General features: G+C 39.4%; 2 protein-coding genes across 11 annotated transcripts; both read left to right on the top strand.

Annotated features, from left to right (window-relative positions):
- Positions 1 to 94,620: 94,620 nt before the first annotated feature.
- BNIP2 (BCL2 interacting protein 2) lies at positions 94,621 to 132,852 on the top strand. 8 transcript variants are annotated; one of them, XM_036258766.1, is made up of 11 exons: positions 94,621 to 94,924; positions 106,081 to 106,187; positions 106,994 to 107,061; positions 107,960 to 108,136; positions 109,796 to 109,972; positions 112,552 to 112,654; positions 113,666 to 113,797; positions 115,944 to 116,030; positions 116,151 to 116,249; positions 116,990 to 117,025; positions 119,466 to 119,834. In XM_036258766.1, exons 2-11 carry the CDS (start codon positions 106,138 to 106,140, stop codon positions 119,515 to 119,517), a joined length of 981 nt encoding a protein of 326 aa, XP_036114659.1. In that variant the 5' UTR covers positions 94,621 to 94,924; positions 106,081 to 106,137; the 3' UTR covers positions 119,518 to 119,834. The 8 variants fall into 8 exon arrangements, with proteins under 8 accessions (XP_036114659.1, XP_036114676.1, XP_036114666.1 ...); XM_036258783.1 differs by lacking the exons at positions 116,990 to 117,025; positions 119,466 to 119,834 and adding an exon at positions 132,754 to 132,852; XM_036258773.1 differs by lacking the exon at positions 116,990 to 117,025 and having other exon boundaries at positions 119,466 to 120,718.
- On the top strand, positions 125,559 to 137,496 carry GTF2A2 (general transcription factor IIA subunit 2). 3 transcript variants are annotated; one of them, XM_036258837.1, is made up of 5 exons: positions 125,559 to 125,679; positions 132,754 to 132,874; positions 133,653 to 133,757; positions 134,634 to 134,760; positions 136,142 to 137,037. In XM_036258837.1, exons 2-5 carry the CDS (start codon positions 132,803 to 132,805, stop codon positions 136,165 to 136,167), a joined length of 330 nt encoding a protein of 109 aa, XP_036114730.1. In that variant the 5' UTR covers positions 125,559 to 125,679; positions 132,754 to 132,802; the 3' UTR covers positions 136,168 to 137,037. The 3 variants fall into 3 exon arrangements, 2 of the variants coding, with proteins under 2 accessions (XP_036114730.1, XP_036114743.1); XR_004959241.1 differs by lacking the exon at positions 125,559 to 125,679 and adding an exon at positions 137,383 to 137,478 and having other exon boundaries at positions 132,761 to 132,874; positions 136,142 to 136,311; XM_036258850.1 differs by lacking the exons at positions 125,559 to 125,679; positions 136,142 to 137,037 and adding an exon at positions 137,383 to 137,496 and having other exon boundaries at positions 132,761 to 132,874; positions 134,634 to 134,754.
- The last annotated feature ends 6,683 nt before the right edge of the window (positions 137,497 to 144,179 follow it).

The following is a 144,179-nucleotide window of genomic DNA, read 5'->3' as shown; positions in this document are numbered from 1 at the left end:
GCAGCCTCTTTTCTTCCCAAGTTAATGGCAAAACAAGATCTGGGCTGACTATATTAGAGTTTGGGGCATAATTAAAAAGACAACACATGGCAAAGTGGAAGAAAGCATTTATTTATAGCGGGAGGGCATGTATGAAAGGAAAGGGAGGGCAAAGCGAAGAACCTGGGCAAATCAAATGTGCAAGCCAGGAAAGGTGAGCTCCCTGAACCGCCGGGTAAACTGGAGCTAGAATCGGAACAGAAATGCGGGAGTCAGTGCAGAAATGTTCAATGTGTTCCACTGCTCTCAAAATATTTTTTGTATAAATTGTTTTGCCCTCACATTTTCATGATCTATGGAGCTATGAACTCTAAATTAGTGTTAACAGAAATTGACAAGCTCTGCATTAAAAAATATCAGCCAGCCAGCCCTACAGGCTTAATTATGGAAGGAGAGCATGATGGGTGCAAAAATCCTGTTTCGGAATTTTACCACATGCAGTATAAATAAAAGATTATCTCACCCACTGGTAACTGTACACATCAGAAGGAAAAGGGGACAGTACCTTCGCTGGCATTTATAATTGTTCATCTTGCCTGAATGATTTCGTTGTATTTGGACAGATCCTAAATTTGTGATTTTTCGGTTGTTTATTTCTGTGCAGAAGGGGTAGGTAGCCCTACTTTGTGCATCTTAGACTTCAGGGGCTTCAGGAAATCATGCGAATTAAAATAATGCACTTACGCCCTGGCCGGTTTGGCTCAGTGGTTAGAGTGTCGGCCTGCAGTCCGGAGAGACTCGGGTTCGGTTCCCGCTAAGGGCACGTACTTTGGTTGCAGTTTGTCCCCGGCCCTGGTTGGTCGTGCGGGTGGCAGCCACTCGATGTGTCCCTTTCACATCGATGTTTCCCTCTCTCTCTCTTCCTCTCTCTCCCTCCCACTCTGTCTGTACAAAAAATGCCAAAATGTCCTCGGATGAGGATAAAAAATAAAAAATAAAATAAAATAAAATAATGCACTTACAATGGAGACAGCCAGCCACATAGCAGATATGACAATGTAGATTTATTCTTCCACAGACATTTTTGAGTACCTACTATGTGTAAGCATTATATGGGTGCTTTTTCTAAAAAGTTTATATTCTTTGTATGTCCTGGGTTTTATGCTTATTTTTCCTTTTCAAAACCCTATTATAGTCGTTGTAGTTTCACACTAGATTTTTTTATGTTGTGATGTCATCAACACAAAAAGCAGGAATGACCTTAGACCTCAGCCTTGATGCTCAGCCCCATTGCCCAAACACCATTCTCCCAACTGGCTGCCATTAGAAATTCCTCTGTGTCTTATTTATTATTTTGGTCATTGCCTGCTATCATGTAATTAAGGTGACCAGATGATCTGATTTACCCAGGACATTCTTCATTTACTTCTATTGCCCATCAAAAGTATTAACAACACTCAACAGTGTCCGCGTTTGAACAATAAGATGTGCTTTCATCCCTATTAAAGCTAGGAAGTACTGAGTGAGTGAGTGAGTGAGTGAGTGAGTGAGTGAGTGAGTGGAGGTATGTATTTGGAGATTATTAGAGAATGAAGGCCAGCTCTTAGGAATTTGCAGGCTCTGTTCACGTCCTGAAGGATGCTACTGTCCTAAGGGAAAATTTGATTTGAACCAAAAATGACATCTCTTTCAGATGAAAGCAAAGTGCCTTAATCTCATTTATTGACACTTTAGGTCAAATACTACTTTGTTGTGAGAAGCTGTCCTGTGCATCCTAGCATGTTTAAAAGTATCCCTGGCCTCCAAAATACCAAGAGCACTCCCGACCCCTTCTGTGACAACCAAAAACATCTCTAGACATTGCCAAATGTCCTCTGGGGGAGGGCAAATTGACCTCCAGTTGAGAATCACTGGGTTAGAGAATGGGTATAAAAAATTTTCTAAAATTACTGAAGACAAGGAGAAAAAGAAAGACACATTGAAGCATATGAAGCAACAGGGCATTCTACGTACACCCAATATCATATACTTTTAAAGTCTAAAATACAAAAATTTACTTTAAAATTTAAAATGCATGTAGTATATGATACCCACTGAGAACTCAAAGATAAAGTTCTGGGTTTAGCCTCTACTCATTTATTTTGCATTAGAGGTTCATATGGAGTAATTTCTGCATTTGCTCACATTCTCAATCAGATCGTGTCGATTAATTGCTTTGTATTTGTTAGTATCGACCTTGTAAAATGGCATAAGTTATGTCTCTTAGATTGGACTTGAATGAAAACTGATGGGTGTTTAGAAATTATCCTCTTTCCCTCTATGTTCCTCCCAAATTTCTTTTTTATTTTATTTTTATTTTTATAATTTGTTTCTTTTTTTAAAATTTTATTTTATTTTTATTTTTTTATTGTTGAAAATACTACAGATGTCCTCCTTTATCCCCACTGACTCCTCCTTCTTGCTCCCACCCCCCTCCTGCCTTCCCCAGCCTAGTGTCTGGGTAGATTGGTTGTACATATATGTATATAAGTTCTTTCATTTATCTCTTCCTACCCTCCATCCCTCTGAGATTTGTCAGTCTGTTCCCTATTTCCATGATTCTGGATCTCTTTTGGTCGACAGCTTATTTTGTTCATTATGTTCTACAAATAAGTGAGATCATGTGGTACTTGTCTTTCTCTGACTGGCTTATTTTGCTTAGCATAATACTTCCAGGTCCCTCCATGTCATCTCAAAGGGTAAGAGATCTCTCTTTCTTACAGCTGCATAGTATACCATTGTGTAAATGTACTACACCTTTTTTATCCACTCATCAACTGATGGACACTTGGGCTGTTTCCAGATCTAAACTATTATAAATAGCACTGCTATGAACATAGAGGTGCATATATTCTTCCTGATTGGTGTTTCAAGCTTCTTAGGATATATTCCTAGAAGTGGGATCATTGGGTCAAATGGCAGTTCCATTTTTAATCTTTTGAGGAAACACCATATTGTTTTCCATAGTGGCTGCACCAGTCTGCATTCCCACCAGCAGTGTACTAGAGTCCCCTTTTCTCCACACCCTCGCCAACACTTGTTGTTTGAGGATTTGTTGATGGCGGCCATTCTGGCAGGTGTGAGGTGATAACTCAAAGTCATTTTAATTTGCATCTCTCTGATGATTCGTGATGTTGAACATTTTTTCATATGTCTCCTGGCCATTTGTATGTCCTGTTTGGGAGAAGTATCTATTTAGGTCCTCTGTCCATTTTATAATTGGATTGTTTGTCTTCCTTTTGTTGAGTTGTATGAGTACTCTGTATATTTTGGACATTAACCGCTTATCTGGTGTATCATTGGCAAATATGTTCTCCCAGAGAGTGAATTCCCTTTTCATTTTGATGCTGGTTTCTTTTGCTGTGCAGAAGCTTTTTAGTTTGATGTAGTCTATAATACGTTTCTTAAAATTTTTTGTATTTTCCATAAAATCAATGAAAGTACAAAGATGGTAAAGTATATTTCCTTCCAAACAAGAAAAATGTTCAATTGTGGTATCAAGTGGATGTGACTAATTTAATTCTGTTGATATAAAATGCTAAAATTAGATGTTATATGTCAATTATATCTTTAAAATAAGTAGATAAATAAGTAAACTTTCCCTAACAACAACAACAAAAAACACCCTGAAGTTAAAAATAAGTTGTATCTTTTAAAAAATTTTATCTGTTTTAAAAAGGAAAAAAATTCTCTTGTTTCAAATAATAATGTAAATACTGCATTATCTACTAATTTTTTTTCAAGTTTACATTAACCCAAGGCAGATGTATATGAAAGTTTAACTGGATTTCTCCTTTTAAATATTGAAAATACAGGAGTTGGCAAAAAATAGGTTTACAGTTATAATACAAATAATACAATAAATAATAATACAAGAGTAAATACTGTCTTGCATATTCACAACTGTAAACCTACTTTTGCCAACCCCTGTGTTTTCAAATTCACATGAGACTTTAGAGTTTTAGCTGTCAAAACTATCTTTAATTAATTCATATATGATAATGATTCATATTGAGAATGCTTGACCAAATGTTCCTTCCTAATTTCTAAATGCTAACCCTAAAAGCAGTTTTGAAAATACATTCAATTATAGTGCATAGATTCAGTCCAATCTTTGAACACAATGTTGAATAAACCACCTCACAGTGAATGTTTTCACTTCATTTCCTCTTGTGACTTCCTAAAAGAAAAACACAAAAAAACGATTAAGTCATATCTTTACTCACATACTGTGTCCATCAGTCCCTGTTAGAGGCTTACTTCTTAGCAAAAATGTGTTTAGCATCTGCAAGTTCTGGTGCAGTGGAGTGTTGTGGACTCAGGTGTGAATGGAGCATGACCGGGTCTCTCCCAGAGGTTAGCTGTGCAAACAATATATCATGCGAGCCACGCGTGCCACTTAAAATTTTCTAGTCGTCATATTTTAAAAATTCAAATGCACTGCTACTGTCTCCTCCAATTCCCCTCACATTTTCTCAAACTGAAAAAATACAGCCCTTGCCTGGTGGCTTGGTGGGTTAGAGCATCAGCTCATACACCAAAAAGTCGCAGATGTATTTGATTCCCAATCAGGGCACATACCTAGGCTGTGGGTTCGATCCCTCGTCAGGGTGCATACAGGAGACAACTGATCAAAGTTTCTCCCTCACATCAGTGTTTCTCTCTCTCTCTCTCTCTCTCTCTCTCTCTCTCTCTCTCTCTCTCTCTCTCTCCTCACCCCATCTCTAAAAAAAAGTAATAAAAACATATCCTCAAGTAAGGATTTTTAAAAAATGCATGTGAAATTAATTTTAATAATATATTTTATTTAAGGCAATATATTTTTACATTCTTTTTTTTCTTGTTCTAAGTTATCAATATCCAGTGAATATTTTACACTTTCAACACATCTCAATTTGGATTAGTACGTTTCAAGTGCTCAATAAATCACATGTGCTAGTGACTACCGTACTGAACCGTGCAGACCTGGAGCGGTGGTCTCCGCAGTTCGATGCCCAGTTCATTGGGGTTTGAGGAGAAAAAATCTTAAAATACCTGTATGAATTTCTTTTTATTCTAGCATTTAAAAATCTAAAAAAGTTTTTTCTGACAAATTCTATTGAAGAAAATAGACACAGTTACACTTAGGAATCTCTAAAAGAAGAGAGAGAAGAAGGAGGAAGAGGAGGGGGGTGGAGAGAAGAAAAAGAAAGGAGAAGAGGGAGGGGTTAATTTCCTGGTTGCATTCAACATTTACCACAAAGTGGCACTCTCTTTCTATAACCTATAATTTAAAGGCTAAAAGCTAAACTTCAAGAGGAGTAACCACCATTAATGAACCAAATCACTGAAGAGCACTAAAGAACAGGCTACACTTATCTAATTCTTTCTAAAAGACTCAGAAATGAAATTTTTTGTGTAAAAAGCAGCAGATATTTATTATATAAAACTTGACACTTCTAGAAAATGTTCAAATAAAGAAGTTAGACATGGACAGACAGCTTCTTTCACCCTTATCCCTCCAACTTATATTACTTGTAGAGACATGATATTTCCTTTCTGCCCTGTAATGCAAACTACACATTTATTTTAGTCTTAAATAAATTCAGTATTTATATTGGTCCCTTTTCTCTTATATCTTGATTGGCTAAAGTTGGTGCTCTAGGATATTCCTCAAGAAGGGCATATGGGGGAAATGTTCTCTGAATTTTTGTGTGTTCAAGGGTATTTGTCTGTTGTCTTTATACCGAAATAACATCTTTAGGCTACACATTCCTTCCTTGAGGATATCATAGGTGTTACTCCTCGGACACCGAAGTTGGTCTAGCATTGATTGCTGCTGCAGAGAAGTCTGAGGCTAGCACATTCTTTTTCCCTTTGTAAATGGCTCTTTGCCTAGCTGCCCAAAGAATGTTGTTGTTGTCTTCAAGTCCAATAACTTTACTAGGATATGTCTCAGTGTTGGCTCTTCTGAGTCAGTTGTCCCTGAAATAAAAGGTATGTCCTTTCTTATGTAGAAATACTTTTATTTTTTTATTTCAGATAAGTTTTCTTAAGTTATATCTTAGATATTTTGTTAGGATTCAGTATTTTCTTCTTCAGCAACCCCAAGTATGCATATATTGAATCTCCTTTGCCTATCCTCTACATCTCTTCCTTTTATCCTTTCTTCATTTTTACTTCATTTGTCTTCCTTCCACTCCCACCTCCCACTTCTCTCCTCTGTTGCCCACTGTGTTTTTGCAGCCTCTGGTCTCCCTGGTGCTTCATTCAATTTCACTTTCATTTCTATGATGGTGTTATTTTTTCCTTGAACCTTTTTCTTAATGTCTGCCAGATTACAGTTCACCTGCTCCTCTGTGGCCTCATGATCTCCCCTCTGAGCTCTTGCATTTCTAATGTGTGTTCCTCCTTAATAAATCAATTGCTTCACCAAGCTTTTCAAATTTTTGGCAAAATGTTTGGTCATGATTTTTATGTACCTTGTGGTAAAAAATTTGGTGCTGGTCTACAATTTGTTTTATTCTTTTCCTGTGGTTCTCATGATCCTCTGATTGTTTCTTTTTGAATTTTTATCTTTGCAATATGAATTTTTCTGCAATCAGATATTTGCAGAAGTTTACATTGGAGAAGGGCCAAGGCCAACTAGAATTTTTCTTATGTTTCAGAGTTTTGTGTGTAAGTTTGTTCTTGAGTCAGTTGGGTTTAGCACTTACTCCTCTTTTCCTCTGCCAGAGATAGACTGCTTCCTACAAATGTGACTTGTCTCATGATTTCTCTTTTAGCCTCACTTTTTCTTCTTCTTGGACTAAAACCAGGGTGCTCCTCCTGCCAGCATGGGCGCTCTGTGTCTGCTGTTGCATACAAGGTGTTAGGTTTTGGGTAAACCTCCACTTAGAAAAGTGTGGTTTGTCTTCTTCTAAGATCTGTGCTACAGTGTTCTCTCTCTTCATGCATTCCTAAATAATCTCCACTACTCATAGCAACCCTTCCATGTATTTTATTATTTTTTATTAATTAATTTATTTTTGTTATAGATGTACCCCCCCACACACAGTGACACCCTCCTCCCAACCCCACTCTCCCACCCCTCACAGCATGTTGTCTGTGCCGTTCCATTTATTTTATAGTTTGGGGTTGTAGCTGTGTCTTGATTTTGTCTTTCTCATTTTTTATTTTGAGCTGTTTCTAGGAAGAGAAGAAAGAAGTGCTTTATAGCAGCATATACAAACCCAAAGTCTCTTCCATCCTTCTGAAACTATTATTATTTGGATATGATTGATTTATTCAAATAGAGTGGGAGGGAGAGAGGAAAAGAGAGAGAAACATCAATGTGAGAGAGACACATCAACTGGTTGCCTCCTGCATGACCCCGACCAGGGCTGGGGATCAAACTGCAACCCAGGTACATGCCCTTGACCGGAATCAAACCCTAACCGCTGACGCTCTAACCGCCGAGCCAAACCGGCCAGGACTGGATATGATTTTTTAATGCTCACAGTATTTTAAAACATGTATAAATTTATATACATGTCATACTTGTATATAAATTTATAATATATAAATGTATTAGGTTACATGCTCTCTCCAAATTTTTATTTATGCAATAACGGATCAAAAAGCTGAGAGAGCCCTGGTTGGTTCGGCTTAGCAGCTAGAGTGTCACCGTCGGACCAAGGGCACATACTTGGGTTGCAGGTTTGATCCCAGCCCTGGTTGCGGTCATGCAGGAAGCAACCAATCAATGTGTCTCTCGCTCATCAATGTTTCTTTCTCTCTTTCCGCTTCCTTCCCTTCTACTCTATCTAAAAATCAATGGAAAAAATATCCTCAGGTGAGAATTAACAACCACAGCAACAAAAAAGCTTAGAGAATACCAAAGTCAAAAAAATTGTGTGAATTAAATGCTATTGTAAAGATAGATCTTCAGGCCCTGGCTGGTTTGGATCAGCGGTTAGAGCATCGGCCTGCGGTCCAGAGAGACCCGGGTTCGGTTCCCGCTAAGGGCGTGTACCTCAGTTGCAGTTTGTCCCTGGCCCTGGTTGGTCGTGCGAGTGGCAGCCACTCTATGTGTCCCTTTCACATCGATGTTTCTCTCTCTCTTCCCCCTCTCTCCCTCTCACTCTATCTGAAGATAAATGCAAAAATGTCCTCAGGTGAGGATAAAACAAAACAAAAGATAGATCCTTGGGCTATTGGTCCAGAGAGAAGAAGTAACTTCTCTTCTAATAAGCCTGGATAGACATCACATACTACGTGAGCAGTATACATTAAGGAAAAAATGGTTTGAGAAGTCCTATCTGATAGAAATATAATAATAACACTTCTGATCGTTTTGCAGTTTGATTTTGCAAAGCACTTCCACATGCATTATTTCATTCGATCCTCCAAATGACCCACTGAAGAGGAATCATTATTTCCTTCTTGCAAATATGGAAAATGAGGCCCACAGAGGTTAATTGACTTAATTAAGGCCACCCAGCTGAATGTCAAGCCCTGGTCACTGCAGTTCTCAACTGCTGCCTGGGATTTAGAAAGTGAAAATGTTCCTGGGTGGGTTACGGGCCCATTTAAAAGACAGCCCTATAGTTTGAGAAGCTGCCAATCACAGAGCTTTCCTAATCAAAACACTTTAATCCTGATTTTTTTAATGAGAGAAAAAGCAGACAGAGATGTTAGTTTCTTCAAATACCTGAAGTAATCTTTTCAAAATATCTTAGAATGGTTCCACAGCACAAAAAGAAGACATATAGTCATTCTTCATTTTATTTCATATATATATATATATATATATATACATGCACACACACACACACACACACACACTCAAAGCAGATAACTGAACCCAAAAAGGATTTCAGAATGAGAATTGCAAAACAGTCTATACTCTTTATCTTACACAGTTTATTTTCAGCTTACTCAATGTTCAGATGACCAGTGGCTTGGTATCAAGTCAATTACTATTTGAGAGTACATCAAATAACCATTGGTTAAAATGTCAGAATAGCTTCATTCTTTTGAAATGAACTACCTGTACCATAATTTATTCTGAGGCTTCATGGCCAGATGCTATGCAATCAAATAACTGAACATTCTATCACTTCTAAATGTAAATGTAACTTAGGCACAGCCAGTGTGTAGTATTTTGTTGATTTATTAGTACAGTCAAAATGTGTGTGTGTGTGTGTTGAGGAAGGTACAGGACAACTGTGAATAGATCAGCTGTGCTTAAAGATTTCAAAAGATGTATAAACAACATTTTGAGGTAGGCATCATCTAAAAACCACAGCCAATTGTTTTCACAAAGCTGTGTACTTAAAACTATTTGAATAAGATTGTTTTTAATATAATTAAAAGAACTCATATCACACAGATAGCTAAGAGATTTTTTTTTCAATTAATATTTTTAAATATTATTGAAAATTTAGAAAGGATTGGTTTTCTGTACATTCTAGGCTTTGGAATAGTTAGCAATCTCTCCTTGACAAGTATTACTATCTGGAAAGTGTTCACATTTTACTGTTAAAAGTAGCAAAACTAGAAAAAGAAAGGAAGGAAAGAGGGGAGGGAGAGAGGGAGGAAGATTTCACTGGCAAGTATATATTGATGCATTTAGAAATTCATGTGAAACTAAAAGTTGAGAAGAGCCTTTTGTATATGAAAGTCTCACCCTGCTTTCTCCACCTAATTCTACAGGCCCTACGATGGCTAATTAAAACCTAACTGTATTGCTTAGTTAATTCACTTGACAGTTAACCCTAGGGAATATTTTGACAGTTAATTATGTACATTGACAATTTTATATGGTGGGTATAAATTTATAGTGATACAACTATAAAATCCCACCCCTGCGACCAGATTTTTGTTCATACAAAGGCCCAGATTAATCTTAATCCGTAGTAAGAAATGTAATTGAACCAGTTCGATAAGTGATTATTCCCATAGTGCTTCAAAGAGCTTGTCATCCTTATGAATCATTTTTCTGCTGCAGTACAATCTGCAGAAAAAATGTATATAGTATTTCTAAGGAGCATTGGTGAGTGAGTAGGGATCTCTCTCTCTCTCTCTCTCTCTCTCTCTCTCTCTCTCTCTGACACACACACGTTTTAAACTTAAATTTCTACTCACCTTCAAGGTTTACGCCATTTCGGACTCTTAATAAATGAGTGTCTCAGCCCAAGAACTTGCTCAGTTAAAAATATGATAGAACTCAAACCAAAGGAAATTATGGTCTAATAGGAAGACAAGACTCTGAAGATATAAACCAACCAGAGCAATAAGACAGAGCTGTATTGGGTATCAACACTCATGAAACTTTGGGGCAAAGCACCATGAGTTCTTGGGTCTCCAGGAGGAAGGGGTAGTGGGGCTGGAGCAGGTGGCTGCAGGAGCGCCTGCTGGGGGGTGGCGTGGGGGGGCTGCACTGACATTGGCCCCAGGGATGGGGACAGGAAGCCAGCAAGGTCTGCCCCTGCCAGGGAGGCAGGATGGCTTCACCAGGACTGTGATGTCTGGGATGAGTTTTCAAAGAGTTTGTCAAGAGGAAAAAGGAAGGCAGAGTGAAAAGTTAAAGGCAGAAAACATTTAAAAACGCTTTGCCTGTGAGCTATCAGGGCCTTGAGAGTTTTTAAATAGGAGAAGGAGTGGTCAGAGCAGGGGTCCAGAAAGCCCCTCTGGCTGTGGAATCGGACGGTGTATTACAGACGTGGACGCACCTGCACCGAAGGAGTTGCAGTGGAGGCGAAGTTAGGGTTCACCTGCCACTGCAGAAACAGACCGAGGGGTTCCTTTCTGCTGCCAGTGAACAATTATGTCTGGAAGGCATAACCAAGGAGAGATTAAAAGTGGTTACACTCTTCAGGATGACAGGTTATTCTCTGCCACCATCTGCTTTGTGCGGTTTGTCATCTCCAAGCAAAATGGACAAATACTGTGGAGTGAGACTCGGGCTCTGTCCTGGAAGACTCCGCGCGCTGCCATACGTGCTATGTGCCAGCCCCTCCAAATGGGGGCCGAGCTGCCTGCACCAGGCACCCGAATATGCAAAGCAGTCATTTATGTATCGTAGACAGTGTGGGAGAGAAGGAAAAAAATCACTGTATTTTCCATTACCCAGTGAGTTCCATCCATCCGGCCCTTACTCATGAATGAAGTGTGAATAAATAAATACAACCGAGGTCACTGGGAACCTTTAGTGCCTCCCATTAATCAGAGTAATAAGGGGTCTTTTCTGGGGTCTTTGTTGGTGCTATAGAAAGAAAAATGGTGACATGAGGTCAGTTTAGTTCCAGTTCTATGACATTTTGTCAATACGATATTGGTGATACAGTTATGGTGAAAAATAAGGGCATTATTTAGTTGTTAGGAGTTAGTAAATAGATTATTTATTATGTTGTCTGTCATCAATCAGAACCCCAAGCCAGTAAGACACCAGCTGCCTGAGTAATTTTTCTGCAAATGCCTAAAACAGTTTGCTCGGGCTCCCTCCCTCCCTTCTTTCTCTCCCCCTCCCTCCTCCCTCCCTCCCTCCCTCCCTCCCTCCCTCCTTCCCTCTCTTCCTCCTCCCTCCCTCCCTCCCTGCTTCCCTCTCTGTCTCCCTCCCTCCCTCCTTCCCTCCCTTCCTCCTCCCTCCCTCCCTCCTTCCCTCTCTGTCTCCTCCCTCCCTCTCTCCCTCCCTCTCTGTCTTTCTCCCTCTGTGTTAGAAAATATTATAATATTTAAGGCTGATGAATGTGGAGATTTATTAACAGGAAATGAAAACTGATAGGTATTTAACATTTAATGTGAAATAATCTACTGTAACATAAAAAACTCAAAATAATACTAACTCTTTTAATTGTCCATGGTAATTAAACTGTCACTGTGATAATTAAAAAGATAGGTGGATAGTAAGTTATTGACACAAGCTCTTCAAATAAAGTGGGCTAATTTTAAAACTAAATTTAACTTAAATTGAATGACTGCCTCTCTGGTGCATTTTATTTTTCATGGCAGCATCAAAATCTGTTTTTCTCCGTTTTTACCAGGGATGATAAATCCAAAGTAACTGAATAAGCATGTGTTAATAAAAATACCTAGTAATAAAAATTTCTGGTAATAAAATCTTCACTTGCTAAGAGGAAAAGATGTTTTATTACAAAGTGAGAGAATTGTAGATTCACTAGTTAGGAAGTGTGTGTGTGTGTGTGTGTGTGTGTGTGTTCATTCACTTCACATCACACATCTATAAATTCTGGATGAATTCAAGTTAAAAATTTTAAATCAAACACAGAGAGAATTATTAAATATTTAACTGAATATATATCTAATCTTTTGAAGAAAAAGAAAATGTCCAGACTTGAAATTTCATAAAAATCTTGTAACCTTTCATTCTCAGTCTGGTTTGGGTATAAAGTTATATAAGCCTTATAAAATTAGTTGGGAGAGTGTTTCCTCTTACTGTACTTTTCTAGAGAACTTTGTTTAATATTGGATTGGTCTATTAAAACTCAGCTAGTGTTTTCTTTATGGGAAGGTTTTTAAACACTGTTCTGATTTATATTTAATGGACAATTCAAACTTTCTATTTCTTATTGAGTCAGATTGGTTAAGTTATATTTTTCCAGGAATTTGTCCATTACCTTAAGTCAATTCACATAAAATTGTGCATAGCATTTCTAAATTATATTTTTAAATTTCAGCTCTATGTATATTTGTTTCCTTTTCTTCTTTATAGTAATCATTTCTATTTTCTTTTCTTGATCAATGTTACCAAAAATTTCTCTATTTGATTAGTCTTTTAAAAGAAGCAACTTTTGCCTCTTTTATTTTATATGTTTTGTTTCCAGTTGGTTACTGTTTCGACCTTTATCATCTCCTTCTCTACACAATTTTCAGCTTATTCTGTTCTACTTCTTAAAACTTTTTAATGGAACACCATTCTTTAATTTTAATCCTTTATTGTTTTTCTGATGTAAGCACTTGAGTGTATAAAATACCACTTTACTCCTAGTGAAAGTTTAGACTGTATAATTTTCACAATTCATGTAATACATTTTTAAATATATATAATTTCATCTTTGACCCAGGAGATGTCACCAACTTGACTCCTTTGACCTCCTTGGAAATTTAGGCAAGTCTGCCCCTAAACCATGTGGTGGCTGGAACAAAAGTAAAAATAGGTTGTCTTTATATCCATGTCTAAATGCTTAAATAATAAATCAAGCCTACAAACTGAACCATAAAATATGTTCCATCCTCTAGTTTGAAAAATATACCTTCACACAAAGCAGAGAATTACTTGTAAAATTATGGTTTTTTGTCACTGAAAGTTGGCAAAATATTAAAAACAACTGAAATTTAGTATTGTGCCTGTCTGGGTATTCTTTTGATAGCTTAGTGAGGTTTGGCTGACAAATAAGGTAAAGACTTACATAGTTTATAAATTATTACATACTATCATAAGATTTACTTTTCTTGCCTTTATTTCAGAAAATCACTTATCTTATAATCAAGATGCTTATATCATTTTTCTATTAACATTAATATCTAAAAGATCAAAAAATAAATTGTAATTGCCTTCAAAGTATACATGTAAATATTTGCTCATCAAAATTATACACTTAATTCAGTTTATTTTAAGAAACTAAAGCTTTCTAATTTAATAATTTTAAAAATTATTATATATTTGTATACTATAAAATCACTTGTAATTCTAGTGTTCAATCGCTAACATCTATCATAAAGAATCAGTAGGAAAAAATAAAAAGAAAGCATCAGTAGGTACCACACTGCCCATATTGAACCTGCGGATCTGACTTTGAGAGCAATGTAAATTGTTTAACGTTGGAAAATTCTCTCTGCCACCGTGTGCACATGTTGCCAGTATTGCGCAAATGGGGGAGTCCCTGCACCACAAATCGGACACAAAAAGCAGCAAAAAGCGGGGGTGGGCACTTGAGACTACTGAGCAATGTTTTATTGTGTGACAATCTACTTAGCATTTACTCCAAAAGAAAGGATTTAACAAGTTGAGTGATTTCTCTTTTCTTTTATCTAAGGGTGTCTAGCACTCAGATCCGTGCTACCCTCTGAAGCAGTATTCATCTTCAAAAACTCAAAGCCCCCACTCTAGGCTGTCACCCACTGTTGGGATGCTCTCTGGCACTCGATGTTTCCTGGGCCCTTCGTGGAGTCGGTCCTCAGAACACTGTGGGCACCTCATGCTGGCCAGTGCTGAGCACGTGTCTGTAATATATGCGTGTGTATATTGTGTGTTCATGACGTGCGAGGCTTCCCTGAAGCATGGGCCCAGGCAGGGTCCCGCCCTGCCCTGGTCTCGGTGGCGCAGGCAGCTTTCCCGTCGCTGCTGGCCTGGGGCTGGACAGCCAGGCCTCACGGGCAGAGTTGCTGTCAGGTAGCCCCCTCCTCCTTGCTCCTGTGGTTACCCAACCCCACTCACGGTCTTGCTGTTTTTCGTATAGGAAAGACAGTTATCTTTAGCAACCTCTTCTACCTCTTGTAAAACTAGCAGTATCTCCAAGAGCGTGTCCTTTGTAGGGTCTAATTCTAGAACCCGTGCACTGTTCTAGAGTCAAAGGGTCCCTTGAGGAACTAGTTGGCCGTAATTCCAGACGTGAAGTCCCTCCGTGTTCATTGTATTGACATTTTTTATGCCGTCATAGCTTCATATAGATTGCAAGCTCTTGGAGGGGTGGTACGTTATTTATGTGTAAACCCACCACCAGTGCCTGGCACATCTACACACTTAATAAATATTTATTAAAATAAAATGACCAAGGAAGTCACCAAAAAAGGGTCAGATTTGATTTCATAAAAGCAAAAAGTACGGTAAGTCACAAATATACCTGATAGCCTTAGGGAAATATCTGCAGCAAATGTTACAGAGAGTTGTCATCTTTAGTGGTAAAGAGTTCACACAAATATGCTTGGGCCAGTTTGGCTCAGCGGTTAGAGCATCAGCCTGCGGTCCAGAGAGACCGGGGTTTGGTTCCCGCTAAGGGCACGTACCTCAGTTGCAGTTTGTCCCTGGCCCTGGTTGGTCGTGCGAGTGGCAGCCACTCAATGTGTCCCTTTCACGTCGATGTTTCTCTCTCTCTCTTCCCTCCCACTCTATCTGAACAAAAAATGGAAAAATGTCCTCAAGTAAGGATAAAAAACAAAAGAGTTCACATAAATAGATGAGGGGGGAAAAAACAATCAATACAGGAAAATGGGCAAAGTTGCTGAGAGACAATTCTGCAAAACTAACAGTATTTTGAAACTAATCTGGCAGTCAAAAGCCTCAAAATATTCACTTTATTTGACCTAATAATTTCACTGCTAAACATCTGATTGGAGAAAGTTTTATTGCTCTAACTGAAGCACGGTAATGCCTTTCTTTGTCTATCTCTCAGGATGTTCTTTGGCATCGTCGGAGGGTCTGGAGTGGGAGAAGTGAGGATCTGGAATTCAGGCCTTCAGAGTCAACAAGGTGATGGCTAGCGCCTCCTAGAGCTCTAGACATTTGCCTACTATCGATTCCCACGCTGCCCACCGGGGTGAGTACCCTGCATCCCTGAGGTAGCCATCAACACAGATGGCAACACAGAAAGACTCTCAGATGATCGCCCAGGTCAGAACGCATAAGGTCTTCATTCTAATCATATGCCAATTAAACGTTCTGCCCAACAACGTTTAACGGCAGCATTACAACTTAGAAATAGTTACTCCTGCCGAGTGTTGGCTCCAAGTGGCCTTGAGCCCCGTGGAAATGTGGGGAGAGGGTCAGAACTTCTCAGTGTACCCAGCCAGCTGCCCAGCTGCCCAGGCCACTTTATGAAACAAAAGCTCTGCCCAGGTAGCCCCTCCTTGGTGATAATCAACACAAATTATTTTCCTCAGAAACCTGGTGACAGAGAACCTAGAAACCGGCAACATGTCCTTAGCTGTCTATCAAGAAGCACTGATGTGCCAGGCTGCCACCGGCCATTAAGGGAGCTTTGTACCTCAACTAGGCCACTTGTCATTTCTCTGCAGAATGCACTCAGCTGGATCAGCCTGTAATACACTGACGTGATTTCAACTAAACAACAGAGCTAAATACCAGAGGAGTGGGGCACTTGGAGAAAAAAGAAAGGGAATGAAATAACTATCATTACCTCCCTAAACTTCAACAACTACGAAAGAGCCTCTTCCTGAGAAGTCCAGATCCCCAATCTCAGACGGTGTAATGGCAGCCAGCTTTGCAGAACAGAGGCAGAAACACTTGTCCGCTGATGAAATCGCTTGCCTCGCCCGTGGAGCAGGTGGAGATGATCCTCCAGCATCAGTCCCAGCCCGAGGTGTGAGCCCCTGACCTCACAGTCCATTGGACCCTAAAGCAGTGGTTTGTAGGCTCCATTTAGAATGTTACTGAAAAGTAATAATAACGATGGACTCCCGTTCAAGAGAAATGTGCATAGTGCACATGCTATTTTGTACACAGTATCAGGGCAGCAAAAGGACCCCCTGAGACCTACCCATAGAGCCCCTTAAACTGACAGCTGGTCCTCTGTACCCTCAGGCCACCGCTCCCCTTGCCTGTGTCTGCCGAGAGCCTCCTGCGTGGAGCATGGGGCTCTGCTCTGCAGAACCAGGAGGCAGCATTACAGGCTTTCCCAGCACAGAGCTCCAGGAGGCCACGTGGACTTCATTTCCGGAGACCTGTGGGTGAAAACATTCCTCATCACGCTGTCCACAGGTGTCCATGGTAAATAATCTTTACTCTAGAGCAGCGGTTCTCAACCTGTGGGTCACAACCCCTTTGGGGGTCGAACAACCCTTTCACAGGGGTCGCCTAAGACATAGCAGTAGCAAAATTATAGTTATGAAGTAGCAACAAAAATAATTTTGGGGGGTCACCATATCATGAGGAACTGTATTAAAGGGTCCCAGCATTAGGAAGGTTGAGAACCACTGCTCTAGAGAGACCCTGCCCAGTCTGACTTCTCTTTCAATGGATTTGCATGTAGATTAACAATATCAAAAAGCAGTTTGGTGCTAAGGAAAAACAAAACCACTTATGGTAAGAAATTAAGAGGGAAATTACATAAGGCTCTTTTAAGAATTTGGTATTCTAACTGCATTTTTCAGCTAAGAGTCATAAAATTATTTCCTTAGCCAGAAGTATCATTATCCTCATTTCACAGGTGGAAAACCGGGAATTACAGAGAGGTTAATGGCTGTGTCTAAACGCACACAGCACGCCCTCATCAGAAGGAGCTGGAAATACAGGTGTAGTCAAGGGCTCATACTGTTCTGTGATAACCCAAACTTTATGAACAAGTTTGGCTTGGCCCTAATTGGCATTCAATTTTAAAAAATGTCTTTCATTAAAAAATATAATTTGAAGAACTGGGTAATTGACTCACATTTGATTAAGGCAGAGTCTATTGGATTAACGTGATTAATAGATAAAATTATAATCAAACAGAAAGCAGTACAAAAGGTGATGAAGTCATGGATCACATTAAGATACTAAATTTGTTAAAGATGGATATGCTGACTTTTTTTTACATTAGTAATATTCATTTCACAGTGGGTCTCACACTGTTCGGCTATCGCCCATGCTGCAATTAGAATGAAGTTTGTGTTCGGGATTAAAAGAAGTACTTGGGATGTCTTTTGATTTCACAGTAAGGGAAACCCTTCTTGTCCTCTTTCTGATTCTCCCCCAAATCATTTGTTCCATGGCAATTTCTCAAACTGACAACGAAGCTGGCCACTCCAGTCGGTATCCTGCTCAGAACTAAACATAGTTAATGGCACATCAAACTCCAAAGCCCCTTTCAGGAACTGTCACCGGGCATAACTGGGCACATTCCACAGTCTTTTGTATGCAGGCAGAATCGTACACCCAATAGAAACTTAGTTAATTGACATGAAACTCCTCCAGCATCAGCTGCTTCCAGATGCCGAGCCAGGAAGTAACATGGAAGCTAGAATGTTTGTGTTTTCTCTTTGTCAACTCAGTCCTAACTCCTTTTGCCCAGGAAATGGAAGCTGCTGTGGCATCAGGAGGAGGCTGCTGACACTCTTCCCCCTGCCAGACTTTCTGTTTCACTCGGACTGAGTGGTCCCAGCCTCTCCCAGAACTCCCATGGCTGCATAACCTGGGAGGGGGTAGGAACTGGCAAAGGTTTTAACCGTTCCTTAATCTTCATCAGTGTCCCAAAATCCAAGTCACACTACATATACAGAAAAGCTTGCTCCCTAAGGGCACACCTCTCCAGTGCTGCCTCCGAGCCCCCCGCCCACCCCAGCTAGCCTCAGGATGTTCCTGTGTAGAAGATCTGGACCGCTGCAGCCCTTGTTCTTGCGTCGTTCCTTCCAGAAGCATGCTCTGGGCAGGCAAGTGTCTAAGACCCTGGGACTGAGAGATGGCATTAGAACAGTGAGTTAGCTTTCTTGGCCCTTAACAATGACACGATGATATTTCCTGTTGTAAGGGTCTGTGGAGCAAGGAATCTTATACACAACTTGTTAGAGTATGTATTGGAAGGGAGTTTGGTAATAGCTATCAAATATTAATAAAACTGCACCCCGTTTGACAAGCCGTTTTACATATACCTCTGCACCATGATAGGGATTCAAGGTTGCTCATTATAGAACCTTTTGTATATCAAAATATTGAGAATAACTTAATTATTCATAAGTTGGAAAATGATGAAAGAAATCATGGTATTGCTATACTGTGGAATACTTATAGATCACTTTTCTTATTGTTGCTGTTGATGTAGTCTATGTTTTTAAATGGCTGGAAAAAGATAAGAATGGATGGCTCCCCAGCTGTTAACAAGATTAGGCTATTGCGAGGAGAAATGAGCTGGGAGGTAAGGAGAGGTGAGGAGATGAAGGAGGAATTTTACCTTCTACTCAGTATACTTCAGTAACTTATTCTAATAAGTATATAGTGCTTTTTTTCCCCTTTATTGATTTTAGCGAGAGAGGAAGGGAGAGGGAGGGAGAGATAGAAACATCGATAAGAGAGAACATCGCTTGGCTGCCTCCTGTATACCCCACACTGAGGATCGGGCCCACAACCTGGGCATGTGTCCTGACCAGGAATCAAACTGGTGACTTCTTGGTGCATGGGTCGATGCTCAACCTGTGAGCCACATCGGCTGGACAGCATGTAGTACTTCTATCGTGACAAAATAAAAGGAGTCATTGGCCTCTCCTCTCAGGGTACCAGGGAGTCGACTCTGAAGAAGCAGAAATCCCACATGATCCATTCAAGCGGACAAGACACTTAAACTCTCTAAGTCTCAGTTTTCTCATCCACAAAATGAGGATACCACCTGCCTCACAGGATTGCTGTAAAGGATCACTCGATGGAATGCTTATACAAGCTCTGTTTACTCTTAAACCTAGGTGATTATGAAACATTTAGCAAGAATTATTTCAAGGTCAAGGAGAAAGAGTTGAGTAAAGTAACCATGGATAGGACTCAATTACCCTGACTTTGGGAAAGGACTGGCTAAGCTGAGATAGTTTTAGAACGATCAAAGAAATCAAAGTTGTGGCCCTGGCCGGTTTGGCTCAGCGGTTAGAGCATCGGCCTGCGGTCCAGAGAGACCCAGGGTTCGGTTCCCGCTAAGGGCACGTACCTCGGTTGCAGTTCGTCCCCGGCCCCGGTTGGTCGTGCAGGAGGCAGCCACTCGATGTGTCCCTTTCACGTCAATGTTTCTCTCTCTCTCCCTCCCACTCTATCTGAACAAAAAATGTCCTCGGGTCAGGATAAAAAAAAAGGGAGAGAGAAATCAAAGTTGTGTGGTTGAGCACGGAATCTGCCGAGAAGGGGATGGGTGCTCCAAGTTGTAACAGTCCTTGGAAGAGGCTACGCTAGGGCAGGAAAAGAGCAATGAGGAGAGTAATTTGGAACAATCCAAGGCTTGAGAAACCTGAAAGGAGCCCCAGTCGAGAGCGAGCTTCCAGCAGCCACGTGCGCTGGGCGTGAGACTGGGAATGAGCCCCACGTGACACCCGAAGGCAGGTTTGACTCTACATGGTAGTGGCAACTTTCTGGGTAAAATTTTTCTTCTATTATAGCTGACTCTTCAAATAAATTCTCATTAAAAGTTGGAACCTGATCTCAACTGTTTAGTGGAGAAATAACAAAGGTCCTGGTCAACTGCTCTACACCTGAGATGCCTCTCCTGGAGCGCAGCTGTTTGGTGGGACCAAAGGCTCCCGAATCTCCCCCTGTGTTCATGTCTGGGGCTCTTTATTTATGGCTGCATTGGGGAACAGACTTGCCGTGTTAAGGGTGGGCTGACTGTCTCATCTCCTTCCATCTCAGGGGACCACTGGGATGTTCTCTGGCTCGGATGCTTTCTGCTCCTGACTTGGTTCTCTGTCAAGCTGCTTGCATTGTCTCCATACTTACGTTCTACCTGTCAAGGCACATGCTGTCTGATTGGACACAGGAATCCTTTTGGCAATCTTTTAATGTTTATTGCTTCTGCGTGCTCCATGGTGGTGTTAATTGCCTCTAAGGACCTAAAGCCCAGGAATAGTGACAGACTCAAAGGAGCAGTTATGCAGTGTGGACATTGCTCCTCTAGGGGCCATTGTAGAGACAGATGTCTTACCTTAAGTAGGAAATGCCTGGTGTGACATATTTATGGACAGAACCTGGTAGTACTAAATGTTAAGATGTGGGAGAAATACAAGGAGGAGGTTCTCCATATTTTATTCTAGAGCCCAGAATCATAGCTTGTGTCATAGCTTCTTTCTGATTATTTTCGTAAGCTGCCTTAAATCCTCTCTGGAACCATGGTTTTAAAAAAAATTCACAAACAAGCAAATAAATACATGCATGCACACACAAGTCATATTTATTGGGTACTCACTGTGTGCAAGTAATGTGCTGAGTAGTTTTCACATAACTGGTTCCTTTAATCCTCACAACCTATTCATCCTAAATTCCGTCCCCAGGGATTGGTCAGATATTTGCCACAAGAGAGAGGGTCACGGGACCTGTTTTTCCAGCCCCGCAGCAGGCAAGGCAAAGGGAAGCAGGAGAGACGGAACAATGCAACGGGTGGAGGAGGTGCTTACAAGAGCTCAGGACGCTGGGCCCTGAGAGTCAACGCTCGGTTTTCTTGATTGCCAGAAATGCTAAAGTAATCGCTTTCTTTCTACTTTCTTTCGGGTGGCCTTTTCTGCATAAAGGGAAGAAATCAGTGAAGGGGTAACTGGTCAAACAGGGCACATAGGGAGCAAAGCTGTCACTTCTCTTTTCACTTGCAGCCCAAGTATTTGAATGTCAGCGTGGGTCTGCAGTGAAACTCCCGTTTTCCACAATTCTTCTGCAAGCCCCAAGGAATAAAAAAAAAAAATTTTTTAAGTTGTGCTTTTAGGATGCAATAGATCTTTCATTTGCATGACTAGGTCTCTCTGATGTTGGAAGCCTATCTTCACATCTGTGGGTGTGTGCCACAGTCAAGTCTAAAACATGTTTGGATGTCTGATCCTCCCCACTCAGCAAGTGGGAAGCATGGGGCTCTGATTTGTCCAGGGTTCTGAGACCCTGAAGTAGTAGTGGATGAGGCATGTCCTTCTAAGAAACAGCATCCAAACATAAGTGTCATAAGTGCTGGTCATGTACCAAATAGACAGTGCAAACAAAGCGTGGGTCCAAAGGTGGACGCAAAGGCAGCAGCGAGAGGGACTGAGAACCAGCACGAAGACGTGAGAGCGGTCCAGCTCCCACCGCCACCCCTGGTCCAGCTCCCACCGCCACCCCTGGTCCAGCTCCCACCGCCACCCCTGGTCCAGCTCCCATCGCCACCCCTGGTCCAGCTCCCACCTCCACCCCTGGTCCAGCTCCCACCGCCACCCTTGGTCCAGCTCCCACCGCCACCCCTGGAGAGATTCCCGTGGTGCTGGAAGGTGGCCTGGAGGGCTTTCTATAGATCCTGCTGGTGGGATAGAAGCACTTACAACTGTTTCAGGCAGTTGGGTTTCACTATGCACGAGAGCGAACTCCATAAAATCAGGCCAATGGTTTAACTTTTATTCAAGCAAAACAGCAATGAGCAATCAGAATTCTGTTATTTAGGGAAGTTGCAGCTGACTGTTTCAGTTCAGAACTGTCAGAAAAAGTAGCTTCTGTCGTCACTGAGGCCATCTGAGCATTTTCCTTGTGTGTGCAGGTTCACCATGTACACGCGTGCACACGCACATCGTTGTGATGAGAAGCACAGTACAAACAAGGGAAGAACCTGCGTTATCTGAGAACAACCACTTCTCTCTTGTGTTCACTGAGCTCCCTGAACAAAAAATAGTAATATTATATATTTTATCAAACCAGACAGAAAATTCTTTTCAACCTAACAATTTACATGGGCATTTATGCTGTGTCCCACAGTGTATGTATGTGTATATATATACACAAATCTAGTATGTACTATAGTATGTACAACAGGATTGCATGAAATCATCTTGAATGTTGAAGAATTCAGTCTTTTTTAAATAATAACATTTAGACAAACCAAACAGGTAACTTCTCAAGACAGGAATAAATTGTCCTAAATGCCAAATTTAGGAACATTGTATTTTGCCAGAACGTTACATTTTCATTTTTCCGTCAAGGGGTTGATCCCACAGCCTAATAGACATCAGGGGTTCCGACTGCTTCTCTTTGGGCACGATCTGGCATCCAATGTCAAGCCCCCCTCTATCTTCAAGGTCTCCTTAACTCACATGACAAGATCCTGGAGAACCAGGGCTTCCTATGGGCTGAGGTGGGGAAGGTAAGGAGGGAAATTCCACGTAAATGCAACGACCTTCCCAACATGAGGAGAAGCCTGATGTGAAAAGAAGCTGGTTAGAAGAAAGAGATTTATTTCACAAAGGTGCGTATATGACTACCCAGGAGGGACGATCGCCCTCATGCCTGCTCTGGAGTACAGAAGGAAAGACATTTCTTTTTATTAGATTTAGGTAGAGTTTAGGGGACTGGGCAGGTTGGTTGTTGTGAAGTCAAGTGCAGACAATTTTGAAACATTGCTGCTCCCTCCGTGCATCTAATTGAGTCACTCATGGGTCGCCAGGCTCCAGAGTGTAACAATTTGTCAGCATAGGACACAGAGTGGACCAATTTAATGCTTGCTGCAGGGGTTAGAATTTCCACAGCCTTTGATCAGACTTTTCTTTAGGTCAGTAACATTTAGAGGTAGACGGAAATATCAAGTAATTGGTAAGAAATTAGATGGTTTGTGGCTAATTAGCAAAAGCACAGATTGCATCGTTATTTGGATTTTATCCACTTACTGTAAAAGTCCTGGATTTTTAGGAAGAACACATTGATATTGATACCAAGTGTGCAGCCCACTCTACAGTGTGCAAACATCGGCTGTCTTTCCTCGCCCACTGCCCTCATGCTGGCCTGCTCCCTGGGACCCCCAAAGCAGAAACGGCTTTACGTTCGGCCAGATAAGATCACATGCAACACCATTGCTCCTTTACCACCTCGTTTCTCACACACACACACACACACACACACACACACGGAAAAGGAAACCCTTTATTCATTCTTTCACTTAGGATGGAGCAGGATAAAGAAAATCAAAGTCTGATGTATAATCACTAAAATGTCTATTATTTGAAGAGTTTCTAAGAAAATTTTTAAGAAAATCTTAGAGGTGGAAGACAATGCCAAAAGTGTTGGGTGTTATTTCTTGAAGACGCTGTTCCCTTTTCGTCCCACCAGCCCAGCCATCGTTTCTGGAAGACCCTTCTCAACACACTACATGTATTTTCGAGCCAATGACCTCCTTGTAAAGTCAGTCACCAACCCTGAACACAATACTCCAGGAGTTGGGCTGCCGCACCCTGGTGGCTTATACTACAGGCACTTGCTACTTTCAGTTCCGGAGGCTGGAAGTCCAAGATCAAGATTCTGGTTGGTTCAGCTTCCAGTGAGGCAGCTCTTCCTGGCTGCCTTCTTACTGCGTCCTTTCCTCTGCTGCTCGGGGACAGAGACAGAGAAGGAGGTCACTTATAACCTCATTTCATCTCAGTTACATCCTGCGTCCCCATCGCCAATACTGCCACACTGGGGGTTAGGGCTTCAGTAATATTCAGTCCGTAACATCGAGCTTACCTCTAATCTTGTCTTTTACTTTTTCAATTCATCATGCATGAACTTCATGTTGCTCTACAACCTTTATAACCTCTTTTCACTCTTTCTGACTATATTATTTTCATACGTTCTTATTAAAATGTTTGGTGAAATTCAGGGAAGTATAGTGAAAAAAAACTTAAAATCACCTAGGTATAACCACTATTAAATTTAAGGGCATTCTCTTTCTTGAGTTTTTTATTATGTTTCTCTATATTATGTATAGAATATATACATTTACAGAATGGATTGTATAAATTTAATAACCACTTATTGTCTCTCAGCATTGTATCATAAGTTTTCCTTCAATGTTGTTAAAAATGATTGGACCACATATTTTAACAACTGCCTAATATCTTATAACATGCCAGTACCACAGTTTATTTAACCAAACTCATATTTAAACTTTTGAGTTGTTTCCAGTTTTTGGTAAATAATATTTTAAGTGATATTATGGCTTATAAACATTTGTCTACATTTCATATTTGTTTTAGGCCAGGTAGCTGCTAGATCAAATAATAACTTGTATGGTACTTGTATAGTACCATACAATAACTTGTATAGAAATATCAGAGGAATACTTTGTAAAGTATATAATTGTTGACCATTGTCCTGTGTGCCTGAGTGAGTCACAGGTTTGATTCTGAACAAACTCATCCTAAAGTATGTCTGTAAGTATAAATGAGACCAGCTAAGAATGATAAATGACAAAAATAAGTAGGTGAGAATAGGTACGGTAGTCTCAAAGACAAATTAATTGATACAAGAGAGTTAAAATTTGATTTATCATTTACATATAACATTGAATATCTTGGTTGCGGTTCATCACGAGCTCTGATCGGGGTCATGTGGGAGGCAACCAGTCAATGTGTCCCTCTCACATCGATGTTTCTTTCTCTCCCCCTCTCTCTCCCTCCCTCCCACTCTATCTGAAGATAAATTTTTAAAAAGTACTATTTGAAAAATAGAAATAAGCACAGCACAAAGAAATAATGTTATTCAATCATGTAAAATAATTTTTGTTAAATTAATAATTGAACTGCCATTTGACCCAGTGATCCCACTTCTAGTAATATACTCTACGAAGCCTGAAACACCAATCAGAAAGAATATATGTACCCCCACGTTTATAGCAGCACTATTTACAATAGCTAAGATCTGGAAACAACCCAAATGTCCATCAGTAGACGAATGGATGAAAAAGCTGTGGTACATATACGCAATGGAGTACTATGCAGCTGTAAGAAAGAGAGATCTCTTGAGATGACATGGAGGGACCTGGAAAGTATGATCCTAAGCGAAACAAGCCAAACAGAGAAAGACAAATATCACATGATCTCACTTATTTGTGGAATATAATGAACATAACAGTCTGAGGAATGGGATAGTCCCAGAGACGTGAACGTGGAGTACAGACTGACAATCCCCAGAAGAGGGGGTGGGGGAGAGATAAACCACAGAACTTATATGCATGTATGCATAAACAATGGATATGGACAACAAAGCTGGGGACAGGGCCGGGAGGGAGGGGGAGGGGGGAATCAGTGGGGGAGAAAAGGAGAAACATGTGTAACAAAAGTAAATAAATTAAAAATAAATAAATAAAACATCAAGCTACTTAAAGGTAAAAAAATAAATAAATAAAATAAAATAATTTTTGTTAAAATTCCAAAAAATAAATAGGATCATAGTGTTTTAAATCTTATTTTTATTACAATATTTGCAAAATTTTTTATGATATTATATACTCCTTTATAATATTTTAAAGGCCGCATTGTGTTATATTGTATGAACACATTGTAATTTAACTAGCTAATTTCTTATTTTTGACTATTCTTTGTTATAAATAAGACAGAACTAAACATTCTTTTTTTTTTTTTTTTTTTTTTTTTTTTTTTGGTATGTGCCCCTAGCGGGAACCAAACCCAGGACTCTCTAGTCCTCAGGCTGATGCTCCAACCGCTGAGCCAAACTGGCCAGGGCAACATTCTTATAGATAAATCTTCAATTACATTCTGTATTCAGAGTTCTTATGCCAAAATGTTTACAAATGTTTAATGATTTTAACATGCTCTGTTAAATTGTACTCCAGAAATTGTGCTCATTTATATTTTCATCAGCTGTATGAGAGCAGGACCTTTGCTGGTAGGGAGAGTAACTCATAATCATTGTATATTTAATAAGTGAAAAATTGTATTTCAATTTAATGTCCGTATTTATTTAGAAGTAAGGTTGAATACTTTTCATATGTTTATTGGCCAGTTTTATTTTTTCATTGATTACCTATTAGTGTTCTTTGACCATTTCTTTTTAAAAGGAGATTCATTTATCATTTTTAAAAAAAAATTTTCTTGATTTTAGAGAAAGAGGAAGGGTGAAGGAGAGAGAGAGAGAGAAACATTGATGAGAGAGAACATCCAATGACCACCTCCTGCATGCCCCACACTGGGGATTTGGCCCACAACCTTTTATTGGAAGTATCCATCACTCTCTTGTTGATTTGTAAGATCTTCCTACATATTTAAGCTGCATTTCTTAAACTATGTTCCACAGAGGATTATTGTCTAATGAAATGATAATAAATGTTCTGCTAAAATTGGGGGGAAAAAAGATACTGGTGGTATTGTTGATTAAAACTTAATTTTAAGTGTGTATATATAAGAAAAATATTGAATAAATATAAATAGTCGTTATTATTTGATACTTATTTTTGAGATATAGACTGTTATACCTGAGAATGCCAGGAAGTGGCCTGAGAAAATACCGAATGTGTGTGCATTCAGTGTTGCTGCTGCTCATTCACAGAGCATCACCTGAGAGTCATCTATCTAGTCCATGGTCTTGAGCCTGACGTGTATCTTACATTATAACGTCAACATATATTTGTGAGTTATTTAATGTTATATGTAAATGATAAGGCAAATTTTAATTCTCTGGTATCAATGAATTTGCCTTTGAGACTACCTATTCTTACCTACTTGTTTTTGTCATTTGTCAAGGTATCCTTGGCTGGTCTCATTTATACTTACAGACAAACTTAAGAATGAGTTTGTCCAGATCTCCTCCCAAGATTCCTTTAGAATTTTTAGCATAATTGCAATAATTTTATTGATTTATCTGGAAAGAACTTACCTTGGTACAAGATGAAATCTTCCCATTTAGCAACATTATACTTGTAATTTTTTTAAGTCTTGTTTAACTTACTATAAAAGACTCAGTTTTTTTAAAAAAGTTATTATAACTTTTTTAGAACTATAGTTATAACTTTTTATAATTAGGAGGTTCTCAACTAACATGGTTGGTCTTTCTTCTACCCTCTTATCATTTTTTTTTCCTTTTTTGTTTTTTTATTTTCCTTGATGTTTCTTTTAGTGGTCTTTCTTCTGTATGTTTGTTTCTGTAACTACATTGTTAAATGTTCTAAAATTGTTTGAGCCTGTTTATTAGTATCAATCATTAAAATATTTATTAACTTTTTCTTATAAAACTTGCAAAATTTACCGTAATTTTGCTCTTTTTCTCTCCCTCCATCTTGCTTCTTTTCTTGGTATGAGCAGAGATTTTAGACCTAGTTCCTCACTACTTTTACTTGGTGATTCCTCTAAAGAATATTTTTTAACATTTGCATTGTCTCTGTCCATTCTACCATTTCTTTTATATTGCATCTTATCTATTCTTGAATTCATTTTGATTCACTTTTTTAATCAAAATATTTTTACTTTTTATTGAATTTATTGGAGTGGCATTGGCTAATAAAACCATACAGATTTCAAGTTTATAACTCAGGAAAACATCATCTGCACACTGCATCATGCGCCCATTACCCAAAGCAACATCTCTTTCTATTCCCATCCCCCCCCCCCGCCCACTTCCACGTTTCCTCACCCCCTTTCCCTCTGGCTATCACCATACTGTTGTCCATGTCTATGTCATATATAGAGAGATTGTGTGTTTGTGTGTGTGTGTGTGTGTGTGTGTGTGTGTGCACTTAATCCCTTCACCTTTTTTTTCACCCAGCACCTCAACCCCTCTCCCTTCTGACAGCTGTCAATCTGTTCTATGTACCTATGCTTCTGTTTCTATTTTGTTAAATTATTTTGTTGATTAGATTCCACATAAAAGTGAGATCATATGATATTTGTCTTTCTCTGACTGGCTTATTTCACTTAGCATAATAATCTCCAGATCCATCCATGCTGTCGCAAAGGCTAAGATCCTTCTTTTTTATAGACTTGTTTTTTGTATTCCATTGTGTAAATGTACCACAGATTTTTTTATCCACTCATCTGCTGATGTGCACTTGGGCTGTTTCCAGATCTTAGTGATTGTAAATAGTGCTGCTATGCACATAGGGGTGCATATATTCTTTCTGATTGGTGTTTTGGGATTCTTAGGGTATATCCCCCAAAGTGGGATTGCTGGGTCAAATGGCAGTTCCATATTTAATTTTTTGAGGAAACTCCATATTATGTTGCACAGTGGCGGCACCAGTTTGCATTCCCACCAACAGTGCACAAGGGTTTCCTTTTCTCTGTGTCCTCCCCAGCACTTGTTTGTTGATTTATTGACGATAACCATTCTGACAGGTGTGAGGTGATATCTCATTGTGGTTTTAATTTGCATCTCTGTGATGAGTAGTGTGAACTTATACAACTCAACACCAAGAAGACAAACAACCCAATTAAGAAACGGACAAAGGATCTTCAAAGAGGACATTCAGATGGCCAGTAGACATAAGAATGTATTTTTGCTTTTTAAAAAGATATGTTATTGCTAAATTTGAAATACTTGCATCTCTGATTCTTTCTTTCTGAGGCTTCTACAGTGGAGGTAAGATTCTCAGGTCACAATCCTTTTCTTCAACCATCTGGTGGCTATTGCTCCATTGTCTTATCAAATTCGGTGTTGTGGCCAAGAAATCTGACATTTTGTTTTACTTTGTAAATACTTAAAGGATTTTCCCCCCCAAAATACAACTAAACCTGTTTAGATATGAGTTTTCTCATTAATTTGCCAGCCACTCATTTCGCTCTTTTGCTCTGAATATTCAAGTTATTATCAGCTGATGGAAGTTGTCTTCTATTATATTTTTTAGTATTACTTTTCTTCTATCTGCTGCTCTGTCTCCTCGTTGTAGAATTCCTAGTATACATATTTTGAATTTTTGGTATCTCTCATCAAAGTCAATCTCTTCTATTCTCATAAGTCTCTAAGTCAGGAGAGAATACATATAGCTATGATTTTCCTACAGTAATCTATAGTTTGCTGCCTTTTAGTTTTTAATTTAGCACTCATATTTTTCATCTTTATAACATCTTTGTTGGGCTCCATTTTCTGCACAGTGCTTTATTGATGTCTTCTCTAGCTTTATGATTCTATTTCCTCCTGAATCTTGATAAGAAAATTTGAGTTCTTCTACAGTTTTATCCTGTTGCTTCAGTTACAAAAGATAATTTCATTGCTAAGATTTATCCCCTTCTCATGAACTACTCTGTCTTTTCAATGATTTTTTTCACAAGATATGTGCTGGTTTGCTTTTATGAGTTCAGATGAGTCCGAAATTGTTAAGATCTCTATTCAAACATTTTAGCCCAAATAAATGGAGAAAGAAAATGTTTAAATTGGCTGTACTTTTCCAATGTCTGGAAGCCAGTGGAAAACAGAGATAGCAGGAGTAGTTACAGCAGGGAGCTTTACCTCTGTGCCCGTGGGTTTTGTCTACATCTTAGTTATGGCAGCCCAGAATACTCCAGGCAGCACCCCAAGTCCAAGGTTACCCTCATAAAGAGTCAGTCACAGCACTGCTGTTTATTTGCTCAGCTTGTCTGGTCACATCAAGCATAATAATAACAGTGATAATAGCTAACGTTTTTGAGTGCTTGCAATGTGCCAGCCGCTATTCTGACCTCGGGTGTAAACACTACAGAAAGACCCCTGTCATCTGTGGTTTACTTTCTAGGCTGTTTTCCAGAGAAATTACTAAGATTGAGATTTGATCCCTTCACCTCCAGGTCAACCAATGATAGCTAGGGTGACCATATAACTTACTATCCAAACTGTGGCACTTTTGAAAGTTAAAACAAGGGAGATTAATAATTCCAAGACAGCAGAGGTAAACTGGATCTGTCCCAGGTGAGCTGAAATATATGGTCGCTGAAATCATAACATACCCTTACCTCCAGCTCCTGCTGCTCTGAGTTAGCGTCAATGTGTGTGATCAAATTGTTCTCTTGACTAAGAGGTTCACAATCAGACTTTTAGTGACTTCCTAATAATCTATGTATTTATCATTATTTAATCATTTCCTTATTGATGAGTAGTTAAGCTGCTTCCAATTTTCATCTATTAGATATAATGCTGAAATGAACATCTTTATCCTTAAGACTACATCCTTAATTTAGATTTTTTACTTTGGGTTTAATCTTGGAGTTAAAATGATGTAGTAAGCTCTTCTTTCTCTTCCTCTTGTCTCTTTATCTTCCTTCCCCTTTTCTTTCCTTTTCCTTTTCTAAAGGCCATTATAGAAACTGGTTATATCTTACTGGTTCCCTCATTAATCAATTAGTAAGGTGACTAAAATCTTTGACACGTTCATTTTGTATTTGTATGGAGTCATGACTTTACTTCTTTTTAATTTCCTTTAATAGTTTGGGGTCATCCACCAAGACAACCTGGCAGGCCAGGTACACTACATTGTCAGAGATGTACACCTTTTGGGAGGAACAAAGGAGTCGGGGTGAGCAGGTGGCTTAAGACCAGGTACATCTTCTCTTGGCTTCTAGAAATGAATCTCAAGCAGCAATAGAACTTGAACTTTTCTGTGACTTTTTTTTCTCCCTCTTTTTCCTCTAATTTTGTATTTTATTTTTATTTCTGGTTCACATGTGAAGGACAAGTTATGATAGCAGCAGTAATTAGTGGGATTTGGTTTTATGGTCTATTTGGTAATAATGGTAAATGGACTAATGGACTATAGAGGTCTGTTCTCTATTGGGTAAGAAAATAGAGACTCTAGATTGTTAGTCTTTCTTGTTTGTCTATTTGTCTATTTTGAGCTTGAATCAATTAAGAATTTCATACTCACCAGGAGAGCAAACAGTTCTATGATATCTGAACCTGTGAGGTTTCTGTCTTCTATTAACCTATGAATAAACTTGTAGAACGGAAAATACACACTCTATAAGTATGTGTGTCTATAATTCAGAAAGTCCTTTATCTCTCATAGTAATGAATATGAAGTGTTTTTCTATCTCTGGAAGCATTAACAAATTAGATTATGAATTCTTTTAAATTAAAGGTGGTCTGTTCTGGTTGACTTATAGAAGTAAATAGGGTCCCATAAGTTAAATAGTTATAAAATTTTCAGAAAATAAGAAAATTGAACTCCAAATACATTAAGTATGCTAAACATAAAAGCTTTTACATGGGCAAAGCATAGTAGGCGGGGTAGGAAAATCCCTGGAAAGTGAGAGGACAGTTAGTATGTTGCCATGGGAACAAAGGGTAGCGATAGCGACTGGAAATTGATGATGCACAGGTGGGTTAATCAAATGAGTAAATTAACAATAACGGAAGTCTGATTTCTCATTGTCAAAGAGGGAGTTTCTGAAAATGGAAAACTACAGCAAACCATGTAGTATCAGATTCAAATTGAAAGTATTGATTTATTCTTGTGGTTTAGTATATACACTTAAATACCTCTGCACATCTCTCTATATAGAGATATAAATATAGACATATTGATATGGATGTAGGTGTTCATTCTCTAGCTCTGTCTACTGAGAAGGCCTGAGAATCATGACTCCAGTGTCACTGTGCAACGAGCGCATCCAGCTCCCAGATTTTGGTGTCTAAATGTCATTATCCACTAAAAGGAGCTAAATGTCCTTGGGGAAACAGACAATGTCAGGGCTGGTGCAAGATGAGCCTGAAACCTCCTGTGCCAGAGAGGAAGTACTCGGGGGGGGGGGGGGGGGGGCACGTCAAAACAACACAAAACCAACCTGAAGAAATTCCCACTGGCGAAATCTTAGACAATTTAGCAGCAAAATAAATAACAAGGTAATTGATTTAAACCCATTGAATAAAATAGAAATATATAAATTCATGTTAATCTAAATAAATAACCTGAAAGTTTGGTGATGTACAGGATATGTATATCATCTCAAAGCAACTCCTTACCACCCTGGCCGGTTTGGCTCAGCGGTTGGAGTGTTGGCCCACGGAACAGAGAGGCCTGGGTTCAGTTCCTGCTAAGGGCATGTACCTCGGTTGCAGTTTGTCCCCGGCCCTGGTTGGGGTCATATGGGGGGCAACCACTCGGTGTGTCTCTCTCACATCGATGTTTCTCTCTCTCTCTTCCTCCCACTCTCCCTCCCGCTCTATCTGAAGATAAATGAAAAAATGTCCTCAGGTGAGGATAAAAAAAAAAAAAAAAAAAGTAACTCCTTACCTAAGAGTCACTAACGACAAAGGGTAAAAGAAGAACTTTGCAGTGGAGACACCTGGCAGACAACACCTCAATGACAGGATTAAACTTCATATCACCAGTAATGAGACTAATCCAAACTGTGCCATTTGATAGGATCCAATGAGAAGAACACGCCATCACTTCTGTGCTATTCTTACCAAAGTCATATAACCTGAATCAAATCTTAAAGGAATATCAGACTAATTCAAACTGAGGTACAATCTACAAAACAGTTGATCTAGCTATTTACAAATATATATAATGGAATATTACTCGGCCATAAAATAGAAGGAAATTTATCATTTGTGACCACATGGATGGACCTAGGGTATTATGCTTAGTGAAATAAGTCAGTCAGAGAAAGACAAATACCATATGATTTCAGTGATATGAGAAACCTAAAGAACAAAGTAAACAAACAAGCAAAACTAAAACAGCCTCATAGACAGAGAAAGATCTATTGGTTGCCAGAGGGGAGGGGACTTGAGGGACTGGGTATAAAAGGTGAAGGGATTAAGAAGTACAAATTGGTGGCTACAGAATAGTCAAGGGGATGTAAAGTAGTATAACATAGAGAATATAGTCAATAATATTGTAATAATGTATGGTGTCAGGTGGGTACTAAATTTATTGGGGTAATCAGTAAATCATATAATGTCCAATCGCTGGGTTATACACCTAAAACTAGTATAATATTATAGGTCAACTATAATTAAAAACTAAAAAATTATTTTAAGAAATTGGTCTGTGATCTTCAAAAGTGACATGACCATGAAAAGCAAAGGAAGAAGGAAGAACTGTTTCATCCTGAAGGAGACCAAAGAGCCATGACAACTAAAAGCAAAATCTAATTCTGAACAGGACGCTTTTACTATAAAGACATTGAGACAATTGAGGAAACCTAAATAGAGCTTGAGGATAAGATGATAGTAATGTATCAGTGGCAACTTCCTAATTTTTATGGTTGTATTTTGGTTACGTAGGAAAACGTAGCAGAATCTCCCTAAAATATTCTAGGATGATAAGCATTTCGTATCAGTAACATACTCTCCGTTGCAATTTTTGAAAGTTTGATATTGCTTCAGACTAAAAAAAAAAATTCATGGTGCAAAGGTGAGCACATTTTAATGATTCTTGATACAAATTACTAAACTGCTTTCCAAAAGAGATGTACCTTGTTTTATAACTATGCAGTTCCATTTTTCCCTCTTAAATTTTTGTCAGGTAAGCCAGGCACTAACTGCATTCAAATATCTTATTTTCAGTCCTACCTGTCACAGTTTATAATAGAAGTGCTGATTTTCATGAACTCACTTATCTCAGTGTGGGGGTAATCACTCATTGTATCATTAGCTGATAATGACTAGATGAGTTGATTGAGCTGTAAATGATATGGTTAGAGATTGCAGCTCTAGCTGATTAGATAAATATGCCACATATTTCATTTTGATCATATCAATTTCACTATCATTTGACTAAAATGTCTTCCTTCAACCTAAAGTTCTCATTAAAACATGGTAATTTCTCTGAAATATGACTGTATGCATGACTTCTATCAGCCAAAACCAATAGTTACAGAAAAGGAAGGTTATTTTACATTTTAGCAATGGCATAGCTATATGATTTTATGCAACTCTCAAAATCTAAAGACCCTTTGTTAGAAGGTGAATAATATCTTTATTACACTCATAATACATGTGGTAAGGCAGAGAGACCAGTGCTTCTGTGATTAAAAATCTTGTCTCAATGAAGAATGTTAGTGAAGAGGCTTGAGGATTTTCCCCCAGCAAATCCTAAAGAATGCTCCTTTGACACCTGGTGTCAGGCATTATGTGGACTTGAGCGCACTGCTCACAAACTTTCAACAGCAGGTGATTTTTGTTAAAATGCAGATCTGGTTCCGTAGGTCTGTGGTGGGGCCCAAGAGGCTACCTTTGTAACAAGACCCCTGGCGATGGCAAAGCAGCCGGTGCATAGACCACACTCACCATGAAGGAAAGAGCCCACCAACAGCTCACTAGGCTGTGGGTGAGGGTGTTGTGGCGCCAGAGAACCGAGAGACCACCAGCAAAATTAAAGCCAAACAGAGAGCAAAGCCGTCCGGTGACTGATCCCAAGTTCTAGAGACCAGCCCTGGGGCCTCCAAATGTGGCATGACAGAGTCAAAGAAAGACCACTGGAGAACTGAAGTCCAAATAAGAGCCATTTATTAGACAGCCAGCGGCTGATTCTGAACACCCATGACAGAGTCTTCGGAATCAGCCTAGATATGCTTTATTGCATGCCTTTTATACCTTACAGCAAATAGGATCTGCCCTGGCCGGTTTGACTCAGCGGTTAGAGCATCGGCCTGAGGTCCAGAGAGTCCCAGGTTCAGTTCCCGCTAAGGGCATGTACCTCGGTTGCGGTCTGTCCCTAGCCCTGGTTGGGTCTTGTGGGTGGCAACCAGTTGATGTGTCTCTCTAGCATCGATGTTTCTTTCTCTCTCTCTTCCTCCCTCCTGCTCTATCTGAAATGCAAAAATGTCCTCTGGTGAGATTGAAAAAAAGAAAATAGGATCTTCTTGATATAATGCCCAGGGCCACAACAATGCTGTCTAGAATTAGTTTGCCTTATGGATAACAAGAACACCCAGGCACAGCCAGGCACACCCAGGAACACTCAGGTATTTCAGGTATTTCAAGGTACATTGGGTCACACTTAGCCCCGAGCTGCACAAACACAATGCAAGCCTGATTCCTTGAGATTGTGGGGGAGGTCGAGTCTCTGACTCAAGACCTCCAGGCTCCATGGACTCTGTCAGACATGTAGCCAGCTCCCAACGATTTCTTGGTTCAGGGAGTATTCCAATTTACTGAGGTTATTTTGACTAAACAGGTTCAGCTAGAGGACACGCAGTGACTTTCCCAATCATCAATTATGGAGCAGCACAATAATTTACCAATCATCAATTATGGATTATAAACATGCCAGCACAAGGGGAGGTTGGCACCGTGGAGAATCTACTTCTCCCTGGAGGCCCGGCTCATCCACCTGCTCTGAAGCACAGTTAAGCCAGTGGCCAACAGGGTGGACCATGACAATGACCCCAGCGAGCAATTTTATTGGGCCAAGATTGTGTATTTAAGAAAATAGCCAAAAATTTAACAGTCTTGTCCATATAGTGCTATGGTCTTTATTGGAATTTGACCCAAATCTCTTCTTTTCTCATAAAGCTCCTAACCCTGGAGAAGACGAGTCATTGTCTTTCCACGCAAAGCAATGAGAAAAGGAAGATGGGGAGGTGTGGGGTCTCATGAGCTGCCTTGGGTACCTCCAGGTAAATAGGAATCTTGTTGGTCTGGTGAGTCACAAATTGACCCGAGGTTTAGGTCTTAAGTTTATTCAGTTATTTTCCCCATGTTGGGATAAGGGAAGGGTCCCCTAGCCTGAGTGTTGCTGAGCCCTTTCCATGAATAGCTTGGATTCATAAGTATGAGGGTGAAGTTTGCTCTGTGTTAAAAAGGTATGTTACTATTTCAGAGGTGCTGTAGTAAGTCAGCACTTTCTACTTCAAGTCGTCTCTTTTTTTTTTTTTTAATTTTTTTTTTTATCCTCACCCGAGGACATTTTTCCATTTTTTGTTCAGGTAGAGTGGGGGGCGGGGGGGAGAGAGGAACAGAGAGAGAGAGAGAAACATCGATGTGAAAGGGACACATCGAGTGGCTGCCACCCGCACAACCGACCAGGGCCGGGGACAAACTGCAACCGAGGCACATGCCCTTAGCGGGAACCGAACCCGGGTCTCTCAGGACCGCAGGCCGACGCTCTAACCGCTGAGCCAAACCGGCCAGGGCTCAAGTCGTCTCTTAACTCTGGGACACTGGATAATACCCTCCCCACTGTGTTGACCCAGAAACTGAGGCTCTAGGAGGTAAATTAACTTACTCAAGGTCACATATCTAACCAGTGGTGGAAGTGAGATTTGAATTATAGCTGTATGATTCCAAAGCTCAAGGGCCTTCTATTAGCCAGACTTCTCTAAGAATATTGGTATAAGGCAAGTATTGTCATTTGAATGAATGAGGAATTGGTGATATGCTGGGATCTTGTCACTTGACCAAGATTATACACCTATAAAGTGTTGGAGAAAGAATTCAAACCCGGGTCTAACTGACCGCACAGGTTTTGCATTGCACCCACTTCCTCCAGTGATCCAAGAACCATGCTGCCAACAGCAGTATGACTATCACAAGGGTATGTTTACAGCACTTAAAGTTCTCAGAGTTGTCATTGGGGTTTTACAATATTTGTGAGAGGCGAGTAGGGCAGCCTTTCCACGCAGGTCACACGTTAGGAAACCGGACTGGGAAAGTCAAACCCAAGGGCTCACAGCTACGAAGAGGTGGCCCTAGGTTTCGAGGAACAAATCTTATGAGTCCACAGACATCCCTGTCATCAAAATACCTCAGCATGTTTTTAGAGTATTTTTACTCCAAAATCACTGTACAGACATTTATCTCCATTTTAAAGCAGTTGTTTAGAAGCTAGCCGAGGCTTTGGTCTGCTTTTCAATTCCCAAAATAATGGCAGCTGTCTCCATAAAAATTTGAGTCCCTTCAGTGCCTAAAAATGAAACAACCGGGGCCCTGCCTTCAAGGAGTTTAAATCTAGTAGCCATGAAAAGACATAGACGCATCCGACTTGCTTATGAAATGAAAATTTCAGTTGAGTCTATATGTAAAGAAGTAAGTACAAACTAAGGCAAGGATATACGTGAGTAAGGAATATAAATACCCCTTCTGCAAGGAAGAGAGGTAGTTTGTACTTTGCAGGCAAATTTTCCATAAGGAACAGTTACCATTATTTTGATCCACAGCAATTTGGTTCTTTATTTCTTCTTTCTGTGTTCAGGGTCCCCATTAAACCTGTCAGAAATCTTTTGGAATTTTGTCCTTGGTAAGCAATTATTATTAGCTCGACTTGGAGTAATCTCCAATTGCTCTGTTGGACTGATGCATTCCAATTGTATTTAAAAAAAAACACCTTTCCCCAAGCATACTGAATTTACATCCTGCCCCAAGCCTTTTTATGTGCTCTTACCTGTGGAACACTGTTTCCTTCTGTCCTTTACCTGGACAACTCCTCTTATTCATCCTTCAGGTCTCGCTGAGCCTTGTGTACCCTGAGAAACTTTTCTACCTCTCCAAGTCTGAAGCAAGCATGTAGCAATCTGTATAGGTTAGGCTGTGCTCTGATAACAAACATCCTCCAAATCTCAGTGGCTTAAAGAAAAATAAAGGTTTATTTCTGATAGACACTATGTGTCCACAGAGGTTAACCGGGAGCTCTGCTCCACAGCCCAATGGAGCCTCGACCGCAGGGAGTAGTAATGTCTGTCACCTCGAAGAAAAAGGGCTTTCCACCTGGATGTGACTTGTGTTACTTCCACTCATAATTCATTAGCCATAATGAGTCATGACTACTTGAAAGAGGTGAAGAAGTGAAATCCTACCTTGTACCAAGAAGAAGAACCAGAATCTCAGTGAATACCAGTAATACCCAGTACAGAGATTTTCCTGCTTGCTCCCAGAATCCCAGTACTCACCACAATTTTCCTACTTGCTCCCAGAATCCCAGTACTCACCACAATATTCCTACTTGCTCCCAGAATCCCAGTACTCACCACAATATTCCTACTTGCTCCCAGAATCCCAGTACTCACCACAATTTTCCTACTTGCTCCCAGAATCCCAGTACTCACCACAATTTTCCTACTTGCTCCCAGAATCCCAGTACTCACCACAATTTTCCTACTTGCTCCCAGAATCCCAGTACTCACCACAATTGGCAGCACTTCTTACACCGCATTGCAACTGCCTGGTTATAGTCAGTATCCCCTCTCTCGACTCCAAGCTTCTTAAGGACAGGTACTCAGCCTTACCCTTATATCCAATACCTGCCGCAGTGTGCGGCACACACACACATTCTGTGAAAAAGCTTGAATGAAGAATATAGTATCCTCTTTTTTAAAAATGCAGGTCTGTGTCTTTAAATTTGTGATTTCAAAACAATTATAATTGAAAATTCTATTTATGTCTTATGTTCCTTGGGAAAAATATACATATAGCCTTGAGCTACATTTCTGACTTTGCTTTTGAATGCAAATATTTTAACAAGTATAACACACAGAAGCTTGAACTATCAATTATTCCTAGCAGCGTATATAAAATATCTTGTTTATCTCAAAGAGCCTGAATTAGGCTGAAGAAAAAACTCTACCTTTAAAAATACATCTCTGAGATTTTATATTTGTCCTCAATTTGTCTTGAAGACCAATCAAAAGTTTGAACTCTTTAATATTTAAGAAAGAAAATATTTATTTTCTAAATAAATCTTAGAAACTTCTTTCTGAATTAGTGATTGCTAGTCAAGGATAAGATTCCAAAGGATAAATATTCTATGTTAGACTGACAAGTAAAGGAAAAAGATGAATTATCCACCATCGGTTTCTATTTCATAATTATTAATTTTTCTATATATTTCAGGGCTTTTAAAAGAAGTCAGCTGAATTTCTACCAAAACAAATGTGTTTAGGAAATAACCCTCCAATTTGTTGTTGAAGTCAACCAAAATGGTAAGTTCTTTAAAACACCCAGTTTCTAACAAGTAGTTTGAATAAATTAAATGGTGTGTCCCCAGCAAGCTGGTGTGTGTAAACATAACCAGAAGGTACTTTTAGGGAAAGCAATGTATAAGTTTGCAATAAAAATTACAGTCCACTGAAATGTCACATTTCATTAACTACAAATTTGTTTTCAGAGCAACCATGTCGTTTTTTAAGTGCAAGTATTAGATTTAGCAATTATTTGATTTAATGTGAAGAATATGCTTACCAATTTTAGCTCCTTTATTTTAAGAGCTTTTGGTCAGATTGGCCCTAAGGGAAATCTATGGGATGTTTTATGTTTTTATGTCATTATAACATTTTAATTTGATTATCATAATACTTTTCTGAGGTAGAGTCTCAGATACTTTGGGCTCCAATCTAACCTGACTTTTTTCCTCCTGTCATTCCGTCTCCTTCTTCTCAGTCCACTCTCCAATAGTTACTTCTTTTTTACATTTGTAATAATATTACCTTATATGTGTATTGCTGTTTAGAATTTACCCAGTTTGTAGTTTTAAATCATTTTCGTATCTTAAAGAGGAATAATTATATTATAAATTCGCGGGTGACTAGGGTAATTTTTAGAAAGACACTCAGCAGAGCAAACCATTTAAAGGAAGCAATCTGTGCATGAAACTGTCCTCTTCCTGGAGGCTGGGACAGTACAGCCAATGCTATTATTCTACACTAGCTAGCAGTGCAATCAGAAGTGACAATCCCCTGTATTTGTATGTCCCCTTGAGCTGGGTCAAATTTCAACCTGGAAATCTTCATGAATCTTCAGAGCAACTGGTATGGAGTCAGTCCCCCTCTGACTGGGGCAAGGAAATTCATCGCCTTCAACCAGGGATTCCTCCTATGGAATCTTCTCCTTTTCCTGATAACAAAAACCCAACCTGTTAACTTATGGAATATATGTGAAAGTCTACTTAAGAGAAATATGAGTTCCAATAAACAGATGTTTATTTTGAAAGTTATAGTGCCTTGCTTTTTTACATTTAAAAGCAACTTAAATAAATTTTTAAGAGGGAGGAAAAAAACCCTATGGAACTTGTTTGATGATATTAAAAAGTAACCAAATTGACCCTGGCCAGTTTGGCTCAGCGATTAGAGTGTCAGCCTGTCTCAGGTTCGATTCCGGTCAAGGGCATGTACCTCGGTTGCATTTCAGTCTGGCCCTGGTCAGGGTCGTGCGGAAGACAACCAATTGATTGTGTCTTTCACATCAGTTTCTCTCTCTCCCTCTCTCTCTTCTTCCCTCCCACTCTGTCTGAAGATAAATGGAAAAGTATCCTCAGGTGAGGATTTTTTTTTTTAAAGTACAGTGATACCTCGGTTCTCGAACATAATTCGTTCCAGGAGGACGGTCGAGAACCGAATTGTTCGAGAACCGAAGCAATGAAACCCAATAGGAAAGCGGACTCCACAAAGCGTGACTCTCTCTCTGCACTCACACTGATGACGCAAGCAAGGCGCGCTGGGCCGAATGAACGCCATTCGGCTCAACTCGGCTCATCTCGGAAGTTCGAGTTCCAAATATTTGTTCGGATTCCGAGACAAGTTTCTTGAATCTCCTGGTCGAATACCGATTTGGTCGAAAACCGAGGCGTTCGAGAACCGAGGTATCACTGTAACCAAATTGGACATTGTTCTTTAAAACCCTAAAATATGAAATAGATATTAGCTCTCCCCAAAAATCTATAGTATGGTTTGAACTAGGTAGAATAGTGACATAGATGAAGTTGATCTTGCATTTCTTTCTTATTATTCAGTCAGTAATACTGTAATAACTCAGCCTCCCAAACCCCTCTCATCTGGCAACCATCAGTTTGTTCTCTGTATCTATGAGTCTGTTTCTGTTTTGCTTGTTCATTTGTTTTTTAGATTCCATATACAAGTGAAATCATATGGTATTTGTCTTTCTCTGACTTAGTTCACTTAGCATGATACCCTCTAGGTCTATGCATGTTGTCATAAAAGGTAAGATTTCATCTTTTATGGCCAAGTACTATTCCATTATATATACGTACCACATCTTTATCCGTTTTGGATGCTAGCACTATTCACCTAGTTAGACACATGAGAGGATCTGGTTTGAGTCTGGCTGTTGGACATACTGGGGTGTCTCTGAGATGAACAAGTGGAGATGTTGAGTAGGTACCTGTATAGGTCTGGAGCTCAGAGCAGAGATCTGAGCCAGAGATTTAAATTTGCACGTCATTGGAAATTGGAATAATGAGATGTCTGGAGTCAGGTGAGAGGAAAAGAGCAGAATTAGGAGAGAACCATTAGGAGCCTCTCCCTGTGACCATTGGGTAGAGGCGAATAGGCCTGCATGGGACACTTGAAATGGGACAACAGAAGCTGGGCGGGAAACCAGGAACGAGTAGTATGTATCTCAGAGTGAAGGGGGAAATGTGTGTAGGAAAGAGGGAATCATCAATAGTGTCAGTTTCTGCTGAGAGATCAAGAGAATTGAGATTTGAACATGTACACTGGATTTAACAACAGAGCAAGTAATGGAGAGATTTGAGTATGTTTAAATATCAGTGGGAAGCAGCTGCCTAGGAGGGAGGGGCCTCTCACAAGACCGAGAGAAGTGACTTTCATTCTGACTCTTTCCAGCATCATCCCCGTAGTCTAATCACTTGGTGTTATTGTACACGATGTTAGAAAATTCTGAGCATCTCCCTAAACTGCACTTTATCTTGCATAAAATGGGAATAGTAATACTGCTATTACAGAATGGTTAGGAAGATTAAATAACAGGTAAACAGGAGCTCTAAACTATAAAATGGAATTAAATGGTTAGCAATGATCATTTCCCCTCCATCTCTGGTTCAGTCAAAACTTACTTTTCCTATGTCCTCTTCATTTAGGTCCCTGATAAGTAGATAACAAACACATCCAGTTCTCTTATCTGTGGCTGATAATGACTCAGTGAGCTGCTTCAAGATGGCAAGAAGGGGCCCTCCTATAACCTCAGTTATAGGATAGTACATAGAAAGAGGGTCTCAAGATCCCATTGCACGCAGCATGGCCGCCCAGCAGGGAGAGAGCGTTGTGAGCAAGCACCTGTCTCTACCACTTACCTAAAATCATATCCAGTGGGCAACTGCCTTTGCCACCCACCCAGAAAGCACTGATCACTGGGTAATAGAAAGAATGTCACCTTCTCTCCCCCTCACCAATCGAGTCACCCAACCTTGTGAGGTTTTCAGGGGGTTTGGTTTGGTTTTTGAATCAAAGGAATCGTTTAGAAAAATAAGGCAAGAATGCCATCTTGGGGTTTCTGTTGACAGCACAGGCTACCTGAGCAGCAGATGGGGAAAGAATATGCTCCTAGAGGTTGTTCAATGTCACTACAGCAATGTACTCAGATCCTTGAGGGCATTTTCCGGTTAAATCAATGTAAGTATTGGAATTCTATAATTAAACAATTTAAAATTTTGAAGTCTAATTTATGACATTTGAAGTGGGGACTTTCCTTATTGAGCTTCTAACTAGATCGTGCTCAGATTTCGCCTACTCACTGGTGGTCTTATCTATTCATGATCGGCTTGACCAGATGACTCAGAATTTGGGCAGCATTTGGTAACTTCCTTTCTCACCCATCTTTTCTGCTTATCTAAAGATATATTAAAAGAAAATGGTAACAGAATTGTTCAGGTTTTTGGTTATTTTATTTGGGGAGGCATGGAATGTAAGGCTTAAAAAAATCAGCCCCCATAGTTCAAGAGGTATGACTATAAAGTAATAAAATTCCTTAGTGAAGATGAATTTTATTCTTTGATAGGACACCTTTATAATCTTTTACTTGCATAGATTTTCCCTCATAGTTTTATTGTTTTAAAAGGTAATAGATCCCTGGCAGGTTTGGCTCAGCAGTTAGAGCATCAGCCCAGAGCAAAGGGTCATGGGTTTGATTTCTGGTCAATCCCAGCCCCGGTTGGGGTCATGCAGAAGGCAACCAATCAATGTGTCTCTCTCACATCGATGTTTCTCTCTCTCTCCCCCTTTCTCCCTCTTCTCTACTCTATCTGAAAATCAATGGAAAAATATCCTCGGGTGAGGATTAAAAAAAAAATCAAAAGGTAGTAGAGAAAGCAATATCCTGGTTGGCATCCTTCATTAATCTTTCTCCATCTCACCCCTATTTACTAAAAAGAAGTAAATACAGTCAAAGTTGCAAAGAATCTACTAGCAAATAATTTGGAACCCAATTTTCTATATTTCCTTCTTTACAAAGTCTTCCTATTTAAAGAGAAATCTTGCTTTGAATAAGATTACCTGTGGAATTATATGAATGAGAAAAACAATGTAGGGTAATGAGAAATTTGCAAGATATAAACAATGGTTTTCACTGTGTCACAGTCTAGGAATATGACTATCTCCACCCAACCCCCAATGGGTTTTTTTTAATTCCTTATCTATCTGACATGGACTAGAGATCAGTAAACAATTATTGAATCTAATGTGTGTCTCAAAGGTAAGATTTACTCTTGGTTCTTCCTTGCCCTTCAAGCTTCAGAGAGCACTCTCATTATCTCCCACAAGTTTGGACATTGTTTGTTTGTTTTCCTAATTTTTTTTCTTTTATTTTTTTTAGAGAGAGAGATAGAAACAATGATGAGAGAGGACACCGATTGGCTGCCTCCTGCATGTCCCCCACTGGGGATTTGGCCCACAACCTGGGCATGTGCCCTGACCAGGGATCGAACCAATGACCCCTTGGTGCATTGGTCAATGCTCAACCACCGAGCCACACCGGCCGGGAATGGACATAGCTTTGATGACTGCACCTGGGAGAAAGAGAAAGTTCAGCATCAATCAAGGTAAGTACTGATTGCTTGCTTGTTTGTCTTTTCTACTACAGAAAGTTATTTTAGAACAAAGGAAGGAGGAAAGAAATTATGCATTTTTTAAAAACTAAATGTGGAAGGGAGAGAGTATGTCAAGAAGTAAGAGGACGGGAAGCTTCATGACTATCTCGATGCATGCTCAAAGTCTCCCCTTCAGCCCCCAGAAGTGGGTTGGGTCTGAGTTTTGAGTTTGGACTCTGCGAGCTGTGACCTTGGGTAAGTAACTTGAACTCTCAATGTCTCAGATTCCGCATCTGTAAAATAGGATTAATAACAGTACCTCCTTCATGAGTTTATTATCAGGGCTAAACGAGCTAATGAAGGTGAAATGCCTAGCAAATGACCACTGCTCTATAAAAGTAGCAGCCACTGCTAGTAAACTGCAAAGGGCAAAAGGCCAATCACCCCAGTCAGCTCCATGGGGCTCCCTTCCTTCGGCACCAACCACGCACAAGCCCATGCTGCCTTGGAGAGAGCCAGCCCCCTTCCCAACGTGTTACTCCTGGTTGGGAAAAGAATGGCCACACATAAATATGGTTTGTTGAGATATACTAACACCTCTATGAACTGCTAGGTCAACTTGCAAAAGTCAACATCAGATCAATGAACTAAGCAAAGGCTAGAACTCTTTGGAGAAATAGGGGATGCAGTTTAAAGCAACTTGAAGTGTACTAACTGAGATACGGAGAACAGACTGATGGTGGCCAGAGAGCAGGGGGGTTGGAGGACTTGGTGAAAAAGGTAAAAGGATTGAGAAGTACAGATTGGTAGTTATAAAATACTTATGGGATGTAAAGTGCAGCATAGGGAATATAGTCAACAACATAATAACTATGTATGGTGCCAGGTGGATACTGGAAATACTGGAGGGAACACTTTGTAAAGTATATGATTATCTAACCACTAAGTTGTCCATCTGAAACTAATACAAAATAATATCGAATGTAAACTGTAATTGAAAAATAAAATGTAATTTTTTTTAAAGGGTCTATAAACTATGAGAGGCAAATCAATGAGAAAGAACTGAAAAGGGAAATAGTCACTGACTGTGCCCAGGCAGAGACAAAGTCCCAGGAGAGACAAATTAATTCAAGGAGAGTTCAAACTTCCAAGACCTTCTCCCCATGCCAACTCTTGGCTGATGGCATTACTTCCTATTTCAGTAAAAACGGAGACAAACACAGACATCAACACCCACCAATTCCCATCACATCCACCAGCCTGCCAGCACCTGCGCCCACTGACTTCCTTCCCATTGCTGTATGTGGTGGTTTAAAAAGATATCCACAAACTCTTTGACGTTCAGAGAATTTTCAGAAAGTGGAACCTAAATCCCCTCCCCTTGACTAGGACTTAATGACTCATTTCTAACAATGTGGAGACACAGAGCGTACATGACTTACGAGATTAGGTTATAGAATCTTTGAGGGCTCTGCCTTGTTCTTTCTCGAATCACTCGTTCCGGGTGATTGTAAGTATACTAAGCAGCCCTGCGGAGAGTCCATCTGGTGAGGAGCTGGGGCTTCCTGCCACCAGCTCACATGAACTTGCCAATCTTGGAAGCAAATCTTCAGCCCGAGGCAAACCTTCAGATGACTGCAGCCTTGATTAGCATCTTGACTACAATCTCGTGAGGGACCTTGAACCACAACCACCCAGCTTAGATGCTGCTAAATTCCTGACCAATGGAAATTGTGTGAGATAATAAATGTGGGTTTTCTTGTTGTTTTAAGCTACTGAATCTTGGGGCAATTTGTTACACAGCCATAAAGAGCCAGTACACCCTGGATGGACTGCCCATGCTTCCATCATAGACTAACCCCTCCTTTGTGCTCTAGACCTCATCCCATCTCACCAACTCAAAAATATCGTTCAAGCAAAGTGGCCCCTTTCACTTCTGCATCACTAGTATTTTCCTCTTCAGTGGATCATTCCCATCAGCGTGCCAGCATGTGTCTCCCACCTAAAAGCAAGCAACCTTTAGTTACAGTCAATTTGGTCTCACAACCTCTAGTCACAGTCAATTTTGATATTCCCCTTTATAGTAAAATTCCTCAAAAGAGAGTCTATACTCTCTGTTTTCTTTCCTTTCATTCTCTACTGAACCCCCTCAAGCCACTTCTTCCCCCTCTGCTCCATGGGGAAGCTCTGGCCAGGGTCTTCCGTGATCTCAGCACTGACATCCAGTGATCCCCTTGTGTCTGACCTCTCAGCAGCTTTGGGCAGCATTGAAACACTTGCTTCACTTCCTTTCCGGGACGCCCCTCTCTTGTTCCTCCGTCTAGTCTTCTGATCTCTCCTCGGGTGTCTGCTGATTCTCCCTTATCTCCCTGACCTCTATGTATCAGGGTACTTCAGGTGTCAATTTTCTCCCCCAAGAAATCTGTCATCATCATCCCCACGCCCTCTGCTGACTGCTCAGTGTGAGGCCCGGGATTCCGGAGCACCCAGCACCTGCTGTAACCAACTGGCAGCGCTTTGGGCTGTGCCTCCACCAGCCACGCCAAAGCCGTTCACTAATTTTTAATCAGCGAAACCAGTTATTTTGATAGACTAAGACCACAGTCACAGCAGATATGGAGTTGTTTTTCTTCCTCTTTAACTGGTTGAGTTGATGTTAGATTAGCTACCTTAAGACTAGGATTTCGGGGGGGGGAGGTGCCGATGACCTGGCCTCTCCCCACTAGATGCCAAGAGTTACCCCCACCTTAGTTGTGATCACCAAAATGTCTCCAGACACTGCCGAGCATCTTTAAATATGCCACTTCATATATTGCTGGCCTCTTGGGTACAAAACCACCCCCCACTGGAACCCACTGCCTTAGACGTAAGCAGTGTGTGTGTGAGGTAGATAGGTTGAGGGATTCACTCAGTATTGATTTAGTGGGGAGAAAGCAAACATAAACCCTTCTTAGGCTGTGGCGCACTGAGGCCTAGAGTTTCCATGTCCACACTGGGGAGAGGGCAGTGCCACAAGGGCCAGTCAGCTGACAGGTATCTAGCAAGGCTGCTGGAAATGAGGCACCAACACAAAGGCAAAGCTAGTAAGGCGCCACCCAGCCCAGCAGTACCTTATACATATCTGTATAATTATTCCATGACACTGTTGTAAAATCATTTCTTTGCTCTGAGCCCACTGAGGACAAGGACCAGCATCTAGCACCATTCTTAGTGCCTAGTTGGTATTCGGTCATTTTTAATTGAAGCAGAATGTGGCATCACTCTACCCTGGTCCCAAAGCACAGGGTACAGATCACCCGCCCTTCCTTCCCCTTTCAGTCCTGACCACATGTGACCCCACTCCTGAGACCAGCCTTCTGCTTTCCTTCCAGCCAGATCCCTCACAAAGACCTTTCACTTGACAGAGAACTTAGTGTGCCCTAAGTTAGCTGGGCAGGGAGGGTCCATAACCCTCCGAGGATCCTGGCTATCATGACAGAGACATTTTACAGAGGGAGATACTAGCAAACCCCATTCACCCCGCACTCCCCATCCCCAATCATAACCCCCAGTGGCTGATAGAGAAACCTGTTTACCATACAGTTTCAAAAGGATAGTTGGGGTGGGGTGGGGGGCTGCTGTCGCTGGGAGGAAAAGGGGCAGCCAAGGCGTTCCTCTCATACAGCTAAAATAATTACAGAACACTAGGGCTGGAAAGAACAGGGGGAGCACACCGTCCAGCCCTTCTTTCTACAGAGAACAGCCTCCAATGCCCAGGGAGAAGAGACTGTCTGAGGTCAAACAGGATTTTAGCAGCACAGCTCTGACCGGAACTTGTAGCCTCCTGGCTCCCAATTGTGGGCTGTTTCCCCCTCACGGTGCCGTCCTGGTTGGCAAGCACAGAAAGTTTAGGCGGCACCCCTGTCACAGAAGGACGAGCTGGGCGCTGGGGCAGCGCTCGGAGCCCCCTCGGCCCCCAGCCCCCGCCCCCAACCTTGACGGAAGGCGCGAAGCTCTTTGCATCCTTGGACAGTTTCTACTTGCATCCGCATCAATTAAACCTTGATCTCATTTATTATCTCAGGAAATGGTCTCAAGGTCACAGGGCTGGAAATTTAATTATGGTAGCAGTATATTAAGTGGCACATTTAAAGATGCTGAATTGTAGTAATTAATTTTTTGGATGGTGGTCTCGGAGGAACGGGTTTCTCCACACTGGGTGTTCGGCATCCATCATGGCCATTGAGCTTGGCAGCTGTCTTTTAGCTTTAAACTGCCTCGTTATTCATCTTTTATGAGTAGCCTTTAAAAACACTATGCGCGGATATCCCCTTTTATTGTAATATATGTGTGTGGCGGGAACGGAGCCATACTTCACCTTTGCTATAAAACAGGGACCGCGGGTGCCAGCAGCAACCTGAGCTGGCCTCTAAATTGAGACGACAATTACCCTTCGCTGACATCTAGTGTCAAGGCGTGAGATACAGCCAGAGCGCTGCACCCATTGGCCTGGAAAACACGCTTCCCCAGTGATGAGGCCCGGCTCGCCCACGAGGCTCCAGCCCCAGCTCTAAGACGAGAAGCAGAGGGATGAACTTGGCGCCGACTGTTGACTTTGCCAGGTGTTAGGTTATCGAATGGGGCACCCGTCTGCCAAGGCCTTAAAGAGCTTGTAATGTTTAATGAAGGGACAGTCATTAAATGTGTTTGGTTCAAATATAAGGCTCGATGAGCCTGGATGGTACTTAATAGAGAGGTGGGAAAATATGAATTAAATTAGAGAGAGTCATTAAAGAAATTGGCCTGGAGCCCCAGAATGACTGGTTGGCAGACAGTTGCCAGTATCCAGGAGCTCATCCAGGAGTAAGAAAAACTCAAACTAGTTCTATGTTTTAAATTCCAGAATGCCAGCCCTGGCCAGTTTGGCTCAGCGGTTAGAGTGTCGGCCTGCGGTCCGGAGAGACCCGGGTTCGGTTCCCGCTAAGGGCACGTACTTCGGTTGCAGTTTGTCCCCGGCCCTGGTTGGTCGTGCGGGTGGCAGCCACTCGATGTGTCCCTTCACATCAATGTTTCTCACTCTCTCTCCCTTCCTCTCTCTCCCTCCCATTCTATCTGTACAAAAAAATGGAAAAATATCCTCGGTGAGGATAAAAAAATAAATAAATAAATAAATAAATTCCAGAATGCCATTGTAAAATATGTTTAAATGCTGGGCAGCCGGTGCTTTTGGAGAAAGGAAGAGCCATGAAATCACGTATCTTATAGAATAGAACATGGATGGCATGCTTGTGGCTAGAATGTTCTTCCCTGGAAACCCTGTGGGGTTTGCCTCTCACAGTGAAGAGCACAGGATTGGCACGTGGCCAAAGCAGAGATCCCAGTGTCTCCCCGCTTCAGAGGGGGTCTTCCCTGTACTCCGTTTCAGGCTCCTCAGGCTGGGTGCTATTGATACTTTGGATAATTCTTCACTGGGGGCGTCTGTCATGCACAATGTAGGATGTCTAGCAGCATCTCTGGCCTCTCCCCACTGGATGCCAGTGGTCCCCTGCCCCATAATTGTGACAATTAAAATGTCTCCAGACACTTCCCAACATCCCCTGGAAAGCAAAATTGCCCTGGTTGAGAACCACCAGTTTATTCTAACCTCAGGAAGCAGGTTCAAACCCCTACACCAATAACCCTGAACGGCCATGTGTTGGCTGGAGCATGCGGTGCTGGCCCAGAAGATCGGAGCTGCCGGGGAGCTGCCCAGTGAACACCCGTGCCCGGTGCTGACCACAGCCCTGAGTTCTGGCATGCATGTTGGACCTTGGCCTGGTGAACTCGAGCGCAGCTTTGGACAGTCCTGCATCTTGACCATGAGCATCATTTAATCTCCTGGCCTTATTTTGATAGCACTCATCCTTTAACAGAGTCCCAATGTCAGCTTAAGTATCTGCCTCGGTCAGTCAGATAATCAGCACATACTTCCTGTGGGGGAGTCCACGGGGAACCGGACAAGCAAAACCACTGCCACCGTGGCGTATGCGTTCTAGTGGTAAGAGGTAGCCAACAAGCACGTTAACGAATACGCTAACTTCCGACGATGATACGAGCAGTGAAGAAAATTACCCAGGTAGTTGGATAGAGTGCGGAGGAGACAGCCAGCGGTGTGGTCCCTGGAGACCTGGCCGAAGAAGAGAGGACAGCCAGTATGTGAGCACTGAGAAGAGGGTGGCCTTGACACCATGTTCTTTTCATTACAAGCTATTCTTTTTTTTTAGCCTCACTGGAGGACATTTTTCTATTTTTGTTCAGATAGAGTGGGAGGAAGAGAGAGAGAGAGAAACATGGACATGAAAGGGACACATCGAGTGGCTGCCTCCCGCACAACCCCAAGCGAGGCTGGGAACAAACTGCAACTGAGGTACATTTCTTTAGCGGGAACCGAACCCGGGTCTCTCTGGACCGCAGGCTGACACTCTAACCACTGGGCAAAACTGGCCAGGGTACAACAAGCTATTCTTTAAGAAGAAATTTAATAATTATCACATATGCAGAGTAAAGTTAATAAATCTTAAGTGTACATCTCAATGAATTGTGACACACACATACACATACACACGTACATATACTTATGTAACCACTGCCCAGATCAAGATGTGAAACCTTTCCATTATCACAGGTTTATTCCTGCCCCCTCCCTGCCAATACACATTTCCAGATCAACTATTTCTTTTTTTTTTTCTTTATTGATTTTAGAGAGAGAGGAAGGGAGAGGGAGAGAGAAACATCGACTGGCCACCTCCTGCATGCCCCCCACTGGGGATCGGGCCCACAACCTGGGCATGTGCCCTGACCAGGAATCAAACCGGCGATCTCTTGGTGCATGGGTTGACCCTCACCCACTGAGCCACACCGGCTGGGCCAGACAAACTATTTCTTGATCACCAACAATTCCTTTTGCCAACAGGCTGCATTATGTTTTGTTTTGTTTTGTCTGACAAGTCAGTCAGTAACTTTTCATAAATTCTCAAAGGCCTCCAGTTACTTATGAAACTGAAGTTTCTAGGGAACTACAGGAACCCACACCATCAGCCCCGCCTGCTGAATCCAGCCCCGCTGGTTCCGTGACGCCCAGAGGTGAGGAAAGATGAACCAGAAGTCTAGTCTCTGTGATTTCATCCCTACCCCCTTCCCTCTTGTCTGCCGAACAAATATTCCTGCCAGGGAGAACAACAGAAAAACACTGGGCTCTGTCAGCCCCCCGTTAATCAACGAGGCCATAACAAATCACAGGACGGCGCCTATGACACATCAATTACTCTAAAAACTGAGGGCATCTACGGGAATTGGCAATCAGGCGCTAGACCTTCGGGGTCACCTCCACCCAGCCCAATGAGGCCTGGAGGCTCTGCTAGTTACTGGGCCGGCTGCAGGTGATGGCTCAGGGTGAGACGTGGCTACAGTGTAAGAAAGGCTCCAGGTGGCAATGTTATGAGTGGAGATTCCAAGGTCTAACTGGGCTGCTTCTGGTGTGTGCTTCTTCAGACCAGCTCTGGGTGATGGTTTTCCCCAGGAGTTAGTTATGATGAAAAGAAATGAGCCAGTAATTGGAAGCTTGCTTCCACTTCTGCCGTTGACCTCATGGTCTCTATGTGTTGTACCGCCACATGAAAGCACTGCTCTTTGAGTTCAAGAGAGGTGTAAATTTATGAGCAATTCTCTCTGTAAACAAGTTGGTATTTATTCTCATCCACACAATAACCCAGAGTGTCCGCCGTGCACCAGGCTTCATTTCCCTCAATGAGCTCACAATGAAGAAGAGGAGATGGGTTGAGCTGGAAGTGAGAAATCCACACGGAGTCAGCCAAGAAAACTGCCACCTACACTGAAGTCCACCAGGCTGAGTCCCCAAAGGGGAGGCTGGCGTTGCATTGCTCTCTGAAGCCATGAGGCGGCCGCTGCCTGAGAACTGAGCGGTCAGACCCCTTAGGCTTGTGCGCCAGCCTTGTGCGGGGTGCAGGACAGCTCCTCGGCCCTTCTGCCATCTATCCCGTCCCCCGTCCCACTGCCCCGCCACCCTGCCTGTGAACATGGAGCGGAGCAGAAGCAGGGAGTAATGGGAAGTCACGGAACTCAGTGGGGAGAAGTACAAGTTCGGCTAGATTCAGGACGGGGCGCTGGGACTGGCTCCGTGGGAGCCACGCACAGGATCGAGCACTTGCTGAAAGGGACAGAGCCAGCGGGGAGCCGGTCCTGGCTCTCGGGGCGTCCGATGCCGCCCTGTCTCTTGCTAATAGCCGGTGGCTTACTAAGTCGGAGTTCTTAGTTACAAGCAACAGAGACCAATTTGGGCTGATAAAGGAGAACAGAAGTTTTTTTAAAAGAGATATTGCCCGGTGAAGATCACCAGTGGATGCTAAAATCAGAAGGTAAAATGTTTTGAAAAACAGGGAATTCACAGTAGATTATTAAAGCACAGATAACTTATTATGAGATTCCTTGCATCTGGCCACATAGTGGCCACAGTCAGACCTGGCAGTGGTCATGCTAACCGAGTGATCAAATCTAGTATCACCAATAGTGAAGCTCTCACTCCATCAGGATGCAATACACGCAGCCCCACCTGTGGAACACACTTGCCAACAAATGTAAACTTGAGTCTAACCGGGACTCCAGCCCTAACTTCAGACTTGCAGGGAATACAAGGAGAGGAATGAATAAATGCCACAAAGAGGAAACTATTAGACTAATCAGGAATGTAGGAAAGCCTATGAGACAATTGTTTGACCCATCAAAGAGTCAATGTCGTGATAAGTTTGTAAAAGTTAGAAGTATTCCAGACTAAAGACAGATAACTGCCCATTACAGTGTTGATCCTAGACTGGATCCTGTTTTGGAAAAAATTAGTTATAATAGATATTCTCAGACTAGAGGTATTTATTCACTTTTATTATATATTTTTTATCCTCACCTGGTGACATTTTTGCATTTATCTTCAGATAGAGCAAAAGGGCAAGAGGGGGGAAGAAAGAGAGAGAAACATCTATGTGAGAGAGACACATTGACTGGTTGCCACCCACACGACCCCAACAGGAGCCAGGGACAAACTGCAACTGAGGTACATGCCCTTAGTGGGAACCGAACCTGGAACTATCTGGTCCGTGGGCCAATGCTCTATCCAGCGGTTCTCAACCTGTGGGTCGCAACCCCTTTGGGGGTCGAATGACCTTTTTATAGGGGTCGCCTAAGACATAACAGTAGCAAAATTACATTTATAAAGTAGCAACAAAAATAATTTTATGGTTGGGGGTCACCACAAAATGAGGAACTGTATTAAAGGGTCGCGGCATCAGGAAGGTTGAGAACCACTACAATCTCTGAGCCAAACCAACCAGGGCCAGACTTGAGGTATTTAAATAAAACCTGTATGTCAGATAGCATTATAAAATTAATATAATTATCTTAGGTTTAATAACTCTATTGTGGTTTTGTGGGAGGTTATACTTATGCTTAGGAGATGCACCTGAGTATTTAGGAGCAAAGTGTCAACTTCACGTGGACAGCTTTCAAGTGGTATAGCAAAAAATAGGAATAAAATAAAAATACACACATATGTGGACAAAGGGATAAAGCAAATATAGTGAAAGGTGACCAGCTGCGAAGCTAGGTGGAGATAACACAGATGCCCATCAGAGAGGGTGGTGAAGGACACCCAGTGGTAATTTAGGGATTGATGTGAGGCCTCAATCACCTAACACACCTGGCCAGGTGAGAGCTGCGGCCCCCTTGACTGCCAGAGGACGCTGCCTCTCTCTGCCCCCACTGCCACATCTGCACCAGAAATTTACCCTTGAAACCACTTGGGTAAGTCCCCCCATTGCCTTTCCTGCCCCAAAAGCTGGTCACCTGTGTCACCAACCACAACAGCAAAAATGGAAAGGTTACACACAGGTATTTTCTCAGGTGGCTCAGGTGAACTGAAGTCTCCTACTGCTGGACCTGATTGCTGTGTCTTGCTGCAGGGCAAGCTGGGAATGGGCAAGTCGGCGCGCTTGTCGGTGCGGCTGGCTGCAATTGACAGGCAGGCTTCAATCAATCAGATAGGTGCTGACTACATAGAACAATAATATATGTAGATTGCCAAGGGTCCGGGCTCTATCCTGGTACTTAGCTGATGACTGCAGGACACTTCCAGGTGAGAAGAATGATTTTGACTCTTCTTCTTCATCTTTGCCAGTTTCATGTATAGCATTTCTTTAATGTTGAGTCCTGGCTACGGGAGTTTATTTATGGACCAACTCTGGGAATTATTTATCTGGGCATATTGCCTTGTTTGATTAGAAGTTAGTCTCTTCATTTTTTTTCTGTTTAAATGCTGAGAGGCCTTCAGGCATGGATTGTTCATAAATTAAAATATATTATGATTATGATTGCTCACGATGGTTCAAAAATACACCCTCTCTCATCAGAATGCATAATCAAGATATTGGAAAGAGTAAATTTTTTAAAGCCTTTGTTTCATCCATCGAAAATCTGAGAGGATGGGAGTGAAGCGCTCTTGGCAGTTGGTGATAGATTCAAATACAACCGAATTCATATTTACCATGACCTAGTATTAATATCCATTAACACATTTTATATTGATAAATTTCGAGAGGATGCATGGTGCTCTCTCAGAGACTGCTGGGAAGTAGATTCACCCCCTTCATTTGTCATCATTATGGGGAAGAGCTATGGTCTACAACTTATCATTTGTTTATGGCAGTCAGTACAGCAAAGGAAGGCTGCAGGGGGCTCAGGAAGGCTGCTGGTCCTCCTTCCTGCCCCCTGTCTGAAGGGTTAGCAATGCTCATATCCACATACTCAAGCCACACACCCAGGAGGCATCCTTCATTACTTCCTCTCCCTCACTGCCCCCCAGCACCCAATCCATCCCCAGTCCTACTGATTTTAACTTAGATATCTCTTAACTCCATTCTCTTCTCTCCATTTCCTTCTGTATCAGTCTTTTCCTGGGCTACCACTACTTCCCCTATATTGCAATAGTCTCTAAACTGGTGTTCCTTCTCTGCTCTTCATCTGTAACCTGAGAGATCTTTTTAAACACAAATCAGGTTGTGTATTTTTTCAACCTCATCTCCCCATCCCCTACAACATACATATATATATATATATATATATATATATATATATATATATATATTTTAATCCTCACCCGAGGATATTTTTGCACTTATCTTCAGATGAGCAGGAGGGAGAGAGAAAGAAACATCGATGTGAAGGAGACACATCGAGTAGTTGCCACCCACACAACCCCAACCGGGGCCAGGGACAAACTGCTTCCGAGGTACGTGCCCTTAGCAGGAACCAAACCCGGGTCTCTCTGGTCAGTGGGCCAACACTCTAACCGCTGAGCCAAACCGTACAGGGCTACAGCCTAAATTTTTTTCAATAGTTTTCAATTGCATGTACTATACAGTCCAAAGTTCTTAAATGGCTTTGAAGGCTGTAGCTCCTCCCCACATTATCAGCTTCCCAGCTTCATCCAGGCCATCTCTCGCCCTTATTCACTGACTCAGGTGGCACCAGCCTCATTTTAGTGTTTCTTATGCTCTATTAGAAAACAGAATTTAACCAAGTAAATTTGAAGATCTAATTGGCTTTATTAAGCACTTCATGAATCAGTCAGCATCCCATCTAGCGACTAGAAGGGCTAAGGGGGTGGAGTGTGGACAAAATGGAAGGTTTTTATAGGAAGAAGTGTGGGGCAAGGGAAAAGAAAATTAATTAATTTGGGGCTGAATATCTTTTTCTTTCTTCTCTTTTTGAAGGAGCAAGTGAGAGAACGGGAAGGGTTTTTATTATGCAGATCGCCTCTTCTTGGGGAGCGGGGAGGGTGCAGAATATAGAGGGCCCCGGTGACAAATTACCTTATTGTTGCTTGACCAGAAAATTCCAGACTGGTTAAGATTACACTTCTAGGAGAGACTGAAACTGCAGTTAGGTCAGATATTAAATCTAGGTTTGCTAGCGTGGGCTTTGAGCACAAGTGATGCCACTGTGGGCCTGCAGTTTCTCTCTTTCACACCTCTAGCTCCTTCTCCCCTCCAAGCCTTTCCATGTAGTGTCCCCTCCTTCTGCTATTTGTTCCTTCCTCACCCTACTCACTCCTAGGTAGTGCTCCCTAAAAGGTCTGAGACAGCAGGAGATCACATCCACGACGCAGGGCCGATGTACAGCAAAACAATTTCATTATGTGCGCCTGGGTGCAGGCGGGCTGAGTTGAAAAGGAGTCGGCTTGAGTAACAGTTGGGGTGGAGTTTATATACTCTGCTTCTAGCTCCGGGCAGTTCCCACTGACATACTCTGCCTGGCCCATTGTCCACTTTGCAGCTGGACTGGTCTGGTATCTCAACCTGCATCTGCTGGGTGATTCATCGTCTTGCAGATAATCCGATCATCCTCACTCAACAGAAGGCTGAGCAAAGGTCATGCAAGCAACACATTTTTCACAGTTTCCGCCTTTTGCAAGCTTTTGCCTTTACCCTTTAAAATGTTACTAACCCTTTCACTCCCCACCAACTAGATCTGTTCTGTGTTCTCAGAGCACCCTCTATCTTTCCTTTTCTGCATCCATCACAGCTTGAAATTGCACATAAGTTGGTGTGATTGTTAGGTGATTCCTAGTAAACCCACTAGACTGATAGCACCTTGAAGGCAGGGAGAGTGTTTTAACTCCTTTGCATCAGCTCATAGCACAAAGCGTAGGCATGTAAGGTGCTAAGTATGTATTTCTTAAATAAAAATTATTTGCACAAATGAATGAATATAAGCGACCACAGAGAAAGGTAGCCGCAGAGAGGTCAGAGAGGGGTGAGAGAACCCAGGAAACAGGTAGATGGCACCACAGGCTGAATATTATCTTCGAACCAGGATTTATAAACAAGGTCATGGATGCTGGCTGATCTCATTTCTCCTCCCCTGTTCAGAGACTGAGCTGGTCAATTCAGATGAAGATAATTCTAGAGATTTGTAAGGAATACCTGATGAGCAACAAGAATGGACTCACAGACCTTGCTCAGCTCTCAGTCCAAACAGACATCCATGATTGAAACTCCCAAAGCCACCTCCCCTGAATTGCACTCAACTTTCCTAAATGAGATTTTATGGGAATGATTGTGATAAGACAAATGAGCAACTCCACTAATGTATAATACAATTTTCAATTACAGCGTATGTACAATAATTTACGTTTCTTGTTTGATGGTGTGATATTTATGTGGCATATTCAGGATGAGACCCGGCTGCTGTTTACATAATGATCTTGCTTTCCCTTAGAGAAGAGCTGGTTTTCAATTTTCTTTTTGTGCTGCTAGGTATTGTCATTCCAAGATAAACATTATATATTACAGAATGTGCAGGTGAAAAACATCAATGAAGTAATCATCTGGATGGGTTTTAATAATTCTCATTTATGCCACTGGATTAGGTAATAGAATGCTTCACCTTTCATAAAATGTTGGAATAAAAATGTCCCTAAAATTACAGTAAATTTCTTGTGATCTGCTCACTCTATGATCACTCCTGTGGCAAAGTGCCATTGAATAGCAAAAATGAATATTTCATCCAATATATTTGACCATTAATAACGTAATATTCAGCACCAGAACATTGGTCTGAAGTTGGAACAAAATCAAAGGAAAGTATCTTTTCTCTGACCTTTAAGACTAAGCCTGCATGGAACCAATGTTGTTATGCATTAACTTCCAATGTTATTCCTCCACTCCTAGCTAGAGATGGTTGACTACAAGGGAGAAAATAACTCCCAAACGCCTCCCACATAGAAAACTCTTCTTAACACAGCAGAGGGGAGGAAAGGAGGGTACAAATGAACCACATGAAATGAATCCAGTTTAGGGTTCAAGACACAAGCAAATATCAAGATACAGTGCAGGCAGTCTTGAGTGCAGGGAGCCACATCTAGGGACAGGAAAAGGCCAAGTAGGTGCCTCCACCCTGCCTCAGCCAGAGCATCTCTCCTTCTGCTTTACCCACATTATGGATGGGCGCTCCCAGCAAAAGTTCATTCAAAAATAAGAACTGGCTATGTTTAAGCCTTCACAAAAACTATGAAAGAGTACTATTCTAGACATTGGCTCTCTGAGCTCCATTTTCTCATTTATAAAACAAAGAGTTTGTATTAATGGTCTCTAGCCCCCCCCCCACCCCCCATTTTACAATATCATGTACTGTTTTATATTCCAGGCCAAAACACTAGGTCGATGTGGCTATAACAATCTGATTATGCATGTTATCAACCGGCATGCTTGCCTCCCTTTTAACATAACAAGGGAAGTAAAACATTCAGGCGTGGAGCCGGCCATATATCAACAGGGCTGGTCTCACCTGTGCACCGCTCACTTTACCACGGATCACTGGGAGTAGTCGGCTAGCCTTCACAGATGCAGAGGACCAGGTGAAATACCATACATTTCTCAAGATTTATCTGCATTCAGATGAGCCCAACACTAGATTAAGTTATAAATAGACCTATAATTTCACTATAATTAAGAAATCTTAATAATTTTGGAGACTGTTCTTTTAGTCATAATTTATTCTAGCAGTAAGCAATTTGTCGAGTTTCTCTTCCTTTCTGCAAATAAACAAAAACTCGCCAGCTACATGAATTATAGTGAAATTATAAAATCAAGTACTATGTAGCCATTAAAATAATGATGTGAATGTATATTCGCTGGGAATATGTTCAAAATATATTTAGTGTAAAAGCAAATAACAAATCAGGATACAGAATATTTCGCTTTTTGGGGGAAAAAATTACACATACATATAAAAACATAGAAACAATTTCAAAGGATAGTCATAGTTATCTCTGGATAGCAGGATTATAAGTGATCATTGCTTTATTCTTTGTTACCTTCTAGTGTTCTGAAATTTTTAGGGAGAGTTTACACTAATGTTGAAATTTTAAAAAGAAACCATTCTGGATAAAAGAAAACCTCACTAATTCCTTGTTTCCATACATTATTTAGAAATGTGCAATGGCAGCTCCTTAGAAACAGTGGCCTATTTAGAATCTGCCAGCTTGCTCTGGAAAGGGCCGGACAGCAAACCTGTTAGGGTTGTGGGCCATGTGTTGATTTCACCACTGTTTGGCTTTGCTGTTAGAGCACAAAAGCATCCACAGACGCTAAGAAAATAAATGTCCCAATAAAAGTTGACCCAACAGGAGGCATAGTTTACCAGCCCCCAGTGTAGTAGAACAAACCTGGGCTTCGAAAGACAGAAAGATGAGGGTTTGACACCTCCCACTTCTGCCCAGAGCTCTGTGACCACTTCAAGATTTACTTTCCTGGCATATGAAACGGAAGGAAGACCACTCCCTTGGAGACCTGGGTAAGAAAGTACGCCTCACAAAGCCACGCCCACAATTAGAGGGGTATGCCTTCGTTCTTTTCATAGCACAGCTGAAAAAAAATGCTAAGTAAAATAAGATTTAAAAGCAAACTAATTACACCACCAGCATGTATCCAGGACGAAACCATTTTATAGCTTAGAGTAGCATTTGTAGGGCAGGCTATGAAACAAGGTGAAGAGAGGAAACTGACCCAGTTGGAGGACTTTAATTCCCATTTCACTGCAGGGATGGCAATGACTACAGAATGCTTTGAAAGAACACATTCTATCTTTAATTTATCACAAATACAATGTATCTCATAAAATTCATGTTGGATGTACCTGAAGACAAAGTCATTCCGAAATGGAGGCATTGAACACTGACTCTAGTGCTCTCATGTAAGGTAGCATTTAACCCATTTTCTGGGAATGGAGCACATGGTTTGACTCATGACCCCTGTTCTAAAAATAGGTACCAGGCATCACCATGTTTCATGTCGACAACCATTGAGACACCTTAGACTTCTCTTTTCTTGCGGTTCTTAATGATGTCTGTCAACCTTCATCAGTCGTAATAACAGAAAACGGGAGAAACATTTTAATAAGTGATCAAAATATATCAGCCCCTCATTTACTTACCTTCCAAAGATATAATTCTTACTTGTGAGTTCAGAAGTCTTTGATTACCCACAGTAGTTCATTAGTTTCTCTCTCCATGTCTAAGAAACCTCTTCTAATTGTTTTTGGTTTTTGGTTGGTGTTTGTTTTTGGTTTTCTTTGCTACTCAGGGTCTCTGCTGATTGGCAATAGTTGATTAGATTCAAAATGTTACAGAGCTTCAGAGAAAAAAAAAACCCTACCATCACAAGTGATGCTTTCCATTCTCATAACCCAACTGTGCCAACATCATGTTTCACAAAAGCCAGAGAAGGAAAAATATGAAGCTGAAAAGAAATCTCCTTAAAGAACTTGGATTCTAGTCACAGCAAGGGTGGTCATTGATTATCACTGTCCCCCTAGAAAACCCTTTCGAACATGAAAGGAATGTTGATACGAACCTGTATCACCACACAGTGTAACGCAATGGCAGCCAGTCAGCAATCGGAAGGGAAGCCCGCTGTGGTCCCGGCGCGGGCTCCGTCGTCCCCTCCGCACCTGCGGCGCAGGGAGAACACAGCCCCTGCCAGGAGCGTCCCTCTCCCAAAGACCGAGCGGAGTTAGAGGTAGCGACTGATGCAGGTATCAGGAACAGCTCTCATGTTCTACCTACTACTACATTTCTTATATATAATGTTCAAATGCCAAATGCAGCAAATAGTGCTTATTTTGGTTTCCAGAGAAATAAAGTCTGGAATGGGCAGAGAGCCCTCTCCCAATGAGCAGTGTTAGCAGGAGGACGAAGTGCAGCGTCTGGGGAGGGCCCGCCCGGGCCTGAGGGACACGGCTGGAGTCCACAGGAGCCCAAGCCCGCCCCTCCTAATTCTCAGAGAGGAGTTGTGAGAGCTGGCTCCAGCTCCGGGTGCTGGGGCCCACTCGGGTGATCCCAGATGGAGACTCAACTAGAAAACCTCGGTTTCTCCAGGAGCTCAAAACCCAGGATAGGAGCAGTTAAAGATGGCAGGTGAGGCCGCATCGGAAGGCACTACTATATAGTAAGGTGTTATCAACAGTCTTCAGAGGACAAATGTTTACTACCAGATGGTTCTAGAGGTATAATTTCACACCCCTAGAAATGACCCTCCACAGCAGTGTCTAACATGATGACATGCAATAGTTTCAGTGAGAGGACGGCTGTGACTGAAGAACTCATCGTTGTGCGCTGATGCTAGGGATGCAGAGACAGGCAAAGAGCAAGGGAGGAAAGGCCTTTGTTCGAGGAGGAAACATTCCAACGAGGCCCAACAGAGCTCACCTGCTAGCCAAAGAGGGAACGTGTTTCATGCAGAAGGACCAGCACAAAGCAAGGCTGAAGGCATGAAACTCGCCAGGTCTGGGGAAGAACAAATCGTGTTGTGTGTCTGGAATGGAGGGGCTGGCGGAGTAGAGGAAAGAGGAAAAGGTCTGTTCTCCGCCGAGGGCTCTGAACGCAAACCAGTGGGTAGTGAGGTTGACGAAAGCTCGCTTGTGGTTTGAAAAGAGTTCACACGTGTAGAGGCAGGAGGTTGACCTCATGTCAGGCTTTAAGGGAATTGGAGAACAATGAGGAAAACCTGTTTTCTTTGGTAAATAAATTGTGCCAAATTCTATTCTAACGTTTTTACACAAATCAACTCATTTATTTATTTATTTATTTATTTATTTAATCCTCACCCGAGGATATTTTTTGATATTTTGTTCAGATAGAGTGGGAGGGGGAGAGAGAGAGAGAAACACGTGAAAGGGACACATCGAGTGGCTGCCACCTACACAACCCAACCAGGGCCGGGGACAAACTGTAACCGAGGTACGTGCCCTTAGTGAGAACCGAACCCGGGTCTCTCCAGACCGCAGGCCAATGCTCTCACTGCTGAGCCAAACTGGCCAAATCAACTCATTTAATCCTCACAACAGCCTCTGAGGTACATCCTAATATTCTCCCTATTTTACAGATGAGGGAACTGAGGCACAGGAAAGTTAAGTAACCTATCATAGGTCACACAGCAAATAAGTGGTAAAGGCTGGATAAAATCCCAAGCAGCCTGGCTCCATTCTGTTAAGTTTTTTGTCTTGGGCACTGGGCCCAGCACACAGCTCATGGCATAAGTCCTGAGTCACTGTTGGCGCTGACTGAGCCTCCCGCTGCTCTCTCGTCCCTCAACAACTGCGCTGCCTTTAGTTTGTTTGTTTTTTTCAATTTTTTTTTCTTTATTGATTTAAGAGAGAGAGGAAGGGAGAGGGAGAGAGATAGAAACATCAGTGAGAGAGGACATCAACTGGCTGCCTCCTGCATGCCCCGCACTGGGGACTGGGCCCAGAACCTGGGCATGTTCCCTGACCGGTAATTGAACTGGCGACCTCGTGGTGCATGGGCTGATGCTCAACCACTGAACTACACCGGCCAGACTGCACTGCCTTTTTAGTAGCATCTCCTCATCTATCTACCTTGAAGCATCTGCTGGAAGTCAAGGAGGAGGACAAGCAGCACCCACTTTTCACGTATTCTCTTTTGTGGATATTCATGTCCCACTTACAGTGTCTGAAATGGTGTCAACAAAGCAGAATGCGGGGCTTCAGTGAAGAAATTTAAGTATGCGTCTCATATGTATATATACTTTGGGATAAAATAATTGTTTTTGATTTTGTGAGCTATCCTTTGAAAGAAGCCCTTCTAACTACTATAGAACACTTTGACATGCGTCTGTAAAATTGATTCAGACAGTTTGCCAAAGCTGTCAGTCTTAATTAATGACTTACTATAACCTCCAGTTTTATTGGGTCTATATTTCTAGTATATTGGCACATATATTAATGACTGGCCCATGAATAAACTGACAGTTTTAAAATGATACCAGATAACTTGTTTTCTTATGGGAATTCACTTTTGCCTTGAACTTATAGTAAAATGATTTTTAGTTCAGTAAATTATGACTTCATTGTTCTTATGATCACCCTCGCAATAGAAAGATCGTCTGGATTTCATTTCTTGATGAAACTCCACTTTGGACACATCTCTGGTTAATCTCATGTTCTAGCAAGTAGGACTATTGGCTTCATAGTCATAAACTTTCTAAGCAGAAAACTATTCACCAGGGCCCTACTGGTTTCCTGTGTTAGTCATATCCAAACAGGTCTAACAGCACTCCACAGTATTCTCTAGTATCTTAAAGGATGTGTTAAATATATGTGTGTCAAAGCTAAATTAATTTGAATTCTCTTTAACTTTCAATAAAATGCTATAGATAGGATATTAATAAAATAGACAATGTGAATCTCACCGCAACCACAACAAAAAGTATTTGGATGGTCTACTGTCCAACATGAAACAATGCCATCCTTCCCCCGGAGGGAGCACAGCTATGCCATGTTTCTTGTCTGTGTACTGCAAAGTCAAAGTCCCGTCGAGATGTAGTGGTGGCAGCAAAAAGCACTGAGTTACTGCTGAATGACTATTTTCAAGCCCTTGCTTTCTAAACTCTCTACTTTTCTTAAAGGTAAACTTTGAAATTTGAAATTAATGTGACAACTCAGTGTGACAGTGAGGATAATATAGGAAATTGAGCCCTAGCTAGTTTGGCTCAGCAGTTAGAACATCGGCCCCACAGACCAAAGAGTCACGGGTTTGATTCCGGTCAAGGGCATGTACCTCAGTTGCAGTTCGGTCCCTGGGCCTGATCAGGGTCGTGCAGGAGGCAACCAGTCGATGTGTCTCTCTCACATCGATGTTTCTCTCTCTCTCTCCCTCCCACTTTATCTGAAGATAAATGGAAAATATCCTCAGGTGAGGATCTAAAATTTTTTATATATATATATAAATTTTTTTTTTATATATATATATACTGAAATTTTTCATATGAAATCAACCCAGACAGTCTGAACCAGGCCTATAGTAAGTCAGTCAAATAGTGGAGGTTACATTTTCTTCTTGAGGGTTAGTCCCAAAGGCTAGCATAAGTCAAGAGTGACTTTCCCACAGAGCTGGCCAAGGATAACTGGTACTGTATTTCCTGCCTAACTGATATGGTGCCACCATGTGGCAACAGCGTAAACGGTTTACAACTCACTCAACCGGGTAGATGGCTTCAAAATTATGAGATCCGTGACACTGTTTTTTTCCATTTGAGAATATTTGCATTCTTTAAAATTTTGTACATAAGGAGAGAGACAACTTACATTTTTATTACGTGATTTCAAATTAGTATAGTTCAAATTTACATAAAATGTGAATGTGTTGTGTTTTTATATTGCTGTATGCAGTGATTAAGAGAATGAACTCTGCTTGAATTCATATCACAGCTCTGCTACTTAATCTCTGTGTAATCTCGGGTAAATTACTCAACCCTTCTAAGTACAGCACTGGTACCTATCCTAATAGATTGTTATACGGGTTGAGTTACCTCAGAAAAAATACTGAGAACAGTGCCTGGCACAGAGTAAGTCATCTAGAAGTTCTTTGTTGTTACTTTTCTATTAGTGTCATTAAACTCGAAGAGACTTTAATAAGTCATCTGATTCACCTTTTAAGTCTATTTGCAACCTAATCCAGTTCACGAGAGATAAGTGTCAGTGACCAAACTAAGGGAATAAAACATAGCTACTTTTTTCAGTTTACAAAACTAGTACAATGCTTTGAGATTCCTTTTTTAAAAAAATCAAAATGTCTTTGTGTCATTACATCATTTAAATGCTCAGTTACCAATGACCAACTTCAACATTTTAACTATGCCGGTGAAATCTATTCTTCTGGATAGTTGCCTGCCTCTCAAACTTTGACAGAAATGCAAATAACCAGGACTCTTGTTAAAAAGCAGGTTCTGCCATTTGACCCAGTGATCCCACTTATAGGAATATATCCGTAGAAGCCTGAATCATCAATCAAAAAGAATATATGTACCCCTATGTTCATAGCAGCACTATTTACAATCGCTAAGATCTGGAAACAGCCTAAATGTCCATCAATAGATGAGTGGATTAAAAAATTGTGGTACATATACACAGTGGAATACTATGCAGCTATAAGAAAGATCTCTTATCCTTTGAGATGACATGGAGGGACCTGGAGAGTACTATGCTAAGTCAGAGAACAACAAGTATCACACGATCTCACTTATTTGTTGAATATAATGAACAAAATAAGGTGACGAACAAAATAGACCCAGAGACATAGAAGTAGGGTTCAGACTGACAAACTTCAGAGGAGGGGGCGGCAGGGAGGGAAGAGAAAAAACAAAGAACTTATGCATATAAGCATAACAATGGACAGAGACAACAATGCTGGGGGCAGTGCGGGATGGGAGGAGGGTGTCAATAGGGGAAAAAGGAGAAACATCTGTAACAAAAATAGATTAATTACAGTTTTTTAATTAGTTAATTAAATTTTTAAAAAATTAATTAATAAATTAAAATTTTAAAAAATTAACTAATGAATTAAATTTTTTAAAATGCAGGTTCAGATGCAGGAGGTCGGGGTGGTTCCTGAGCTGTTTGCATGTCTCACGAGCTCCCAGATGACGCCAATGCTGTTGGTCTACGGAGCAACAATGCTTCACATCTCTGAAAGTCATCTCCATTTCTACTGTTACTATCTTCCCCTCACTCCGCAGGACATGATGAGTTCATTACAAGTCAGAGAAAAGCCATAGGAACCACGATACCACCTTCTGTAGTCTTCACTTTCTCGGAACAACTTAACCTTCATCTTTCATGATGGCAGTGACCGCAACGGTAAGGGCAGGATGCAGAGCCTGAACAGCTGGGGAGTGTGTCAGGATCGAGCACTATCCTAGTTGTGAGTTTGCTATCCCAGCATCTCCAGAAGATTGGAAACACTGCCGCTCACATGTATACAGAAATGCCTCAGAGGAGACAGCAGAAGGGCAGGGCAGAGCCCTGAGGTGTGAACAGGTCCCATCGTCCTGGAGACCTGAGGGAGTGAGAATTACAGGAGCCATGCAGAGAAACGCTCTCTGAACTTCCACAGGAAGCTAAGGGGTTTTAACTTGTAAAGAAATGCCAAAAATAGTGTAACTTTAAAACTTCTTTGGAAATTTGCATAAGCTTATCTAAAATTTATAAGTTATGACCCAGGCAAACCAGATGCATTTTATTGTCAGAGTCAGAGATTAGATCATTACAGATTAAGAAACATGGTATCATCAAAAACACCCACGTTGAGAGTTTCGTGGAAAACTTGTTATGAGGTTCTGACAGCATCAACTCACAGCAGATAAACAGTTTCAATAATTTACAAAAGCTAGATACATATCCTTGATACATTGATATGCTTCTGTTTTACCATCTATATAAAACAGCCGCAGTGTTTCATATTCAGTAAAATCACACCTTAGTAAAAAAAAAATATATAAATATATATACATTTTTTAAAACTAGACAAATATACAAATATTGAGAACAGTTAACTCTGATGCCTGATTTTTATTTTCTTTCTGTTTAACTGCAGATTGTTATGTTTCAAAATCAATGTGTATTATTTCTGTGATTGGAGGAGGAACAAAACCAATTTTTATTTTTTAAAAAAAGAGCATTATCTCCTGAATGTGAATAAAGTACTTTCAAAGTATTATCTAGCAACTGAAAACCTTATACTTGTAATATGACTACAGCTCATGATACACCTACCTATACTTATTGCTATTGGCTGAATTTCTGAAAAAATATAGTTTGCTTCATTAAAAAAAAAAAAAATACCAACATCCAGAATAGTGCTTTAGGGATTAGCATTTTGCATGCTAATAATTCCGTGTGTTCTTTGGTTCCATATTACTCCGAGGAAAATCTGACATGAGAAAAACCCATTTTTGTTCACGTCAGGGTCCCCGTAGGCTCCTGACTGTGTTTCCGTTTCAAGCGCTCTTGGGCCTTCAAGACTGCGTGTCTTAACTTTTTGACTCGAGACACATTTCCGAGGAGTGCTTGCAAGAAAACCGCTTCAAATTGGAATCCTTCCGCTCGGGTATAATCATGCAAACAGCCGGCAGAATTTATTTAACCTTCAGCCAACTGCTCATCCAACTCGAAATTATTGATAGCCTATCAGCAATGATCAAGATGGAGAGGCTAAATGAAGAGGTGCTTTTTCTACAAGAGAACCATTGAGCTGGTAACAGGACCTGAAATGCCGTGTCAGCTCAGCGCGCGTGGTCAGGGAGCTCAGCTGCTGGAGGGAAATCAAACTGTTCGGTTATGGCCGCCCTCCAATCAGTCACAGGGGTAATGGTGTTTGGCTTCAGTCAGGTCGTATGTCAGCAAATATACATCTCTTAGACAGCCCCTAAGAGTGCCTTAAGATCATGCTTATTGTTTTATATAGATAAGGGTCGGATGCTGATAGATGATGGTCATAGGCCACCGAAATAAATTTTACCACGTTCAGCAGGTAAAGTTAATCTCAATACTGGAGAATGAAAGAGCCATTTTGATAGAATATTCATTCCATTGACAGTGATGGGACATTTTTCCTCTGTTAACGTCGGGTGCAGATCGTATGAAGGTAGATATCCTCTCCTCCCACTCCCCACCCCCCACTGTAGGAAGGAGACCTCAGATCCAATCTGAGAGATTCACTAAGCTTGAACTTGAAAGACCAAGTTGGGTTGAAGGAGCTCTCCAGGGAACTGGACGTACCATAGCACTACCCTGGGGTGGTCACAGTGACACAGGGATCAGATACAGGATTAAAGAACCACTGGCTGTTACACTGATTATTTATGCCCTATCCTTAGTCCAAAAAAGGACAGGGGTCACTAAGTCACGGATGGGAAGTCTGTGGCACAGGGCAGCCACCCTCTCCCCAGCCTGTTGCACGCCGGTGGTCAGCCACAGCCCCCCTTCCCACAGATGCCACAGGAAGCTCAGAATCTCACTCCAGGGTTTCACACACTCAGAATAAGAGAAGTCCACCACCGTCCCACGAAATCTTTAAAATCGAGAAGTCTGCCTTCAAACATGCAAAGAAACATAGTGAGTCCTCTCAAAGTTTTCTGAAGGGCGATTACAGGGTGAAGACTCCAGTAGTAGAGCCTGTGAAAAACAGTCTCAAAGACAATCTGGCCGTCTGCATGGATTGTTCTTGGAAATGACAAATGAGGCCCAGCGGAAACCGAACACCGTGCTATTCGTTGGAGAAATGAGAGGACTTTTTCAAAGGATTGGATCCTCTTATTGCCAGGCCAAGAGTCAGCAAAACCCACCGGTCTGAGTCCATGTGCCTACCAGAGCCCCTCCAAGCCCATTTTCATTGGAAACTCTTAGAACATTTGAAGGAGAGAAGGGAAAGAGGAAGTATTAAAAGAATGTTAGCCTCAGAGTGACTTCGAACTTACGTTATGGCAGAGATTCTTAAACAACCCGTTCTCCAGTGGCTTCGGTCTTGTATGATCTGCTGGAGAACATGGGACTTGCTTTATCTCCCTGGCCTATTGCTTTATTTATTAGACTGGTTCCCTCGGAGGTTATAATGTAGAGTTCAGTGGCTGCGGATTAAAAAACAGAAAAGCTGCCCTGGCCAGTGTGGCTCACATGGTTGAGTGTCGTCCCATACACCAAAAGGTCATTGGTTCAATTCCCAGTCTGGGCACATGCCTGGATTTTGGGTTCGATCCCCAGTGGAAGGTGTGCAGGAGGCAGACGATGGATGCTTCTCTCATTGATGTTTCTGTCTCTGTCTCTCTGTCTCTCTCTCTCTCTCTCTGGCCCTCTCTCCCTCCCTCCCTCCCCTCCTCTCTCTCTAAAAGCAATAAAAAGCATAGCTAAAAAAAAATCTCATTTTCTTAATTTGGTGACAGTAGGTCTTTGTTTTCCACTTTCTTCAGGGCAGGGTGTTGCTCACATATCTGGTGTCTCAGGAGCAGGGAGTACCCAGTCCAGGAAAAGCGGCAGCTCATTACCTCCATTGCACAAGGAAGCTCTAAACTAGGCTGCCATCTGCATTCTTAAGCACAGTCTACCTTAAGTAGGCCAAGTTCTGCACGTAGGCCCAAAATATGTATTTATATTAACTTCATACTTTCTAAAAATAATTTTAAACCCAAGTGACCAGACTGTCTTAGAATTTGAAAAATCAATTTTTAATATTTTGACTCACAATCATTTTGTAAGCACAGTCTTTTTTAATAATGAAATGTGCTACATGGTGTTTTGATAAGAAAAATGTACTACAGGATCTAAAGGGAAAGATATTCTGAATTAGTCTTAATTATACACTTTTTTTAAATGTCCTTTAAATTTTTTTTAAATAGTGAAAATTAATCTTTAATGAAGTCCTGCCAAACAGATCCTAGAGAGCCTTCCGTTGAGGAATACATTAAGAATTTTTAATTCACAAATGTAATGGTTTCCTTGCTAGTCTTTGAGGAAGGAATTGGCACCTAATGCCACCTTCCGTCACCTAGAGTGCTCGGCAGGCTCTCTGACATTCAGGAACCGCTACTGGAAGGATGAATGTAAGGGGTTTGAAAACCATTTGCTCACTTGAGTAAACATTTCTTCCATACTTTTTATTTTACAATGTAACTGCTGCTTTTTTAGCCAGTGCATAGTTCAGTTTTAGTTCAGTCCATGAAAGTGATTATAAATTCCATGTAAGTAGAATTCAAACTCATATAGTCTTACTCAACTTTAAGATGTACTACTATAAATTGAGAATCTTTTTTTTTTTATTTTCCTTTATTGATTTTGGAGAGAGGAAGTGAGAGGGAGAGAGAGAGAGAAAGATCGATGAGAGAGAATATTGACTGGCCGTCTCCTGCATGCCCTGCACTGGGGATTTGGCCCACAACCTGGGCATGTGTCCTGACTGGGAATCGAACCAGCAACCTCTCAGTGCATGGGTCAACACTCAACCACTGAGCCACCAGCCAGACTAAATTGAGAATCTTGAAAATACACTTGCCTTTCACCTAGTAATTTCACTTTTAGGAACAGTAAATAATAATGGATTATGTAAAGATTCAGATAAATGTTTATTACTTGGAAGCAACATAAATGTTCATTCGGTGGAATAATATTAACCTTTAAAAACAGTCTTGTAGATAATTATTTAATGCCTTGAAAAGATAATGTATTATTAAAATGTTTTTTAAATCAGGTTAGCTCTGGTTGTGTGGCTCAGTTGGTTGAGTGATGACCCGTGCACTAAAAGGTTGCTGGCTCAATTGCTGGTCAGGGCACATGCCCAGGTTTCGGGCTCAGTGCCCAGTAGGGAACATGCAGGAGGCAACCGATTGATGTCTCTCTCTTCCTCTCACTTCTTCTCTCTCTAAAAATCAATTTAAAATATTTTTTTCAAAATTAGGTTTAGCCCTGGCCAGTTTGGCTTAGCAGTTAGAGCATCAGCCCACAGAGCAATGAGTCATGGGTTCAATTCCAGTCAAGGGCACATACCTCAGTTGTGGTTCACCCCACCCTGGTAAGGTAGTGTGGGAGGCAACCAGTCGATGTGGCTCTATCACGTCGATGTTTCTCTCTGTCTCTCTCTCTCCCTCCCTCCCACCCTATCTGATAATAAGTAGAAAAATACCCTCAGGTGAGGAATAAAAAAAATAAAAAATGAATTAAGTTTAAGGTGACCCAGCAGAGGTTGGGAGATTGGCAACACTGAGGCAGAATGAGCAATGAAGTAAGAGAGTCATGTTTCTTTTTTTTTTTTTGAATCCTCACCCAAGGATATTTTTCTATTTATCTTTAGAGAGAGGGGGAGAGAGAGAGAGAGAGAGAAACATTGATGTGAGAGGGACACATTGATTGGTGGCCTCCCGCACAACCCGACCAGGGTCAGGGACGAACTGCAACCGAGGTACATGCCCTTGACTGGAATTGAACCCAAGACTCATTGGTCTGCGGGCCATGCTCTAACCACTGAGCAACCGGCAAACCGGCCAGGGCAAGAGAGAGTAAGGTTTCTTACTGTTAGAGAGCATTACAAATGTGAAAAGAGGGAAGCTTAGAATTAATCCTGCACTGTTGGACTGGAATTGGAGATATTAGTGTGCACTCATGGAGTTCAATATGCATAAGCATAAAAAATCAAATATAAATGTAAATGTATATGGATTATAGCCCTGGCCAGTTTTGTTCAGTGGTTAGAGCGTCGGCCTGCGGTCCAGAGAGTCCTGGGTTCAGTTCCCACTGAGGGCATGTATCTCAATTGCAGTTTGTCCCCGGCCCCGGTTGGAGTTGTGTGGGTGGCAGCCAGTCAATGTGTCTCTCTCACATCGATGTTTCTCTCTCTCTCTCTCTCTCTATCTATCTCTCTCTTCCTCCCGCTCTATCTGAAGGTAAATGCAAAAATGTCCTCAGGTGAGGATAAAGAAAAATGTATATGCATTATATATGTGTGTGTCTATATGTATATTTCCTAACTGTCCACCCTGAGTGCCCGGGAGCATCAACACTCAAGTAGCAATAAGCACACCATTTCTTAGGTATTGGTGTCTACATACCACTCTCCATTAAAGGGAACCAAAGCTCCATGGAGAGATGCCTGATTCTAAAGGCAGTGCTCCGAGAACAATGGGGACGTGTCAAAGGGATGTGGAAGCTAGCTCGTAGTGGCTCCCACTGACCAAATCTGGGACAATTGAATGGTCAGAATAATTAATGACAGTAATCTTTACTTTTAAAAAATATTTGGACTTTTTATATAGCTTCAAGTAAACATTAAGAAAACCTGTTGGTTACAATTCACATGCTTTGAATATGGTGCATTTAAGAGACCTTGTTTCTATTTAACTTTGTATTAGTAGTTTTCAGTGACCTGAACATAGCTGTATTCTAGCACCTCTGTGCTGATAACATCTCACATTTATACTTGGGGCTCTATCCTTTTGTGGTAATAATTAACATCAGGATAACACTTTATAATTGAATAGTCATCTATTCATATATTTTTCAAATGTGTAGCTATCTTGATATCCACACAAAGGTTGTGTTGATTTACTTAAAATGAGTCAGGACAATGGGGAGGTTCACGACCTGGCATTCCAGATGTGGACTAGGTGAGAGCCAGACAGGTAAGCATCCAGCCTCTGGAATCACTGTCAACACACAGCTGGGCCCCCGCCATTGGCTTAGGGCTCAGGGCAGAGCCCCAGTCTCTGAGGGGAGGAACAGCAAGGTAAGACTTTAGTCTGAAGGGAAGGTTCTCTATTAGGGGGTTAACAGAGGAGGATTTGAGAATCAGAGCCAAGGTAGAAATCTACCAATAAGACCTAAGACTCAAGGGTATACAAAAAAAAAAAAAATCCAGCAAGTTGTAAATAAATTGAAATGAATGAGTGAATGAGATACCAGACTTGCTGTAGAGGTCATTTGATACTAAAGCATTGTATGTTGATCAAGATCTTAGTATTATACCTATGAACCGAGTGGTGACTGGATCTGTAATTAGGGCTCAGATGTACCATCTTGGGAATGAAAGGGGGAATGAAGCCAATTGGGCTTCTATTTTTTTTTTTTTTTTATTCTCACCCGAGGATATTTTTCCATTTTTTGTACAGATAGAGTGGGAGGGAGAGAGAGGAAGGGGGAGAGAGAGAGAGAAACATCGATGTGAAGGGACACATCGAGTGGCTGCCACCCGCACGACCAACCAGGGCCGGGGACAAACTGCAACCGAAGTACATGCCCTTAGCGGGAACCGAACCCGGGTACCTCCGGACCGCAGGCTGATGCTCTAACCGCTGAGCCAAACCGGCCAGGGCTAATTGGGCTTCTATTAAGTCAAAGTTTACTGAGAATAAAAGTTAGCTGAAGTTCCTAATTATGCAGATTCTCAGCCACCTCCCTTAGAAATTCTGATTTGTGAAGTTTTGTGCAGGGCACAGAGATTTTTAACAAGGTGGCATCAGTGGTATAATGGTGGCATAGCTGCCTTCCAAATACCTAAGTTGGTTCTGATGCTATAGTCGATAGAATCATCTTCTTTTCCTAATTAAGCAATAAGCCACTTAAGGACCAACAGCATGCCTTATATTCCCTATGTGTCCCCTACAGGTTATAACTGTTTGATGTAAATGCTTAATATACGCGTTGATTGAAATCTCTCCCATTTGAAATTAGTCAGGTCACTAAACTTGACCACTTAGTAAGATCTTAGAGAGTCAACTGCTGAAGAAGTTAAGATTATTGCTAATTGATTACTCCCATCATTAAGGAGCTACACATTGTAGGGGAAACAGAAGAGAGCAAAACACAGAGTCTGCATTAGAGGTCACGATAGACTAGTGGAGTAACAGAAATGCTTGAATACAAAGCAGAATTTGATGCGTGCTATGTTACAAATAAAAGTTTTGGGAATGTGAAGCCATTAGGGAAGGTGAGCTGTGCCTTGAAGAACAAGTAAGAGTATAACAGATGATGGAAGAAGGAATGATCAGTTCACACAAAGGCATTCATTCAACAAATGTTTACTGAGCACCTGCTATGTGCCGAGCACTGTTCAAGGAGTTAGGGATGCAGCAGTGTACAAAACTAAGTCCCTGCTTGTATTCTAGGGGGCAGGGGAGAGAGTCAATAAACAAATACATTAGTAAGAACATATTATGCTGCATTTGATAAATATGACATTGTAGCTCTTGCATAGGCAGCCATGTGAAGACTGAATTTGGAAGAGGAGAGATGGGAGCATAAAGGCCAATCAGGAGGCCTGAGGAAGGACAGAGGAAGGCATGACAAGAATTCAACCTACCACCTAGAAAGCACGAATGGGATGAAATCGATTAGAGAGATATTTTAGAGAGAAACTGGAAGGTCGTAAGAGTGTCAGACTAGCCCTGGCTGGCTTGGCTCAGCCATTAGAGCATCGGCCCACAGACCAATGAGTGGCGGGTTCGATTCCAGTCAAGGACATGTACCTCGGTTGCAATTCATCCCCAACCCTGGTTGGGGTCATGCGGGACGCAACCACTCGATGTGTCCCTTTCACGTCGACCTTCCTTCCTTCCTTCCATACTTACTTCCTTCCTTCCTTCCTTCCTTCCTTCCTTCCTTCCTTCCTTCCTTCTCTTTTTCTTTCTTTCTAGTGACTGCCTAAGGTGACAAACCCTTGCCCTAGGAGTTGATGGGCACAAACTTTAGGTTTTTTTATTTCGTGACTGTAAAGAGTCCCCCTTTCTTCCCTTTTTTATATGAATAACAGATCTGAATTTGAACAAATTAAGTTTGCTGACACAACTAATTTTCTATAGATAATTACCTCTTCATAGTACCAAAGGGCTTTGAGGATATATTTTTATTGATTTTAGAGAGAGAGGGAGAGAGAGAGAAATATCAATGTGAGAGAGAAGCATTGATCAGTTGCCTCCCGTATGCGCCCCTACCGGGGATTGAACCTGCAACCGTATGTGCCCTGACTGAGAATCAAGCTGCAACTTTGTGGTATATGGGATGACGTTCCAGCTTACTGAGCCACCTGGCCAGGGCCCAAAGGGCTTTTATGACAAACATACAACTTGCTAAGTTGCCAACCGGTTATTGACAAGATAGTCAATAAACAATTTTAAGATTAGTCCAACATACCCCACTTTATACATGATGCAATTATACAACGTGCATGAGAGGATTTTTGTCACTTAAAGAAATCCTCTCCTCCCTCGGTTCAGAAGTGAATTATTTACCTAATTATAGATCATTCTTGTCCTTACCAGTGTGTCAGTGAGGGCTTCCAGTTGTAAGCAAGGAAGGCCAAGGCTGGCTCTCTTAAGCAAAGAGGGAATACATTGGAAACATCTTGGGGGCTCACCAAGTCAGCAGGAGGCTGGAGAATCATGCTTGAACACTAGAGTACGAGGGAGCCACATGATCCAAGGCTACCCCGCAGGAACCGTCTGACTTTCACCAGCACTGCAGGAGAATGAACATGACCTCCAACATTACCTTGGACTGTGCCTCCACTCGGTTAGGGTCCAAAGTCCTGGGAGCAAGTGTCAGATGGGCTGAGCATACCGTGGCTATGCCAAGGACTGAGTTCAGGAGGAATCAGGTCCCCTTAATTTCTGTTCACGCTCAGAGATGGGGGAGGGAGGGAGCACTGAGAATTGCCTTCGCACTAAGACTAGATACAGTGTTGACTTCCCCCCACAGGGAGATCCAGATGCTAAAGGGGAGGGGGAGTGCTAGATAATGGGTGGCAAAAAATCAAAGTCCAGTTAAAAAATGTCCATCAGAGTATTGTTTGTTTGTTTTTTTAATTTTTTTCTTTATTGATTTTTTTTTAGAGAGCGAAGAAGTGAGAGGGAGAGAGAAATAGAAACAATTGATGAGAAAGAACATTGATTGGCCACCTCCTGCATGCTCCCCACTGGGGATCGGGCCCACAACCTGGGTATGTGCACTGACCTGGAATCGAACCTGCGACCTCTTGGTGCATGGGTTGGCACTCAACCACTCAGCCACACTGACCAAGTATTGTTTATCATAGTTACAAGGGGAGGCACATAGGAACAGCCTTATCTGGCAATAGTTAACTGGATTATGGTTCAGTGCGTATGAAAACCCTGAAGCTATGAAAATTATGTTGAGGAAGAATATTTAATAACCTGAGAAGATGGTTATTAAATATTATTAAGAGAAAAATAAATTATAAAGCAATATTTAAAATAGATTATAAAGCAATATTTAAAATAGGAGCTTAGTTTGTAAACAGGAACAAAGGAAGGATATGTGCCCCAAAGATAATCGTAGTATCTCTGGGTAATAGAATTAGGAATGAGGTTTATTTTCTTCTCGTTGCTTATCTCTGCAATAGCATTGTATGACTTGGAAACTTTTCAAAGCTAGTTTAATATGCATATTCTTTCATTAAATACAAACCCTTCATTTCTTTTCTGTTTAAATATTCATATCATTTATTTGTATTTACTTTACATTTTATATATAGTGTGTATGTGTATATGTATGTAAATATATATATGTACTGTGTGTGTATACACACACACACAGAGAATGAGAATGGATGCATGGGGTATATATATTCCATAGCTTCATCCACTTCCTTCTTTTTAATATTTTACTAAAACAAATCAACTGGAAATCCCCTGAGGAGAGTGGCCATGTCTTTACTCCTTTGCATCCTACAAAGAACTTAGCACACACTATTCATATTAAATGCTGTTATTATAATTGAGGGAAAACTTTATTAGACAGTAAAAGAGCAATGTGGAGATTTTTTTAAAGCCCAAGTTATGTGTGAATCCTGGCTTCACTGTGTAATAACCGTGTGTGCTGGAGTGAGTCACTTCATGGCTCTGGACTTCTTGTCCGTGAAACGGCACTGTGGTTGGAAGTAGCCCATGGGTGTGCATACCCTCGACCCAGGTACTCCAGTTCTCAGAATCTATCCTACAGGTTAACTTGTATTCTTAAGAAAAAATGTATTTACCGGTTTATTCACTATAGAATTGTTTGTGATCACAAAATATTTTAAATAACTTATATGTCCATCAATAAAGAACTGACTGAATAAATTACAGTCCATGCATACAATGACATCATAAAGACGGGGGGAGATCATTTTGCACTGATATGGAAAAATCTCTAAGATGTATCATTAAATGCAGAACCATGTGTACAGTAAACTATCATCTATCTATAAAAGGGTAAGGGAAGAATGCATTTATTGGCATATATATGCATAAATTACTCTAAAGAAATGAGTAGCATTAAGTACCTGTGGAATGAAAAATCACAAGAAATATATAACATTTGTGCCTGTGGGAAGAGTCTCTAAGAGGCTAGGGCACAAAGGTAGCAGGGAGTTTGAATACTGCTAAAATTTTGAAACTTGTGAATATAGTTTTTATCGAAAGTAAATAATATAACTAAAACTTAAGGGATTGAAAATAAAGAAATAACGTTGTAAAATACCTATGTGGTTGGCACATAGATATCAGCCTCTGATAAATAAGGTATCTATCACTGTGAGTGATGCAAGTACAGTAAGGCTACTTGCTTTTTCCTCCAAATACGAACCTTGCTCCCTCTGGTGGAGTTGCTCAGGAATTGCACTAAGCGGGAGAAGAAAAATTCAAACTGACGAGAAGATATTGGGTACCTATCTTCATCTTCCCCAGCCACTCCAGTCCATGCCTTTTCAAGGTAGCCCTCAATTTAGGAAGACCGGCATATGAGTGCCTCTCCAAAGCATGCAGAGTTAAGAATATATGTGAGTCTGGCCAATGTTATTCAGTGATTGAATGTCCACCCATGCACCAAGAGGTTGCCAGTTTGATTCCCAGTTAGGGCACATGCCCAGGTTACGACTCGATCCCCAGTAGGGGGCATGCAGGAGGCAGCTCATTGATGTGTCTCTCTCATCATCGGTGTTTCTCTCTCTTCTTCTCCTTTCCTTTCTCTCTAAAAAAAAAAAAAATCAATAAAAACATATTTTAAAAAGAATATGTGTAATCACAGTGGCCAGGAGATAGGTACATCTCCATTTACACAGAACAATAGCTGCATCTTATAAAATTTCAGGAAAGTATATTTTTAATTGATAACACAGAAATAAATGTCCAAATATTGTCCAATTATTGAGGCAACTGAATTGCTGCTATTCAACCACAATCATAACTTGTAATAAGGGTGACTAATTCCAATAAATTCCACAATTAAGAAGTCCAAGGCAGCTGCACTATTCTATATTAGTTGATATTTGTGTTGCTGAAGGAATGCTACTCCATCAACATCAGAACTGTTCTTACTGTGGGCCTCAGTGAAACCTCAGGAATGTTTAAATTCCATTAGCACTACCCCCACTGGAGGGGAAACTGATTTAACTGGGAATCAGCACACATTTTACACCTTTTTGGGAGAAAACTCTCAGAACTTGGATCTGATTAACAAAATGCTCTGTATGAAGAATAATTAAGCTATAAATTGCATCTTTGTTTGCCAAATAAGAAACGCTTTTTAAAAAATATGATCCACTCTTTTTCTCCAACTTCATCTGTCTAGGTAAATATAATTAGGTAATGGGTGATGATTTGTTTGCATTTTATTTCCTATGTTTGCAAGGGCATTAACAGTGATCATAAAGCTTGAAACAAATATGGTCAGTTTCTGATTTTCAGAGGCAAGAACGTGACTTTTGAGAATCAGACAGGCCAGATACAGGCATTCTTGCAAATTAACTCTTCCTGTATTCTAAACAGGATCAGAGAGACTTGTCTTAGCTGATTTGCATGCACTAATTGCTAGTTCTGGGTAAATATGGAGTGATCACCTACACAATTACATTCATAAATTAATATTTTTACTTCACAGTTACTTACACACAGGAAGAAACAGTACAAATAATTTTAAGGCTGTGTCTACACTTACATAATGAAGTGGTTAATTAAAGCAATGAGCTAGTTAATGACAAGCCTAAAAATTTTTCATGAAGTATCCATACATGGAAGGAAGAAATGTCTTTGCCTGAATAATTCTCATAATTGCTTCAACATTTGATTTCACTTTCTATGCACAGAGATATGCCCTCAATGACACTTTGATTATGAATCTGGATTATCTCTTGATTTCTCACGGGTGGCGTGGATGCCAAAGCTAACTGCCAAGGTAACAGGATTACACCAGATGGCCCCAGTCTAGGACTGACCACAAGCTGATTTAGGCAAGCAGAGAGCAATGAATACACAGAAACCGAGGCTTACGCTGGGTCTATGGTCAGCCAGTCATCTGCAACCAATGCCAAGGGGCTCCTTTATCAGCCCAGCCCAGAGTGACCCACTTCAGTTGAGCAGCCAGCCTATCCTTGAAGGGAGTTCTGTCCTTCGGTCCACTAGACCTCTGACCTGAATGTTAGAGACTGAAGTCCCTCTAACTGCTCGCTTCACAGCCGGAGTCGGGCCTGCGACCAACCAGAATCACTTGGGTTTGGACAACCGCCTCACTCATTTAGAAAAAGATCTAGGTTTTCTTCCTATTTGTTTTGAGGTACTAAATTAGTGGTAATTTGTTATGCAGCAACAGAAAACCATTTTAGGTACATTGATTTAGCGGCTATTTATTAGGACTGATTGTAGTAGAAAGAATCTAGAAGACACAAAACCAGTAATCTAGGATGAAATCACGAAGGCCCGAACTGAAGTGTCAACAGTAAAACACAGGAAGGAAAACTAGTAACAGATAGTGAGGGAAGTCCATGAGACTTGGTGTCCACAAAATGGGCAGGTAGAGCCAACTACTCTCGCAGTGAAAACTGAGCAATTCACTGGAAGTCAGTCATGAACTTCCTTCTGACATCTTTCCTGCTACCATATGTATGTATGTATTAGCTTCTCAACTAGGAGACAAGCCCCTGACAGACAGAATTGTTTAGTCACTGAATTCCCTCATGGAATCAAATGTTACAGATGTGAAATGATTGCGTTAAATTGCAACATACTCCACCACACACCCGTCAGACGGGCTCAGATCAGAACAAGCTGACCGTGTCCAGTGCTGACAACGACGCAGAGCGACTGGGCCTGTCATCCATTGCACGGGGGCATGAAAAGTGGTAGAGCTTCTTTGGAAAACAGCTTGGCAGGGTTTCGGGTCTGATTCCCGGTCGAGGGCACATACCTGAGTTGTAGGTTTGTCCCTGGCTCCTTGTTGAGGTCATGTGAGAGGCCACCAATTGATGTCACTCTCTCCCTCCCTCCCACTCTGTCTAAAAATGCAATGGAAAAATATCCTGAGGTGAGGATTAACAACAACAAACAGAACAAACTACTGATACATGCAACAACATGAATAAATCTCAAAAAGTATTATGCACCCTGGCTGGTTTGGCTCAGCGGTAGAGTGTTGGCCCTCGGACCAACAAGTCCCGGGTTCAATTCCAGCCAAGGGCACGTACCTTGGTTGCGGTTCATCCCCGGGCCTGGTCAGGGTCGTGCGGGAGGCAACCAGTCGATGTGTCCCTCTCATGTCGCTGTTTCTCTCTCTCTCCCTTTCTCTCCCTCTCTTTCTACCTGAAGATAAATAGAAAAATATCCTTGAGTGAGGATTAAAAAAAAAAAAGTACTATGCTAAATAAAAGAAGGCAAACTCAAAAGCTATATACTGATTGTGTAACTACTCTGCTATACGCCTGAAACTAATTCCAAATAATATTGAATGTAAACTGTAGTTGAAATATAAAATTTAAATTTTAAAAATGGCTACATGCTGTATGACTCCATTTAGATGACATTCTCAAAATGGCAAAACTATAGGGCAGATTAATGGTTGCCAAGGACTACAGTGGGGGATGGGTAAAAAGAAACTTCTCTGGATAACAGAGATATTCTTTATCTTGTTTGTGGTGACGGTTGCAAGTCTGTTTACACTTATCAAAATTCATGGAACTGCCCTGTCTGGTTTGGCTCAGCGATGGAGCGTTGGCCTTTGGATCAAAGAGTTGTGGGTTCGATTCTGGTCAAGGGCACATACCTTGGTTGTGGTTCAGTCCCCAACCCTCGTTGGGGTCCTGTGAGAGGCAACCAATCAATGTGTCTCTCTCACATCAATGTCTCTCTCTCTGTCTTTCCCTCTCTCTCTCCTTCCTTCCCTCCCTTCTTCTTACTCTATCTGAAGATAAAAATGGAAAATAGTATCCTCAGGTGAGGATTAAAAGAAAATTCATGGAACTGTATACCTAGACATGGTGAATTTTAATATATGTAAATTTTACTTTGATAAGCCTGAGTTAAGAAAATAAAAACAAATTACAATGCACTAACAAGCACTCTGTAGTAGATGTGTTATCTTTCTGTTGATATAGGTCCTTGCCCAGATCCTAAGGCTGAGTGCAAAGTATAGCATATAATATCCTGCCTTCTTCCACCTCTCACCCCACCCCCCCAACCTCTGCAAGAAATATATATGCATTGCCCTGGCTGGTTTGGCTCAGCAGTTGAGCATCAGCCTGTGGACCAGAGAGTCCCAGGTTTGGTTCCCGCTAGGGGCATGTACCACAAAAAATATATATGTGTGTGTGTGTGTGTGTGTGTGTGTGTATTAAATTAAGTAAAATAATTTCTTTTTACACAAAGAATAAGGACGGCCTGCCAATTAGTTTTTAGAACCAACTGGTAGTATCCACCCATCCTCCACTCTCTTTGGCGCCATGTAGCAGCAGCTGCTGAAGTCCTGAAATAGTTTAGACAAACTCCAAACCCGGGACTGTGGGCAGTTTTCTTCCTACTTCCCATATCTTCGAGAGGTCTCTGCCCGCAGGCATCCTCAAGTTTCCATGGCAGGCCAAGCCTTCCGGAGGTCTGCAGCATTCTCATGTTCATACTTCTGTTGATATAACCTGCAGCTACAACTGGTAATTTCCTATTTTTATTAGACCTGACTTGAATGTAATTTCTGTATAAATCGAGGGAATGAACTGTTCTAAGACCCATCTCTAATCTTGAGGAAAAGGACGAGGACTTGTCCTGTTCTCTTCTTGCAATTTCATGCACAGCACACAAAAATGTCTGGGCACCCGAATGACACAGTTTAGGAAAACATGTCAAATGAGAAGTGGTTGGTGTCATGGTCGGAAAAAAAGGAACAACAACAGCAGCACTAGTTGTAGTAAAAACATTCATACTAAGAGGACATTGGAAATGAAAGGCCAAAGAGTTCTATTTTAGCGTGATGACATCTGATATATTCAGAGATGTATGCTTTTCTGTTTCACTATATTGGTTGTCTTGATTTTTCTCTTTAAATTCAAGATAGGGGTATAAATGTTTTTAAGTGATTAAACACCACTCCCTTTGAGAATAGAGAAATTTGAATTTAAAATTAATAGTATTTCCAATATGTTAAAAGCTAACTGCATCCCATGTTCAATATTTTCTTAAATAACGATTGTATATAATAGACCATTCTGAAGTATAATAAATGATGTCTTCTAAATTCTAATAATGGCTGGCGTTACTTATGACCCTTTCTGTAGTGATAGCCAATAAAAAAGATCATATTTTCAGTATATACATATCATTTTGAAGACCTTACTGTTCAGAAGTGAGTCAATTTATTTAATTTATAGGAAAATGAAAACCATTCTAGGAATAATATTTTATGATTCTACTCTCATCGATATCTGATACTCTAAATTTTCTTTTTAAGCATCTCCATTTCCATTGTCATGTCTGAATTACTTTTATTATTGTATTTTACCTATTTCAATGTCTACTTCTTTCCTTTTATAAATGAATTCAGCAGTTAAAGTAAAAATGAGCTTAGAAACCCTTAAGATTTAAAACATACCTTAATTAGTATATTTCACGCCATTAAGAAAAATCAGATATAGCTCTCTTTGATAAAAATCATATTTATAGTTACATTTATCTTATCATTAAATCTGACTTATTAAAAATAATCCTTCAAAGCAATTAAAATTGAAATATACTAAGACTTGACTATATTTTATTTTATTATTTAAAAATGTTTGAACAATTTGAATGCTGGTAAACTATATTTCTATCACTCCCTCTGTTTGTTTTTCTTAAGAAAAAGGCTGCCAGTTGAAAGATGTACATGTAACAGAACTTATACATAAATATAGGGTGTGGCAAGAGTATGTTTACAGTTGTGAGTACGTGAAACAGTTTATTCTTGTATTATTATGTATTAGTTAGTGTATTATTTGCCATATGAACAACTATAAACCTACTTTTGACCCATCCTAGAAATATAAAATGAATATATATGTATGTATATCATCAGACAATACTATAAAATGACTCTGTAAAACCTATACTGTTAAAGACACTTCCAAAGATAAAAAAATTATCAGAGATTTCTTCAGTTTTGGGAACTGCAAAATTAATTTGATAAGCCCTTGTCTGGTTAAGTAAGTCCATAAAAACTTTCTTCGGGTTTTTCATTCATCATTTATGTTTCCCCATTAGGCATTTTATAACAAATCAGAAGAATAAATCCAGTTTGTTATGATCCAAGCATTATGAGCATTTACAGTGTCTCATTTAAGCCGCAGACTGTAAAAGACCCACATTTACCTTCCATTGGAATAGATATTGAGAGAAATGAGAGAGAGAGAGAGAGAGAGAGAGAGAGAGAGAGATGCGTTTGTTTAATAAAGACTAAATATCATCTAAAAAGTTAGTTTATTGTTTATGGTTAAATATTTGAGCCTTATAAAGAAATTGCATGACATGCTTTAGAATCAGTTTATGTTATTAATTGCATTAAATCTTTTGAATTTCACTCCTATAATTATTTGCAATTCTCACCCATTCCTTCAATTAGTTTTTCCCTTTGACTAATTTTAATTATCATGTTTATTTTTCCAAAACTAAATTTTCTATTTTCCATTATATAATTAATACATTTTTCTTGCCCTAATAACCTAAATATGTTACATGCATATCTATTATTAAATGTGTTGCAAAACTTTTAGGATTAGATACCAGAAATAGAAATTGATACCAAGTTTTAAGAATTTTACTGGAAAGTCTTGTGACACTCCTCTGGTCTCAATTTATAGGTTAAAAACTAAGAACAAAATAATCCAACATATAGGGCTCAGTGGTTAGAGCGTCGGCCTGCGGTCTGGAGAGACCCGGGTTCGGTTCCCGCTAAGGGCACGTACCTCGGTTGCAGTTTGTCCCCGGCCCTGGTTGGTTGTGCGGGTGGCAGCCACTCGATGTGTCCCTTTCACATCGATGTTTCTCTCTCTCTCTCTCTCCCTCCCACTCTATCTGAACAAAATATCGAAAAATGTCCTCGGGTGAAGATAAAAATAATAATAATAATAATCCAACATATAGATCAACAAATAAATAACCAGGCCTGCCCGGCCAGTGTGGCTCAGTGGTTGAGCATGGACCCACGCACCAAGAGGTCGCCGGTTGGATTCCCAGTCAGAGCACATGCCCAGGTTGCGGGCCCGATCCCCAGTGCGGGGCATGCAGGAGGTGGGCAATCGATATTCTCTCTCATTGATCTATCTCTCTCTCCCTCTCCCTTCCGCTCTCTAAAATCAATAAATAAAATAAAGTAAAATAAAATAAAAATAAAATAACCAGGCCTGACATAAATGCCTTATTTCTTATGAACATGTCTCATACCCTGTTAGAGGATTAGCCTTTCTGGGACAGAGCCAAAGTAATGGCCCCCTGCAGCTAGCATATGCCCAGTAAACATTAGGAAGTACATGTTTGAGCTGGTTTTTTAAAAACAATGAATCTTTGCCATGTATATTTATTTATCTCAAAATGAAATGTTATGCCATTGAAGGTGTACAGCTACTAAATTATTTGCACATCTTGTGAGTACTCTATCTGAACAAAATATCGAAAAATGTCCTCGGGTAAGGATAAAAATAATAATAATAATAATAATCCAACATATAGTCTAACAAATCAATTAACTTTATTTTCTATGGTGAGTTCCTGAGTTTACATTTCTTCACTATATCAATCACCAGGGATGGGGTTGCTTTTGTTGCCCTGAATGTATGTCAATCTTCACAATATGGTGCAAAGCAGACCATTTCTTTTAGAAAATAATGTTTATTCTCAACTTACCCTTTTTGCTTTTGACATTGTTTGACATTTTATGCTGGTAGAAAAAAATAAAATTATTTTAAATGTGCAAATGAAATAAAAGCCAACAAAAAAAAAAGTTCTCTGCATTGGATAATAGGGTTTTAATGTATTTCTGCTGTCGGGTTGGTGTATTTGTGTGATAATTTTATGTGACAGTGTAATTAAATTGTAAAACAATTCCCATTTCCTATGTGTTTTATCTATTTATCATCATTTACTTCTTTACCTTCTTTTTGTGCAATAAATATTATTGTAAGGAGAGTTAAATAAGTTAAACCAATGCAATTACTTTTACAGATTGAAATTAACTTCATACATCAATTTGTACACATTTATACAAAATACCTACAACTTGCCTGGTATAAATAAATGTGTTTATTGCAGTATATTTATGATGTCACTGTGGTTTCCATGTTTGCCTTCCCTTTGAGTAATGATCTATATGTTTATACTTGACATTTTAACAGTATTTTCAAACAATTTCATTCATTATCAAATAACCATTTATTACACTATGGCAATTTCAAACCATTTACTGAACCTTTTAGACACTCTTAAACAATGATTTATCAACCAATATACAGATTTTAATGCTTATCACAGCAAATATAGAAAGTAACATTAAACAGTGACTTGACAAGAGATAACTAAATTATCTTTTTTAAGAAATCTTGATGAGTCATGTTTAGTAATAGCCAGTATGCATTTATAGCTGTACTAGAAATTAACAAAGGTATATTAGATTGTTATATTCTCCATGCATTAAGATGGTTGATTATAAAATCTATATGCACATCCACCATATAACCCCAAATGTTGATTTTCAAAGGGAAGAAAGGGCTTTTAAATTATTTGAATGCTGATTAGATGGGTAGCTTTTTGTGTCTAGACTTTTCCATAGGAGGGACAACATTTCCTACTCAGGAAAGTCATCTCTGGGTGACAAATCCAGGGAGACACAGATAGATTGTGCTGTGTGAAACCAATGGCCATTTACAATAATCCTGTCTGCTTGCTGCACACAGACATGCCCAGATCATCCTCATAAGGTCTGACCATATTATCCTCGCTGAAGCATCCCACGCAAGTTATGTGGTTGTGAATTTTATTAGGGAAAAAACTGAATTTCTCCACCCAAAGGAGGCAAGTCATACAGTTGATCCGATGAAGACTACATTCCTCAGAGCGTAGTCTTCAGAAAGTTGACGTTTAAAAACAAAAGATTAACAAGGACAGAAAGGGAGGAGAGCAAAACAAGAGAAGCTTCCTTTCGAGTAGGATCATTTACATAAAACATTAAACCTGATAAAGGTTTCTGTCAGTGTGTGGGAGGGTCTGTGTTTCTTTGGTTATCCACATCCAGAATGAATTAATTTGACATGAATTGCAGAAGGATTAAATTTATTCAATCTCTATAGACTAGTCCTTGACAATTAAAATTAAATGAAGATAAAAATGAATTATTCTTCCCTAGATCAAAAATTAAATACCAAACCAATTTATGGGTTGTCGGGGAAAATGGGCAGTGAAGTTCACAACACTGTGACTTTTTTTTCCAAAGTAGATTGAAATGAGAAGCTTATTTTGGGGTAGATTTATGCATTTAACAAAATTGATCTCTTATTTAGTAGGCCCCTGAGACATCTTTAGAAAATATATTATATCCTACCTCTAAGAACCTAAAAATATAGTACACATTTTTATTAGTACTTTAATAATATATAGCTATGCCGAGAAATTGATTGGCTGGAGAGTGGCGTTTTTAATCGTCAAAACACAAAAAGAATTATTCAAATGAAAAAAGAGGCACAGGTTTCAAGTAATTTCATTTCAGCATGTGTCCTCCATACATACCTCCAGCTCTGATAAAAAACTGAAGCAAAAACTATTATAAGAAGAGGTAGTCTTATAAACTTAACTTTGAAGGAACTCCTCATTTTCAGAATGGTCCTTAGGAAAAATGATTCATTTAGAGCAATGCCTGAGACACCCTGAGACTACCACCAGCTTTTCCTTTGCCCTTGCCTGTTTCCTAGTCTCAGAGAACGCATACTGAGTACTGGAGTAGATTCATCTATGTATATGGATTGTCTCCTTTTTATATCATTTTTTTAGGAAGGTGATAAGATATAAGATGTATAATTTTCAGATGTTTGTTCTTAAGTAGAACATTAACATCCACGTAACATTTTAAGGAATTCCTAAAATTTAAGAAAACAAAATGATAAGCCCAGTGTTAGGCAAAACGCTAAATCAGGTAAAATGAGTCTTTGCTGCCTCATAAACTGTCAAGGAAACTGACGGACTGGCGAAGCTGTGCAGGTTGTCCAAGGTCATAGAGACTATAGCCGAATGAGGACTAGAATGCCTCTCCTAATCCCAGTCCAGCCCCCAGCCTTCCTCTTCAGCATAAGGTTTATGTGTTAAACCCGTCTGTGGAAAATAATTGCATTTAAACATGAATTGGTGTCATAAGCTAATTAAGGAAAGACTAATAATGTGATTTCAGGCATTAGTCATCTTACTGATTCAAATTTACCCCCACATGCTCTCACATCCCAAACTATACACACAAGGCATGTGACATATAATTTTTATAAATTGTGTAAATAGTGCCTGGGTAAAGCTCTCAAATGCAATAGCATCTCACTATATATATATATATATATATTCCCTCGTATTAATGGGTGACCTACTTAAGAGTTAGTACTTTATTTATTTATTTATTTATTTATTTATTTATTTTTATCCTCACCCAAGGACATTTTTTTTTTTTTTTGCATTTATCTTCAGATAGAGCGAGAGGGCAAGAGGGGGGAAGAGAGAGAGAGAAACATCGATGTAAGAGAGACACATGGACTGGCTGCCACCCACAAGACTCCATCCGGGGCCGGGGACAAACTGCAATTGAGGTACGTGCCCTTAGCAAGAACCGAACCCGGGACTCTCTGGTCCGCAGGCCGACACTCTAACTGCTGAGCCAAACTGGCCAGGGCAAGAGTTAGTACTCCTTTTTTAAAAATCTATAGAATACAGCTTAGGGAATATAATTAATAATATTGTAATAACTATGTATGGTGTCAGATGGATACTAGACTTTCAGGGTGATCATTTCATAAGTTATATAAATACCTAATCACCATGTTGTATAGCTGAGACTAATATAATTTTGTATGTCAACTTTAATCTAAAATTTTTAAATGATTAAAAAGTTAAAAAAATTAAAATCTAGAATTTTAGAGATTAAGGATCTTTTAAAGATGATAATTCATGCTAAGCTTTTGTCATTTCCTGTCTCCTTGTTACATAAATACCTGAAATTGGAAATGTTCTTTTTCTTAGTAAAGTGTATTTTGGTGCTTCAGCAATTATATTAGAAGAAAGTGTTTGTCTTTAAGTATCATAAGGGAACCATGTGAGTGAAAAATAATGCTATAACTTTAATATTTTCTCCTCAGTTGTACTGAAATTCATTAAAAAGAATTGAATTCGTACATTTTACCTACCGTGTTCCAATGTTTTAAAATATAAATAATCACCTAGATTCTCAGTTGAGGTAGTTACTTTTAGGAAGTTAAGTATTTTTGGAAATACATTTGCAGAACATTTAGCCAACTGCAATAGTGAATTGGATGTTATCACCTTTTTAATTTATATATTTGATTAAATAAAAATGCATTTGCCTCACATAGAGCAATATTAGTATTTTGTTTTGTTAAACAGAATGAAATTCCCAGTTAATCCAACAATGATTTTTATATTTTGAAATGCACTTATTTTCTTGAAACAAATAAGACTGTACTTTGATTCTAAAGATGCAGAATAGATGGCTAATGCTTTGGTGAATGGCAGGGTTATATCTAATTTTGAGTTCATCTAGATGCAGGGAATATGATTGATTGCAAAGCAGTTTATCTTAGTTGATCAATTCTCACTTTTACACAGCCCAGAAAAAATTTAAAAAGCATCATCACTGGTAAAAATCATCAATAAATCAATCAATTAATCAAACTCTTTTTTTTAATTGGAGGCAATGACTTAATTGTATATTTCTAAATATATATGATCATACTGCTACTAACATTTCACATCTTAAAGAAGAGTGGAATTTACTTCCCTTTTCAAAATTAATCTTTATTTTATTAATAAGCCAAGCATGGTGATATTATGTTCAGTACTTTTGCAAAAGCATTAATTAATATATGGAATGATTTTTTTGTAATGACCCCTATTCAGGGCAGATGGATCTCTGTCCATTGTCTTCTTTCCAAATAATAACCATGATCTCCATTGTATTTGTTGCTATGATTTTGCCAAAATTTATGCTTTTATATTATAAAATGTATACCCTCAGTTTTGTTTTGTTTTGTTTTTATCCTCACCTGAGGACACCCCTCCATTTTTTGTTCAGATAGAGTGGGAGGGACAGAGAGAGAGAGAAACATCGACGTGAGAGGGACACGTCAAGTGGCTGCCACTTACACAACCCAACGAGGGCCGGGGACAAACTGCAACCAAGGCACGTGCCTCCAGTGGGAACCGAACCAAGGTCTCTCTGGACCACAGGCCGACACTCTAACCGCCGAGCTAAACCAGCCAAAGCTATACCCTCAGTTTAAACTCATTTGACATTTCTTTTAGGACATTGCAGAAATGTCTTCACAGAGGACTTGAATACGGACTCTTATATTTGTTCCCACTATTAGTTTTGATGAGTAATCTAAAGTAATATTAGTCTTTCCTAACTTGTGTTGCATGAAATGCACATCTCCTGTCATCGATACGACTATGTCAAGATTCGAACTCTTGCTCTCACATGACTTCAATCCATAACCTAGGTATTTTTCTAAAAGAGTTGAATCCTTAAACTCCTGTGAACTACAATTCTCCAGCAAGTAAGCCTAGTTTTCCCTTCGAATGGCCATAATCGAACTCTGCAGATGGAAGTTCAGGGTGGGGCAAAAGTTGGTTTCTAGTAATTTGTATGGAAAATAATATAATGATAAGAACTGTAAACCTCCTTTTGCCCTGCCCTGTATTTCTTGGACATGTTTGCGGCTGCTTCCCTCTGTGCACTCTGTGGAATGTGCACGCATCACAGGAGGTGCTGTGTAATAGATGTGTGCAGTTTAGCTTGATTTTCTGAAGTAGGGAAGTACAAATTCTGTCTGGAACAATTTCTTTTACTGGCTCATTGTACAGAAGAAACTTGTCTCCATGCCAAAGACAAAACAGCTTCTGGGTTAATTTTGAACTTGATAAAGTGAATAAGTGAAAAATATATACACATTCATTTCAGACTCGTTATAAATAATTAAATGAATATATAATTATATCTGGTTTTACCCTCAAGCTCAACCAGCAAAGATACATGCAGCCCATGTGAAAAGACTACTTCATATTTTTTTCAAAAATTATGAGTGAGCTGCCACACATCACTGAATTTATGTGCTCGTAGGTAAGAATAACAACCTGTCTATAAAATTATACAATGGAGAGTATAACGGCATTCAAGAGTTTTGTTTAATGTATATATGCCTTCTGAAACTTGAACTTACACAAGCATTTTCTTCGGGTTGTCTTGAATGTCTTGTTAATCATCCCTTGTCATCTTCATCATCTCTTATCTTCCCTCCAGTCCAAGGTTGGAGTGGAGCTGGGGAGCAGCAGCCTCGGCACCGCTTCACGTCTACTTTGGCTGAATGCTTTTGTTATGATGTATGAAGTATGACAAAGTAACATGGATGATTTTAACACGCACACTAAAGCATATACCCAAATGAGTGTTGTTCCTCTGAAAGTACTTCTCTTAGGACTTATCCTAATGATGCTGGCATTTTGCAGGACATGTTTCCATTTCTTCTGTTGGAGAGCAGTTATAAAGTAATAATTGATGGCTCTTCCATGTTGCTCATTATATTGACTGAATAAATCCTTAGCATTACAAAAAAAAAAAATATCCCCTTTAATCTGGCTTTTGGCGACTTACTTTTGTTACTGGCCTTTCACACCCACTTACCCTCTCGCTGCTTGTGCTCCTCATGGTGAAAATGTGCAGCTCCTGGCAGACTCTCTGTATTTGCATATGCCCTTCCCCTTACTTGAAAGCTCCTCCTCTTATCACTAAGCTCGAGATCACCTCCTTCAGAAAATTATTTTTATTTTTCACAGTATTACAGATGTCCTCCTATTTTTCCCCCATTCACCCCCTCATCCCCATTCCCACCCCCCTCCCGCTTTCCCCAAATTAATGTCTGTGTCCATTGGTCATGTATATATACATGTAAGTTCTTTGGTTTATCTCTTCCCACCCTCCACCCCCATACATCTGAGGTTTGTTGGTCTGTTCCCTACTTACATGACTCTAGATTTATTTTGATCGACAGGTTATTTTGTTCACCATGTTCCCTAAATGAGATTATGTGGTATTTGTCTTTCTCTGACTGACTTATTTCACTCAGCATAATACTCTCCAGGTCCATGTCATCTCAAAGGGTAAGAGATCTTTCTTTCTTACAGCTGCATAGTATTCCATTGTGTATATGTACCACAGCTTTTTATCCACTCATCTACTGATGGACACTTGGGCTGTTTCCAGATCTTAGCAATTGTAAATAGTGTTGCTATGAACATAGGGGTACATATATTTTTTCTGATGGGTGTTTCAGGCTTCTACAGATATATTCCTATAAGTGGGATCCCTGGGTCAAATGACAGTTCCATTTTTAATTTTTTGAGGAAACACCAAAGTGTTTTCTTTTCTTTTTTTTTTTTTATCCTCACCCGAGGACATTTTTCCATTTTTGGTTCAGATAGAGCGGGAGGGAGAGAGAGAGAGAGAGAAACATCGATGAGAAGGGACTCATCGAGTGGCTGCCACCCGCACAACCAACCAGGGCCAGGGACAAACTGCAACCGAGGTACATGCCCTTAGCAGGAACTGAACCCGGGTCTCTCTGTACTGCAGGCCGACGCTCCAACCGCTGAGCCAAACCGGCCAGGGCCACCATAGTGTTTTCAATAGTGGCTGCACCAGTCTGCATTCCCACCAGCAGTGTACTAGGTAGGATGCCCTTTTCTCCACACCCTCACCAACATTTGTTGCAGAATTTTTGATGGCTGTTGTTCTGGTAGGTGTGAGGTGATATCTTATGGTTGTTTTAATTTCTTCTTTTACTGATTCCACCTCCAATCCCCCCAATCTGTTTACCTTCTATTTAACTACACCTTGGAAATTCCAAGTCACCTCAATCCACCAAATTGTATACTATCTTCATTTGCCCCTCTCCCTAACTAGTCACTGGGCTTCCTGAAGATAGACAATTTATCTTTTTATCTGTACCCTCCCAGCGCAACAGTATTGACTCACAAATATTGTTCAAGAAAGGTTTGTCCAATAATGGCTTGTGAATGGATAAAAAGGTGTGTGAACAGATACTTGAATGAAGTGGGTTACTTAACTCTGAAGGCAAACATTTATTTGATTGAGACCTAGTAGAGTTCAAGAATTACTGGATTATTTAATAAATGATATTAGGCAAACTATTTCATCAGTTTAGTACAGACTTCCTACCTCATTATAATAAGCAATATACACAATTTCAATTGGATTCAATGTTCATATTTTAAAAAGATGAAACTAGAAACAAATATGACTACTCTATAATTTTAGTGTGAGGGAGGCCTATTTAAACATAATACCAAAGTCAGAAACCACAAAGGATAAGGTTAATGGTGGCTCTAAACTAATCTATCACTTTCCAAATTATACCTTCTACTTAGTGTACGGAAGCCATACATTTTCCCTCTGAATTATTTTCCAAAAGTCTAAGAGTCTAAATATCTGCCTATTCAAAGAGATACATGGAAAAAACAAGTGATTATAATACACTAAAGATTGTCCAAAAATCTGGAAACATGGAGAAAATAATGTGTTTTTTAATGCTTTTTTCTGATTAACAATTGGACCCATTGTTTAGAGTCATTTCACCTAAAAATTGAAGGAAAATATATTTAAAATATTATTTAAAATGTTAACTAATATATTGTTTGAAAATGTTAGTCCTATGTTTCTGACTTTTTAAACATTATATGAAGTGTCATAGAGCAACCACCTGGCCGATTTGGCTCAGCGGTTAGAGTGTGGGCCTGCTGACTGAAGGGTCACAGATTCGATTCCTGGTCAAGGGCACATACCTGGATTTCCGTAGATCTTGGGCCCCAGTAGGGGTCATGCAGGAGGCAACCAGTCTATATGGCTCTCTCACATGACGTTTCTCTCTCTCCTCCTCCTCCTCCTCCTCCCTTCCACTCTATCTAGCAATGGAAAAATATCCTCAGGTGAGGATTAACAAAAACAAAAACAACAAAAAAAGGAGCAACCTAAATATTCAATAAGGCATTATTAGTACATAAATTATTCATACTACAAATAATGTTACTGAATTTTATATGACCTGAAAAAGAGTTCATGATGTATTTTGAAATGAAAAAATATATATATTAATAACTATTTGGTACAAATTATTTCAATTTTATAAAAACACATATGTGCTATTTATGTAGAAATATGTATACAAAATCTGAAAGTAAAATGTAATAAACTGATGATCTTTTTTGCCTTATCTATAGTTTCTAATGTTTCAACTGTAAGTATAGATAATTCATGAGATAGAGATAAAAAGACAGAGTAGAATGCCTTACTCAAAACCAAAGCAAACACTGATCAAGCTTATGAAACAATAAAATTACTGAAATGAAAAATAAACTGAAGATTGCAAAATCACTGTATATGATTTCAAATGATTTTCTGCCACCCTGTGGAGAATACTATTCATTGCAGGATTGAACTAAGCAAAATATGGAACTAGGAAAAATCTGCAAATGCAGATAAAGTTATAGGAGCATTGCAGAAGTTGTTTAGCTAAAACTTTTTATCAATTGATCAGTTTTGTTTTCTCTGCCAGCTATTTAACAAAACTTCTAGAATAGGAGGAGGATAATAATACCTAATACATATATGATTACAACATGCCAAGCACTGTTCTAATATACAGGGTGGCCAAAGTAAGTTTACAGTTGTGAGTATGCGAAACAGTTTATTCTTGCATTATTATTTCTGTATTATTTTCCATACAAACTGTAAACCTACTTTTGCTCAGCCCTGTATATATATAACTTTATCTCACAAAAACCCTTTGAAATGGGTATTCTTTTTCCCCCGTTTTATCAATGAAACACAGACAGTTTAACTACTTACCAACAGTGAGTAAATGCTAAATGCAAATGCAAAAAATGCATTTTGGATCAATGATTTAAATTTTTGAGCTTTACAGTTCCTCTCATGCCCCACCATTCCTTGAGTAGACTGCCGGTCCTTTGTAGGGATTTAGTGAGATTTCTGAGAGGGATTATCCTGTTCTCCAAACTAAACCTATTTCCTTGAAGCTGTAGAGCAGGGTTACTAGTCAAAGTATGATCTACAGACCTGGGCCCTTCAGAAAACTGGCTGTTACTTTGCGGTAAGGATAGTGCAGAAATGGAGAGTAAGCATTTAGAAATCTCTATGGAAATTTTACTCGTAATTAATGGCCACTGGTTATAACGATAAAATGTTCTTCGGGTTCACAACTAACTAGAAATTTTAAAAAATAATAAATTGATCGCTACCTACATACACTTTGAGAATTTAGTGTAGTCAAGCTGTTCATTAATGAGTTTTACCAAACTCTGGATTCTTCTGAGGTCTAGTTCCCCAAATGAGACCTGATACCTTTCCTCCCCTCATTTTATTTTTTTTTTATAATACACAGTCACTGTAGTGTAGATCGAGGATGCGCCTGCAGCCTCAGAAGCGCCCCCAAGAAGGTGCCAACAGGACCCGCCAGCCCAGCAGGAATGTACAGCGGCCACGCGGCGCATGCGCAGGCGTTAGTCCAAGACGGCGGAGAGGGCGTGGGAGGGGGTTTCAAGAAAACGCCTCTGACCCCGCCCCCGCCCCGCTCCTGTCCCGCCCTCGGCCCCGCCCCCGCCGATGCCGCGCCTGCCGAAGGTCGGGAGGAAGTCACTTCCGCCAGGGCTGCTCTCTGCATCCGGGTCAGCTACGCCGCTGCCGCTACATCTGTATCTGTGACCGGGTCCTGGGCCCGGGGCTCCACTGCGGTCCGAGGGGAGCGGGCTCCGCTCGGCGCTACCTTCTGCGACCTGGCCGTCAGCCCCACGTCGCCGGCCTGGAGGGGCGAAGAAGACGAGGGGGCCAAGGCTTCCTCCGGGGTGAGTGCGGCCCGGGAAGGCTGGGCGCGGCGGGTGCCGGCTGGGAGCAAGCCTAGGGGCGAGCGTCTGAGGGGCGCGTGTCCCTGGAAGGCCAAAGAGAGGAAGCCTAGAGGCTTATCCTTTGTGGGGGGGGCGCCATGGAACCTGCCGCAGGCGCTTCCCGGATCCCCGCCCAGCGTAGGCCCCCGCCCTTGGCTCGGCTCCGGTGCGCGTCTGCTGTCCTTGCCCTCCACCCCCTTTTCCGTTTGTGGAGGTTGTGCTCCGGCTGGAACCTGTCTCCTCACCCCCCAGCACACACCCCGGTCTGGGTGCGGTGACTGGGCCACGTTGGCCCCCTGTTTATGACCAGCCCGCGTCCCGGTGCAGAACAAAGAAAGTTGGACTTCTGATATGCCTGTACCCTCGGAGAATAAACGCGGAAGCGGCACTTGTGATCTGGGCTTGAATAGACCTTCGTACGTGAAAAGCCGGGTTTCTGCTTTGATTCAGATGCTACCTTTTGCCTGAATACCTGGCAAAAATGGTTTGGGTTTACTGGGTGCATCTGATGCCACTGGAGATCTACTAGGTCACCTCGTGTTAAATAAAAACGTTATTTGGTTCTATTACGTTGCTTTGAAACGTCCCTTGTCTGTCCTGAGAGATCTTTGAGAGCCCAGCTTTTGTGGTGTTAGCATCTAGGTAATCAGAGCGCCTTCCGCGTAGTTGTAGTGTGGGATTGCATTTTGGTGTTGCTTTTTTCATTCTCGCCTTTTTTTTTTTTTTTATTAGGAGCTATTTTTCTCCTAATGCTTAATTTCTTACTTTTTTAAGTTAAACGTATTATTTCTCTGATAGTTTGTAATTCTGCAATTTGTAAATGATTAGATTCCTCAAGATTGTAACTGACGTTACCCAGTTTAGTTACCCTGCAGATTGTTTTCTTGATGATCTTACACACCTCGTCCTCCTCCTCCTCCTTTCTGGTCATTTTACATTTTCTCAGAACTCGAATTCTTAGTCTTCACAGTCTTCTCTATTTCAACCTAATATTGTTGGGCTTAGACAAGAAGTATTACCAGTCCACTTCTACAAACATGGAACTTGAACTGGATCATCCTAAGTCCGTATTGTAGTCGTTAGGCATTATTGGACTTTTGACGCTAAGTAAGTGTAACCAAATATGGCATTACAGGCTTATTCTGTATAAAGTTGCCCATGAACTGGAGACACTGCTGTATTAGAAACAGTCTCGGTCTGGGAACCAGAATGCAGTGTCATGTGCTTCATATATCAAATAAAATGAGGATAATAACACCAGTGTTTTATACCTCACAAAATCGTTGATTGGAACATAAGAAATGATGAATGTGCAAGTGGTTAGTAAAGGTGAAAAGCACTCTGGAAAAGTAGTTCTGTTCATTCCATCAGGAGTAATTCTGGTAAGAAGGAGCTGTGAGGAAGGAAGGCATCTAAGAAAGGAAGTAGTATATTTAGCCAGATCTGATAAATTAACCTTGGCTGGCAGTGGGTTGAAAGACGCCTTGTTGAGCTTACATCCTGTAAAGCGGAATACTAGTATAATATGACAGTAATATTCCAAAATTATAATATCTGTACCTACAACAAAGTGTTACGGGTCAGTTATTAGACTTTAATTTTCTTTTTTTTTTTTTTAATCCTCACTCAAGGACATTTTTGCAATTATCTTCAGGTAGAGCGGGAGGGAGGGAGGGAGGAAGAAAGAAACATCAGGAGACAGACACATCAAGTGGTTGCCACCCACACAACCAACGGGAGCCTGGGACAAACTGCAACCGAGGTTCATGCCCTTAGCGAAACCAAACCCAGGACTCTCTAGTCATGGGCCGACGCTTTAACTGCTGACCCAAATCAGCCAGGGCTAGACTTTAATAATTTTAAAGGTCTCAGCATCTCCATTGTAGTCTGCTTTCTAGTAATTTAATAAACGTGACTTTTATAGGTGGGATAATTATCCCTTGCTTTATTTTCACAATTTTGAGAAAAGTCAGCACCATTGTGATTTCTCTTGAATTTTTTAACATTTCTGATAGAATATCTCATGTCATTCTTTGTTTTAATGGATATATAATTGACATATAGGGCATACTAGTTTCAGATGCACAACATGATTTGACATTTGTATATATTGTGAAATGATCACTATAGTTAAGTCTAGTTAATATCCAACATGACGCACAGTTACAAAAAAATATTTCTTGTGATGAAAACATTTATCATCTCTCTTAGCAACTTTCAAATATGTGATAAGTATTATTTATTGTCACCCTGCTATACATTACATCCCCAGGACTTACTTATTTTATAACTAGAAATGTGTACCTTTTGACCCCCTTCACTCATTTTATCCCTCACCCCATCTCACCCCTACTTCTCACTCCTACCCCTCATCAACCTTTTCTCTGTATTATGAGCTCAGTTTTTATTTTATTTATTTTTTGTTGCTTTTTAGATCCCACATGTGAGATCATACAGTATTTGTCTTTTTTGTCTGAGTTATTTCACTTAGCATAGTGCCCTCTAGGTCTATCCATGTTGTTGCAAATGACAAGATCTTCGTTTTTGTGGCTGAATAATGAACACACACATACCACATTTTCTTTATCCATTCATCCATTGATGGACGCTTAAGTGACATCCATATTTGGCTATTAGTTTCCTTTGGATAAATAAATACCCAGAAGTGGAATTGCCAAATCATATGGTAGTTCTACTTTTAATTTTTTAAAGAACCTTACACTATTTTCCATGTTGGCTGCACCAGTTTACATTCTCACCAACAGTGTGCAAACATTCTTTATTCTCTACATCTTCCCTAACACTTGTTATTTCTTGTCTTACAATAGTCACTCTAGATAGATAATAGTTACTCTAACGGGTATGAGGTGACATTGTGTCATTTCATTCTTAAAAACCTACATGACCTTGCTCTCAAGGAAGCAATGACAAGAAAGCATATAGGATTTTTCCAGAGTTGCATGGTGATTTACATAAACATGTATGATGACCTGAATTATTTTCCTGTAGGAAAAAGTGAACATAAATATTTAGAATGAATTCCTTTCGTTTAAATGAGGAAGTGAAAAGGCTTGCCTAGGCATTTCCTTCTGCCAACTGTAATTAATTTCAGCATAGATGTGGTTGCTAGCACCTATTCCAACAGCAATGTTAAGCTACATAGTAGTAAGTTACCATGTAAAATTATAATTCAGACAGTTCTAAATATGATCTTAATATTTAATTTTTGCTTAAATTGCTAAGCTTCATGGGGAAATCCCCTTCTTGGTTGTGAAGCTGTGTTAGAAGGAAATCCATTATCTCCTTGATTTTTAACCTTACTAAGGTGAATGGTTTGAATTTATCTCTGTGACCTCCATTCATAATTGAAATACATAATGACATGTCATAACTACCATAAGTCTGTTGAGAAATCAGGTTATTCCTGTTGTATTGGGTTATTTAAAATAAGTCTTATGTCCTCATTCCTTCCCCCTCCCCCATTCTAATTTACAAAGTCTATGAACAAAAAATGGGAAGCAGCCCTGGCTGGTTTGGTTCAGCAGTAAGAGGGTCAGCCCGAAGACCAAAGAGTCAAATTCTATTCCAGCCAAGGGCACCTACCTCGGTTGCGGTTTGGTCCCCGTCCCTGGTCGCAGTTTTTGGGGAGGCAACCAATCGATGTGTCTCTCACGTGATGTTTCTCTCTCTATCTGAAGATAAATGGAAAAAGAGCCTCAAGTGAGGATTTTGGGGTTTTTTTTTTATCCTCACTTGAGGACATTTTCTGCATTTATCTTCAGATAGAGCCGGAGGTGGGGAGAGAGGAAGGAAGAGAGAAGCATCTACCTGAGAGAGACACATCGATTGGTTGCCACCCACATGACCCCAATAGGGACCAGGGATGAACTGCAACCAAGGTACATGCCCTTAGTGGGAACCGAACCCGGGACTCTCCAGTCTGCGGGCCGATGCTCTAACCACTGAGTCAAAATGGCCAGGGCTCAAGGGAGGATTTTTTTTTTTTTTAATGGGAAGCAGCTCTAGCTGGTGTGGCTCAGGGGTTAGAGTGTCAGCCCTCAGACCAAGAGTTGAAGGTTCAATTCCAGGCCAAGGGCACATACCTGGGTTGCAGGTTTGATCCCCGCCCCAATTGGGGCTCATGTGAGAGGCAACCAATAGATGTGTCTCTTTCATGGGGCAGCCAATCAATGTATCTTTTTCACATCAGTGTGTGTGTGTGTGTGTGTGTGTGTGTGTGTGTCTTTCTCTCTTCTCACCCCTCCCTCTATTCCCCTCTCTAAAAATCAATGGAAAAATATCCTCCAGTGAGGATTAACAAAAAAAAAAAAAAAAAAAAATGGGAAGCAGCCACAGTTAACTTGCAAGTCAGCAATATCCTGGTTTCCTTCAAAGTGGTTGTGCTTATATTGTTCCTTTCTTGTTTGTTTCCTGTTCTTAGAGCTGCTGATAAAGTGCTTCCAAGAACAGTACTCAATTATTTCAACTGTTTTTATCTACCTAGTGTCTTTTTCCTCCTGAAGTTCGTGATGAAGTGCTTGAGTGAATATATCTGTATCTCTCCTCCTAGATCTGTTTAACTAGTTTATTTAATTATCCCCAAACTAAATATCCATGTTTATGTCCTGTGGTGTATTAACATTACATGATTTAATATAATTAAAGTAAAAATTGAGTGAATTGGCTGAGAGAGCCGAAATACTCAGACTCTTTATATTTAGTGGGGCTTTCTTTTTTTTATCTTTATTGTTGAAAGTATTACAGATGTCCCCTCTTTTGCCCACCATTGACTACCCCTCCCTGCTCCTGCCTCTCTCTGCCTTCACCATTGGTTTTGCATTTATGCATATAAGTCCTTTGGTTTCTCTCTTCCCACCCACCCCACCCCCCTTCCCTCTGAGGTTCATCAGTCTGTTCCCTGCTGCCATGTCTCTGGATCTTTTTTGTTCGTCAGTTTATTTTGTTCATTAGATTCTGCCTATAAGTGTGATCATGTGATACTTGTCTTTCTATGACTGGCTTATTTCACTTAGTGTAATACTCTCCAGGTCCCTCCATGCTGTCTCAAGGGGTAAGAGATCCTTCTTTTTTTATAGCTGCATAGTATTCCATTGTGTAAAGGTACCACACCTTTTTTATCCACTCATCTACTGATGTGACGTTGGGCTGTTTCCAGATCTTAGTTATTGTTTTTTTGTTTGTTTGTTTATCCTCACCTGGGGACATTTTTGCATTTATCTTCAGATAGAGCAGGAGGGAGAGAGGGAGGAAGAGAGAGAGAGAGAAACATCGACGTGAGAGAGACACATTAAGTGGTCGCCACCCACACAACCCCAACCCAGCAGGGACAAACTGCAACCGAGGTGTGCCCTTAGTGGGAACCGAACCCGGGTCTCTCCGATCCATGGGCCGACACTCTAACCGCTGAGCCAAACTGGCCAGGGCCAGATCTTAATTATTGTAAATAGTGCCCCTATGAACATAGAGGTGCATGTATTCTTTCTCATTGGTGTTTCGGGATTCTTAGGATATATTCCCAAAAATGGGATCACTGGGTCAAACGGCAGTTCCATTTTGAATTTTTTGAGGAAACTCCTTACTGTTTTCTATAGTGGCTGCACCAGTCTGCATTCTTTAATGGGGCTATTCTCTAATGATAAGGGGTAAAGCAGCTGAACAACATGGTTTGTCTTCCAGAATTTCTATATATTTTCTCTTACAAACAAGGAATAATTTTACCAACAGAAATTGATGTTGTCTGTATGTAGATTGCCCCAAATATTTTTATTGTACTTTTCGAGAGGTAAAACAACAGAAGGCCTAAGAAAAATAAGACATCACAGATATACAAAAGATTATACTAGTAATATATGAAAGACTATATGCCACTAAATTCAGTAACCTAGAAGAAATTGATAAATTCCTAGAAATATATAACCTTCCTAAACTGAATCATAAAGAACTGGACAATCTAAATAGACTGATCAACAGTGAGGAAATTGAAACAACCGTCAAAAACCTCCCCAAAAATAAAAGTCCAGGACCAGATGGCTTCACTAGTGAATTCTATCAAACATTCAAAGAAGATTTAACACCTAGTCTTCTCATATTCTTCCATAAAACTGAAGAAGAGGCAGTACTTCCTAACACATTTTATGAGACTAATAACATATCCCTGGTATCGAAACCTGGCAAGCATAACACACACAAAAGAAAATTACAGACTGATATCTCTGATGAATACAGATGCAAAAATCCTAAACAAAACAAATCCTAATCAAATACAGCAATACATTAAAAAATAATACATCATGATCAAGCACGGTTCAATCCGGGGACACAAGGATGGTTCAACATATGCAAATTAATCAATGTAATACACCACATTAACAAAACAAAGGATAAAAATCATATGATCTTATCAATAGATGCAAAAAAATCATTTGATTAGATACAACATCCATTTATAATTAAAACACACAATAAATGGGTATTGAAGGGAAGTACCTCAACATATTAAAGGCCATGTATGACAAACCCTCAGCTAGTATCATACTCAATGGGAAAATATGGAAGGCTTTTCCTCTAAAATCAGGAACAAGACAAGGATGCCCACTCTCACCATTCTTTCTCAGCATAGTCCTGGAAGTCCTAGCCAGAGCAGTCAGGCAAGAGAAAAAATAAAAGGCATCCAAATCGGGAATGAAGAAGTAAAAGTGTCACTTTTTGTTGATAACATGATTCTGTACATAGACAACGCTAAAGACTCCACTGAAAAACTATTAGAAACAATAAATAAATACAGTAATGTTGCAGGATTGGTGTACAAAAATCCACTGCTTTTCTGTATGTTTGAACAAAACTTCAGAAAAATGAAAAAAATTTTTCTTTTACAATTATAACAAAAAGAATAAAATACCTAAGAATAAACTTAAAGGATGTGAAGGATGTATTTAATGAAAACTACAAAGAGATTGAAAAAGATACAATGAAATGGAAAGATATTCCGTGTTCAAGGATTGGAAAAATCAGCATAGTTAAAATGCCCATATTACCCAGAGCAATATACAGATTTAATGCAACCTTCATCAAAATCCCAATATCATATTTTAAAGAAGTAGAACAAAAAAATTAACAGATTTGTATGGAATTACAAAAGACCTCAAATAGCCAAAGCAATCCTGAGAAGAAAAGAATGAAGCTGGAGGTATCACACTACCTGACTTCTAATTATACTACAGAGCTGTGATAATAAAAATAACATGGTATTGGCAGAACAGATGCACGGACCAATGGAATAGAATTGAGAGCCCAGAAATAAAAGCAGATGTATATGGGCAAATAATTTTTGACAAAAGAGCCAAAAACACAAAATGGAGAAAAGAAAGCCTCTTTAATAAATGGTACTGGGAAAATTGGAAAGCCACATGCAAAACGATGAAACTAGATTACAGTTTGTCCCCACGTACAAAAACTAATTCAAAATGGATTAAAGACAAAAATATAAGATCTGAAACAATAAATTACATAGAAGAAAACACAGGTATTATGGACCTTGGTTGTAGAGAACATTTTATGAATTTGACCCCAAAGGCAAGGGAAGTAAAGGCAAAAATATATGAATGGGACTATATCAAACTAAAAAGCTTCTGCATTGCAAAAGAAACCAACAACAAAACAAAAAGGCAACCAACTAAATGGGAGATGATATTTGCAAACAACAGCTCTGACAAGGCATTATTATCCAAAATATATAAAGAACTTAACACCAAACAAACAAACAATCCAATTTAAAAATGGGCAGAGCCCTGGCCAGTTTTGCTCAGTGGTTAGAGCACTGGCCCACAAACTAAAGAGTCCTGGGTTCAGTTCCAGCCAAGAGCATGTATTTCAGTTGCGGTTCGTCCCTGGCCCTGGTTGGGGTCATGCGGGTGGCAGCCAGTTAATGTGTCTCACATTGATGTTTCTCTCTCTCTCCCTCTCTCTCTCTCTTCCTCCTTCCCTCCTACTCTGTCTGCAGATAAAATGTAAAAATATCCTTGGGTGAGGCTTTAAAAAAAAAAATTGGCAGAGGACCTAAACAGATACTTCTCCCAAGAAGACATACAAATGGCCAACAGTTATTATATGAAAAGATGCTCAGCTTCACTAGCCATTAGGGAAATGCAAATCAAAACTACAATGAGATACCACCTCATACCTGTTAGAATGGTTGTTATAAACAAGACAAGTAATAACAAGTGTTGAAGGTGTTGTGGAGAAGAAGGAATCATAATTCACTGCTGGTGGGAATATAAACTGGTACAGCAACTATGGAAAACAGTATGGCAGTTCCTCAAAAATTAAGAATAGAGTTACTATATGACCCAGCAATTTCTCTTCTGGCTATCTACTTGAAAACATTTGCAAAGATATATGCACTCCATTTCAACAGTGGCCAAGACATGAAGACAACCAAAGCATTCTTTGATAGAGGATTGGATAAAGAAGATGTGGTACATATATGCTATGTAATACTACTCAGCCATAAGAAGAGATAAAATGCTACCATTTGTGACAACATGGATGGATCTTGAGAATATTATGCTGAGTGAAGTCAGTCAGTCAGGAAAAGCTAAGTACTATGTGATTTCACTCATATGCAGGATATGAAACTGAAACTCATAGACAGAGAATAGTATGGTAGTTTCCAGAGGGAAGGGAGTAGTAAAAGGCAAAGGGGCCAAATACATGGTGATGGGAGATGATTTGACTTTGTTTGAGTGGTAGGTATACAACGCAATATACAGATAATGTATCATAGAAATGTATACTTGAAAGCTATATGATCTTATTAACTAATGTCACCCCAATAAATTTAATTTTTAAAAAAAAGAAGCCTAATAGGTTGAGCAAAACAAAGGCTTTCTATCCAGCCTTTACAATTAAATACTTACTTATTAAACTAATATTTACAGGCCTGTTCTGTACCAGGCACTGTGCTAGATGTTGGGAATATAGTAGTAACAACTTGCAGTCACTGCTTTTATTTTGAAATATTTTTCTGAGTATGTGGGATATTCGAGAAAGATATTCAGAACACCCTGATATTTTTCCAACACCCAGTAAAAAAGACAAAATAATAGAAAGCTTTGTGATTATTGAATATAGGGAAATATATTAGTTCATTTTAAAGTGAATATCAGGTAAATTCAATAAAAATTTTTTAAAAAGCATTGAGAAGTATAGTGAGTTAAAAATTTGAAAAAGACTATCAGTTTTCAACCTTTAATAACAGAATGTTTCTGCCTCATTTGAGCATAACTCTAGAGTAATAGAGTTATGAGTGTTTGGGCTTTGGGGCATAATTTGTTTTGGGTTTTTTTTTTTACTAGTACTGTATTCTAAGTAGAAAAGGTTGTTAACGTAGGTATCCCTTTTTTGTTTATTTTCCTCTACAAAGAGGAAAAGTTGCTATCAGAACAACCTGTGAAGTGATCATTGAAGATGTATGTTGATTACTTTAAAGTATAGCCTATATGCCCAGCCGGATTGAGCGACTTCCCGTGGACCAAGAAGTCCTGGTTCCATTGCTGGTCAGGGCACATGCCTGGGTTGCAGGCTCAATCCCCAGTAGGGGGTGTGCAGAAGGCAGACAATCGATGTTTCTCACATCAATGTTTATATCTCTCTCCCTTCCTCTCTCTCTCTCAAAATAAAGTGTAGGCTATGTATTAGAAATAGAGAAGCTGCGAAATGGATCACGATTATTGCATTTTAAGTGTGTTTTTTATTTCTCAAAATTGCCTAGCTCACTGTTTTCCCAGAGAATTAAAAATGCCTTACTCCTATGTATAAATTAACTAACTTTTCAAAACAAATATGTCAGTGAGGGAAAGACAGCATTACTATTTTTCCATGTTAACAGTTGGGTCCGCAAAAATTTATACCTTTTGAGAATGTTTGAAGCCTTCCTTTGAGCATAAATAGGAAAGCCTCCATCCAGTCTTAGCAGATATGAATGTAGTTCATTATGTGAAATCGAACATCTCAGAAAATTTCCAATGTAATATTGTTGTTCTAGAATATGATGCTTTTTTTGGTACAACTTTGTGCCTTTATTTTTTAGTATTATAATGACATAGCAGATAATGCAACCATAAAACATGACCACATCTTTGTTTTAGAAGACTAATTTAAGTGAATGTGAATGGCTTGCACCATTTGTTTTATTTGATATGTATTTTTAAAGGTTATTCATGTGTGGTTTTAAAAGTCAAAGGGGTTAGAAAGATTTAGAAATCTGTTGACTTACTCTGATGTAAGTGAACTAAATATACTCATTTAAATCTCTTGTCCCCTAAAGTTGTCATAATTTTTGTTGCATTGTTAACCATTTGATCTTCATGACTTCTTAAATAATATATTTAAACCTCTATTTCTTATTCTATCAACCAAAACAATCTCCAAGTTCCTCACTTTGTAAAATGAGGATATTGGAACCCACATTCTTCCTTGGAAAAAAACTGAAGTGTATGACTTAAGTTAAAACATGTAGTTACATAAACAAAAGTATTCACTAAGTTCAGTGTCTGAAAACTTATGCTGAACTATATAGGAGAATATCTTGGTATAGATACGAAGCAAATCAAAATGCAGCATCATTCATTTGCTGACAGTCTTTAAGTGGCTCAGAAACTGGTGTTGAAACTATTGAAAAGGAAATCTAAAGGACAGCACACCACTTGGCTCTGCTGAATCATGGGAGTGTAAGTACTATTTACTAGTGTTCACTTTCTAGAATCAGTTGCTATCCAGAGGACAGAAAATTTATGGGTCTTGAGTAGAGAACCTATTTATTTACTCTTATTCCTTGCCTAACCCCACCCCCTGTTTAAATCACAGCCCATAGTATGCATTTTTGCAACTAAAAACAAATATATACATGTAGATATATATACACTCTACTTTCTATTCAAATTTCTTTATAAATGGTAGTTACAACCCAATGAATTGATTTCATGACCAGACCATTCAGCTAAAGCTAGAGGTGTGAGCTATAAGATTATTGTACTTTTTCAACCAGTGAAAAAGTAAAATGAAAAATACGTTGTTGTACTTTTTTTCTCTTTCCACAGGACATTGGCTCTCTGGATTATCAGGAGTTTGTAGTTGACATTGAGTCCAAGCTGAGGATGGAAGGTGTAGAACTCAAGGAAGAGTGGCAAGATGAAGATTTTCCAATGTGAGCAATGCTTTTAAATGAAAACAAATTTAAGATAAAACTTCAAAATTTCTTTATTGTGATGTCACATATTAAATGAATATTGGACTTAATTTTCTGCTTTTATTTTAAGGAAAAAAAACTTATCAGATAAGTAAGTAAGGATTTTCTAAATCATCTGGCCAGCTACCTTGATAGATTTGCATTTGTATTTACAATTGTATTGGCACCAGTTGGGTTGACAGAAAAAGAGCAAAGACAAATCTTATTTTTATTTCCAATTTTATTGAGAAATAATTGACACATCACTCTAAGACATGCAGCATGATGGTTTGCAGGCCTTATATGAAAATGATGTTTCCATGCCATCATGGTCAGAAAACCATCCAGTGCACACAGTAAGGTTCCTTAGCAGTTGCAAGGGACTGGTGGGAATACTGAATGCTAATAGTAATATGGAAATGCTAATGCTCAAAAGAATTGTAGCTGTCATTACTATATTCTCATTGGGAGTAACAATTTAGTTTCATCATACATTGTATCATACATCATATTAAATTCATGCATTTGAATTTTATTTGGTGTTTATTATTTTTATTTGTTTTATAGTTGTATTTAAGGGCAGTTACATGAGGAATTTATATCTTACTTTTCTGTCTTACTTATATAACTAAGTAAGTAAACTCTGACAGTCTGAAAATATTTTCTTTAAAAGTGGTTTGTAAAATGAGCTTTCTACATAATTGTTTTTATAAGCTATTTTTATTAGAGCTTTGAACTTAAAAAAAATTTTTTTTAATTTCTTGGTTAAAAACTATGTCTTCTAGACCTTTACCAGAAGATGATAGTATTGAAGCAGATATATTAACTGTAACTGGACCAGAGAGCCAGCCTGGTAAGAACATGACACTTTTCAGTTTCAGAAAAATGACAGACTTTGTCCTTATTATTATTATTATTTTTTTAATCCTTACCTGAGGGTATTTTTCCATTGATTTTTTTTTTTCCAGATAGAGTGAGAGGGAGGGGGAGAGAGAAACATTGATGTGAGAGAAACACATTGATTTGTTGCCTCCTCACGACCCTGACCAGGGCCAGGGATTGAACCCATAACTAAGGTATGTGCCCTTGACCAGGAATTGAACCCAAGACTCTTTGGTCCTCAGGCTGACTTTGTGCTATTTTTTAACACATTTCTTTGTAAAGGAAAAAACTATACTCAGTGTTTGTTTCATCATAGGGAGCCAAAGGATAAGTTGAATGTTGAGGAAAGAATTTTTGGAATACTTTGGAGGTTTTTGGAAATGTCTACACTAAAGGGATGAGAGGAGATCATTTTTAGTAATAAGAGGTGACTTCATGAGATCTGCCTCTGTTTTTTAAAAATATTTTTTTATTGATTTTTAGAGAGAGAGGAAGGGAGAAGGAGAAAGAGAAACATTAATGTGAGTGAGAACCATCGATTGGCTGCCTCCTACATGCCCCCTACTGCGGATCGAGCCCACAACCCAGGCATGTGCCCTGACTGGGAATCAAACCCATGCCCTCTTGATGCATGGGTTGATGCTCAACCACTGAGCCACACTGGCCGGGCAAAAGATCTACCTCTGAAAAGACATATCCTTGCTGGGATACATCATCTTGCCATGATATAGAAGCAACAGTGATCAAAATCCAAAGTTGTAAATTAGTGCTTTGGGATTGTTTAATTAATGTTATTTTTCCTAAGGATGAAGCAGTGGGCGTTTAAACATTTCTTCTGATACATCTTTCATTTGGTTTACCCATTCCAGGCTCACTAGAAGTTAATGGAAATAAAGTAAGAAAGAAACTCATGGCTCCAGACATTAGCCTGACCCTGGATCCTAGTGATGGTTCTGTGTTGTCAGATGATTTGGATGAAAGTGGGGAGATTGACTTAGATGGCTTAGATACACCATCAGAGAACAGTAATGAGTTTGAGTGGGAAGGTAAATGTTTCATTGTTTTTATCTGACTTTTATTAATGAATGTTTGTCTTTATATACATACATGTTTTTGTAATGGCATTCTCATTATGGGAAAACTTAAAACTTGATCATGAAACCAATTAAATGAATGATTAAGTAAGGGATATTGTTGAAATATAATATTCTTTATAGTTCATATATTTTTTTTTTACTAAGATATGAAATTCTTCTAATACTGAATATTCTCATGGCTTTCAAACTATTTATAGTAGATTACACAGGTGGCTTTATTTTTTTTTCTCTCTTTAATTACCCGGTGCTATAAAGTTGTATTTTTCATGGTCACTCCCAAAATATTACTGATAATTATACCATATTCTTATGTTCAATTGATCAGCTAAAAAAAGCTTTGAGGAGACATAATTTAGGAGATGTGCTAAAAGTAGTAGGGTTTGCAGAGAGGGAGTTCTAAAGGAGTTTCTTGAGGGTGACTTTTTTTAAACAGGTTTGCTAATAGTGCTGTACTTTTAAAATAACCAGCTTGAATTGATGTATGGTCTAGCCCCAGCTTTATATTCCTCATCATTTGTTATTTGGAATCCAAAGGAATGTGCATGTGTTTTGCTTCTCATGCTTTCTATAATTATATAGTTGTTGTCTACAGTGTCCTTGTATTGTTAATAATTTATATGCATATGTATTACATCTTTAAAATGATTTTTACTTCAAAGCAGTGTTTAGCACTAAGTATATTATCTGCAGTGAAGGCTAAGATCCTTGATGTGCTATACTTTTTGTTCCTTTTTTCTTCCCTGTATACTGGTTCAATAAGCAGTCCAGTAAAAGCAATATTTTATAAAGATACTGAAATAGTTTTCTGCCTATGTGTTTTGTCTCTTCTTTCTTTAATGCTGCTCTAGTCATTTCCTGGAAGGATATTTTCCGTTAACTGCTTTATCTTGGAAACAAACAACTAACATGCAGTAGGTTTCCCCTCCCCCCCATCTTTTGGTAAGGACTGTGATACTAAAATTTTGAAAATCATTACATCATTAAAAATCAGCTAAAATGCAATCTTGAAATATAAATTATACCTAATCATTGGTGCTTATGCTTTGGTTAATGTCAATTTAAAATATATTTTTGCATGTATACTTCAGAATATTATCAATAAATTTCTGCTTAAAAAACTGATTAAATGAGAAATAATCATGACTAGTTAACCACTTACTACTGGTATCATAATGTTTGGGGAATGATTTTTGTGCTCAACAACAGCAAAAAACCATTTGGCTCCCAGGTAATTAAGTAACCTGTAGTCTTGACAACTGTCAAAGAGAATCTTGTTATAAACAGACTCTGGAAAGGCATTGTAGGGCCAGTGTACTACGATTTTGATGGCAGTATGCATCATCTTTTCTGAACATATGGATATACCTTGTACTTTCTGAATTAAGCCAAAGAAAAGAAGGTGAAGAACCATTATTTCCAAAAGCATAAAATGACTTTATATCAAGAGCAAGCCTTTCCTTCTATTGTGGAAAAAATATTTAAAATTTCACAGAAAGTATAATGAAAAATTCTCCAAACATTCTAATTAAATAGCAAAGTGGTTAACATGTAATTTTATTTTGTGGTGTAAATAACAGTTTGGGATTCAAAAACCTTTTATTTTGACAGATGATCTTCCAAAACCCAAAACTACTGAAGTAATTAGGAAAGGCTCAATTACCGAATACACAGCAGCAGAGGAAAAAGAAGATGGACGACGCTGGCGTATGTTCAGAATTGGAGAGCAGGACCACAGGGTTGATATGAAGGCCATTGAACCCTATAAAAAAGTTATCAGTCATGGAGGTAAGAGTTATCAAAGATTGTTCAGATTTTTTAATGCAATATCAGAAACCTAATGCTTAAAGAAACTCTCCCTTGAGATGTTACACAATTTTAAAATAATAATAAACATTTATCATGTCATTTTAGTAATATAACAGGTTTGAAGTAAAAATATCTAAACCAACATTTAAAAAATCATTAATACATGCACATAGTAAGTTCAAAAGGTCTAAGAGTATGCATTGAGAACTTTCCCTCCCACCCTATCCCTTGACACCCCCAAAACTGAGACTTTCTCCCCTTTTTATCCATTTATAATTTATATGCAGTGAAATATTCTAATCCATTTTTTGCAGCATTTGCAAATTTCTCTTTTTTTTTCCAGCTTGATTTAGATATAATTGACGTGTAACATTGTATTATAAGTTTAAGGTGTACAGCATGTTGATATGATACACTTGTATACTGTAGAGTGATTACCATCATAGCCTTAGCTAGCACCTGCATCAGATCACATCATTATCATTTCTTTTTTATGGTAAGAACATTTAAAATCTACTTTCTTAGCAACTTTCAAATACATAATACAGAATTATTAACTGTTGTCGCCATGCTGTACATTACGTTCTCAGAGCTTATTCATCTTCTGATTGGAAGTTTGTACCCTTTGACACATCTCCCTTTTTCCCCGAGCCCCTCAGAACCACCATTCTAGTCTCTGTTTCCGTTTCTGTGAGTTCAGCTTTTTTAGATTCCACATATAAGTGATATCATATTTGTCTTTATTCTGTCTGACTTATTTTATTTCACTTATAAATGTTCTGATCTTCAGTGTACAGTTTAATGAGTTTTGACAAATACCCATATAACCATATATACCCATATAGCCAACACGCTTAGGCATATAGAACATTTTCATTGCCTCAGAAAATTCTCTAATACTCCCTCCCAAGGATTACCTCTCCAGTAACCACTATTCTAGCATCTACCCCCATAATTAGTTGTGCCTGTTCTAGAATTTCATATAATTGGAGTCATGTGATGTACACTCTTTGGTCTACTTTTGCTCAGCATAATGTTTTCAAGATTCATTAATGTAGTTGCAAGCATCCATAGTTTATTTCTTTATACTGCTGAGTGGCTTTCCATTGCATGGATAAACCAGTTTGCGTGTCCATTCTTCTTTTGATGGACACGTGAGTTGTTTCCAGTTTGAGCTATTATGACTAAAACTGCCATGAATATTCTTGTGTAGTCTTTTGTGGATATAAGTAAAACCTGGCTTTTTAAACCATGACTCCTAATTTACCTTAAAACCCTGAACAAATTATTCATCTTTACTACAAAGTAGAAAATAAGTTCATTCCACATTTTTGTGGAGTACCTACCTACTTGGCATATTTGACATAGACAAAAATATGTCTTTGTCCCTTCCCTTAAGAAATTTACAAGTCAAATAGGTAAAACTATGAAGTACAATTACAACTTCTGTCAGTCTGTGCTGTATATAGAAGTTTACCTCGGCATTGTGTAAATAGTGCCAGAATATTAGTGGTGGCCAAAATTCAACTCACTCTGTAGAGTATGTCATGTTACCTGAACTACTCCTAATGCAGGCAAGGGACAACATAGGTCAAGCTGATTGTTTTTTTTTCATGTAGAATTATTTCCACTTAATTTACTCTGTCAAATTCATCCCTCTGCTTATTTCTATAATCTTCATTCATCTGAGAGCAGATCACTTGAATATTTGCAATTACAATATTCTGCCTAATTTAATCTTATTCAGGTGAAAAAAAAAACACAGGATAATCTGGACCAAGAAGTCCACAGGCTCATTAATTCAGCTAGTTCATAAAAAGTAGGTTGTGAGATCTAGCTCATGTTTACACACAATATTTCTCAGAAATAATACTTTATTTTTCTTACAGGACAATAATTATGGCCATGGTATCCTACTGAACTTATTATAAATATGTTGTACAACTATGGGATTAAGAAAGATAGTTAAGATTCTAATGCATTTGAAATGTTCAAACCTTTTTAGTGCATGTTTGTAAACAATAGAAATAAAAGTTAAAGCAAAAATATTTGTTGTTGGATACAGCTTAATATCTAGAGATTACAATTAAAATATATACATTTTAGTACTGTTTTACATAGAATTATGTCAGAGATGTGATCTTTTTCTTAGGTATTAATACCCTAAAGTCTACAAAATGCTAGGCATTGTTGAATGTAACTCTTTAAATGCAGCCACTTTAACCTTAGTTGCATAAGAATGTTTTATTGCAGATATTGTTGTGTCATGTCTGCTTGGATTATAGCACTGTACTTGTCTACTTGTGAAAATAAGTCTGGCTTTCTGATTATGCTTGTTTAAGTGGGTTTCTGATTTTTATGCCCACCCTTTCCTCTTCAAATTTTATTGCTGTCTTTTTGACAAGAAGGAATTTAAAAATCTAGAAAAAAAAACACAAAAACTTTTTGGTTTAGCAATTTGTGGAAGGTAAACTACTCTACTCTTAACCATAAATATAGTCTCTGAAAAATCTTCAGTGTAAAATCATGCTGGTGATTTATCTTTGGTTTCTTTTCAGGATATTATGGGGATGGATTAAATGCCATTGTTGTGTTTGCTGTCTGTTTTATGCCTGAAAGTGGTCAACCTAACTATAGATACCTGATGGACAATCTCTTTAAGTATGTATATCGTCACAAAAATGTTTGGACAGAAGTCTTGAGTTAATTAGATGTTCAATTTAGGGAAGTAAAGTTTAGAGGGGTAAAAAATATAAAATATAAATATCCCAGATTCAAATATCACTGGAAGGGATATTTCAGATTATCTGTTGCAACTTCTTTATTTTACATTTGAGGACACATTAAGTATAAAGAAGGGACTTTTTTTTACCTTAAAATTATATGACTAAATTACATCTGTCCTCAAAAAGCCAAATATAACTAAGCTGACCCAATTCTATTGTATCTCCACAGTCACTGTACTTCTCAAATTAGTGCAGTTTTTAAAAACTTAATTGTGGAAAATTTCAAACTTATACAAAGGTAGAGAGCAGTATATTGAATCTTTCTGTACCAATCACCCAATTCCACAATTATCAATTTATACTTCATTCTCATAATTTATACTTCCCCCAATGTATAATTTTGAAGCAAATACCAGACATCATGTTGTTTCATCTGTAAACATTTTAAAAGGTATGTCTAAAAGATAATCAGCCCTGTCCAGTTTGGCTCAGCAGTTAAGAGTGTCAGCCCACAAACTGAAGGGGCTCACGTTAGACTCTGGGCAAGCACACACCTGGGTTGCAGGTTTGATCCCTGGCCCAAGTTGGGGTCCTGTAGGAAGCAACCAATCAATGTGTCTCTCTCTCACACATCGATGTTTCTCTCTCTCTTTCTGTCTTTCTCCACCTCCACTCCTCCCTCCTTTCCACTCTCTGAAAATTAATGGAAAAATATCCTCGGGTGAGTTAATAAATAAAATAAAAGATAAATCAATGTTACCTCAGTAGTTAATTTTATAAAACAAATAAATAAAAGATAAGAACTCTTTTAAAAATAGTCATTATACCAACTACTACTTTAATTGTTTTTGTTATCCTCGAAGGGGAGGGAAGGAAACTGTATAATTTGGATAACCTAGTTTGGTTCTGCAAAACTATTATTTAAGGCTTTAATTTGTTTTTACAGGTATGTTATTGGCACTTTGGAGCTGTTAGTAGCAGAAAACTACATGATAGTTTATTTAAATGGTGCAACAACTCGAAGAAAAATGCCCAGTCTGGGATGGCTCAGGAAATGCTATCAGCAAATTGATAGAAGGTACTATAAATACAAGTTGAGAGCTAGTCTGAATAATTTTTATAATGATCTCATTAGATTATTTTCTATTGCCACTTAAAGGCACCATGTGTACACTTCCTAAATTACATTTATTAATTTCACAGAAAGTTTCTGTTTTCTCAAGACAGTATTTAGAATGTTAAGAAGGAAATTAGTTTTGATCTGTTTTTTTTTATGCTCACCCGAGGACATTTCTCCATTTTTTTGTTGTTGTTGTTGTTCAGATAGAGTGGGAGGGAGGGAGAGAAAGAGAGAGAGAGAAACATCAACGTGAAAAGGACATATCAAGTGGCTGCCTCCCGCATGGCCCAATTAGGGCCGGGGACAAACCACAACCGAGGTATGTGCCCTTGACCGCAATCAAACATGTGACTCATTGGTCCACAGGGCCCATAAAGGTTATTCTTTATAAAACAGATCAAAACTGCCCTGGCCAGTTTAGCTCAGTGGTTAGAGGATTGGCCTGCAGACCAATGAGCCACCAGTTCGATTCCAGTCAAGGGCACGTACCTTGGTTATGGTTCATCCCCGGCCCTGGTCGGGTTGTGTGAGAGGCAACCAGTCAATGTGTCTCTCTCACGTCAATGTTTCTTTCTTTCTCTCTTCCCCGTCTCTCCCTCCCTTCCTCCCTCCCTCCTCTCCCATTCTATTTGAAGATAAATAGAAAACAATATCCTCAAGTGAGAATTAAAAAAAAAAAAGAATAACTTTAATTCCTTAAAATAGACTTACATAATAACCCTTTATTTCTCCTTAATTTATACTACATTGAACATTTTTCAATAATTTACATTTTGGAAAAGGATGGAGAACTTAGTACGTTTTTTATTTTATTACCTTCTGAGTTTTGCCTAATTTATATTGTGAGCATATTTTATGTTAAGGTGCTTATTTAGCTGTAATCTTTCTTTGGAATGAGTTCCAGAAATATAGTCTATTGGAAGTTAGTCATCCATGCTAATAGAAGGAACTTCTTTCCTCTGATTGGTTTGATTTGACCATAGCTAATTTGAAATAGTTTAATCAACTTAGACCCATTAATAGGTTTATCTTCATACCTAACCATTACTTGGTTCTTGTGTTTTTTTTGTTTTGTTTTGTTTTTGTTGTTGTTCAGGTAGAGTGGGAGGGAGAGAGAGGAACAGAGAGAGAGAGAAACATCGATGTGAAAGGAACATATCGAGTGGCTGCCACCCGCACAACCGACCAGGGCCAGGGACAAACTGCAACCGAGGTACGCGCCCTTAGCGGGAACCGAACCCGGGTCTCTCAGGACCGCAGGCCGACGCTCTAACCGCTGAATCAAACTGGCCAGGGCTCTTGTGGTTTTTTAAAAAGATCCTTAATGATCATTTTACTTAAGTGTGAAATATGTGTGATAAAAGTTATTTGGTCATTTTAAGTTGTCTAGAATAATGCCTTTAATTTTTAATAAAAATTTTAAGCTTTGTAAGAAAGCATGAGATCTAATTTATGCTGCCTGTTACTGTGGTGATCTCTACTCCCAACTTTCTGCTTGCACAGTGCCTTTCATGGTGTTGAAATTAGTACCAGTCTCCCCCAGTCCTGGAAAATGTAAACAGTTTACTTCTGTACTCAGTATTAGCCTCTACCCTTGATTGACAATGTCCTAAAGACAAGTGAATGCATGCTAGGACACATTTAACAATAGACTATACATAAATTTAGCCAAATGGTCTGGCCAGTGTGGCTCAGTGGTTGAGCATCAACCCATGCACCAATAATAGGTCACCGGTTCAATTTCCGGTCAGGACACATGCCCAGGTTGTGGGCCCAATCCCCAGTGGGGGGCATGCAGGAGGCAGCCAATCGATGTATCTCTCTCTCCCTCTCACTTCCTCTCTCTCTAAAACCAATAAAGGAAAAAAAATTTTTTTTAATAAATAAATTTAGCCAAATGAAGTAAAGTTTATTTTATAGCAGTAGGAGGAACCATCAGAATTCAAGAGTTCATTTTCTTGTCTTTGAAGTAATATCACGCTAAATAAGAACTCTTGGGGCAGGGATTTTCAATTTTTTGTATAAACTTCCATATCCTAATTGATTTCTTCTAGCATTAGAATTTGTAGAGTTTTTTAAATGTTTCTTTCTTTTTTAACTCCAGATTACGGAAAAACCTAAAATCTCTAATCATAGTACATCCCTCTTGGTTTATCAGAACACTTCTGGCTGTTACAAGACCGTTTATTAGGTAATTTTCTGAATGTTACTGCCTTTTTAAGAAAGCAGAAACACAAACTTCTTATATGAATTTCTTGTCAGTTCTGTTGGTCAGACATGTTGAGGTAATTATTTTTATTTTCTTCCATAGCTCAAAATTCAGCCAAAAAATTAGATACGTCTTTAATTTGGCAGAACTAGCGGAACTTGTCCCCATGGAGTATGTTGGCATACCAGAATGCATAAAACAGTATGTTTCATTTTATTTCTTTAATTGTGTTGGATCTTTATATTTTGTTGTGCAAGAGGTAAATATTTTTAATACTCATTTTTGTTCACTTCATATATTATAAATATTTTGTAACTTCTCTTGTTTTTGTAACAAAATAAAAGATGAAGAAGCCATTTTCCAACACCTTGCCCATAAGTCACCATTTTCTTCAGTTAGTCAGTTGAAGAAATAAGAATTATTTCTGGTTGTGATTCATTTATATTTGTAAAGACTGGTTACAGTCTGAGAGATGATTTTCTGATGGGTCAATACTAAACAACATTCTCCAAATTTGGACATGCTCCTCTCCTGATTTGAGTAAAAGCTCATCATGACATTGAATAATATTACTAGAGTAATAAAATACTATTTAGATCAGCATAGCCTTTAATACTTTCCATGACTGAAATTTACCGTGTTTACCAAATTTACTTCTAACTTTTAAAAGATCTTGGTAGAGGCTTTTAATATAAATACTCGAGTATCACGGTGATATACTGTGAAAAAGTTCCATTGTTCTATTAATCTGAGGGTTTAATATGTTTAATGTGTCAAAGCCACATTTCTTAAGTTAGTTTTGATTTTTTTTTTTTTGTATTATTATATTAAACATTTTTGGTTTTGCCTGCAAACTTAAATGATTTTACTTTTAGTGTCTTTTTTGAGTTTTTGTTTATCTTTATGACATGTATTTACTGAAATAACTCTTCCTTACCAAGGTATGAAGAAGAAAAGTTAAAAAAGAAACAAAAAAGGTATATGCACACCTTGACTGGGTTGCATCTAGACTAGTCTATTTGCATTGCACAGACTAACTCTTCTTTATTGGTTGGTTAGCTTTTAGACAAAGATAATAGCATTTGTAAATATAAATAATACCCCAGAATCCAAATGCAGAGTGAATCCAAAGTTCCTGATGCTGACTGTGGCTTGGATTCACTGTTTTAACACCATACATAATGCTAATTAGGAATTAAAGGCCACAGCCCATCATCCTTTCTTTTTGGTATAAATATTGATGGTAAAACCATAGAAATTACTAAGAATACAATTTAAAAAAAAATTATTTTTAATACTTTATCATTGTTACCATTTTTTAAAAAAATCTATAACTTGTGGTTTTGAAATACTTGTGCACTTTTTAAAGAAATTATTTCTCTGGGGTTGATGATTATATTTAAAATGCACATACTCTTTGGCTAACCAACACTGATTTTCCTTGTATGCTTAAATGGCCTGCTAACCAGTCAAAAATTACATGTGATAAAATACCTAAAAGTTTAATGTACTATTTGATAGATAAACATTCTGCTTTCCATCTTAAATTTAATTTTGAATAATTCTGCTTTGAGCATAACAAACTATTATCTATTAATACCTTGGCATAGAAGATGAAAGGCAAGGGTATAAAACCATTACATTTTATATAGTAATTTTTAGAAGTGTAGGATTTGGATCTAACTTGCTAATGGACTTTTAAAATATTGACAAATTAGCAATACAGTTTAATACAAGAGTTAAGATGAGAGATGTATATGTAGTTATCATTATGACCATTCTAAGGAACCAATTGTAAATACTGGAACTGGAACAGTCTTAACTTCGGAGATATTTTGTTTCTATTGATGAGCAAGAATTCAGTTGACCGTGTGAATAATGGCTTTACATTTCTCTATGATTCTTTACAGTTTATCAGTTTAACAGAGATTTGGACAGTGATTTTTAGTTCTTGTGAATTTCTCATTCCTTCCTAGGCATTGGTGTGCATTTGCCAGAGTGTGGCTGAAATTAAAAATATAATCTGTAATTGTAGAATATTTTGAAGCCAGCTGCTTCACGGATTTCAAAATGAATTGCCTTTATTGATGAAATCTGCTGTATTGTGCCTTTTTTTTTTTTTCTTTTCACAAAGTTCTTAGCATTTAATTACCTATTAAATGATTTAGGCATCAGGGAAAAAAAATGAAACTATACTTTTTATTTAAATATATTGTTCGAAACCTACCACTACTATTTTATCTTGTTTTTTTTCTTTTCTCTTTTTTTACTTTTGCTTAACTTTAATAATATCTTTCAAGCACTTCTTAGTTTTTGTACGAAGTTTAGCCTTAAAAAATTATTAAGTCCTTGTTAGCTCGAAAGTGATAACATTCAGGTTTTAAAAATAGAGGGACATGTTTTTAAAACCAAAAGTTAACAGGCTATGTGTGGGGGAGCTTACTTCAAGTGAAATCTCTTTGATGAGGAGGATACAAAACTGAGTGTTGAAGTGCAGTCATGCGTCATTTAACGATAGGGATATGTTCTGAGAAATGTATCATTAGGCTATTTCATCATTGTGCAAACATCCTAAGAGTGCACTTCCACGAACCTAGATGGTACAGCTTACTACACACCGAGTCTATATGGTATAACTTACTGCTCCTAAGCTACAAGCTGTACTGATACTATACATACTATAGGCAATTGTAACACAATGGGAAATGTTTGTTGATCTAAACATAGAAAAGGTACAATAAAAATATGGTGTAAAAGATTTTAAAAAAATGGCACACCTGTATAGGCCACTTATTGTGAATGGAGCTTGGAAGACTGGAAGTTGCTCTGGGTGAGTGAGGGAGTGATCAATGAATATGCAAAGGACTAGGACATTATTGTCTGGTATTGTGTGTGCTGTAACATTACGATGTCACTAGGTGATAGGGATTTTTAGCTCCATTATTATCTTATGGGACCATCGTTGTATATGCAGTCCATCATTGATTGAAATATCGTTACCTGGCGCATGACTGTAGTAGCTTTTTAATATAGCACATAACAAGATCATTTTTGAGAGAATTGTTTTTCCTGCCACTCTCTTATCCTTACCCCAGCTGTGCTACAATTCAACATTTCAGTGTAATGTTCAGTAAAGTTCAGTAATCTGAACTTTCAATAAAGTTTATGTGCATTTGTATATAAGCATTCTATAATGTTGAAAGAAACAACAGGTACATTACTTGTCAATGTTCTCTTGACTTTAAAAATTATCTTTCCTTATTGGGGAAATGTTTGGTAACCTTTTTACTATGTCTGCTTCTTGGCAAAGCTTTGTTTTTAACAATAATATTCTATGCTAAAAGTAGTCATTATTTTTAAGAAGAAAATTATTCAGTTGCTAGTGTTTTATTATCTATATTGTTTTTCATTAAACAGAGTTGATCAAGAGCTTAATGGAAAGCAAGATGAACCAAAAAGTGAACAGTAAGTTTGGCATCTAGTCCAAACAAGACTGAAGAATGTGCTGATGAAGCAATGTTCTTTATTGCATTTATAATGCATTTATTGGCCCTGATTTTTATGTAACCTGTTACAAAATTGACTTGACTTTTTCTCAGTGGACTTTTGAATAAGGGACCTGTTCACTGCTGTATTGGTTTGCAAATCTCTTGAAGTTAGCTCCTACTAGCTAATGATATTGTAATCAACTTATATTTTATATTGCTAAAAGCAGAGAACCACACTTTATATAAAGTGGTTTTTGCATTTGTTTATTGAATGATGTGTCTTCTTCAGTAAAATATTTATATGCCTAGTTGGTAAAGGAAAGAGATAATATATATTTTTATGTTTTGAGCAATATTTTTTAAAGTCTGCCTGTTTTGTGGAAGAATATGCAGATAAGTAAGACCATGATTTTGTAAAGTGCATGTTAGAATTTTTGTGTTTGTAAATGGTTAACTACATTTCCTGGGTAACTTAAACGAAATAGCTCATGAAGGACAGTTAAACTGGTTGTCATGATTACCCAAAGGTCATGTGTATGATCTAAGTAGATTAGTACCATCCAGAGCTTTTTTTATTACTTCACATACATTATTCCTTAATTCAGAAGCACAAATACAAGTGTATTCTACACTTTTTCCTTTTTAAACTTTAAAGACAACCAAAAAGCCAGTTTTAGAACTAGAGGACTTAAGAGGCTAAAAATTGAGGTTTGTGCATATATGTATATATGGGACATTTTATCTTCTGGCCAAAAGTCAGACCTTTATAAAAATCTTAGATTTGTTCACTAATGTGAAATAAGCTGTGTCCAGGGTGTCACTCTCCTGAATTTGTGTGAGTGCAGTGTACTATTCAGAGAACGTGATGAGTTATTCACGGTCACTACTTTTCTGTAGAAAGCAGGAGCTGCTTTTTTAACTGCTCTCACTGTGGGCACTTTACCAAAATACTTCCATATCAGTTATTTGAACTTAGTAGGTGTTTGACCTAGTCAGGTATGGTGTGTTTTCACATTTCCTATTGAATCATGTTGACAGTACTGTAGATGATGTTATTTTCTAAGTCTTAGAGCATCATTGTATTATACTGTTTTGGATGACACATTTGATATAGCATATAAACTTCTTGTTTAATTTGGTAAGTACCTTGACTCTACATTGAAATAAATTGTACTTATGCCTTCAAACAGAATTAAATTTACCCACAGAATCACCCTAAAAGAACAGATAGGTCTAGTATTGTGTCATATACTTGTGTGACTCATACATTTGGTAATACCCTCCTAATTTGAGAGTCAAAACACACTCCAGCTTTTCTTATAAGGTAATTTTCAAAAGAGTGTCCTGGAGTAGTAAAATTGAAGTAAATGAATTAAAATCTAAGCTTTTAAGATTTATTTTATCCTAGACTCAAAACACATGTGGCTTTAACCATTGCCATTTTTAGTATGAAGTTTCTATTACAAAAGAGAATTTTTCTTTATTTTTTGTCCTGTTCAGTCATAAACTTGGCATGCTAACTTAAGTCCAATTATGGGAGATGCTGGAGGATTCCCAGAATGAGATGTTGCTCAGCTGCCTAACTTGACTTGGATCCAGCAGCTATAGGCAGATCTTGAACTAATGTCATTATAGTGAACCAAGTCGAAACCTTTACTGTTTGCTAAATGTTAGAAACACTTTGCATTGCACTGAAAAAGCAAATTAATAATTTAGGTATTCCTTCTGACTTCACTACACGAGGATTATGAATAAAGGACAATACTGAATTTAATTGTGATTAGAGTCTGTATTTGTAGAGCACTTTAAGTAGCCTTTTATCTATAAATCTTCATCTGGCTCAAAATGGGCTGAGCTTTATTAAATGGATGGTTTTCCTCCTCATCAAGTACCCAGTTCAATTTCAACACTTTATTGTGTTTATTGACTTTTCCTTTGGGAGCATTGTTTCTAACTACAGATACAACTTGTTACAAACATGGTGCTTTTTTCCAAATGTTTTTTTTTAAGTAGAATTAGCCTATATTCTATTAGAACATTAAAATTCAGAGAGAACAGTGATAACACTGGAATATAACAAAAGGGATGTGTCGTGATCACTAGATTCAAAGGATACCTGCTCTGACCTACACCTTGATGGGATCTGGTATAGGGACATGCCCCATAATAAATGTTTCATAATTATAAGACTTAAGTAGGTTAGAAGGAAAGAATTTATTAAATTTGCTTGTAATTTTCCCCATTCATATTTAATTTTCCACTGCTAATTGAGGTCCAAGTACATGTATTTGTATTATTTTATCTTTCTGCTGGGATTATGGATCTAACCTAACTGGTTTAATTTGATGCATCTTTCACTTTCTTTGTTATGCTTGGACTCTGAGTGCTCTTTTTAGCCAACAGTTTCTCATATAAAATAATTTGTGTTCTGCTTGGTTATATTCCTAACTACCACCAAGGAAAGATGCTATATTGACCCCATAGTTTAAGCTTAATAGTCTTTAACTCAGGGGGGATGGGTAATAAAGAATATGATTCTAAGTAGGGCCCAGCAGGTAGTTGGAAAAGAAGATAACAAAACAAGGAAGTAAGAGAAAGAAAACTATAAAGGGGTAAAGAGTTAGCTGTTATCTAAGATGCCACTGAATGCGTCCCTGTTACGGGAAATTCTGTGTATAGCAGCTGTTGGTACCATTTCTTGTAGCAGGAAAGCCTGCAGGCTACACACACAGTATGTGAAGAGGAAAAGGCTGATAATGCTTATTATGATAATTGATATTTTCCTCTGTTCTGTCCCTTCATACAGAAGCAAGTTTGAACAGAGAGGGTCAGCAATCATAGCGCACAAATTAAAGTTTAAGACTAAGTTATTTTTCATATGTCATGGTTGGTAAATATTAATGTAGTCTTCCAAAATAGACATCACTATTTAATAACTGCACTAAATTCTGAAATTCGCTGGTTGACAAGTATATTTTGGTAGCTAGAATTTCTTCACCTGCAATTCCAGAATTTAAAAAAAGTAAGGGATCTGATTTTTTATAGAGACTTTGTAAATGACTGTATAGCGTTACTATTTGGCTATTTTTATGTAACTGCTCAGGGAATTTGAAAGTGTTTGATTTAATGCAGGAAGTGGCATTTTAGATTTGTTTAATTGATAGATAAGTTAGCACTAGGACATACTGGATAGAACAGGCCAGTTTCCTGATGAGGTTGGTAAGGTTGTAAATAACATGATAATAGCTCATCTTTCCTTTTCCTGTGTTGTATGTGGAAAATTGCTAACATTGCTCAATCAGAAGTGAGGAGGGGATAGGCTGAAAATAGAGTGCTACCCCATTCTATGTTGTTTTCATGCCTATATTTCCATCATATTTAGATTTTTGAGAAATGGATTACAAATCTCAGAAGGATGGGATAGGTAGAGGAATTAACTGTACTTACAAGTTAGACCAACTATTCTGTTAGTTTATCTTGTCACAGGGAACAGGAATTGTGTGATTTGAGCTGCTGGGAGAGGCAGAAATTTAGACTGGCATAGGAAAGTCAGCAGGTTAGGGAAGTGGCAGATTGTCTCCTCAGTATTCTAAGCACAGAAGAATTACCTGAGGAGTCTTTAACTCCCCTCTTCCTGTCCCAAGAGTCTGAATGAATTAGAGTCAGACCAAATGGTGAGTCCCAGTAATGTAACTTTCCTTTAAAGTTCTAAATGGTAATTGAAAATAAGGTAATGTGAACAGTAAGGAGTGACACTAAAATTTGAACAGAACTGTTACTTTGTTGTAGCTGTATATGTTAGATCTACTTAATTTCTTAGGTTTTGAGAACTTAAAAAATGCTAAGAAAAGTTCACATAAAGCACTTAACAGATCAAACACCAGATGAAAAATCAAGGTTTAATGTTTTCAAATTAAAGAATTAAGCTGTTTGCTTCAGATAGCTGTCTGATTCTGTCTTATAAGGCATTCTACAAGAAGTTAATACATTTGCATTTAAAATTTTCATTTCCATATTCAGTGTGGCTAAGGAGGAACTTGGAAAACAAATTAGGTACTCCACTGCACTTTTTGTATATGGACTTTCTAAAGTTATGCCCCTTAAACAGATTTTTTCCATACACCTAGCTATTGGTGGTGTTCAGGGCCACTGACTTGCACGCCCTTGGTGCATCACTCAAATAGAACACAATTCATAGTCTGTTCGATACTAACACACTTTGATACATATTTCAAAAATTCAAATATTTTTCTTACCATTGGTTCGTGTATTGCCATTTAAGCAAAATTAATGTACTGTGATCATTTTACTATTATTTAAATGATGTTGCCTCGCTTAGTGCTTTCATTTTACAGTGTTTGAGAAATTCAGTTCTGATGATTGTGTGTGCAAGATGTTTATGTGGGTCCTGTAAAAAATAACTAGGGTTGGTTTTGATTTGCTAAGGAGATGTAATATTTTATTTTCCTTTAACTTGTTAGAAATACAATAACTTGTGTCCTGTTGCACATAGTATTTTGCAACGTTAATGAATTTAAATAAATTAATTGGAAAGTTTGTTTTTGTCTCATTTTATCACGTTTTTTCCATCTTCTATTATGCTACTAAATTTCTACACTGAATTATCTTGTCTTTCAAATAGATTTAGAGCTTTACTTTCGATTCTCTTTCTATAATCTGGTGCTGCTTCCTATTGTCCAGGGGGTGAAAAGTCTAACCTACTTTTAATTTTAATGTTATCTTGTTAGTGTGTGTTTTAAATAAATTCCCAGATTTTATTAAAATTAAGATATTTTATAAATATTGAGAAGATCTCATTAAATTTAATTCCCAGTGGTATTATAATTTAGTAATGAAGGGTTTTTTATTATTATTTTTGTTGTTGTTAATCCTCGCCCAAGGATATTTTTTCATTGATTTTATAGAGAAAGTGGAAGGGAGGGAGGTAGAGGGAGACAGACAGGGGCAGAGACAGAGAAACGTCATGTGAGAGAGAGACATCAGTTGGCTGCCTCCTGCACGACATCTGGGGCTGGGAATCAAACCTGCAACCCAGATACCTGCCTTTTACTGGGATTGGAACTCACTACCCTTCCCGCTGATGCTCTAACTGCTGAGCCAAACTGGCCAGGGCTAAATTTAATTTTTCAATTACAGTTTCATTCAACATTATTTTGTATTAGTTTCAGGTGTGCAGCATAGTGGTTAAACAATCATTTGTTTTACAAAGTGATCCCCCCCTTAAACGTTAAGTATAATAAAACTTTGTGTTTCATAGTTTAGAATTATTTTAGTGGGGAATCCAAGGGTGAAATCAGTTCAATAAGTGGCTGAAAATGGCACAAAGGGCAACCTGTATGGCTTATAGACCTGCTCGGAGGTCCCATCTAGTAGCACTTGTTTTTGCATTTCCTCCTTAATCACTCTTCAGCCACCTAATGGCAAACAACTGTGCACACTGCTGTTGCTTTTAATCCATAGGATAGTATTTGGGATTATATAAACTCAAAATATATATTAAAGTATTTGTCTTGCATTAGAAACATATTAAATACAGTCTCCCCAATTAAATTTCTTCATGAATCATAAACTGTGAACTTCCTGAGCTAAATGAATTGCAGCCGTATTTTGAATGGTAAATAAATACTGGCTATAATCTGTAGAATTTGTCTTCAATTTAGCATTGATTTCAAGGCCTTAAACAATATTAACCTAGAACACATTTCAGGTATAGAAGATGACAGCCTTGCCTTTTCTAATTATGCATCTTAATGTGGAGATTATTCTTAAAAAGTATAATTCCCATATGAACGATTTAGTAAATCCGATGGACTTGAAAAAGTTACTTGTTCGTGGGACTAGGTAGGGCTTGAAAGCTGAAAGCTGCGGCCCCACGCCCCTCCTCTCTCCACAACCCCGGCCTCGACTCGCAAAACTTGAGTGTGTGCGGGAGCAGGTGATGGGCGGGGCTTTCCTGCCGTGACGCCACTTCCAGGTTCTGAAAGCAGTTCCGGGTCGTTGGCCAAGTTCTGTGGTTTCTGCGGCTGCCGAAGAAGTGGTGGGGGAAGAGGTGGTAGGTACCTACTGCTGGGCTGGCGGTGCTGCTTCTGTCTGCGCCGCGGCGGGAAGCGCCTTCCCCACAGGTACGGGGGAAGCCCTGCCCCCGCGGCTGGGGCTGGGGCTGCGGTCGGTGGGATCTTTTCCGAGGGCTGCACGGAGGGCGAGGCCTTTCCCTCCCGAGGCCCCGGGTCGACCCGTTACCGACTTCAGTGCCGGGAAGGCAAGGGAGACGGTTGCGTCCTCTGCGGGAGGCTTGTTCTCCGCCGGGCGTCCGCTGAACGGCCCTGGGGGGGGCCTGCGCCGAATTTTAGCCAGGTGAATGTCTGGAAGCATCCAGGGTTTGGGGTGGGGGTGCCGAAGGGGGGGCGCGTTCGTAAGTGTCTCATTCTCGTGCTGCTTCGCTTGCTTGAAGCCCGCCTTCCAACTTCATTCGAACTCCGATGAAGGAATTAACTGGATGGTTTGGTCCAGAAAGGCTAGGACTTTGCGTTACTTCCAAATGAGGGACCTTTTAATTGGATTTTCTAAACTGCAAAATGGAAGAGGACTACATGTATATGGCTGATAACACATCTGGGATATTTGAACATTGCGCAAGGAATTTTTAAGAACCTAGGAAGTAATTTTAACAAACATTTAAATAAAAGCTATTTTGTAACTAATTTTTGAAGTAAAATAGGTATAACATTGTATTAGTTTCAACATAGTGATTCAATATTGGTATATACTGTGAAATGATCACCACCACCGTAGTTAGTTTTCTTTTTTTGGTGGTAACTTCTGAGATCTACTCTCTTAGTAACTTTCAAATATGCAGTACAGTATTATTAACTACAGTCACCATGCTGTACGTCAGTGATTTTCAACTGGTGTGCCACAGTCAGATGCAGTATCTGACTAGTCAGGGGCACTGACCTCTTTTACATTAGATTGTCAAATTAAAAAAACAAACGCCCTGGCCGGTTGGCTCAGCGTTAGAGCGTGGGCCTGCGGTCCCGAGAGACCCGCGTTTAGTTCCCGCTAAGGGCATGTACTTTGGTTGCACTTTGTCCCCGGCCCTGGTTGGGTTGTGATGGTGGCAGCCACTCCATGTGTCCCTTTCACATCGATGTTTCTCTCTCCCTCTCTCTGCCTCCCACTCTATCTGAATAAAAAATGGAAAAATGCCCTCGGGTGAGGATTAAAAAAAAAAAACAGCCAACGCAGTAACTGTTAGTGTGAATGAATCAAAATTATACTTTTTTTTGTTTGTCAGACCAGCAGAAGATATATTTTTTGGTGTGCTGCAGAATTTTAGTAATTAGTTTGTGTGTGCTATGAGATTAACAAAAAGGTGGAAAATCGCTGCTATACATTAATCCCTAGGACTTACTTTATAAGTGGAAGTTTGTACCTTTTGATTCCACCCCCTCGACCCCCAGCCATCAGTCTGTTCTTTGTATCTGAGCTCAGTTTGTTGTTTTTTAGACTTTATATGTGAGATCATACAGTATTTGTTTCTCTGTTTGACTTATTTCACTTAGCATAATGCCCTCAAGGTCCATCCATGTTGTCTCAAATGGCAAGGTTGTATTCTTATTTTATGGCCGAATAGTAAGTATTCCACTGTGTATATTTCAGGGGCTCGAATACCATCATTTAGTTAAGAGAAAAAAAATTTTGATTCCCAGCCAGGGCCACTATCTGTATGAGGTTTGCATGTTCTTCCCATATCTACACAGGTTTCTCCAGGTGCTCTAGTTTGCTCCCACATCACAGAGATGTGTACATTAGGTAAATTGGCCCGTCTAAATTGTCTCAGTCTGAGTGGGTGTGTGTAAGTGCTCCCTACAATGTAAAGGTGTCCTGCCCCAGGGTTGGTTTCTACCTTGCATCCCAAGCTGCTGGGATAGGCTCTCGCCACCCATAACACTGAACTGGAATAAGCGGGTTAGGAAAAAAATATATATATATACACACACACACGTTTTGGGTTTTTTTTTTTTGCCGACTTGATAAAAAAAATTAGGTGTAATTTTGATTCATTTACTGAGCTGGATAGCTGTTGTTATGTTGACTGTTGTCTTTTTTTTTTTTTTTTTTACAATCTCAGGGAAAAGAGGTCAGTGCCCTGACTAAATAGTCAGGTATTGCATGTTTTAAAAGATCTTGCAGCACACCCATTGAAAATGGCTGTTCTAGACGCTGGTTTAGTATTACTTTAGTGAACAAAACAGACAAAAGTCTCTGCCCTGGGGAACTTAACATCCTAATGGAGGATGCAGAAAATAAACATAAAATTAGTAAATTATATATGTTAGAAGATGGTGGTGTCATAAAAAAAAAAAAAAAAGCAGCAGGAGTAGGGGGATTGGGAAGTTCCAGAGTGGAGGTGGGAGTTGGTTTTTAAATATGACAGTTTAGGCCTCATTAAGTATGTGCTACACTGGAAGGAATTAAGAGAACCAAGTGGATATCTGGAGGAACAGTGTTCCAGGTAGAAAGAACAGCCTTTACAAAGGCTTATATAGGCTGGAACATGCCTGTCATGATTTAAGAATAAGGAAGCCAGTGTGTCTGAGAAGGGTGGGAACAAGGGAGAAATGATAGATACGCTCAGAGAGGTAATTGGTAGCCAGAACATTGTAAGGACTCATGAAATGGAAGCCATTGGAGATTTTGAGCAGACAAGTGTTAAGTTCTAACCTATGTTTTAAAAAATCCATTTGGCTGCTGATTTGGGATTAGAGTGTAGGGGCCAGGCATGGAAGCAGGAAAATCAGTTAGGAGCTATTTCAGTAATCCAAATGACAGATGATAATGGCACAGACCAGGGTGTAACAGTGGAAATGGTGAACAATAGTTGGATCTGAATGCATTTTGAAATAGCGTTTACAGGATTTGCTAGGGATTGATTGTGGAGGTGAGCTTGGGGGGAAGAGAGGAGTAACTTCAAAGGTTTTTGCTTAAGCCTTCAGAAGTATGGAGTTCTATCACCTGAGATGGAAAAGACAACAAGTAGAGACATGGAGTAGGCAGTTGGATCCAGCAGTGAGTTCAGGGGAGAGGTCTGTGCTGATATATCATTAAGAATGAGCATAGACAGAAAGCAGCTGAGAACCAAGATGGTGTCTTGTGACATTAAGAGTTCAGGGAGAAGAGGATCAACCAACAAACAATATTGAGAAGAATGAGCCAGTGAGTTTAAGAAAACAGCCCAGCCAGTGTGGCTCAGTGGTTGAGCATCGACCCATGAACTAAGAGGTTGCTTGTTCAATTCCCACTTAGGGCATATGCTCAGGTTGTAGGCCAAATCCCCAGTGGGGAGCATGCAGGAGGCAGCCAGTCAATGTTCTCTCTCATCGATGTTTCTCTCTCTCTCTCTCTCTCCTTTCCTCTCTCTAAAATCAATAAAGAAAAAAAAATTTTTTTTTAGAAGAAGAAAAAATAACCCAAAAAACATGGTGTCCCAGAAGTTAAGCCAAGACCCATTACTCCCAAGAAGAGGGAGTAATTGCTATGTCAAATGCTTAAGTCTAGGGAAGACTGAGATGAGGATTAGTCTAGGAATGCCATTGATGTCCGTCATTGGAGTGCTGGAGACAAAAACCTATGAGGAGTGAGTATAAGAGCAAATGGGAGGAAAGGAGAGAGAGAGAGTGCATACAGACAGCCCTTACAAGTTGTGCTGCAAAGAGGAACAGAAATAAGAGTGGCTGGCAAGGGAAGTAGGCTGAGATTTTTTTATAAGGTTGGGTGAAGTACCATCCTGTTTATTGATGGAGGTGATCCATAGAGATGGGAAATTTGATGGTGAGGGGGAGAAGGAATAGATTGTATTATTGGAACAATATCCTCTTTTTTTTTTTCCCCTTTATTAATTTTAAAGAGAGAGGAAGGGAGAGGGAGAGAGAGATAGAAACATTGATGAGAGAGAACATCGATTGGCCACCTCCTGCATGCTCCCCACTGGGTATTGGGCCCAGAACCTGGACACATGCCCCAACTGGGAATCAAACCGGCGACTTCTTGGTGCATGGGTCGACGCTCAACCACTGAGCCACCCGGCTGGGCAGAACAATATCCTTGAGTGTACTAGAAAGGATAGGACCTGATGCAGGTGGGACTGTGTTTAGATAACAGTATGGATAGTTCAACTGTTAGTGAAAGGCAGGTAGGCAAAGTATATGGGTATAGATATTGGTAGGTGGTTAGATGTAGTTTTGAGAATCTGAAAGTTTGTATTGCTTCAGTTTTTTCAGTACAGTAGAAATCTTTGAATCGTACTTAAATACATGTATAATATTTGATATTAGCATTCTGACATAACCAGGTTATTTATTCTGACTAACAAACACAGGGGTTGGCAAAAGTAGGTTTACATACTACAAATAATACAACAATTAATAGATAATAATACAAGAATAAATGGCGTTTCACATAAAACTAAACCTACTTTGCCTACCATGTATATTGAATACTAGACATTGTTCTAGATGGTAAATATATAACTTCATGGAAAGCCTATTTTAGTAGATGGAAACAGAATAAGCATATATAATGCCAACCTCAATTAATGATATAAATAAGAATAAAGCATTATAAGGGGGCAGGGAAGTAGTTCTTTGGTTGGTCACAGAAGTCCTTTCTGATGAAGCGACATGTGAGCTACAGTCTGGATCAAATGAGGGAATGAACCATGCAGGTGCCTACGAAGACCATTCAAAGTAAAAAGAACAGCCAGTGCATAGGCTCTAAAGCAAGAGCATCTTGCTGTGTTGAAGAACAACAAAGGACCAGTCTGGAGCAGAGTGAATCGTGCGGAAACAGAAGAAAAGTTCTGAAAGGTAGTGGAGGGGGGCCCAGGTCATGTAGGCTTTGCAGTCCATTAGAAGGACTTTTTTACTCTGAGATAAGATACTGGCATTGGGGGTTTTGAATACATGAGTAATGTAGTTTGATTTAGGTTTTAAAAGGCTCAGTGTGGCTGCTCTGGGGCTGGGAGGTGGGATAGGCAGGGTTAGAAACAAGGAGACCTCTTACTGGGCTCTAACAGGCATAGGGACAGATGATGGGGACTTCCAGCTGCCTGGGGAGATGGTAAAAGTTGTCAGGTTCTGGCTGTATTTAGAGGAAGAGCTGAAAGGATTGGCTGACAGATTGGTTGCAGAGTGAGAGAGAAGTTAATGTTGATTTTAAGGCTTTGGAGCTGTCTCCTGGAAGACTATATTGACTGTGGACTGAGGTGGGCAAACGGAGGGCAGAAAGGTTTGGAGGGGTAGTATCAGAAATACGGTTTTGACTAATTTAATTTGAGCCATCTTCTTGGTAATTCCATCCAGCATCAAGTAGGCAGTTTTATTATATATGGCAACAAGGTGAAAAGTCAGGACTGGAAATAAAAATTCGAGAGTCATCAGCAGACAGTATTTAAAGCTTTAAGCGTAGATGAACTAACTAGGAGTAGAGCATGTAGAGAAGACATAAGAAGCCTTAAGGTAGTTAGAAGTTGTGTTGCTGAGGAGGAGCCAGCAAAAGAACACTAGAAATACGCAGTAGGTGGTATCCAGTAAAGTGGGAGGAGAGAGGTGACTGTGGGGTCCCCAAAAAACAAAGAAAAGGCTTCAAGAAGGTAGAAATGATCTAGTGTATCAAATGTCCACAAGGTGTGTAATGTGAAGATTGATAATGAGCATTTTTGCTGAGTTTTGCCTGGTGATTAGTCCTTGATTATGTCTCCTCCTGTCCATCTCTGAACTGAAAGGGCCATGAGGTCAGGGATCTTATACCTGACATGCAATAGAAGCTCAGTAAGTATTTGTTGAATCTGTACTACTGCCACCTTCTTAGTCCTCATCCCTGCACCTTTCCCAATGGAACAAATCTATCCATGCCATCTTTTCCTAACTTCTCTTACCACTGCCTGTTCATACCTATACCCTAAATACAGAACAATTTATAGTTCTCATTACAGACTATTATTTCATCCTTCTATGGCTTTAATCATTTCATTCTCTTAACCTGGGATGACTTTCCTCCTTTGCTTGGCTAAAGACCAGCTTGAAGAATCAGGAGAAGCTTTTGTGAGCCAACTCATTCAGTCCACAGTCAGCCTCCGTAGTGCACTATATATTTCTATCACAGTTCTCATTCTCTTTGGAATTTAATGTCTTTGTATGTCTGTTACCCTTCCTAGAGTATAATTTTTAGGGTCAGGAATGTATATTTATCTTCCTCTCCCTAGTACCTATCACAGCGCTGTATCTTCTTGGTAAGTGTTCTATAAATATCAAATTTTAAGACAACAGGAAAACGAAGGGGGTGGCATGCAAATGTGAGCTGAAGATTGTCTGAATTAGTGACTTGAAAGTAAGTAGAAAGGAATGGTACATGGCAAATTCTAGGCTAGGTCAAAAGGCAAACTTTTGAAAGAAATTATATTTCTTTTTATGATATAGACATTTTAATATCTATACTTTGTATAAAGGAATATAAATACCTGTCAAAGTCCTGCTGGTGTGGCTCAGTGGTTGAACGTCGACCCATGCACCAAGAGGTCGCCGGTTGGATTCCCAGTCAGGACACGTTCCCAGGTTGTGGGCCTAATCCCCAGTGGGGGGCATGCAGGAGGCAGCCAGTCAATGTTCTCTCTCATTGATGTTTCCATCTCTTTATCCCTCTCACTTCCTCTCTCTCTAAAATCAATAAAGGAAAGAAAAAAAAACAAACCTGTTAAAGTAACATAATTAGAGAAATTATTTTTAACTATTCCTTGTAATTCTAAAATTACTATATAGTAATTTGCAGTTACTAGGAGTTCTGATCTTATATATTAGAATGTATAGACTATTTACTTACATGATGTATAATGGGTTTTTGGGGGGGTTTTTTTGGTTAATCCTCACCCAAGGATATTTTTCCATTGATTTTTTTAGACAGAGCAGAAGGGACGGGGAGAGAGAGAGAGAAACATCTGTGTGAGAGAGACACATTGATTGGTTGCTTTCTGCACAACCCCGACCAGGGTGGAGGGATCAAACCACCTGCAACTCAGGTACATGCCCTTGACCAGGAATGAAACCTGTGATCTTTTGGTCCATGGGCCAACACTTTAATCGCTGAACAAAACCAGCCAGGGTGATAATGTGGGTTTTTTTGTTTGTTTTTTGTTTTTTTAGGACATCAATGCAAGACTGAATAAGAAAAACAATTGCTTCCTCCTAAGCCATGGCATATCAGTTATATAGAAATACCACTTTGGGAAACAGTCTTCAGGAAAGCCTCGATGAGCTCATACAGGTAAGAGGCTAAAAATCAGCATTTTTTGTTTTATTTAAAGGGCTCCAAAATAATAATTCTTATATCCCTTATTTCAGGCAAAGAGGTTACACATCTTAGACTATCTGGCTCAGTAAGTCAGTATTCAGATTTATAATCTCAAATTCCTGTGCATTTTATACCATCTGACTATGGAGCATAAAATGTAATGATGATTGAATGATGTAGTTGCATATATCTGAATTTTCAGATATTTTTGTTAAACTTAAAGATTAAAATGTTGGTTTTTCTTGTATGTATAAGAAAGGCATATTCTATGTAACTTTAAGATACATTTGAATAATTTAATAAAGTCTTGAGATTTAAATTAGAATTTTGAATTTATATTTCAGTTTTAAGAGAATTAATTTTTTATATGAACCTCTCATCAAAGAACATTAAGTATTACCATTTGTTTTTATATATTTAATGAGCTTCAATAAGATTGATTATATTTCTTAAAATATATATTATTAGTCCTATGTTTTTTATTTAAAAGAAACTTTGTTTCTTTCCAGATGCTACGAAGAATGCTGGTCAAAGTTTTGTCCAGCACTGCATGTTTTCTTTTCAAAATGATGTTGTGTTAAGATATTGCAAGAAAATATTGTTGGGCTAATTGTCAGTTGTGTCAAAGGAAAATATGGGGTGCTAGCTTAGAGGCTCCAGTTAGCTTTAGGGAAATTTTTTATGATGATGTGTGGTTTTGTTTATTTTGTCTTTAATGCTCTTCTGATTTATGACCTTTACTTTTCCTCAGTCTCAGCAGATCACTCCCCAACTTGCCCTTCAAGTTCTACTTCAATTTGATAAGGCTATAAATGCAGCACTGGCTCAGAGGGTCAGGAACAGAGTCAATTTCAGGGTAAGGATATTTTCCTGAATCTAGAAGCCTGCACCATTAGTTGTTACAAAAGTGTTTTTTAGGACCCCTCCTACTTACTAGTCATGAAAGGAAGAAATGGCTCAATTAAATTTTAGAGCGTTTTGTAATAACGAAGTTACACTTTTATTTAGTACCTTGATAGTAAGTTCACCCACTTAATGTGAGATATAGGGTTTATTTTAGTTTTTGTTTTTTTTTTATTCCATTGTTTCACATATCAGCCTATGTATGTTTGGCTACCTTCCCTGAAGAATTACTGAGATTTCAAATGCCTGAAATATTATCTGCAGGTTTGAAGGTAAGTGACAGAGTAATCAATCCATAAGGTTATGTTTTTCAAACTCCTGCTCCTAAAAAAAAAATCAGGAGAGTGTCAGTTACACAAGACAATAATTGTAGTCTTAATGGTGAATACAGTAATTCCCTGAGATAAGTCACAGGTTTAAAATGTTTCTATGTTTTTATACAACTGCAGAGAATTAATGTACACAATGTTTCTTTTTAAAGTGTTCACATAGATTCACATGGACTTTCATAATTTAGCCACATGAGGGCAGAAGAAACACATTTTCATTCAGCTTCCTTCAGATTTCAGGGCAGCAATTTACACACTTAAGAGTGCTGAAAACAGTCTGCTAACTAAAACCATTTCACTCTTCCCTTAGCAAATGTATCTAGGGATATATTTTTTTAATTGTTAGGACGAAAATTAAGGAATATCTTAAGCAAGGTAAATGTTAAAAAGAATCATACTATTTTCAGAATTATGTACTTGGTGGCTAAGTCTCAAATTGCTTTGGAGAAAAATGTGAGGAAAAATGACTTCATATTATGTCTAAATGTTTTGTTTTGAAGGGCTCTCTAAATACGTACAGATTCTGCGATAATGTGTGGACTTTTGTATTGAATGATGTTGAATTCAGAGAGGTGACAGAACTTATTAAAGTGGATAAAGTGAAAATTGTAGCCTGTGATGGTAAAAGTAAGTGTTCACCTAATTACTGGGAAAGCAAAGCTACTTGCAGTTTTGTTTTTATGAGTCTTTAGAAAATCTTCATCTGAAATTAAGGTGGAAAATGGTCAACGATCTGCTCCCAGATAGAGACCTGGCTTCTGTCTCAGCTAGATTGTGAATTCCAGATCTCAAACAGGCCTCCTACTGGCTTCAGTATAACTATTTCCTATGACACTTAGACTACTTCCAGATTGAATTTATGTGTGTGGCTGGGGGATTTCAGCTGCAGATTTAAAGTGTTATGGGGCTTTTTCACAACCACCTGAAAGGAAGTGATTAATTTTGACAATTTATCCTGTGTTTTCTGTGTTGCTGGATACCTATACATTTTATGTTTTAAAGGTGGTTATTTAAGATTTTAATTGACCATAAGAATCTTATCGGTCATAATATAAATATCCATTCTTGTAATCCATTATGTCTATACAGGTGTATTTTCCACAGCAGACCAAGGAAGTTGTTCAGGTCCTTAAATGTTTCAAAAAGTAGACACCTCTGCTTTCTGTTCCATGATTAGTTATTTCCTTTTTGCTAATTGTACTTTAAATATATACTTGACTTGACTTTATGATTCAAATTATTTGTTTAAATTTCTGAAATTAAATAGCGAAGACTGTCACTGTCCAAGAAGGGGAGGTTTGAAAAGCAAGAGAAAGAGAACTATAGAAAGTAATACCCTACATTTCTCAGGTTATGGGTTGGGATTTTTGTCCTATTCACTTTGGGTTTTAAAAGAAATAATCACTGAAAAAATGTAGAGACAACAAAAGCATACAGAAGAAAAACATTCGTGACATCACTTTTAATGTTTTATTATATAACCTAGTTTTGTATTTTTACAGTAATATGTATGCACATACATCTGCAAATATATCATTTTCAAACATAAGTTGTTAACTCTTAAACCTGGTTTTTAATGGCTGCATGGAATTATACCTTTGGCCCTCTTTTTTTTTTTTTTTTTTAATTCCTCACCCGAGGATACTTTTCTATTTATCATCAGATAGAGTGGGAGTGAGGGAGGGGAGACAGAGAGACAGAGAAATATCGATGTGATAGAGCCACATCAACTGGTTGCCTCCCACACGACCCAACCAGGGCCGGGGATGAACCGCAACTGAGGTTCTGTGAACCCAGTGTAGTACAACTTAGAGAGCTAAGCATTGTGTTTTTACCTCTGCCTTAAAAGGAAAATTATTTAAGTCCTCAAGGTATTTCCATGGTTAGCGTCCCTCTTCTTCCCCACCCCTCAAATCATCACCACCATTATTTCCAGTTTTATTTTAAGATGCTATTTTAAACATTAAATTGCTCCTTAAATTTACTCTTTCTCTCCTCTGTTTCCTAGATACTGGCTCCAATACTACAGAATGAATAGAAAAATGGCTTTTTTATGCCATCCTCTGTTGTTATTCATCACTTTTTAAAGAGAAGCATAGAAGAGACTTTATTTATTCTAGCATTGCAGAAACGGCCACACTGTGCTATACTATCAGAGAATCCAGTAGAAAGAAGCTTGTAACTACATTACCTTTATTCTGCAGCATGAAGAAACAGAACTTTTTTTTAAAGACAAATCAAATGTTGCCTTCCTATTAACATTCTTTAATAAACTCATTTTAAAACTCAATGCGGGTAGTAACTGGTAAAGCTATTAAGCTAGCAATATGAGGATATTAGATAAGCATTTTGAAAGAGCACCATGTTCCTTGTAAAGGAAATTAGAAAATGCATTCATTTCAATAAAGTCAGTTTGTATATTAATTATAACAGCTGATAGAAACATCAGCAGAAGCAAAATCAAATTCTGGAGTGGAATTTTACTTAGAAAATCCTTTTTTTAAACTTACAAAATCAAGTGTAACCATCACTGTAAAAAAAATACTAGGTACAACTGAATTAGGAGAAGTTAGACATTCTTTAGATAGCTTCCATAGCCAAAACAAAACCGAAAACCTATTCCCGAGCACAAAATAGTCTCCACATGACGTCAGTTATTTCTTCAACTCGCCATATTGGTCAAGTTGTACACTTTTTTAAATTATCTGCATTCTGCCAGTTACGGACTTTTACTAAAAAGTCCTACTAAATGTATGTCATATCTTTGTGTACCTGAAGGGGAAAAGTTTCCCTTATTTGTCAATCTAGAAACATATAATGAAGAATGTGGCATTTCTGAAATATCAGGGAAGGAGAATGTCAGGCACACGGTAGCTGAGGAACGGGTTGAGCAGCTGCCTGCAGGTGAATCGAGCTCAACTAGTCTTAATAAGGCCCGGCCCTCTGTCGTTTAGATAAATGATGAAGGTCTTGACAGCCCCAGCGAGTGGTCAGCTGCAATTGCACCCTACTTCAGTGTGCTGAAGCGACCAGAGGGAGAAGATTCACTTTTCTCCTGCTGAGAACAGAGTTGGCTGTAAACTTCAGCAAAATGTCTTTTTGTAAACCTGTTAAAATGTTAAATAGGTCTTTATATTAGACATAGTCCATTTTCAGTTGTAGAAGCATGTTAGGTAGTAGGTGTTATTTTTTATATTTTTATTTTATTGTTAATCCTCACCCAAAGATATTTTTCCATTAATTTTTTAGAGTGAAAAGGAGTAATGGGAAGGGAGACAAATCAATTGGTCGCCTTCTGCACCACCCTGATTGGGGCAAAGGATCAAACCTGCAACCCAGGTACATGCCCTTGACCAGGAATCGAACTTGCAACCCTTAGGTGTGTGGGCCAAGAATCTAACTGCTGAGCCAAACCTGGCCAGGGTTATTTATTTTTTCATAATTGATTCCAGAGAGAGAGAAACATTCATGTGACAGAAAAACATCTATTGGCTGCCTCCAGCATGCCCCCTACTGGGGATTGGCCCACAACCTGGGCATGTGCCCTGACCAGGAATCGAACTGGCGACCTCTTGGTGCATGGGTCAACGCTCAACCACTGAACCATACCAGACAGGTGAAATTTCTACTTCTTAAGGAGTAAGTTATGTTTTAAACTTTTTTTCCCTGTTACTAATAGTCACTGGGATCTTACAGAAGTGTAGGGCTGGAGTTGTGTATACCTCTTTGGGGATTTAAAATCCCATGAATTATGTTGATAGATCGTGTTTACAATCTATTGACAGTCTCAACTGGGGAAGCAACATATTGACCCTGAGTGAGGATTTTCTTGTAAGATAGGGTGGCCTGGCTTGGCCTACTGACAGGAATAATGACAAGCCATTCTCTGGGTGCACAGTCGCTATTACCTCAGCATGTCTGTGTCATTGACACAGTAACGCTTGCATCCTTGCAGCTCATTCTGTGTAATCTACTCTAGTATTCTTCCTTACTAACCATCACACAGCTCTAGTCAAGTTTGAAAAAGAAAAAGATCAGATCTGAGTTTTTCTTTTGGCTTTGGTTATGCTGTTTCTTACATTTTTCATGCCTTTCCTTTAAGAATCGGAGCCCTACCCATGCTTCAGAACATAAACCCAGTTGCATCCCTGAGTGTCACCCACACTGATCCCTTTCCTGTTGACCTCATACAAGGAAATTGTTTATATACATGGAAAACACACAGTAAAGGACAGGAAGAACTTGGGTCGGTTACAGTACTCACCCATCTAGATAACTGGTATGTAACACCTAGGGTTTATACTGCATTCCATCAGATGAAACCACTCCGAGACCCAGTTAACCTCCATACTTACCCCTGCTTTTGGCTGGACAGGAGTGCAGTCATATCCTGACATTTCCTCCCAGCAGTTCTAATGGCCTGTATACACCTCACACTGGTGACACTTGGCTGACGCGCATGTGTAGAACTAGCCTTCCCACAGTGGTGCTCAAGTGGTACTCAGATTTTACTGGAAGTACAGGAAAGAGTCCCGGCAAGAGCGCACACCACTGGGCTCTCCCACCTGGCCGCAGGCTCCGGTGATAAAAATCTTACTTGCCTGTTAATGTGGAAGAAGGGAAAATCCATTAATTTGTCTACTGTCAGGACTGAGGGAAAACTGGGCTGTCCTCTCCACATGCATTACTAAATGCTATTTTAATACCCGAATAGTGGACAAAGAATAGCTTCTTTGACAGCAGTTCTCAACCTGTGATTGCGACCCCTTTGGGTGTCAAACGACCCTTTCACAGGGGTCACCTAAGACCATTGGAAAACATTTCTGATGGCGATTCATAACTAACAAAATTACAGTTATCAAATAGCAACAAATAATTTTATGGTTGGGGGTCACTACAACGTGAGGAACTGTATTAAAGGGTCGCGGCAGTAGGAAGGTTGAGAACCACTGCTCTTTGGGTTTAATACCAGATTGGTCATTGTTAGGCTTGTTTATTGTGAGCTATCTTCACCTAATTTTATTTCTTGGTAGAAATTAATCACAGTGTCATAGAGTGTATTGCCATCATTTTGAGTGGGTCAGAATTAAATTGCTAGTGATAGTAAAATTTTGAAATTTTAAAATGTGTGTATATACTTAAATATATATATTTCAACTAGGGAAGCAATTTGTAGCACAGTTATGAAATTTGGACTCAATAAAACGGTGCAGGGTAAGGGCAAATGCAGAAGATTTTGCAGCCTTTGCTTTCTCAATCCATTCTAAAAATGTTGTCTAATTTGGTGAGAGTTCATCCAGCTATTTTTTAAAAAAGATTTTTACATTGATTTCTAGAGAGAGAGAGAAATCTATTGGCCGCCTCCCACATGCCCCCTACCTGGGATGGAGCCCACAACCTGGGCATGTTCCCTGACCGGAAGTCGAACCAGCAACTTTTCAGTGCACTAGCCAACACCCAACGAACTGAGCTGCACTGGCCAGGGCCAGCTATTTTTTATATGCTCTAATAATAGAATCTATTTAATTTTCCTAGTGCATAGGTAAGTAGAATTTGCATGGGGTGTGGAGCAAGACATCTCACCTTGTAAGAGGTACAGGAACTAGAAAACATGCAGCAAAAGATTTAGTGGAATTAGTTTTAAAAAACATTGTGCAGAAACACCATCAGCAATATTCTCTTTTTAACTTTATTGTTGAATGTATTACAGATGTCCCCTCTTTTTTCCCCATTGACCCCGTTCTCAATCCCACCCCCCTCCTGCCTTCCCCACACTATTGTCAGTGTCCATTGGTTATGCACATATGCATAGAAGTTCTTTGGTTTGTCTCCTCCCACTCTCCCTCCCCCCTTCCCTTTGAGGTTCATCAGTCAAATAACCAGTTTGTACTTCTTAATTCCTTCATCTTTTTCACCCATCCTCCCAGCCCCCTCCCATCTGGCAAGCAACAAAAAGTTCTCTGTATTTATGAGTCTGTTTCTGTTCTGCTTGCTCATTTTGTTTGTAGATTCAATTGTTGATAGATATGTATTAATCACCATTTTATTGTTCATATTTTTGTTCTTCTTTAAGAAGACCCTTCAACATTTCATATTATACTGGTTTGATGGTGATGAAATCCTTTAGCTTTTTCTTGTCTGGAAAACACTTCATATGTTCATCTACTCTAAATGATAGCTTTGCAGGATAGAGTAGTCTTGGTTGTAGGTCGTTGCTTTTCATCGCCTTCAATATCTCTTGCGACTCCTTTCTGGCCTGCATGGGTTTTGTTTTGTTTTTTGAGAAATCAGCTGACAGTCTTATGGGAGCTGCGTTGTAGGTAACAAACTGCTTTTCTCTTGCTGCTTTTAAGATTCCCTCTTTGCATTTTGATGATGATGTGTCTTGGTGTGGACCTCTTCAGGTTCATCTTGTTTGGGACTCTCTGTGCTTCCTGGACTTGTATGTCTGTTTCATTCACCAAGTTAGGGAAGTTTTCTGTCATTATTTTTTCAAATAGGTTTTCAATTTCTTGCTCTCTCCTCCTTCTGGCACCCCTAGGATGCGAATGTTGGCACGCTCGAAGTTGGCCCAGAGGCTCCTTACACTAGCCTCAGTTTTTTGGATTATTTTTTCATTTTGCTGATCCCATTGGATGTTTTTTGCTTCCTTATATTCCAAATCAATGGTCTGTTTCTTGGCTTTACCTATTCTACTATTGATTCCCTGTAAATTATTCTTTATTTCAGTTAGTGCATACTCCATCTCTGACTGGTCCTTTTTTATGTTGTTGATGTTCTCACTAAGTTCCTTGGAAGTCTCCATAAGTTCCTTGAAGGTCTCACTAAGTCCCTTGAGCAACCTTATAACCAGTGTTTTGAACTCTGCATCTGATTGATTGCTTGTCTCCATTTTGTTTAATTCTTTTCCTGGAGTTTTGTTCTTTTTTTCCATTTGGGACATGTTTCTTTGTCCCCTCATTTTGGCTGCTTCCCTGTGATTGTTTCTATGTATTAGGTAGAGTTGCTATGTCTCCTAGGCTTCATAGGGTGGCCTATTATAGTAGGTGTCCTGTAGGGTCCCCTGGCATAGCCTTCCTGATCACCCCAGCAGGGCCCTCGAAGTGCACCCATAGTGTGGACTGTACACCCTTCTGTTGTAATTGAATCTTGATTGCTATTGGCACATCAATGGGAGGGACCCACATAGGCAGATTAGCTGCAAGGACTGACTGTGTCCACTGACCACCGGTCCCCGACTACCCCGGAGGATCAGCTGTGCCAGGGCCCACACAGAGCAAGACCTACTTCATCTGGGCTCTGGTCCCCACTGAGTCCACTCATTGAGCATGTCATTTGTGGAGGTGGTGGGTGGTGGTGCCTCGAATTGGTCTGAAGCTTGCTCTCTCTGGGGCAAGGTCAGCCACTGCCTGTGTTCTACCCGGGCCCACCAGGCATAAGCTACAAAGTGATCTGTAGACAGTTGCTTCTTGTGTTGGGCTTGGAGGTGCCCAGGAAAAGCCCAGTCGTGAACCACGCTGGCTGCTTCTAGTGCCGGGCCTGGGGCCACTTAGTGAGAGGTATGGGGCTCGCTGAGACCAGATGCTGCTTGTTTGAGAGATTTTAGGAAAATCTGAAGCAGGAGGCAAAAGAGGCCAATTCTATGGTAAAGCCACTGGAAACAGCTTGTGTGGGCTCAAAAATTGGGTGGGGCAGGGCCTCAGGGAATCACCAGGGCTGGGCTAACAATGTGAGCCAGGCTGCTGGAGTCCCAGATATGGTGCCCGTCTGCTTATCTTGTGGGGGAAGGGCTCACCAAAGGAAGAAGGCCTTCACCAGCACGTCTGTCAGAGAGAAAGCTCTCTCCAGCCCTTGTCCCGAGGCCAAACAACTCAGTTCTTCCTCGAAGCTCCCTGGTGCCTTTCAAGCTGCCTCCCTGACATGAACCTGGAGGGTGGGAGTCTGGGCTCGGGCCCTTTAAGAGGAACTGCCTAGTCTGGCTGGTGTTGCTCAGTGGTTGAGCGTTGACCCATGCACCAAGAGGTCGCCTATTCAATTCTCTGTCAGGGTACATTCCCAGGATGTGGGCCTGATCCCTAGTGGGGGGCATGCAGGCGGTGGCCAATCAATGCTCTCTCTCATCAATGTTTCTCTCTCTTAAAATCAATAAAGGAAAAAATACTATTTTTTTAAAAAAGAGAAACTGCCTGGTACTCCAACAGCCTCAGCCACCCTCAGCCTCAGTTCCTGCTGGTTTTTCCAGCCAGAAGTTATGGGGACTTCTCTTCCTGGCACTGGAACCCTGAGCAGGGCGCCTGGTGTAGGACGGGGACCCCTCACTCCTCAGGAAGGACCTTCCCAGTCGAAGTATCCTCCTGGTTTTTATCCGCCACACGTGGGTGTGGGACCAGCTCGTCCGTGCCTCCGCCCCTCCTACCAGTCTCCATGTGGCTGGTTCTTTAATTCCGTAGTTGTAGGACTTCCATTCAGCTCGATTTCAGGTGGTTCTGAATGATGGTTGTCCTGTAGTTTAGTTGTCTTTTTTTTTTTTTTTTTTTTTTTTTGGTGGTACATGCCCCTAGAGGGAACCGAACCCGGGACTCTCTGGTCCGCAGGCCGACGCTCAGCCGCTGAGCCAAACTAGCTAGGGTTAGTTGTCACATTAATGTGGTTGTGGGAGGAGGCAAGACCGTGTTTACCTACCTGCCATCTTGACCGGAAGTAGCAATATTCTCTCTTGAATGCCCTGCTCTTATTGTCTGATTCTGTGAACTTCCTCAAGTTCTGCTACAAGAGAAATTGGCTTCACAACTGTTTTGCCCCTGGGCAGAGAACAGAACCTCTTTCCATTTCTGGACGTGCATGGACAGCTCTGATGCTTTGGCTGAATTAAGTGACTCAACACACAATCTCTGCTTTTCTCCCTCTTTTTACTGATTCTGTTCCCCAAGATGAACCACAAAAGACCCCAAATAGCTAGGGCAATCTTGAAAAAGAAAGAACAAAGCAGGAGGCATCATGCTTCCTGATTTCAAACTATATTACAAAGCTATAGTAATCAAAACAGTATCATATTGGCATAAAAACAGACACATAGATTAATGGAACGAAACAGAGCTTAGAAATCAATCCACACATAAATGGTCAATTATTTTATGACAAATTATAACAAAGGAGCCAAGGATAAATAGTGGGGAATGGATGGTCTCGTCACTAAATGGTGGTGGGAAGCTGGACAGCCATGTTGCTGAATGAAACTGGACTGCTATTTTATACCATGCTCAAAAGTCAACTGGAAACGGATTACAGGTTTAAACATAAGACCTGAACCCATAAACACCTAGAAGAAAATGAGGCAAGCTCCTTGACATTCAGTCTTGGCAATGACTTTTTGAATTTGAAAAAAAAAAAAAAGCAAAAATAAACAAGTGAAAAGACATTGAACTAAAAAGTTGCACAGGAAACCGGCAAAATGAAAAGGCAACCTATGGAATGGGAGAGAATATTTGCATTTCATAGCTGATAAGAGGTTAATATTAAAAATATATAAATAACTCAAATAGATACATATGTGTATATACAACTCAATAGCAAAAAAAAAAGAATCAAAATATGAGCAGAGGATCTGTGAATTGACATTTTTCCAAAGATAGCTTAAGTGGCCAAAAGATTAGAATGGCTATTATCCAAAGAAAAATGTGTTGGCAAAATGAGAAAGGGAGGCCTCATGCACTGTTGGTGGGAATGGAAATCGGTATAGTCACTATAGAAAACGGTGTGGAAATTCCTCAGAAAACTAAAAATAGAACTACCATATGACACAGCAATTTCACTTCTGGATATATACCGAAAAGAACTGAAAGCAGATAGAAATATATGTACACCCATGTTTTTAACAGCATTATTCATAACAGCCAAAAGGTAGAAGCAAGCCACGTTTCTATCAACGAATGAACGGATAAAGAAATTGTTATATATACATCCAATGGAATACCATTCAGCCTTAAAAGAAATTCTGACATGCTACAGCGTGACTGAACCTTGAGAACAGTAATAAGCCAGTCTAC

This window comes from Molossus molossus, unplaced genomic scaffold (genome assembly GCF_014108415.1).
Source record: "Molossus molossus isolate mMolMol1 unplaced genomic scaffold, mMolMol1.p scaffold_m16_p_1, whole genome shotgun sequence".
NCBI classification, from domain to species: Eukaryota; Metazoa; Chordata; class Mammalia; order Chiroptera; family Molossidae; genus Molossus; species Molossus molossus.
Note: the sequence above shows the minus strand (reverse complement) of the source record. Positions and strands in the feature narration are given on the sequence as shown.

Coding starts and splice junctions, on each gene's coding strand:
- BNIP2 (XM_036258766.1), top strand. CDS start 106,138: ATGGAAGGTGTAGAACTCAAGGAAGAGTGGCAAGATGAAGATTTTCCA. Junction 112,655..113,665: donor CTGATGGACAATCTCTTTAA/GTATGTATATCG, acceptor TTGTTTTTACAG/GTATGTTATTGGCACTTTGG. Junction 117,026..119,465: donor TTAAAAAAGAAACAAAAAAG/GTATATGCACAC, acceptor TTCATTAAACAG/AGTTGATCAAGAGCTTAATG.
- GTF2A2 (XM_036258837.1), top strand. CDS start 132,803: ATGGCATATCAGTTATATAGAAATACCACTTTGGGAAACAGTCTTCAG. Junction 132,875..133,652: donor GCCTCGATGAGCTCATACAG/GTAAGAGGCTAA, acceptor ACTTTTCCTCAG/TCTCAGCAGATCACTCCCCA. Junction 133,758..134,633: donor GGAACAGAGTCAATTTCAGG/GTAAGGATATTT, acceptor TTTGTTTTGAAG/GGCTCTCTAAATACGTACAG.